Genomic DNA, 144,179 nt, shown 5'->3' with positions numbered 1-144,179 from the left:
GAGCTCCTTCTTCCCTCCCAAACCCTGTTCTCTCCCTGACTTTCCTGTCACTGTAGACGGAACTACCATCCTTCCCATCTCACAAGCCCGCAACCTTGGTGTCATCCTTGACTCTGCTCTCTCATTCACCCCTCACATCCAATCTGTCAACAAAACCTGCCAGTCTCACCTTCACAACATCACCAAGATCCACCCTTTCCTGTCCATCCAAACCACTACCTTGTTGGTATAATCCCTCATACTATCCCGACTGGATTACTGCATCAGCCTCCTTTCTGATCTCCCATCCTCCTGTCTCTCCCCGCTTCAGTCTATACTTCACTCTGCTGCCTGGATTATCTCTGTACAGAAACGCTCTGGGCATTTCACCCACCTCCTCAAAAATCTCCAGTGATTTCCTATCAACCTTCATATGAAGCAAAAACTCCTCACTACTGGTTTCAAAACTCTCTATCATCTTGCCCCATCTTACCTCACTTCCCATTTTTTCTCCTTCTACAGCCCAGCCTGCATACTCCACTCCTCTGCTGCTAACCTCCTCACTGTGCCTTGTTCTCACCTGCCCCACCGTTGACATCTTACCTCTGGCCTGGAAAGCCCTCCCTCCTCACATCCACCAAACTAGCTCTCTTGCCCCCTTCAAAGCCCTACTGAGAGCCCACCTCCTCCAAGAGGACTTCCCAGACTGAGCCCCCCTTTTCCTCTGCTCCTCCTCCCCTCCCTATTGTCCCTACTCCCTCCCTCTGCTCTACCTCCCTCCCTGCCAGCCACAGCACTTGTGCATATTTGTACATATTTATTATTCTATTATTTTATTAATGATTTGTATATATCTATAATTCTATGTATCTATTTTGATGCTATTGTTACCTGTCTACTTGCTTTGTTTTGTTGTCTGTCTCCCCCTTCTAGACTATGAGCCCATTGTTGGGTAGGGATTGTCTGTATCTGTTGCCAAATTGTACTTTCCAAGCTGTTAGTACAGTGCTCTGCACACAGTAAGTGCTCAATAAATATGATTGAATGAATAAATGAATGAATGAATACCCTTCTGCAACAATCCAGCCCACACACTTTGTTCCTCTACTGCTAAAGGTCATTGGTGACCTTTGAAAGGGCAGTTTCGGTGGAGTGCAGGGGACAGAAGCCAGATTGGAGGGGGTTTAGAGGAGAGTTGGAGTTGACGAATTCGAGGTAATGAGTGTAGATGACTCTTTTTAGGAGTTTGGAAAGGAAGGGTAGGAGGGAGAGAGGACGATAACTGGAAGGGGCGGTAGGGTCAAGAGAGGGTTTTTTTAGGATGGGGGAGATGTGGGCATGTTTGAAGGCAGAGGGGAAGAAACCAATGGAGAGTGAGTGGTTAAAGATGGAAGTTGAGGAGGGGAGGAGGGAAGGGGTGAGAGTTTTTATAAGATGGCCTGACTGCCTTGCCCTGATTTTCTTTTATTCCTCCCTCCACCCAGCCCTACAGCACTTATGTATGTGTCTGTAATTTATTTATTATATTTATGTTATTTTATTTATAGTTATATAAATACATATTAATAGAAATAAATTAGACAGTAAGCTCGTTGTGGGCAGGGAATTTGTTATATTGTTACATTGTACACTCCCAAGTGCTTAGTACAGTGCACTGCACAAAGTAAGCACTCAATAAATACGATTGACTTACTGATTAGATGCAGAGCACTGGAGAAAGCACTTGGGAGAGTATAATATAATAGAGTTGGTAGACACATTCCCTTGCCCACAGTGAACTTAGAGTTTAGAGGAAGCCAAATAATACGCATTAAGTAAAAACACCTGAGTTGGTTCTGAGAAATCAGAATCTGTCTTCCAGAGATGGGAAATGTTGCCTCTCTAAACCAGCCAGGCATCTCAATTAGGGCACAGGGGACCTCAGATTCACAACCGGCAGGAACTCTAGAGGTACAGTGATAATTATTATTTTTATTATGGTATTTGTTAAGTGCTTACTTTGTGCCAAGCACTGTTCTAAACACTGGAGTAGATACAGGCTAATCAGGTTGTCCCACATAGGATTCACAGTTTTAATATCCATTTTCCAGATAAGGTAACTGAGGCATGGAGAAGTTAAGTGGCTTGCCCAAGCTCACACAGCGGACAAGTGGCTGTGAGCCCATTGTTGGGTAGGGACCGTCTCTATATGTTGCCGACTTGTACTTCCCAAGCGCTTAGTACAGTGCTCTGCACACAGTAAGCACTCAATAAATACAATAGAATGAATGAATGGCTGAGCCAGGATTAGAACCCATGTCCCCTGAATCCCAAGCCCGAGCTCTTTTCACTAAGCCATGCTGTTTGGCATCATTGCACATAAGTCTAAGTTAAGCTAGACTAGATAGAATCAGTCAATCAATGGTATTTATTGAGGGCTTACTGTTTGCAGAGCACTGTATTGAGCCAGTGAGTTCCGATCAATTCCAATTTAATAGGTTAAGGAAGAGCAATAGAATCAGTCCCTCATCCTTTTCAACGATGATTTCCATCTTATACTTTAAGGAAAACTACACCCTTTAAATAAAATTTAAGGGATGCGTGAAATCATTCAATCTATCAATCGATCATATTTTTTGAGAACTTACTTTTTACAGAGCACCATGCTAAGTGCTTGGCAGAGTACAACATAACAGAGTCGGTAGACACGTTCTCTGTCCACAAGTTAAGTCTAGAGGACTGTGAAAAGTGCAAGTGACCAGCCAGTTTGGGAAGGTGGGGGCCCAAACTCCCCCAAAATGGGTGAACCTAATTGTCAAATCAAAGCCATTGCTCAGCTTAGCATGGGATGAGGGTAAATGAGATAGAATTTGAGCTCTTTGGAGAAAAGGTATTGTTCAGTGATTCATTCGTTCATTAATTAAATTGCATTTATTGAGTGCTTACTGTGCACAGAGCTCTGTACTACGTGCTTGGAAAGTACAATTCAGCAACAAATAGAGACAATCTGTACTCAACAATGGGTTCACAGTCTAGAAGGGGGGAGACACACATCAAAACAAGTAACAGGCATCAATAGCATCAATACAAATGAATTGAATTCTAGACATATGCACGTCATTAATGAAATAAATATAATAATAAATATGTACATATATACAAAAGTGCTGTGGGGTGGGGAGGGAGGTGGAGCAGATGGAGGGAGTTGGGGCGATGGGGAGGGGAGGAGGAGCTGAGGAAAAGAGGGGCTCAGTCTGGGAAGGCCTCCTGGAGGAGGTGAGCTCTCAGTAGGGCTTTGAAGGGAGGAAGAGAGCTAGCTTGGCGAATGTGTGGAGGGAGGGCATTCCAGGCCAGAGGTAGGATGTGGGCCAGGGATTGACGGTGGGACAGATGAGAATGAAGCCCAGCAAGGAGGTGAGCGGCAGAGGAGTGGAGTCTGCTGGCTGGGCTGGAGAAGGAGAGAAGCCAAGATCCGCCCTTTCCTCTCCATCCAAACCGCTACCCTGCTAATTCAAGCTCTCATCCTATCCCGTCTGGACTACTGCACTAGCCTTCTCTCTGATCTCCCATCCTCGTGTCTCTCTCCACTTCAATCCATACTTCATGCTGCTGCCCAGATTATCTTTGTCCAGAAACGCTCCGGGCATATTACTCCCCTTCTCAAAAACCTCCAATGGCTACCAATCAATCTGCGCATCAGGCAGAAACTCCTCACCCTGGGCTTCAAGGCTGTCCATCACCTCGCCCCCTCCTACCTCACCTCCCTTCTCTCCTTCTACTGCCCAGCCCGCACCCTCCGCTCCTCCACCACTAATCTCCTCACTGTACCTCGTTCTCGCCTGTCCCGCCATCGACCCCCGGCCCACGTCATCCCCCGGGCCTGGAATGCCCTCCCTCTGCCCATCCGCCAAGCTAGCTCTCTTCCTCCCTTCAAGGCCCTGCTGAGAGCTCACCTCCTCCAGGAGGCCTTCCCAGACTGAGCCCCTTCTTTCCTCTCCCCCCTCGTCCCCCTCTCCATCCCCCCGTCTTACCTCCTTCCCTTCCCCACAGCACCTGTATATATGCATATATGGTTGTACATATTTATTACTCTATTTATTTATTTATTTATTTATTTTACTTGTACATTTCTATCCTACTTATTTTATTTTGTTGGTATGTTTGGTTCTGTTCTCTGTCTCCCCCTTTTAGACTGTGAGCCCACTGTTGGGTAGGGACTGTCTCTATGTGATGCCAATTTGTACTTCCCAAGCGCTTAGTACAGTGCTCTGCACATAGTAAGCGCTCAATAAATATGATTGATTGATTGATTGATTGATTGATTGAGGTAGGAGGGGGTGAGGTGATGGAGAACTTCAAAGCCATTAGTGAGGGCAATGATGAACTAGCATGGCTTAGTGGAAAGGGCCCCATGTGGGACAGGGACTCTTCCTGACGTGATTAACTGGTATCTACCCCAGAGGCTAGTACACACTTAAGAAATACCATTATTATTATTATTATTATTTTATTATTATTAATAATAATAATAATAATAATAAGTCAAATTCCCTAGGGAGCACAATGGTGTAGATCAGATGACACATACTGGCCAAGTCTAACCTGCTCCAAGTGTGCAATGCCATCTGGCGTGAATGGACACTCACTCAGCAGAATATTCTACTCTGTTTCCCTTCTCACTCCTAATATTCAAATATAGGAGCAGTCGAAAGAGTCACTGTTAACCCTGGAGCAGAGGAAGGGAGGGAAGGCAAGGGAAGACATTGGCAAGGTCCTGGCTTGGATCCATGCTTACTCAATGTTTTTTCTGTTCACTCCATCAACACCGGACAGAATGGTCTCTCAGCTCTCACATCATGTATACCTAGACTGCACTGCCTAGGGTTCATTTATTCATTCAATCATATTTATTGAGCGCTTACTGTGTGCAGAGCACTGTTCTAAGCGCTTGGGGAGTACAAGTTGGCAACATATAGAGTCGGTTCCTACCCAACAACGGACTCACAGTCTAGAAGGGGGAGACAGACAATAAAACAAAACATGTGGACAGGTGTCGTCATCAGCATAAATAGAAATAGAAATAAATGGATGCGCATCATTAACAAAATAAATAGAATAGTAAATGTGTACAAGTAAAATAAAGTAATAAATCTGTACAAACATATATACAGGTGCTGTGGGGAGGGGAAGGAGGTGGGGCGGGGGTAGAGTTCCACCAATCTCCCCAGGGCAAACCAGGATCCTGTCAGCTCCCCATATCATCCTAGATGGACTTCACCCTCCCACAAGAAGACTTCATTCTCGAAGTCTTTCTTTCCAGAGATAGCAAGAGAGAGAGATGTGCCAGGGCCTGGCAGGGCCATCCCTCAGGAGAGAGGATGGCCCCGGGCTGAGGGTCCCCAAGACCACACCAGACTGGTATCCCGAGATCCCCGCATCCCACCATCAGCCCACTCCAGAGGTCTTATTGCAGGCTCTGCTCTGAGGAGCATCCAGGCAGCTGATGGTTCCACCTCCACTAATCCAAAGTAGATAAATTATTATAATATTCAATTCATATTCTTAGAATATTCAGTTATTACAATTGAACTTCCATCCCATGTCCGAATGGGCTCACAGTCTAAGGGGAAAGAGAGAACAGGCAGCAGCATGGCATAGTGGATAGGGCACGGGCCTGGGAATAAGAAGGTCATAGGTTCTAATTCTGTCTCTGCGACCTGTCTGCTGCGTGGCCTTGGGCAAGTCACTTCACTTCTCTGGGCCTCAGTTACCTCATCTGTAAAATGGGGATTGAGACTGTGAGCCCCACATGGGACAAGGTACTGTGTCCAACCTGATTTGCCGGAATCCGCTCCAGTGCTTAGTACGGTGCCTGGCATGTAATAAGTACTTAACAAATACCACAGTTATTATTTCCAGGCATTGGATCCCCATTTTTACCAATGAGGAAACTGAGGCACAGAGAAGTTAAATGACTTGCCCAATGTCACACAGCAGGCAAATAGCATAACATCCTCTTTTTTTCTTTTTAATGGCATCTGGGGTTTTTTTTTATTTGTTTGTTTTTTGTTTGGGGTTTGGGGTTTTTTTATATTTGTGAAGTACTTATTATGTGCCAGAAACTGTACTAAGCTCTAGGGGAGATGGTAGATAACCAGGTTGGACACAGGCCATGTCCTGCATGGGACACACAATATTGATACCCATTTTACAGATGAGGTAACTGAGGCACAAAAAGGTTAAGTGATTTGCCCAAGGTTACACAGGTTAAGTGCTTACTATATGCTAGGCACTATACTAAGCCCTGCATTACAATTAAGGTTGGAAATAGTACATGTCCCACATGGGGCTTAAAGTCTTAATTCCCATTTTACAGATAGGTACCTAAGCCATGGAGAAGTTACGTGACTTGCCGAAGGACACAGCAGACAAATGGCAGAGCCAGGATTAGAACCCAGGTTGTCTGATTCGTTGGCCTGTGTTCTTTCCATTAGGGCCTGGTGTTCCACTAGGGCATAAAATATCTGGTCTATTAACTAGGATTTATTGTTTTGTTTATAATAATAATAATAATATGGCATTTATTAAGTGCTTACTATGTGCAGAGCACTGTTCTAAGCGCTGGGGAGGTTACAAGGTGATAATAATAATAGTAATGGAATTTATTAAGCGCTTACTATGTGCAAAGCTCCGTTCTAAGCGCTGGAGAGGTTACAAGGTGATCAGGTTGTCCCACGGGGGGCTCACAGTCGTCATCCCCATTTTACAGATGAGGGAACTGAGGCCACAGAGAAGTTAAGTGACTTGCCCAAAGTCACACAGCTAATTGGCGGAGTCAGGATTTGAACCCATGACTTCTGACCACGGGCGGCTCACAATCTTAATTCCCATTTTACAGATGAGGGAACTGAGGCATAGAGAAGTTAAGTGACTTGCCCAAAGTCACACAGCTGCCAATTGGTAGAGCTTGGATTCAAACCCTCAAAATCCTCAAAAATCTCCAGTGGCTGCCAATCAATCTGCACATCAGGCAGAAACTCCTCACCCTGGGCTTCAAGGCTGTCCATCACCTCGCCCCCTCCTACCTCACCTCCCTTCTCTCCTTCTCCAGCCCAGCCCGCACCCTCCGCTCCTCCACCACTGATCTCCTCACTGTACCTCGCTCTCGCCTGTCCCGCCATCGACCCCCGGCCCATGTCATCCCCCGGGCCTGGAATGCCCTCCCTCTGCCCATCCGCCAAGCTAGCTCTCTTCCTCCCTTCAAGGCCCTGCTGAGAGCTCACCTCCTCCAGGAGGCCTTCCCAGACTGAGCCCCTTCCTTCCTCTCCCCCTCGTCCCCCTCTCCATCCCCCCATCTTACCTCCTTCCCTTCCCCACAGCACCTGTATATATGTATATATGTTTGTACATATTTTTTACTCTGTTTATTTATTTATTTTATTTGTACATATCTATTCTATTTTATTTTGTTAGTATGCTTGGTTTTGTTCTCTGTCTCCCCCTTTTAGACTGTGAGCCCACTGTCGGGTAGGGACTGTATCTATTTGTTACCAATTTGTACTTCCCAAGCGCTTAGTACAGTGCTCTGCACATAGTAAGTGCTCAATAAATACGATTGATGATGATGATGAACCCATGACTTCTGACTCCAAAGCCCGGGCTCTTTCCACTGAGCCACGCATATAATTCCAGGCTGAAAATCTTCTAGCAGCTGTTTCCCAGTACATTTCTGAGTTCATAGTTAGAATATGGTCTTAATCCATTCACTAATTCGTAATGGTAAAATAACAGTTGACTGAAAGCTCATCGTGGGCAGGGAATGTGTCTTCTAATTCCACTGTATTCCACAATTCAACCTTGATTGTACTGCAGGGCTTAGTATAGTGCCTAGCATATAGTAAGCACCTAACCTGTGTAACCTTGGGCAAATCACTTAACCTTTCTGTGCCTCAGTTACCTCATACACCCGAGATAGATGAGATCAAGTGCAGTGAGAAGGATAGCATTAGAGGAGCAAAGTATGTGGGTTGGATTGTAGAAAGACAGTAGTGAGGTCAGGTAGGAGTGGGCAAGGTGACTGAGTGCTTTAAAGCCAATGGCAAGGAGTTTCTGTTTGATGTGGAAGTGGATGGGCAAACACTGGAAATTCTTGAGGAGGAGTGGGGAAACATGGCTTGAACATTAAATGATCCGGGCAGCAGTGGTCTATTTCACAGTTCCACTAACCTTGTGAGTCGCCTAACTATGTTTCTCTTTTCAAGTGCATGTACATTTGGTGTGATTTTTAGTGCTAATCATTCTTCCTTGAATCCTCACAGTTAACCCTCCAGTCTGCCCTTCCTAGCACTGGGGAGTCCCTTGTGTTTGTTCCATCCTGCTCGTGGTCTGTGTAATTTGTCTAGGGGCCATAGAAAAGCAAAGGGCAAAAGCGAATCGAGGCCAGGAAACACCATTAATTCGTTCATTCAGTTCATTTAATCATATTTATTAAGCACTTACTGTGTGCAGAAGGCTGTACTAAAATACACCAGAATTCCAGGTGGACAGGAAGAGAATCCCAGAGCTCTTGAAGACAGGGGAGAAGGGAAATACTGGGGTCACATTGCTGCAGAAGGGGGATACTTGTCTGCTGTGTGACCTAGGCAAGTCACTTAACTTCTCTGGGCCTCTGTTCCCTTATCTGCAAATTGGGAATTAAGACTATGAGCCCTATGTGGGACAGGGACTGGATCCTGCCCGATTATCTTATATCTATCCCAGCGCTTAGTACAGTGCCTGGCACAAAGGAATCGAATTGCAAATACCATAATAAAAAATGACAAATGTGCAAATCCAATAAACTCTAAATTCCTACAGCATGCTAAGACTGTAGACTAGCATCCATGGGCTGCCTCTTGTATTACGTCTTCAATAATTTGGTCTTCATTTACAGGGAAGCAACGTGGCCTAGTGGACAGAGCACGGACCTCGGAGTCAGAAGGACGTGGGTTCTAACCCTGGTTCTGCACTTGTCTGCTGTGTGATCTTGGGCACGTCACTTAAATTCTCTGGGCCTCAGTTACCTCATCTGTAAAATGGGGATTAAGACTGTGAGCTCTGTGTGCTACGTGGACTGAGTCCAACCTGATTATCTTGTTACTATTCCAGGGTTTAGTACGGTGCATGGCACATAGGAAGCACTTAACAATTGCCAGAATAAAAAATGACAAGTGTGTGAATCCAATAAACTCTGAGTTGCTATGGCACGCTAAAACTGCAGGCTGCACGTTCGTCTCTTTCCTGCAAACTCATTGTGGGCAGGAACATGTATACTAAGTCTGTTATATTTAACTCTCCCAAGCGCTCAGTACAGTGGTCTGCACACAGGTGAGTGCTCAATGAATGTGATTGATGCTAAGCTTACGGGCAATTTTCCTTCTATCCCATCAGTTAAGAATGGAGGTCTGGCTGGCTGATTGACTAGCTAACGGGCTGGCTGGTTGCCCCACTGGTCTGCTGGCTGTCTGGTTGACTAGCTGGCTGGATATTTGGCTAGCTTGCTGACTGGTAGACTGGCTGGATGACTAGCTGTCTGATTGACCGACTGGCTATCTAGCTGGCTGTCTGGCTGTAGGAGAGGTAGCGGAATATCCCACCCTGCCCCTTTTCCCTGCCCCTCCCCATCTTTGCCAGCACTGTCAAATTCTAAGCTTAAAGGACTTGGAGAAGCATTGAGTCGACAAAGGTTCTGAGGCATCTCACCCGACTATCTTAGAGAAACTCTAGACTATCAGATCCTTGTGGGCAGGGAACATTTCCACCAGGGAAGTTGCACTGTAGTCTCCCAAGTGTTTAATCCAATCAATCAATCAATCAATCAATCGTATTTATTGAGCGCTTACTATGTGCAGAGCACTGTACTAAGCCCTTGGGAAGTACAAGTTGGCAACATATAGAGACAGTCCCTACCCAACAGTGGGCTCACAGTCTAGAAGGGGGAGACGGAGAACAAAACCAAACATATTAACAAAATAAAATAAATAGAATAGATATGTACAAGTAAAATAAATAAATAAATAGAGTAATAAATATGTACAAACATATATACATATATACAGGTGCTGTGGGGAAGGGAAGGAGGTAAGGCGGGAGGATGGAGAGGGGGGAGAGGGGGAGAGGAAGGAGGGAGCTCAGTCTGGGAAGGCCTCCTGGAGGAGGTGAGCTCTCAGTAGGGCCTTGAACATTGAATAAATACCACTGATGGGTTGATCGATTGATTGATTGAACTCACCAAATAGCAAGGTCGTGTTCATAAAGCCGAATTTCCTTCATGGACCTCAAGAATTGGTGAAAGCAGAAGGGCATCAGAAGGGGATGGAGAGAAGTAAGGTGAGATAGTAGGGTGGGGCGGGGGGTGGGAGGGGGAAAGGCAGTAGGAAGCAGGAAGTAGGAAGCACTAGGGGTTAGGGAGAGGCAGGAGGAGGCAGCCAGGGAGGGGAAGAGGTGGGGGCCTCAGGGACAGTGGGGACAGTGATGGAATATGCGGGGAATAGTAATAATAAATGTGATATTTGTTAAGCACTTACAATGTGTCAGGCACTGTACTAAGCGCTGGGGTGGTTACAAGCAAATTGGATTGGTCGCAGTCTCTGTCCCACATGGGGCTCACAGTCTTAATCCCCATTTTACACATGAGGTAACTGAGGCCCAGAGAAATGAAGTGACTTGCCCAAGACCACACAGCAGACAAGTAGGAGAGCCGGAATGAGAACCCATGACTATCTGACTCCCAGGACTGTGCTCCATTCAATCAATCAATCAATCAATCGATCAATCGTATTTATTGAGAGCTTACTGTGTGCAAAGCACTGTACGAAGCGCTTGGGAAGTACAAGTTGGCAACATATAGAGACAGTCCCTACCCAACAGTCTAGAAGGGGGAGACAGAGAACAAAACCAAACATATTAACAAAATAAAATAAATAGAATAGATATGTACAAGCAAAATAAATAAATAAATAAATCGAGTAATAAATATGTACAAACATATATACATATATACAGGTTTTGTGTATATATATATATATTCATTCATTCAATAGTATTTATTGAGCGCTTACTGTGTGAAGAGCACTGTACTAAGCTCCATCTACTATGCCATGCTGCAGGGGAGGAGGGAGAGACTGTTTCTCCTCAACCAATCCAAAATAACCAGCCATTCAGGAGATTCAACCAATGAATGGTTACAGTTTGTCATCTAGTTAAATTGTCAGGGGACCTGTTAAAAGTGGCCCACCAGATGCATTTATTGCCTTAGGCTTATCACCTGAAATTGGGTGAATATTTCCTATTTTCACCTTTTGTGAGCTGAACATCGGCTTTAAATGTGATGTAGTTCTGCTCAACTGCATGAATCCTCCATGAGCTGCCTCATGCATTTCTAGACCGTGAGCCTGTTGCTGGGTAGGGACCGTCTCTATATGTTGCCAACTTGTACTTCCCAAGTGCTTAGTACAGTGCTCTGCACACAGGAAGCGCTCAATAAATACGATTGAATGAATTACATATTTGATAATTTGGTGTTCACTTGCAGAGAAGCAGTGTGGCCTAGTGGATAAAGCACGGACCTGGGAGCTGGAAGGACCTGGGTTCTAATCCCAGCTCTGCCACTTGCCCGCTGTGTGACCTTGGGCAAATCACTTCACTTCTCAGTGAATCAGTTACCTCATTGTAAAATGAGGAGTAAGACTGTGAGCCCCATGTGTCCAACCTGATTAGCTTGTATTTACCTCAGCACTTAGTACAGTGCCCAACACATATTAAGAGCTTAACAAATACTGTTAAAAACATAGAACTGCCCCCACCAGTGTCTTCTGGCTGAACTGACTGGCATGTGCCCAGCTCAAACTCCATTAGGATGCCACTCTTGCTCTTTGCCAGTTCTAGTGGCTTGTGAATCTGGGTGCAAGACATCCTAGGCCACAGAATATGGGGCCAATGATTCAGTCTCAGATATTCTCTAAAAGTCATGACCCTAAAGAACCATAATAGATCAAGCAGGTCTCCTTGGAATACTTCCATTTTCATATTCATCCCTCAATCAATTAAAAAAAATCAGCCAGTAACATTTATTGAGTGTTACCATTGAAGAGTCAATCAATCAGTCAGTGGTATTGATTATGTGCTTACTGTGCACAGAGCACCATATTAAGTGCTGGGAAACAGTATATAAGTGGAAATTAGACATGGAACCTTAGGGAAAGGGAGTTACAAGCCAGAGGGAGGATGTGAGTGAGGGGTCAGTGGTGAGAAAGATGAGATCAAGGTACAGAGAGTTAGTTTGGTGTTAGAGGACCAAAGTGTGCAGGCTGGGTTGTAGTAAGAAATCAGAGTTCAGGTAGGTGGGGGAAAACTGATCAAGTGCTTTAAAGTTAATGGAAAGACATTTCTGTTTGAAGCAGAGATGGACTGGAAATCACCAGAGGTTTTTGGGGACAGAGGACACATGAGTGGGTTTTTTTTAGAAAAATGAAACATGCAGCAGAGTAGAATGTGGACTGGGGAGGGGAGAGACAGGAGGCAAGAATATCAGCAAGGAGGCTGATAGTAGTCAAGGAGGGATATGATGAGTGCTTGGTAGCAGTATGGATGGAGAGAAGGGGCAGATTCTAGAGATGTTGAGACAGTAGAACCCACTGTAGATGGAATATGCGGATCGAATGAGAAAGATGAGCCAGGATAATGCTAAGGTCATTGGCTCGTGAGACAAGGAGAACGTTATTTACTACTGCATGGAAAAGTCTTGGGGAAGAGAGGGTTTGGATGGGAAAAAAAGGAGTTCAGCTTTAGACATGTTAAATTTGAAGTGGCAGTGGGACCACCAAATAGAGGTGTACTGAAGGCAGGACAAAATATGAAACTGGAGATAAGTGAGAGGTCAGGGCTGGAGAGATAGATTGGGGAATCATCTGTGTCGAGATGACCGTTGAAGCCATAGGAGTGAATGAGTTCTCCAAAGGAGTGGGTGAAGATGGAGAAAAAAGAGGGCCCAGAACAAAGCTTTGAGGTACTTCCACTGCTAGAGGGTAAGTGGCAGAAGAGAAATTTACACTGTGAAATAGATTGAGAAAGCGTGGCCAGAGAGAAGAGAACCAGGAGAAGAGAGTGTCACTGAAGCCAAGGTTGGTAATGTTTCCAGGAAAAAGAAGTCGTTCGCAGTGTCAAAGGCAGCAAGCGGCCAAGGAGGATTAGGACAGAGTAGAGGCCATTGAATTTGAAAAAAAGAAGGACTGTATTAGAGTACTTGGGAGAGAAAAATAGATTTAGAAGACATGGTCCCTGTACTTAGGGAGCTTCCAGTCCAGCAGGGGAGACAGACACAAAATAATTTACAGAGAAAAAAAAGGGAAAAATTGACATGTAGTTAAGAAGTGATTACATAGTAAGGAATGTAAATCTATATGCCCAAAAGTGTTGTGGATGGGACAATTTGTCCATTAACTATCGTTTTTTTGGGGTTGGGGGGGGGCATTTTTTAAGCACTTACTATGTGTCAAGCACTGTTCTAAGCTCTGGGATATATACAAATCAATCAGGGTGGACAGAGTCACTGCCCCATATGGGGCTTGCAGGCTAAGTAGGAAGGAGAATAGGTTTTGAATCTTCATTTTACAGCAGAGGAAACTGTAAAAAAAGATTAAAATATTTAATGTTTCTTCTCTTGCCTGCTGCAGAAAAAAAAAAAAACAATTGAAGTTCCAGAATCTCTAATAGTGGTAACTGAGAGACTGAACTGTAGACATTTTTATTACAGAGTTTATGCTTAGATTTTTTAGTTTTTTAATTGATAGCCATAAATCAGTTTGAAGTGATTTCATTCCTGTAACTATTTAGCAGCATCCTTTCTATTCTACCATCATGGTTTTATTCTGTTCACAATGTGAGTAAATATTATTATTGTAAACATTCCTGCAGTGGAAACCTTGCTATTAGAAGGTTGGAAAGGGAGGACAACCTCCTTCAAAAGGATGGAAAAAAGTCACATTTTAATTGACTGTGTCAAAAATGAAGATCAAGGTAATCTAGCCCAAATAAGTGTATAATTAGAAATTTTCTGAGGTTGTTTATTTTTGGTCACCCTTCTTACCCCTCACCTTATTAGGGGAAACATGTCCCCAACCTTCCAGAAGTCTTGGGAGTTCAAGTAATGTCACGATCCATCTCCTGTTATAACTTTTAGAAGCAGCGTGGCCTAATGGAAAGAGCATGAGCTTGAGAGTCAGAGGATCTGGGTTCTAATCCCAGGACTGCAACACACTTGCTCTGGGACCTTGGACAAGTCACTTAACTTCTCTGTGACTCAGTTCCCTCATCTGCAAAATGGGGATTCAATACTTGTTCTCCCTCCCACTTAGATGGCGAGCCCCATGTGGGACCTTTTATCTACCTCACTGTTTTTTACAGATGAGGTAACTGAGGCCCAGAAGAAGTGTACTAAGCGCTTGAGAGAGAGCACAGTACAACGGAGTTGGTATTAAACATTCCCTGCCCTCGAGCAGCTTACAACCTAGAGGGGGAAACAGTCCTTAAAAAAATTTAATGGGAAGCAACGTGGTCTAGTGCAAATAATAATAATTGTGGTATTTGTTAAGCGCTTGTTATGTGCTTAGCACTGTACTAAGCACTGGGGTAGTTACAAGGTAATTGGGTTGTCCCACATGGGGCTCACAGTGCCTGGCATTCATTCATTCATTCATTCAATCGTATTTATTGAGCGCTTACTGTGTGCAGAGCACTGTACTAAGCACATAGGAAGTACAAGTTGGCAATCAATCAATCAATCAATCGTATTTATTGAGCGCTTACTATGTGCAGAGCACTGTACTAAGCGCTTGGGAAGTACAAATTGGCAACATATAGAGACGGTCCCTACCCAACAGTGGGCTCACAGTCTAGAAGGGGGAGACAGAGAACAAAACAAAACATATAACAAAATACAATAAATAGAATAAATATGTACAAATAAAATAAATAAATAATAAATAAATAGAGTAATAAATACGTACTATGGCACATAGTAAGCGCTTAACAAATACCATCATCATCATCATCATCATTATTATTATCATTAGTCCCCATTTTACAGATGAGGCAACTAAAGCACAAAGAACTTAAGTGACTTGCCCAAGGTCACACAGCAGACAAGTGGCTCAAGTCATTCAGTCAATCATATTTACTGAGCGCTTACTATGTGCAGAGCACTGTACTAAGCACTTGGGAAGTACAAGTCGGCAACATCTAGAGATGGTCCCTACCCAACAGTGGGCTCACAGTCTAGAAGGGAGAGACAGAGAACAAAACAAAACATATTAACAAAATAAAATAAATAGAATAAATATGTACAAATAAAATAAATAGAGTAATAAATACGTACTATGGCACATAGTTAAAATAAATAAATAATAAATAGAGTAATAAATATGTACTATGGCACATAGTAAGCACTTAACAAATACCATCATTATCATTATTATTATCACTAGTCCCCATTTTACAGATGAGGCAACTAAAGCACGAAGAAGTTAAGTGGCTTGCCCAAGATCACACAGCAGAGAAGTGGCTCAATTCATTCATTCAATCATATTTACTGAGCGATTACTACGTGCAGACCACTGTACTAAGCGCTTGGGAAGTACAAGTCGGCGACATTTAGAGATGGTCCCTACCCAACAATGGGCTCACAGTTCAGAGGGGGAGACAGACAACAAAACAAAACATAAACATGATCGAATGAATGATTGAATGCAGAGCACTGTACTGAGTGCTTAAGAGTGTACGATGTGATAGGGTTGGTAAACACGATCCCACAGGGAGCTCACAAAGGCCTTAAAGTGGCTCAGTGGAAAGAGCCCGGGCTTTGGAGTCAGAGGCCGTGGGTTCAAATCCCGGCTCTTCCACGTGTCAGCTGTGTGACTTTGGGCAACACTTCTAGACTGTGAGCCCACTGTTGGGTAGGGACCGTCTCTATATGTTGCCAACTTGTACTTCCCAAGCGCTTAGTACAGTGCTCTGCACACAGTAAGTGCTCAATAAATACGACATTGATTGACTGAATCTCTGGGCCTCAGTTCCCCCATCTGTAAAATGGTGATGAAGACTGTGAGCCCCTTGTGGGACAACCTGATTACCTTGTATCTACCCCGGCGCTTAGGACAGCGCTTTGCACATAGTAAGCGCTTAACAAATGCCAACATTATTATTATTATTATTAAAGAAGACGAAGCTTGCAAGCCAGGGAAGCAAACCCTTCTCTGCACACACACTGTCCGTTGGAAAAAGACCCGAACAAATAGTGTCACCTAGTGTTCAGATGGGCAGCTGCCTGTAGAGGAAGGTTGCCCATTCTGGAGGGAAGAGCTGAATTATTATTATTATTATAAATAATAATAATAATAATAATAATATTTGTTAAGCACTTACCATGTGCCCAGCACCATTCTAAGCACTGGGGGAGATACAAGGTAATCAGGTTGTTGTCCCACGTGAGGCTTACAGTCTTAACCCCCATTTTACAGATGAGGCCACTGAGGCACAGAGAAGTTTAGTGACTTGCCCAAGGTCACACAGCAGACAAGTGGCAGAGGTGGGATTCTGGAGACAAAGTGCTGGCCCAGCTGTGGCTTTGGAGTGGCCTGGCCTGCAGGATGCTAACCAAAGCAGCGTGGCTCAGTGGAAAGAGCCCGGGCTTTGGAGTCAGAGGGTGTGGGTTCAAATCCCAGCTCCGCCACTTGTCAGCTGTGTGACTTTGAGCAAGTCACTTCACTTCTCTGTGCCTCAGTTCCCTCATCTGTTAAATGGGGATTAAGACTGTGAGCCCCCCGTGGGACAACCTGATCATCTTGTAACCTCCCTAGTGCTTAGAACAGTGCTTTGCACATAGTAAGCGCTTAATAAATGCTGTCATTATTATAAAGCAGCCTGGAAGCGGACCCCATTTCTCTCCCTTTCAGCTTTTCTGTCCTTACCTTATAATAATGATGTTATTTGTTAAGCACTTACTATGTGCTAAGCTCCTTATGGCTCAATGGATAGCACACAGGCCTGGGAGTCAGAAGGACCTGGGTTCTAATCCCGCTCCACCACGTGTCTACTGTGTGTCCTTGGGAAAGTCACTTCACTTCTCTGAGCCTCAGTTACCTCATCTGTAAAATGGGGATTAAGAGTGTGAGCTCCATGTGGGACAGAGACCGCGTCCAACCTGATCACTTGTATCTATTCCAGCGCTTAGAACAGTGCTTGGCACATAGTAAGCACTTAACAAATACCGTAATTATAATTTTTTTTTATTATCAGATGGATTTTATTGCATCGCTTCTGAGCAATGATGCACTCCCCTCTTCCCCCATAAACGCGTTTTTCCCCAGGGTCTGGAATTACAGGGGAGGTGGGGAAGTGACATCGGAATCTAAATTTCTGACTCTGGGTTGTGATCCCAAATCCCCCATCCTCCCAAGATCCCCTTTCTTCCCTGGACCCCAAACCAGCCCGGTGGGAAGAAATGAGATCCCCGTGCCCATTCAATCCGCTCAAGAAACTCCATCTCTGAGCTAGACCGAACTGATTTTAAACATCCTTCCCTCCCTGATTTTAGGGCCACAGAGGAGGGGAGAAGTTTGGCCCCCCTGCACTAGAAAGCAGGACCCAGCCACCTTCAAACAGCGGGGCTCAGTGGGAAGAGCGTGGGCTTGGGAGTCAGAGGTCATGGGTTCTAATCCTGGCTCCTCCACTTAGCGGCTGTGTGACTTTGGACAAGTCACTTAACTTCTCTGTGCCTCAGTTACCTCATCTGTAAAATGGGGATTAAGATTGTGAGCCCCAAGCGGGACAGCCTGATCACCTCGTATCCCCCCAGTGCTTAGAACAGTGCTTTGCGCATAGTAAGCACTTAACAAATACCATCATCATCATCATTATTATTATTATCATACCCTTTCTCTGAAGTTCCAGAGCCTGGGCAGTGGCAGGCTAAAAACAGAAATGTAGCCATGAAGCACATAGGCAGCACATTGAAGCAGCGTGGCTCAGTGGAAAGAGCACGGGCTTTGGAGTCAGAGGCCATGGGTTCAAATCCCGGCTCTGCCAATTGTCAGCTGTATGACTTTGGGCAAGTCACTTAACTTCTCTGGGCCTCAGTGACCTCATCTGTAAAATGGGGATTAAGACTGCGAGCCCCCCGGGGGACAACCTGATCACATTGTAATCTCCCCAGTGCTTAGAACAGTGCTTTGCACATAGCAAGTGCTTAATAAATGCCATTACTATTATAGGCTCACTTGGAGCGAGATGCATATACATTTTTATTTATGATTCAGTTTGCACGTTTGACAGATGGTTCCCGTGTGGACAAGTATCTCTGAATTGGAACACTTATTTCTGTTTGCTCTGTAAACAATTCGGTAAGCACCCCCTACCCTCCACCCTCTCCCGTGGCTCTGTTCTCCTGGAGTTCAGTGGAGTACCGCCAAGAATCCCAAAGGCTTCATTTCAATATGGCTCTGCTTTTTCACGCCGCCAGCCAGGAATGTGACCCTCATGACGGCCTTAAAATGTCAGCAGATGCTGATGAGGCCGTCAGAACTGGACTGGTTTTGTGTGGGATGAGGTAGCTGGATTGATTAGGCAGTTCTGTTCTAAACTCAGGTTGATGACTGTGCCCTTAGAGGCACACACCCAAGAAGACATGCAAATCGTTGTAAATCGCTTTCGGCCAGGCACTGCAGGACGACGGTAAGTCTAAAGAAAACCGAGGGGATGTATCAACCTGTACCAGAGAAGAGCCGTACCTATACCAAAATTTAAGTCGGCAACGCAGAGCAAAACACTGCCTCAGAATGATGTTACTTAGAGGGGACACTGCACAATGGTAGACAAGAAAGTTGAGAAGGCCATCGAAGAGAAGGAGCGTGGCCTAGTGGTAAGAGCCCAGGCCTGGGACTCATCATCATCATCATCATCAATCGTATTTATTGAGCGCTTACTGTGTGCAGAGCACTGTACTAAGCGCTTGGGAAGTACAAGTTGGCAACATATATAGTCGCTACCCAATAGTGGGCTCACAGTCTAAAATGGGGAGACAACTCAGAGGACCTGGGTTCTAATCCCGGCTCTGCCAATTGCTCTGCCAAATGCCTGCTGTTTGATCTTCGGCAAGCCACTTCACTTGTCTGTGCCTCAGTTTCCTCAACTATAAAATGGTGATTAAATACCCCTTCTCCCTCCTATTTAGACTGTGAGCCCCATGTGGGACAGGAACTATGACCTAATTAACTTTTCCATACCCCAGGGCTTAGAACAGTGTTTGACACATAGTAAGCACTTAACAAATAGCATAAAAACAAAACAAAACGAAAAAACTATGTGGCAACAACATAGTATCAATTCAATCATACTTATTGAACACTTATTGCGTGCAGAGTACTGTACTAAGTGCTCGGAAGAGTACAATATAACAATCTGTTAGACACGCTTCCCATCAACAAAGCGTACCGAAATAAAGTTCTACGGAACTGTAGCACTGCAGGCAGTGCTGGCTTCCTCATTGGCTGTGAAATCTAGACTCCCCATTCATTAATTCATTCAATCGTATTTATTGAGCGCTTACTGTGTGCAGAGCACTGTACTAAGCGCTTGGGAAGTACAAGTCGGCAACATACAGAGACAGTCCCTACCCAACAACAGGCTCACAGTCTAGAAGGGGGAGACAGACAACAAAATAAAACTTGTAGACAGGTGTCAAAACCGTCACAGATGTCACATCTATCAGTCGATCAATGGGGCTAATTGAGAGCTTACTATGTGCAGAGTACTGTATTAAGCACTTAGGAAAGTATAATGAATCAGAGTTGATAGACAGGATCCCAGCCCACAAGGAGCTTACAGTCTAGAACAGTTTCTAACCTCCAGAGTAGTTTAGTAGTTTCATCATGTGACCGGTGGGATTTACTCAATATCAAACGGCAGGCCAAGATCAAAAACAACGTTCTGAAATGGTCAGTCCCCTGGCACTAGAGCAGTGCTCGCCTCAACACTTCCATGCTGGGTGGGATATGAGAGGAGAATGAATGAGAGCTAGATACCCAAATACCTGCTATACGGTGAGCTGAAATAGGCAAACCAAAAGCAAGAAGGTCAGAGGAGGTGATTTAAGAATCCGGAAAAGCCAAGGCTTAGGCACTGCTATGTGGCACACTGCAATCCAGAAAAGATGGACTCTGTTGAGACAAGAAGACGAAACCAAAACAGCAGCGGGAGCTACAAATCACAAACAAGAGAGCATTAAGGAGAAACCGCATGGTCTAAGTGGATAGAGCACAGGCCTGAGAGTCAGAAGGAACTGAGTTCCTTCTCTCTTCCTCCCTTCAAGGCCCTGCTGAGAGCTCACCTCCTCCAGGAGGCCTTCCCAGACTGAGCCCCTTCCTTCCTCACCCCTCGTCCCCCTCTCCATCCCCCCATCTTACCTCCTTCCCTTCCCCACAGCACCTGTATATATGTATATATATATATATATATGTATATATGTATATATGTTTGTACACATTTATTACTCTATTTATTTATTTATTTATTTTACTTGTACATAGCTATTCTATTTATTTTATTTTGTTAGTATGTTTGGTTTTGTTCTCTGTCTCCCCCTTTTAGACTGTGAGCCCACTGTTGGGTAGGGACTGTCTCTATATGTTGCCAATTTGTACTTCCCAAGCGCTTAGCACAGTGCTCTGCACATAGTAAGCGCTCAATAAATACGATTGATGATGATGATGATGATGAGTTCTAATCCTGGCTCTGTCACTTGTCTGCTGTGTGACCTTGGGCAAGTCACTACACTTTTCTGGGCCTCAGTTACCTCATCTGTAAATTGGGGATTAAGACTGTGAGTCCCAAGAGGGATGTGGACTATGACGGAGAAGCAGCGTGGCTCAGGGGAAATAGCATGGGCTGGGGAGCCAGAGGTCGTGGGTTCTAATTCCGGCTCTGCCACTTGTCAGCTGTGTGACCTTCGGCAAGTTACTTAACTTCTCTGGGCCTCAGTTCCCTCATCTGTAAAAATGGGGATGAAGACTGTGAGCCCCACATGGGTTAGCCTGATTACCTTGTATCTACCCCAGTGCTTAGAACAGTGCTTGGTACATAGTAAGCACTTAACAGATACCAACGTTATTATTATTATTATTATAATCCCGACTCTGCCACTTGTCAGCTGTGTGACTTTGGGCAAGTCACTTAACTTCTCTGTGCCTCAGTTCCCTCATCTGTAAAATGGAGATTAAGACTGTGAGCCCCATGTGGGACAACCTGATTACCTTGTATCCCCCCAGCACTTAGAACAGTGCTTTGCACATAGTAAGTGCATAACAAATGCCATTATTATTATTATTATGTCCAACCTGATTATCTTGAATCTACCCCAGCACAGTGCCTGGTGCATAGAAAGAGCTTAATAAATTCCATAAAAGCAAAGAAACATCTCCTTTTCCTGTCCTGGCCCAGGCTTGGGTAGCAGTCCCTTGACTCCCAAGTGATACAAGTGAGGGTGACTTCACAGGGAGATCAGAAAGCCTGGAGTGTCCTCACCACATTGGGCTTCCCAACAACCTCTGACCCCTTGGCCTCTGGTTTGCCCAAATCCTTCACTCCCCAGAGCCCCCTGACTCCCACAGGACCAGTCTGTGGTCTGCGCCCCGCAGCTCGCCCTCTGACTTGGCTCCACTCCATTGTCAAAGTGCCCCTTCTGCTTTCCCCACCCCACGCCGGTCCTCTGCAGCGTTCCAGCTGTGTGGGCATCCGGCGGTCACCCACCCTGCGACCCAGCTGGGCCCCGCGGTACAACAAGCCTCCCTTTGATGCTACCAGACTGGCGCTGCTTTTGGATCCCTGGTGCGTCCGCCACCACCGACGCTCTTTCCGAAAATCAAAACAGCACGCACCTGAACAAACAGATGTGCTAAACAGGGACCAGATCCGTGTTGCTGCTCCAACAGCTCCATCCGGATGCTCCGCTCGGTTTCCCCGCCAGCACCCTATCCCTTGGAGTTGTCCCCCGAGGCCTTCTTCTCCTCCACTCGGACCCGGGCGGGGGGTGGTTGTGTCTCTCCCCTATTCATCATTTTTATGGAGAACTTCTATTTTCCCCTTCAGCCAAAGTTCCCAAAGCCAATCAGTCTGTTTTGTTTGTGCCCAGAAAACGTTGCTGCCAATTGTCAATCTTCAGCCCTCCAAGAACCTCTCATTCATTCATTCGATCTAATTTATTAAGCGCTTACTGTGTGCAGAGCATTGTACTAAGAGCTTGAGAAAGTACAATTCTCTTGTACATCTTGTACTTCCCAAGCGCTTAGTACAGTGCTCTGCACACAGTAAACGCTCAATAAATACGATTGATTGATTGATTACAATTAAACAATAAACAGTGACAATCCCCGCCCGCAATGAACTCACAGTCAAGAGGAGAGGAGACAGACAGCTATACAAATAAATAAAATTATAGATATATACATAAGTGCTGTGAGCCTGGGCGTGGGGAGAGAAAAGGGAGCAAGTCAGGATGACACCGAAGGGAGTGGGAAATGAGGAAAAGTGGGGCTTAGTCTGGAAAGGCCTCTTGGAGGAGGTGTGCCTTCAATAAGGCTTTGAAGTGGGGGAGAGTAATTATCTGGCAGATTTGAGGAGGCAGGGCGTTCCAAACCAGAGGCAGGACGTAGGCTAGGAGTCGGCAACAAGACAGGTGAGATGGAGGCCCAGTGAGAAGGTTAGCACCAATCAATCAATCGTATTTATAGAGCACTTACTGTGTAGAGCACTGTACTAAGCACTTGGGAAGTACAAGTTGGCAACATGTAGAGACGGTCACTACCCAACAGTGAGCTGAAAGTCTAGGAGCAAAGTTGTGGGCTGGGTTATAGAAGGAGAGAAGCGACTTGAGTGAGTACTGGGACCTTGCGGGCTTTGCCGACACTGTCCCCCTTATTGCAACATCATTTTAAATAGATCACATCAGTCCACAGCAACCGCGTTCCAGGAATTGCTTTTTTTTTCTTTACAATTTAAAATAAATCACTTCGCCTGATAACAAATGATTTTTCAGCAATTGCTTTTCTTTTCTTCCGAACTCGATGAGCCAGTTTTTAGCTGGCTTTTCATGTCTAGCAGCAAGGCTCCCACAGCCCACAGACCAACCCAGCCCCATCAGTCCCAGCTCCACCCAGCCAGGGAGGGAAGGAGGGTGGGTAAGGCGAGGCAGAGCAGACTGGGAAGACGGGACCGAGCTGGAGGTAACCAGAGATAGCAGGAAGGAGACTGTGAGAGCACAAAGAGCGGGAGACCAAACTGAAACCAGAGGCCTGCCAAAGATGGGGCAGCAGTGGAATGCGGTCAATCCAAATATGTCTGTTTATGAAATATTGCTATTGATATATTGTACTCTCCCAAGTGCTTAGTACGGTGCTTTGCACACAGTAAGCGCTCAATATATACAATTGAATGAATAAATGAATCTGCACTGAGCATCCTCAGGGCAAGATGATGTACTCCGTTAGAATAGTGCTCAGCGCTTAGAACAGTGCTTTGCACATAGTAAGCGCTTAATAAATGCCATCATTATTACTCCATGCTACAGAACAGTTGTGTCCCTAGGGGGTCCCCAACCACAACTGGAGACGGGCGGTATTTAAGGTTTTCAGTCAATCAATTGCATTTATCAAGTGCTTTCTGCGTGCAGAGTACTATACTAAATGCTTGGGAGAGTACAGTACAAAAGAGTAGGTATACGTGATCCCTGCCCACAAGGAACTTATAGACTAGAGGGGAAGACAGACTTTAAAATAAATGAAAGTTAGGAGAAATGGCAAAGTATACTGATAAGAGCATAAATGCTGTAGGGCCGGGGTGGGGTGAATTATTGCTGAGTTAAAGGGGAACAGACCCAAGTGCATAGGTGATGTGGAAGAGAGGGCTTAGGTAGGTGAGGGCTTAGTTGGTGAAGGCCTCTTAGAGGAGATGGGATATTATTGGAGCTTTGAAGATGGGGAGAAAGGTGGTCTGTATAATAATAATTGTACTCGTTAAGCACTTACGTGCCAGGCACCCTACTATCCACTGGGGTGGATACAAGCACTAGAGCTTCAAGGCTGTCCAGCACCTCGCCCCGTCCTACCTCACCTCCCTTCTCTCCTTCTACAGCCCAGCCCGCACCCTCTACTCCTCGGCCGCTAACCTCCTCACCGTGCCTCGTTCTTGCCTGTCCCGCCGTCGACCCCCGGCCCACGTCCTCCCCCTGGCCTGGAATGCCCTCCCTCAGCCCATCCGTCAAGCTAGCTCTCTTACTCCCTTCAAAGCCCTGCTGAGAGCTCACCTCCTCCAGGAGGCCTTCCCAGACTGAGCCTCCTCCTTCCTCTCCCCCTCCTCATCCCCCCACCTTACCTCCTTCCCCTCCCCACAACACCTTCAAACAGCGGGGCTCAGTAGAAAGAGTGCAGGCCTGGGAGTCAGAGATCGTGAGTTCTAATCTCAGCTCCGCCACTTGCCAGCTGTGTGACTTTGAGCAAGTCACTTAACGTCTCTGGTCCTCAGTTACCTCATCTGTAAAATGGGGGTGAAGCCTGTGAGCCCTAAGTGGGACAACCTGATTACCTTGATTACCTGATTACCCCAGTGCTTAGAACAGTGCTTGGCACATAGTAAGCGCTTAACAAATACCATTATTATAGTGTTCTTTCTCCCATTCAGCCACAGGAACCTCATTCCTCTGAAGCCCTAGCCACTGGATCCTGAACCTTCAGGGTCTCCCAGCCCTCTCTTTGGTTTCAGAGGGTTAGAGTCAAAGCGTGTGATCTTTCTGGATCCTCTTATTCCAGGCACACAGCTCACTATCCTCTCTTCAAGATGGCCATGAGGCATGTTCTGCAACCACTGGCTCCTCCACTCCCAACACCCGGTGTTGGGTAGGGATTGTCTCTGTTGCTGAATTGTACTTTCCAAGCGCTTAGTATAGTGCTCTGCACACAGTAAGCGCTCAAGAAATACGATTGCTTCACCTACCTCAACGTGCAGCGCAGCGGGGACCCCAAAGCGCTGCTGGAGCTCGTGGAGGCCGCGGTGCACCGTGAGCAGCGACCCCCACCCTCCTGCAGGCCAGGGACACCCCTGTTCCAATGCTCTTGCTTCCTGCTCACCCGAGCGCTTAGCACAGTGCTCTGTTAAGTCCTTCAAAGCCCTACTGAGAGCTCACCTCCTCCAGGAGGCCTTCCCACACTGAGCCCCCTCCTTCCTCTCCCCCTCTCCCCCACTCCCCCACCTTACCTCCTTCCCCTCCCCACAGCATCTGTGTATATGCTTGTACGTATTTATTACTCTATTTTATTCGTACATATTTATTCTATTTATTTTATTTTGTTAATATGTTTTGTTTTGTTGTCTATCTCCCCCTTCTAGACTGTGAGCCCGCTGTTGGGTAGGGACCGTCTCTATGTGTTGTCAACTTGTACTTCCCAAGCGCTTAGTACAGTGCTCTGCACACAGTAAGCACTCAATAAATACGATTGAATGAATGAATGATTGAATGAATTTTAGCTGCATTTTATAGATGTGGAGACAGGCCCAGAGAGGTTAAGTGACTGGCCCAAAGTCACACAGCAGGTAAGTGTCCAGAGCAGGACAAAAACCTGGGTCTCCTCCCAGCCCTGTGCACTCTCCACCAGGCTGTGCTGCCTTTCATCAGAGTGGCCTGGGTCTTTCCAGAACAAACTTAATGTAAAGTGGAGAGGCTATCTAATAAGCTGGTGCTATTGAGAAGCAGCGTGGCTCAGTGGAAAGATCACGGGCTTGGGAGTCAGAGGTCATGGGTTCTCATCCCAGCTCTGCCACTTATCAGTTGTGTGACTTTGGGCAAGTCCCTTCACTTCTCAGTGCCTCAGTTACCTCACCTGTAAAATGGGGATTAAGACTGTGAGCCCCAGGTGGGACAACCTGATTACCTTGTACACCTCCAAGTGCTTAGAACAGTGCTTGGCACATAGTAAGCGCTCAACAAATGTGATCATTATTATTATCCCACCTTGGGTGGCTGTGGCAAGGGGAGTTTCTTTCTAGAACTTTTGCATTTCAGCATTACCAGCCTTCAAGACGTAGTGGCTACAGCACAGATCTGGGGGCCCGAAGGTCATGGGCTCTAATCCCAGCTCTGCCACTTGTCTGTGAGATTTTGGGCAAGTCACTTCACTTCTCTGGACCTCAGTTACCTAATCTGTACAATGGGGATCGAGACTGTGAGCCCCAGGTGAGACAGGGACTGTGTTCAACCTGATTTGCTTGTAATAATAAAAATAATAATAATGGCATTTATTAAGCGCTTACAATGCACAAAGCACTGTTCTAAGCACTGGGGAGGCTACAAGATTATCAGGTTGTCCCTCATGGGGCTCACAGTCTCAATCCCCATTTTACAGATGAGGTAACTGAGGCCCAGAGAAGTGAAGTGACTTACCCAAAGTCACACAGCTGACAATTGGCGGAGCCGGGATTTGAACCCATGACCTCTGACTCCAAACCCCGGGCTCTTTCCTACTGAGCCACGCTGCTTCTCTACCACCTCAGCGCTTAGTACGGTGCCTGGCACATGATAAGTGCTTAACAAATACCACAATTATTATTATTAAGACGTTAGGCTGAGAAATCAATCTGTCACTGGTATTGAGCACTTCTTGTGTGCAGAGCACTGTACTAATTGCTTGGGAAAGTACAATACAACGGTATAATGGATAGAGCATGGGAGTGGGAGTCAGAAGGTCATGGGTTCTAATCCCAGCTCTGCCACGTGTCTGCTGTGTGTCCTTGGGCAAGTCACTTCACTTCTCTGAACCTCAGTTACCCCATCAGTAAAATGGGGATTGAGATTGGAAGCCACACATGGGACAGGGACTGTGTCCAATCTGATTGGCTTGTATCCACCCCGGAGCTTAGTACGGTGCCTGGCACATAGCAAGTACTTAAATACCACAATTATTATTATTATTATTAATATTATTATTATTATTATTATTATTATTAAAGCCATTCTCTGGAGCTCACTGACGGGAGGGATTGTGTTTTTGAAGCCCAAGAGTCCATCTCAGGGCAGTTGGTATTTGATGATCCCAACAGCTTCTGTCCTGGTCCTTTGATCAGCTGGCTGCTGGCCAGGGTACACTCTGCGGGACGCAGTGGGGACTTGGGGTAGAGGTCATGGGTCAGAGGTCCCGAGACAGGGGGCTTGAAGATTGGGACCAGTAAGCGCTCAATAAATACGATTGATGATGATGATGATGTTATCTCGGTCCCGAGCAATCTTCAGGCACAATGGCTTGATGCTTAAAGTTTGAATAGTTCAGGTGCGGGTTAAAGGAATGTACCTGGCCCATATTATTATGCTTAACCACAGAAAGAGAGGAGAGGGGTGTGTGTGGGTGGGTATTTTGTGCCTAACCAGAGAAAGATAGGGTGTGTGTGTTTCATACATAGGTAAAGCTGCTTTCAGAGTTTAAAGCTGGAAGTGTTCCCGAAAAAGGCATCAACAAATTGTGCCGCACAAACTACAATTTAGCATACAAAGTACAAAACAATTTATTTCAGATTAGTGAAAAGAAAATGAATTCAGTAGAGACACACGCATATCAAGTATACTGTTTATGTTTTAAAAAGTTAGGTGGGATTTTAAACTATTTGAATACATTTTTTATTAAAAACTCAAATATTTCCATTCTTATCCAGGTGCAGCACTGGTAACTGGGTTTTCTTCACAAATGGACATCAGTTATCTGGAGTCTGTTGGGCTGCCAACAATAGCTTTTTCTGGATGCTTTTTCTAATTCAGGTCAGGATTTTTATAGGCCAGTTTAGTGCCTATTTCCCACTGCATGCGACTTCCCAATTGTCAGGGGAAGATTAATGGATTTGGTGAATCCCTGCAGAACACACGGAAGATTTTAACACCAAACTTGATTTGGGCCAGTGTGGTGGCAGGTCAAACCACTAGGGTAGGTCGAGGATGTTGTGAAACCTTAGAACTGTGCTTTGCGCATAGTAAGCACTTATGGCTCAGTGGAAAGAGCCCGGGCTTTGGAGGCAGAGGTCATGGGTTCAAATCCCGGCTCCGCCAATTGTCAGCTGTGTGACTTTGGGCAAGTCACTTAACTTCTCTGGGCCTCTGTGACCTCGTCTGTAAAATGGGGATTAGGACTGTGAGCCCCACGTGGGACAACCTGATCACCTTGCAACCTCCCCAGTGCTTAGAACAGTGCTTTGCACATAGTAAGTGCTTAATAAATGTCATCATTATTACCTTGTAACCTCCCCAGCGCTTAGAACAGTGCTTTGCACATAGCAAGTGTTTAATAAATGTCATTATTATTATTAATAATAAATGCCATCATTATTATTATTATTAAATATTGAGACCTTGACAGTGTGACCTTAGTGGATAAAGCAAGGGCCTGGGGGACAGAAGACCTGGGTTCTAATCCCAGCTCCACCCCTTGCGTATTGTGTGACGTCGGGCGAGTCCCTGAATTTGTCTGTGCCTCAGTTTCCTCACTGGCAAAATGGGGATTCAATACCTGTTCTCCCCCCTACTTGACTGAAAACCCCTTGTGGGGCAGAGACTATATCTCCGTTTTGTTTTGTTGTCTGTCTCCCCCTTCTAGACTGAGCTCATTGTTGGGTAGGGACCGTCTCTATATGTTGCCAACTTGTACTTCCCAAGCACTTAGTACAGTGCTCTGCACACAGTAAGCACTCAATAAATACGATTGAATGAATGAATATGTTGCCAAATTGTACTTCCCAAGCACTTAGTACAGTGCTCTGCACACAGTAAGCACTCAATACGATTGAATGAATGAATAATAATAATAATAATGGCATTTATTAAGCGCTATGTGCAAAGCATTGTTCTAAGCGCTGGGGGGGTTACAAGGTGATAGGTTGTCCCACAGGGGGCTCACAGTCTTAATCCCAATTTTACAGATGAGGTAGCTGAGGCACAGAGAAGTGAAGTGACTTGCCCAAAGTCATAAGCCTGACGATCGGCGGAGCCGGGATGAATGTGGGACATGGACTGTGTCCCACCTGATTAGCTTGTATCCACTCCAGGGCTTAATACAGCACCTGGTACATAGTGAGTGCTTAGTACAGTGCTCTGCACACAGTAAGCACTCAATAAATACGATTGAATGAATGAATAAATGCCTAACCAATACTATTACAAAAAAAGCCAGGTTCAATGTGTGTCCCATAGTTCTTTGAATTATTCGGTTGTATCTATTGAGAATTTACTGTGTGCAGAGCACTGTACAAAGCACTTACCTGCAGATCAGATACCTACTCTATATCCCCAATCTTTCCTATCAATCAATCAAAGGTATTTCATTCTAAGCACAGTTCTGAGCACTTGGAAAGTACAATTCAGCAACAAAGAGAGACAATCCCTGCCCACAATGGACTCACAGTCTAGAATCCCCCTTTAACAGATGAGGAAGCAGAGGCACAGAAATGTTAAGTGGCTTCGCCAGGGCCACACAGCAGGCAAATGGATTAAAAATAAATGTGGTATGTTAAGCGCTTACTATGTGCCAAGCACTGTACTAAGCGCTGGGATGGATACAAGTAAATTGGGGTGGACACAGTCCCTGTCACACATGAGGCTCACAGTCTCAATTCCCATTTTACAGATGAGGTACTTCTACTTAATAATAATGATAGCATTTATTAAGCACTTACTATGTGCAAAGCACTGTTCTAAGTGCTGGGAAGATTACAAAGTGATCAGGTTGTCCCATGGGGGGCTCACAGTCTTAATTCCCATTTTACAGATGAGGTAACTGAGGCCCAGAGAAGTGAAGTGACTTGCCCAAAGTCAAACAGCTGACACTCTTAAGTGCTCATTGTGTGGATGGTATTTTACGCACCTTAAGCACCACATACTCACTCCTCCCTCAGCCCCACAGCACTTACGTACATATCCGTAATTTATTTTAATGTCTGTGTGTCTTACTGGAAAAAACATGGGCTTGCGAGTCAGAGGTCATGGGTTCTAATCCCGCCTCCACCACTTGTCAGCTGTGTGACTTTGGGCAAGTCACTTAACTTCTCTGTGCCTTAGTTACCTCATCTGTAAAATGGGGATTTTAAAAAGTTAGGTGGGATTTTAAAATATTTTCATACATTTTTTATTACAGACTCGAATATTTCCATTCTTAACCCAGGTGCAGCACTGGTAATTGGGTTTTCTTCACAAACGGACATCAGTTATCTGTGAGCCCCATGAGGGACAACCCGAGAATCTTGTATCTACCCCAGCGCTTAGAACAGTGCTTGGCACATAGTAAGCGCTTAACAAATACCATCATTATTATTATAGTCAGGAAATGACTACTACTTGGTTGTATTGTACTTCCCAAGTGCTTAGTACAGTGCTCTGCACACAGTAGGCACTCAATATGACTGAATGTATGAATGAATTGTACTCTCCCAATCGCTCTGTACAGTACTCTACTACACACAAGAGGCACTCAGTAAATACCACTGATTGATTGATTGTGGAGCACTGTACCAATTGCTTGCGAGAGAATAATACTAATAATTATTATTGTGGTATTTGTTAAGTGCTTACTACGTGCCGAGCACTGTTCTAACTGCTGAGGTAGATACAAGGTAACCAGGTTGTCCCACGTGGGGCTCACAGTCTTAATCCCCATTTTACAAGTGAGGAAATTGAGGCACAGAGAGGTTAAGTGACTTGCCCAAGGTTACACAGCAGACAAGTGGCGGAGCCAGGATTAGAACCCACATCCTCCGACTCCCAAGCCAGTTCGCTTGCCACTAGGCAAACCATCATAGAGTAAGGAGACATAATAATAATAATAATGGTATTTAAGTGCTCACTATGTGCCAAACACTGTTCTAAGCGCCGGACATGACCCCGTCCTCCCTGCTTTCCCCCTCTAGCAGCCTAGCCTCCAGAGGAGATTCTGTAAGTTTCTCCTCACAACTCATAAAGTCATAGTTTCCAAACTCCTCCGGGATTGAGAACTCTGCCCATCTTTTCTCCCTTATTCCTTCATTTGTCACCTTACAGAACGAAAATGACATTATCCTGTGGTGCGGTTATTATTTATTACCTGTTCTGGGATCACATACCAAGTATCGCTGCTTCCTGAGGTTGTCCTAGTCTGTAAAAATGTACTGATTATGCGCACAAATGACAGAAAAATAATCACCAGGTGTTTATTTTCAGAAATATGATTCACCAACTTTGGTGCATTATATAAATCTGTTCACAGCTTATTTCATAACTGGCAGTTCTGAGAAAGAAAAGATTCCCACGTACAGTCAATTTTTTTTATATCTGAATTATTGCCAAGAATTCATTTGGAGTGAGTCTACACATTCCGAGTGGAGGCCGAATCTGCCCAGGCAAAGTGGAGGGTTGAGCAATTGTAGGCTAGTGGAATCAATTAATCAATCAATCAATTGCATTTATTGAGCGCTTACTGTGTGCAGAACACTGTACTGACAGTACAACAGAGTTGGTAGACACGTTCCCTGCCCACAGTGAGTTTACAATCTAGAGGCAGAGACAGACATTAATACAAATAAATAAATTAAATTACGGGTATGTACATAAGTGCTATGGGGCTGAGGTAGGGATGAATAACGGTTGCATATCCTAGTGCAAGGGTGATGCAGAAGGGAGTGAAAGAGGAAAATGAGGGAAAGTGCATGGGCTTGGGAATTGCGGTACCTGGGCTCTAAACCCAATTCCACCATTTGACTGTTGGGTGACTCATAAGCCACTTAACTTTGCCGTGCCTCAGTTTCATCATCTGTCAAATGGCGATCATATACCCATTTTCCCTCCGTATGGGACAGGGTCTGTGTCTCACCTATTATGAATCTATTTAGAGGTTTAATACGGTGCCTGGCACATAGTAAGCACTTCAATACCACTGTTATTAATAATAGATCATAGAGGCTGAGTTTTTTGGCCTCAATGGCAGGTTTTCTGCAGGGGGTTTGGTTTCATTACCTACTTTATTCTCCACTTGATTCTGCCTATGCAGATAAAACCCAAATGACTGATTAAAACACCACAGTTTGAAATCGGTGCATAGGTAGACAGAAAGCTGACCACTCCCTTTAAAAAATAAAGCTTTGCATTTAGTCATAAAAACTCATATAAAACATTTTAAAATCAGTATATCCAGCAATTAAATGCAAAAAGACATTTTCTGTTAAAAACGTGACCCATATTAAACCAGAGAATTACACATTAGCATAAACCTTCTAGTGACAAACATTTTGAAATCATGTTACAGTTGGAAAAACGTTCAAGCTCTGAATTACAAAAATCAATTTTTGCCATAGTAGTTTTAGCCTGCATCATATTTAGCAGGGCACTGGGAATATTATCATTCTTTTCAAACCGTTTTCTAATTAAAATACCACCCCCGCCACCCCATCAACGCAGAGCAAGATACAAGCAACAGGGAAGGACGGGAGGAGTAGGACGATTTAGTGAATAGAGCAGGGGCCTGGGAGAGAGAAGGGCCTGGGTTCTAATTCCTGTTCCATCACTTGCTGCTGTGTGTCCTTGGACAAACCACTAAACTTCTCTGTGCCTCAGAGAAGTGGGGACTAACTCTGTGAGCCCCGTGTGGGACATGGACCGAGTCCAACCTGATTAACTTCCATCTACCCCAGCGCTTAGAACAGTGTCTGGCATATCCAGCACTTAGTACAGTACCCCAGAGCTTAATATAGTGTCTGGTACATAGTAACCACTTAACAAATACCATTATTATTATTATTATTATTATTATTATTATTATTATTATAGTAAGTGCTTAACAAGTACCATTATTATTATTATAGTAAGTGCTTAACAAATACCATTATTATTATTATAGAAAGTGCTTAACAAATACCATTAAAAAAAGTCAGTGGTTGTGTGATGGCGAAGGGTAGAAATGGGCAAGATCATAATAATAATAATGATGGCATTTGTTAAGCACTATGTGCAAAGCACTGTTGTAAGCGTTGGGGGGGATACAAGATGATCAGGTTGTCCCAAGTGGGGCTCACAGTCTACATCCCCATTTTACAGATGAGGTAACTGAGGTTCTGAGAATAACAAAAATAATAATAATAATAATAATAATAATGGCATTTATTAAGCACTTACTATGTGCAAAGCACTGTTCTAAGCACTGGGGAAGTTACCAGGTGATCAGGTTGTCCCATGGGGGGCTCACAGTCTTCACCCTCATTTTATAGATGAGGTAACTGAGGCACAGAGAAGTGAAGTGACTTGCCCAAAGTCACACAGCTGACAGGTGGCGGAGCCGGGATTTGAACCCTTGACCTCTGACTCTAAAGCCCGGACTCTTTCTACTGAGCTACGCTGCTTCTCGCCCAAGGTCACATAGCAGACATGTGGCGGAGCCAGGATTCAAACCCATGACCTCTGACTCTAAAGCCCGGGCTCTTTCCACTGAGCCACGCTGATCATCATCATCATCATCAATCGTATCTATTGAGTGCTTACTATGTGCAGAGCACTGTACTAAGCGCTTGGGTAGTACAAATTGGCAACATAAAAGAAGATCATGAAAAGAAGACACTATGAAGAGGCAGAGACGGGGACGCAAGAGGAGGTTGTAGGTGACAAGGACGTAATGTGGAGAAAATGAGGTGAGGGGAAGGGGCTGGTGGTCAGGAAAGTCTACTCAATCGTGTTTATTGAGCACCTACTATACTAAGTGCTCGAGAGAGAACAGTACAAAATAAACAGTTATATTCCCTGCCCACAATGAGTTTACAGTCTAGTAGTAGGAGAGTTGGGTGGCAGGATGGTGTGATGAAGATGTCTGGCAGCGGGGGGGCTGGGCCTGTGCCCTTGGGGAAGCTGTGCAGATGCCTAGGGAAGGGGGTGAGAAGGGAATTGGGGGAGGGAGACTCCAAACCTGGAAAGGTGGAGCTTGGCCATTAGCCTTACTGTTCAAGTGACAGACTTCAAGCCTTCAGCCATCATTTTTTCAGCCAATCGTCATGGTGTTTAATTGACATCTATTTGGTATTCATCCAGTTTGAATGCTCTGTCCCTCTAGCAGACAACTCCCTGTCGACTGACCATCCAGCACTCTGCCCAGCCATCAAAGGTGTGTGGGAATCTTTACTGTCATCCAAGCATGAAAAGAGAGGTAATGCAAACAGAAAGCTGTAGCGCTTAGAGAAAATTTTAACTGACTTCAATTCCTCCCTGGAGCATCTACCTAGCACAAAGTTTTTATCCTAGGAAATCCAGTCAGTGATTGACTTCAGCCAAGGCAAAGATACCATTTTTTTTAAAAAAAAAAGCTATCCTCTGTTTGGCATCATTTTTCCAGGTCATCAGAAAGTTCATTCATTCAATCGTATTTACTGAGCACTTACTGTGTGCAGAGCACTGTACTAAGCACTTGGGAAGTACAAGTTGGCAACATATAGAGATGGTTCCTACCCAACAACGGGCTCATAGTCTAGAAGGGGGATATGTTAAAGTTAGTTTAGCAGGTATTTGGCCCAGGAATTAGCTTAACTGACAGCTGCTGCCTCAGCATGTAGATTGGGGGGTTGTCTGTGCTACTCCCCTCACTCTATTATACACTACTTCAGCATGGCTCAGTGGAAAGAGCACAGGCTTTGGAGTCAGAGGTCATGGGTTCAAATCCCAGCTCCATTTGTCAGCTGTGTGACTTTAGGCAAATCACTTTAACTTCTCTGTGCCTCAGTTACCTCATCTGTAAAAATGAGGATTAAGACTGTGAGCCCCCCATGGGACATCCTGATCACCTTGTAACCTTCCCAGCACTTAGAACAGTGCTTTGCACATAGTAAGCGCTTAATAAATGCCATCATTATTATTATTATTTCTCCACAAACCACTTCAAAGTTTGATGTCAGGAGGATGAGATACACTCCTCCGTGCTAAAGAAAGAAAGACTGTGTGCTGCAGTTATTCCTAGCACACAAAGGAAGCCGGCCCCATCAGGTGTCAGCAGGAGGGTCAGGATCTGGGAAGGAGTGATGATGATGATGGTGTTTGTGAAGCACTCATTATGCGCCAGACACTGTATTAAGCACTATGATGGATACAAGCTAATCAGGTTGGACATCATACCTGTCCCACATGGGGGCTCCTGGTCTTAATCCCCGTTTTACAGATGAAGTAACTGAGGCCGAGAGAAGTACAGTGACTAGCCCAAGATCATACATTTCACTCCTAAAGGTACCTCGATGGAGTATCCCATTTCGATCTTGTTAATAACTGGGGCTGTTCAGCCTAGGACAACTGGACAAATCAAGCTGCAACATGAATTTATTTGGACTGGTTACCGGGTGGAAGTGATCTGATGAAAGTTTTCAGGCAGAGAGGCACCTAGCCAGAAGGAAAGTCTGTGGATTTCCTGGGCCATCCAAGAACCCCGATACTGTCTGCCTGAAGTACAGATAGCGTTTTGGACTTTTCAAGCCCCTATCCCTGTTGACTATCCTATGTGCATAACCAGCTGCTTCAGAAAAATAATCAGCTGCCATCTACTTCACTGGGTTGAAGGTGAAGTGGCTTCCATTTGTGGTTGCATGACTGTTTTGGTTTTTTTTCCAGCTGAGTCACTGGCTTTACCCCAAGTCAGATCTGACTTTTGGGAAACTGAATTAATTCCGATTTTCCTTAAATGTTTATTAGGGTAGGGTTCATAAAGACCATGTACAAAAGGCATTTGCAACTGGAAATAAATTCTTACAGCCCGCAATAACACGGTCTTTCAATGAGAGCAGACACTTTGTGCCTACCGTATGGCAGATTTTCTGCAGCCCAGATGACATGGAATTTTTTTTAATGGTATTTGTTAAGCATTTACCATGTGCTAGTCACTATACTAAGCACTGGGGTAGATATAGCTAATCAGGTTGGACACAGTCCATGTCCCACGTGGGGCTCACAGTCTCAATCCCCATTTTACAGATGAGGCAACTGAGGTACAGAGAAGTTACGTGACTTGCCCAAGGTCATACAGCAGACAAGTGCCAGAACCAGGATTAGAACCCAGGTCCTTCTGATTCCTAGGCCTGTGCTCTATTATCTAGGCCAAGCTGCTTCAGGCATGAAGTACAATGTTTAGCACTCAGTAGGTGCTCAATAAAGACCACTACTTGACTGGATGACTTCACACTCCTTTTCAGTCAAATCCAAGGCTGCCTACGGTCAGTCATGATAATAAGTATGATAACTGTAGTATTTGTTCCGTGCTTACCTCATACCAAACACTGTACTAAGCACTGGGGTAGACACAAGATAAGCAGATCCCACATGCGACTCACAGTCTAAGTATTCATTACCCTAAAGGTTTGATTTTCCTAGTTTTCACAACAGAAGTTAAACATCTTCATTAAACATCCTCAAACATCTTCGTTAAAAACGTTCCATAAAAGTTTTGAAGCCAGTACCAGCATTATCTTAACTCTGCCTAGGCTAGGGAAAGAGGGGATGAAGCAACCCTGTTCCTGACTTTTTTTTTTATGGTATCTGTTAAGTGCTTGCTATGTGCCAGATACTGTTCTAAACGCTGGGGTAGATAAGAGCTAATCAGGTTGGACACATGCCACGTCCCACAAGGGGCTCACAGTCTTAATTCCCATTTTACAGATGAGGTAACTGAGGCCCAGAGAAGTCAAGTGACTTGCCCAAGATCACATAGCAGGTAAGTGGTGGAGCTAGGATTAGAACCAATGACCTTCTGATTCCCAGGCTGCTTTCAGTAGACTTGTTTTGGTGAACGCCCAGCCTGCTTTCAGAAGCCCCAAAATCTGCTTTAAAGCCTGAATTAATGCAGCTGGGCAGCTTCCACCTAAAACATCAACTTAATTTCTCTAGTCGGTCAATCATACTTATTGAGGGCTTACTGTATGCAGAGCACTGTACTTGGGAGAGTACAGTGCAACAATAAACGAACCCATTCCCTGCCCACAACCAGTTTACAGTCTAGAGGGACTGTAAACTCTGTAAGTTCTAGAGGATGGACTGTAAATTCCACCCTCCTCTTCCCTTGCTTTTCAGTCTCGCTGTTGATTCGAACTATAGCTGTAGGCTGCTTGCTGTTCAGGCTATGCCCTAGAGCTGGACTTTCTTCTACATGTGCCCAGAAAATTAGCCCCTCTGGGTGACATTTTAAGTCCAAATCTAGGCGATGACAAACTGAGAAACTTGCCTGATTATCAACATGGTCCATCCCCTGTGAAATGACTGAATTATTGCCACAGAATTATTCAAAGACGTTCTGGGGAGATCATTCGTTTCCACATTGCATCGAAAGGGTCTGATTTGGCTGCACACCCAGAAACAGCACACAAACATACATACAAACCCCATGTAGTATGTTTGGTTTTGTTCTCTGTCTCCCCCTTCTAGACTGTGAGCCCACTGTTGGGTAGGGACTGTCTCTATATGTTGCCAACTTGTACTTCCCAAGAGCTTAGTACAGTGCTCTGCACACAGTAAGTGCTCAATAAATACAATTGATTGATTGATTGATGTAGTATTCCAGTTTAAACACAGTACACAGCACATAGGCCATAAGCCAGAGATCAAGAGGAAAGGCTCAAATTAAAGTAATCCAAGGCGGGACAGGAAGAGCACAGGCACGCGCACACAAACACACACACACACACGCACACAGAGTCATTTTACATAGCAGAGGGCATTTGAAAGTTAGCAACACACTGAAAGTCCAAGACAAGGACATTAGGAAATGAAGGCTACAGATAGACCACAACATGACAACAGAAACGGGCTTTATTTCAACCAGACAAATCAACATTTCATCTACTATCAGTTTCTCCCCAAACCTGAAGGTACGAAAATGAATGATCTGTTCAGATGATAATAGGTAAAAACTCTTGAATAACAGTATAGCTTCTCCAAAATCCAAATACCTTTCCTTCTAAATGTTGCCCCTCTTTCCAGAATTTGGGCTCATGCTAGGGTTCATTTACAAGAATATACAAAATACTCATCACCCCTTAGCCAGATCAATTTAGCAAGAATTTGTTTCAAAGTTAGAAACTGGGACTTGAAGGAGTGTTTTTGTTTGATTTTTAATACAAAAACTTAAATAACCCTGACTGTTTTATTTGCAAGACACTTCACCACAGGCTCCCGGGTGCACACATCAAAAAGACACACAGCGTGCTAAGCGTTTCCCAGCACCCTAGTCCACAATCTTAATTTACTTATGCCTCAATAACAGTGACTCCCATTGGAATAGGTAGGACTGACAACTTTTGAGCCATGGCCTTGCCCTTCTCTCTGAAGGCCAGAGAGAATTAGCACTAAGGAACGCTTCATTTGAGTTCTGAACTCCCCACATTCAGTCCATCCAATATAATACTGCAAAAGGACGGAGATCTTCCTTATTCACACACTCAACAGTCTTCTCGGGGCAGATGCTTCTCCTAGGGTTGGGACTTTAGTAAACTGGGCATCGTCTGGGCTAACATGGACAACACTAACAGCCAAAGAAAGGGCATTTAGTTGGGGGTGGAGGAATCCCAGAATAAGTGGTGATGGGGTTGGCATTCCCTTTTAGTAGAGGTCATTTACTAACACAAAAACAAGACCAACACCACCCCACCCAAAAAAACCCACCCCAAAACAAACAAAACCCAAAGGCCAAAAATAACATTCACAGTCAACATGCCAGCTTTGCAGTTTCATTTGAAACCAAGAGCAAATCATGAAACGTCATGAAAAATATAAGTAAAGATAAAATCTCCTAGAGTAATTACTAAATGAAGTTTAAATTACCACACTGATCAGTAAACCCCAGAAGAAAACAGCTCTCACATTTCAGGTCCTTCTTCAAACATTATTCAGCTTCTTAAAATTAATGCAGAAAAATCAGTACATTTGGCCATGTTGCACTCTTTCTCTTTAAAAAATACAATATACAGAAAAAGGTCTCTTGTATTCCCCATATGAATTTTGAAGTTCAAGCTCAGATCCCATGAGTTTAAAGATCAACTAAAAGGATTTAAATTATTTACAAATCCAGCAGGTGCCACTGCCCAAATGGCTTTGTTTCCATTGGCAGTCTTGGGGATAGTCTGTTTCCAGCAGCAGAGCAGTAGCTTACACAGGGGGTTGTTTCCCGTTGTGGGCACCTTCACTTCTCGTCGTTCATTTTGAACAATTCCAGAAGGGCCCCCACAGCTCCAAAATAACCCTTTAAAACAAGAGCAAAAAGTCCCTATCAGAAACTCCTCAGAAGAATACTTATGGAATAAATATTACTCTATTATTTATTTATTTTATTTGTACATATTTATTCTATTTATTTTATTTTGTTAATATGGTTTGTTTTGTTGTCTGTCTCCCCCTTCTAGACTGTGAGCCCACTGTTGGGTAGGGACTGTCTCTATATGTTGCCAACTTGTACTTCCCAAGCACTTAGTACAGTGCTCTGCACACAGTAAGCGCTCAAAAAATACGATTGAAGAGTAATAAATTGCACAATGATCAAAGTACACTAGGGTTGGGCGCTTTGAGATTTTCCACTGAGCACTGTGTGTACGGCACTCTACTAAGCACTTGGGAGAGTACCGATAACAATATAAAAGACACATTCCCTGCCCACAACAAGCTGACAGTCTTCAATCACTGGCACTTATTGAGCATCTTACCAAGTGCTTCGGCACTGCCCTACGAGTTTTGACTTCTGGTCCATGCCCTCAAACAGGACGACCTTTCGGTATGATCTCTCAGATCTCTCTGTCTCCAGTCTCTCCCCTATACTTCGCTCTGCTGCCTGAATCATTCTTTTTCTAAGCCACCATTTAGAAGTTGCATGGCCTAGTGGCAAGAGGCCACGTCACTGCCATGCCACTCTGGCTTGGGAGTCGGAGGACATGGGTTCTGCTCCGCCACTTTGCTGTGTGATCTTGGGTAAGTCACTCCACTTCTCTGGGTTTCAGTTACGTCATCTGTAAAATGGGGATTAAGCCCTATGTGGGACAGGGACGGTGTCCAGCGTGATAACTTTGTATGTATCCCAATGCTTAAAACAGTGCTTGCCACAGAGTAAGCACTTAACAATTACCATTATTATTATTATTATTATTATGCACAAGACTGAGACATTTACAAAACAAATGCAAAGAATGGTATTCCATGGTCAGGTACTTGCAGGAGCTCAGTCACAGGGTGGCAACCTAGATCTGCCTGCAGCTCAGTCACTGGTGCCCAGAAAGCTCCTATGCCCTTCCAGGGTTTCTGCCACCACTCCTGCCATCCCCAGTAGCAGGTGGAAAAGCAGGCATGGGGGGGCAAATCCAAGAAGTGATTCCAGAGAAGAAAAGGAAACCTAACAACTGAACCTTCTGTGCTTGTGCAAAAGGGGGCAAGGGACCATAAGGACAGAACTACATTACCCACGAATCTCTGGGAAGCCTTTGTCCAGTCACACATTTTTTATAGTCACACACTTTCTCGTTTTGGAAAGACGCTATCCAACCTTGGCTTCAAAGATTCCGTCCTCTCCAGGTTCTCCTCTTATCTCACCAGCCTTTCACTCTTAGTCTCCTTTGCGGGCTCCTCCTCCCCCTCCCATTCCCTTACTGTAGGGGTTCCTCAAGGGTCAGTTCTTGGTCCCCTTCTGTTCTCTATCTATACTCACTCCCTTGGTGAACTCATTCGCTTCCACGGCTTCAACTATCATCTCTACGCTGATGACACCCAAATCTACATCTCAGCCCCTGTTCTCTCTCCCTCCCTTCAGGCTTGGGTCTCCTCCTGCCTTCAGGACATCTCCATCTGGATGTCTGCCCACCATCTAAAACTCAATATGTCCAAGACTGAACTCCTTATCTTCCCTCCCAAACCCTGCCCTCTCCTTGACTTTTCCGTCACTGTAGACAGCACTACCATCCTTCCCGTCCCACAAGCCCGCAACCTTGGTGTCATCCTCAACTCCGCTCTCTCGTTCAACCCCACATCCAATCTGTCACAAAAACCTGCCGGTCTCACCTCCGCAACATCGCCAAGATCCGCCCTTTCCTCTCCATCCAAACCGCTATCTTGGTGGTTCAATCTCTCATCCTATCCCGACTGGATTACTGCATCAGCCTCCTCTCTGATCTCCCATCCTCCTGTCTCTCCCTGCTTCAGTCCATACTTCATGCTGCTGCCCGGATCATCTTTGTGCAGAAACACTCTGGGCATGTTACTCCCCTCCTCAAAAATCTCCAGTGGCTACCAGGCAACCTACGCATCAAGCAAAAACACCTCACTCTCGGCTTCAAGGCTGTCCATCACCTCACCCCCTCCTACCTCACCTCCCTTCTTTCCTTCTGCAGCCCAGGCCACACCCTCCGCTCCTTGGCCGCTAACCTCCTCACTGTGCCTCGTTCTCACCCGTCCCGCCGTCGACCCCCAGCCCACGTCCTCCCCCTGGCCTGGAATGCCCTCCCTCCTCACATCCACCAAGCTAGCTCTCTTCCTCCCTTCAAAGCCCTACTGAGAGCTCACCTCCTCCAGGAGGCCTTTCCAGACTGAGCCCCCTTTTTCCTCTCCTCCTCCCCATCCCCCCAGCCCTACCTCCTTCCCCTCCCCACAGCACCTGTATATATGTTTGTACAGATTTATTACTCTATTTATTTTACTTGTACATATTTACTATTCTATTTATTTTGTTAATGATGTTCATCTAACTTTACTTCTATTTATTCTGAGACTTGACACGTGTCCACGTGTTTTGTTTTGTTGTCTGTCTCCCCCTTCTAGACTGTGAGGCCACTGTTGGGTAGGGACCGTCTCTACATGTTGCCAACTTGTACTTCCCAAGCACTTAGTACAGTGCTCTGCACAAAGTAAGCACTCAATAAATACGATTGAATGAATGAATGAATATCGCCAAGGCCACGGATTTACCCTCTAATCCTCCTCCAGACCTCTTTATCCTCGCTTCCTTCATAGATTCCCAGGCACTTTGGAGAAGAAAATAATCCATTGACTCCCAAATGCCCTGCTCTCCTCCTCCCTCACTCCTGGCAGCTGTGTGAATTTGGTGCAGAAGGAAGAGGACAAGTGACTCCAAATCTAGACATCAGGCCAACCTCGTCTATCCTTGTGTGCTTTAACTCTGCCCGGAAAAATTATTTCTCCATCCTAATTGACACCCTTGCCCACTGCCCTCATCAGTTGTTCCAGACGTTTAACTCCCTCCTCAAACACCCTCTCCTCCTGCCCCCACCTCGGTTACCTACTTGGAGAAAATTGAAACTATCCAGCATGATCTAAAATCTCCTCTCCTTCTCTCCAGTGCCTCCCTCTTCCTGCCCCTTCGTCAACTCTCCCACCTTTTTCATCCGTATATCAAGAGATCGCCTGCCTTCTCTCAAAATTCAGCCCCTCCACCTGCACATCTGACCCAATTCCTTTTGCACTTTATCAAAGCTCTTACCTCTCCCCTTTCTCCCTCACTTTCGCTCTCCAATGGCTCCTTCCCCACTGTTTTCAAACATACCCATGTCTCCCCTATCCTAAAAGAAACCTCCCTTGACCCCATGGCTCCCTCCATTTGTTTTCCCCATCTCCCTCCTACTATTCCTCCCCAAACTCCTTGAGTGAGGTGTCTACACCTGCTGTCTCAAGTCCGTCTCCTCCAATTCTCTCCTTGAACTCCTCCAATCTGGATTTCGTCCCCTTCACTCCACAGAAACCTACTCTCTCAAAGGTCAAAAATGATCTCCTTCTTGCCAAATCCAATGGCCTCTACTCCATCGTCACTCCACAGAAACCTACCCTCTCAAAGGTCAAACATGACCTCCTTCTTGCCAAATCCAATGGCCTCTACTCCATCGTAATCCTCCCGGACCTCTCATCTACCTTCCACACTGTCAACGACCCACTTCTGGAAACATTATCCAACATTATCACTGACACTGTCCTCTCCTGGTTCTCCTCATATCTTTGGCTGCTCATTCTCAGCCTCGTTCACGGATTCCTCCTCTGCCTCCCATCCTCTAACTGTGCAAGCGCTTAGTACAGTGCTCTGCACACAGTAAGTGCTCAATAAATATGACTGAATGAATAAGTCCCTTGAGGCTCAGTTCTGGGTCCCCTTGTATTCTCCATCCCTTGAAAACTCATTCACTCCCATGGCTTCGATTACCACCTCTATGCAGATGATTCTCAAATCACCATCTCCAGCCCTGATCTCTGCAGCGTGGCTCAGTGGAAAAAGCACGGGCTTTGGAGTCAGAGGTCATGGGTTCAAATCCTGGCTCCGCCAACTGTCAGCTGTGTGACTTTGGGCAAGTCACTTAACTTCTCCGGGCCTCAATTACCTCATCTGTAAAATGGGGATTAAGACCGTGAGCCCCCAGTGGGACAAACTGGTCACCTTATAACCTCCCCAGCACTTAGAACAGTGCTTTGCACATTGTAAGCGCTTAACAAATGCTATTATTATTATTATTATTTCCTCCTGCCTTCAAGACAGCTCTACTTGGATGTTCTGCCGACACCTCAAATTTAACATGTCCAGAACAGAACTCCTTATCTTCCCACCAGAAGCCTGTCCTCCCCCGATTTTCCCATTAGTGTAGACAGCACCACCATCCTTCCTGTCTCTCAAGCCTGTTTTCCTTGGAGTTTTCCTTGAGTCTTCTCTCATTCAACCCGCATATTCAGTCACTAAATCCTGTCACTTCAATCTTCATGTTGCTAAAATCTGCCCTTTCCTCTCCATCCAAACTGCTACAATGTTAATCCAAGCACTTTATCCCATCCCATCTTGATGGAATGCATCATCCCTTCCCTCGCTCACCTCTCTGCCTACTCTCTCTCCCCACTACAGTCCACATTTCGCTCTGCTGTCCAGATCATTTGTCCACAAAAATGGTCAGTTTATGTTTCCCCACTCCTCAAGAACCTCCGGTGGTTGCCCATCCACCTCCACATCAAACAGAAACACTTACCACCAACTTTAAAGCACTCAATCACCTTGCCCCCTCCTACTTTACATCTCACTGCTCTCCAACTACAACCCAGCCCTTGCACTTTATTCCTCTAATGCCAACCTACTCACTGTACCTCAGTCTCATCTATTCATTGATTCATTCAATCATATTTATTGAGCACTTACTGTGTGCAGAGCACTGTATTATCTCATCACCCACATCCTGCCTCTGGTTTGAAATGGCCTCCCTCTTCAAATACAACAATCACTTTCTCCACCCCCAAAGCCTTCTGAAGGCACATCTTCTCCAGGAGACCTTCCCTGACTAAACCCTCATTTCCTCTTCTCCCACCCCTTCTGTGTCACTCTGATTTGCTCATTTTATTCACCCGTCCCCCAGCCCCACAGCACTTACGTACATATCCGTTATATACTTATGTTTATATGTACATATTTACCATTCTATTTATTTTGTTAATGATGTGCATTTAGCTTTAATTCTATTTGTTCTGACGACTTGACACCTGTCCACGTTTTGTTTTGTTGTTTGTCTCCCCCTTCTAGACTGTGAGCCCGCTGCTGGGTAGGGACTGTCTCTATACGGGGTAGGGACCGTCTCTATACGTGGTAGGGACCATCTCTATACGTTGTCAACTTGTACTTCCTAAGCACTTAGTGCATTGCTCTGCACACAGTAAGCGCTCAATAAATATGACAATGAATGAATGAACAAATTCATTCATTCACTGTACAAAGCACTTAGTACAGTGCTCTGTACACAGTAAGCACTCAATAAATACGATTGAATGAATTAATGTATGTATGTATGTATGTAATTATTTATATTCATGTCTGCCTTCCACTCGACTGTGAGCTTGTTGTGGGCAGGGAATGTATCTACCAACTATGCTATATTGTACTCTCCCAAGCGCTTACTACAGTGCTCTGCACACTGCAAGCACTCCATAGACACAACTGATGGATGGATTGATCTGAGGGCCAAGGACGCGGTCTGAAGCAAAGGTGCCAGCAGGCAGCGTGGCCTTGAAAAGAGCATGAGCCTGGGAGTTAGGACTCAGGTTTGAGTTCCGGCTCCACTACGAGTTTACTGTGTTACTTTGGACAAGTAATTTAACTGCTCCATGCCTCAGTTTCCTTACCTGTACAATGGAAATAAGATACCCATTCTTCCTCCCACTTTGACTGTGAGCACCATGTGAGACAGGAACCATTTCTGACCTGATTAACTTATATCTATCCCAGTGCTTAACACAGTGTTTGATACACAATGAGCTCTTTACAGATAACATAATAATAATAACAATAATAATTTACTGGCTTACATTTTGAGTCTTTGTTTTTAAATGCTGAAATACTCCAGAAAGCACCTGGTTTGGGTTTCAGAACCAGCCGGATCTTCAATTTAAAGTTGTTTAAATTGTTTAATGGAAATGGGAAAGGAAGACTCCTCAACAGCCTCTTAGCCCCATACATAGCAGGACAGAGCCAAGTCTCCTGGCTTTGCTCCATCCTCCTGCTACTATGCTCAGCATTCCCATCCCTATCCCATCCCCATCCCCTCTGAGCAAAGTATTACAGGACCAAAGCTTTCCTCTTCAATCCCGGCTCCCAGCACCCCCCATTTACACTAGAATGTGGCTATTTGTCCATCTGTAGTTCAAACAGTTCAGTTTTTGGCTGGTCTATCCCCTTTCCGGGGCTGATGTGGCACCGGAAAACTTTATGTCCAGTATTTTTATTTTCAAAGCCCCAGCCTCCTTCCACCTCAGCTCCGCACACAGAACCCCAACTGCTCGGGAAGCCACCATGTTTCCGGGAGCCAGGAAGGGGAACGTGATGGCTCTGGAAAAACGGAGGGGGTCAGGGGTGAAATGAATGATGCTCTTGGCAATGACAGAGGATCTACAAACACCCGCAAAGAATCTGTGTGTCCTCACCACAACCTTACATTCCACAATTTACAAAATGGAACGCACGTCTGTGGCTTGCCCGGAGTGCTTAGTATGATGTTTAATACTCCTTTCTACCTCAAACACCCTCAATCTGCTCCACGGCTGCAGATGGAGGAGGGGTGCCCTTTAAGAGGACAAAAAAAGTTTCCGCTCACACCCCCCACTTACCTCATGCTCCAAGAATAGTGCCTTTAGTTGTCCTTTGGACCAGAAATCCATGGCATAAGCTAGCAGCTTCATGGAGACCATGTTGATTCGGAGAAAATTCCCCACAAACACCACCCTGTCAATGTTCTGCAAAAATGAGAGATAACTTTAGGGGCCTAGGGGAAGAACATTTCAGTGAAGCATTATGCCACCTGTTCAATTTTAAAAGTGACACTTTTTCAAAGCAGTTTGGATCAGAACCTGAACCTGAATGAAAACCAACAAATATTTAGTTGTTAAAAGAACATAAAGAGCAGAAGTTTATCTTTAGTTCTAAATGAGCAGAAACAGAACCCCAGATCGGTAGTATTCTTGGCACTCAGTCTAAGGGTTTAATATTACCTAACATACAAATAGTGTTCTCCAGACATTTTTCTCAGGTCCCATTTTTTTTCCCCATGATTTATAAAGCATAGGTCAGAATGTATGCCCCAAATGAGACAGGGAATGTATCAGATCAGATTATTTTGTATTTACTGTGGTACTAATCACACAGTAATTGCTGAAGATCATAATTATGCAGGACCAGGAAGGTGTCTGGTGAGTTTTTTCCCAGAAAATCGCACTTCAATTAAACAATGGTATGTATTGAGCAGCTATTGTGTGCAAAGCACTGTACTGAGCACTTGAGAGATTACAAGTTAGAAAACACAAATTAGAAAATTTCTGGCCTCAAGGAACTTAATTCTCCAAGAACAGAGGCCTTAGTGCTGGGCTAACTGCTGTGAACAAGGTTAGAGAAAACAGAAAATAGTGCTTTTACAAAAAACAAAACAATACAAAAAAAACCCACTGACTCCCAGAGTGAAAAAAAAGCTGAGCAAAAGTTCAGCTGAGAAAAAGACTTTTTTGAAATGGTATTTATTAAGCAATTATTATGTACCAGGCACTGTACTAAGCACTGGGGTAGATACAAGTTATTCACGTTGGACACAGCCCCCCGTCTCACATAGGGCTCACACTCTTAATCCTCATTTTCCAGATGAGGTAACTGAGGTCCAGAGAAGTTAAGTGACTAGCCCAAAGTCACCCAGCAGATAAGTGGCAGAGCTGGGATTAAAACCCAGGTCCTCTAACTCTCAGGCCCATGCTCTCTCCACCACGCCATGCCAATCTACCCACTCTTTTAACCAGGCCAATCTTTCTGTTGATTCTCAAAGTGATTTGCCCTGTGTTGTTACCTTTGCAAGTGTTTTTACTGCTTAATTGTTCTTGAAAATTGGATGCTTCATTTTGTTAGTTTTCACACTCTCCCTTTCCCCCTCCCACCTCCACGCCACCACCTAGGATCTCGAATTAAGTGACAGACTGGTGGCAAAGCTGAAGATGAACCACTCTCCTCCGTCCCGAAAAAAAACAACCAAGCTTTCAGTTCTAGTTCAGAGGACCAAGGCCCAGGCAGTGGACTAGGAGCCATTCAAATATTTACATTACAAATTTAGTGTGAAGGGTAGCCAGTGTGTGCGAAAGCAAGACTCATTCAGACTGTAGTGGCCTTTGAGTGGAGGGTCCATGGGCTGAAAAGCAGAAGGCCCATAAGTGATTTGGAAATTGAGACCATTGCTCTGGACTGGAGCCCACTGTTGGGTAGGGACTGTCTCTATATGTTGCCAACTTGTACTTCCCAAGCGCTTAGTACAGTGCTCTGCAAACAGTAAACACTCAATAAATACGATTGATTGACTGCTGGATGTGAAGCACAGTTCCACATTACAAGATGAACCTCATACGGTAAGGCCATTTTTCATAACCGCTGCAGTCAAAACCGAGGAGAGCAAGGATACACTTGGGGATTAAAAAAAAAAACACGTCCTTGTACATATTTCTTCTCAGTAGAAATGTTGCTGATGCATTTTCTATGCAAAGGAGGTTTTTTATTATATGAATCGGCTAAAATTCACTGAGGTTGATCTGGTCTCACAGCTTTTTTATGAGCTTAGGTCTGAGGTTCCGAGGGTTAGGAACTCACACCACCCCATGCACTTATGTGTGTATATATAACTAGATACTATATTACTTGTGTGTGTGTGTGTGTATATATATATATATAATATATTACGTATTATATAAGTAATAACACATGTATTTATATTATTTGTAATGTAATATGGTTATTACATTACAAATAATATAAATATAAATAATAATTATTATTGTAGTTTTCAAGTGCTTACTGTGTGTCAAGCACTAATATAATCCATATAAACAAATAAATGTATAAGAGAAGCAGTGTGGCTTAATGGAAAAAGCACGGGCTTTGGAGTCAGAAGTCATGGGTTCAAATCCCAGCTCCGCCAATTAGCTGGGTGACTTTGGGCAAGTCACTTAACTTCTCTGTGCCTCAGTTACCTCATCTGTAAAATGGGGATTAAGACTGTGAGCCCCCAGTAGGACAACCTGATCACTTTATAACCTCCCCAGCATTTAGAGCAGTGCTTTGCACACAGTAAGCGCTTAATAAATGCCATCATTATTATTATCATATACATATATACATAAGTAATATATTATTTATTATATAAGTAATAACACATGTATTTGTTATTTATAATGTAATAAGTTATAGTACAATATAAATACATATTATTACATGCATATATACATACATAATCAATATATTATTTATTATGTAATAACATCTGTAGTTATATTATTTATAATGTAATATAACTATTACATTATAAATAGTAGAAATAGAACTATAATATAAATAATTATTATTATAGTAGTTTTCAAGTGCTTACTGTGTCAAGCACTAATATAATATAAATATATAAACATAATTATAATATAAATAATAATCATTATTATGGTATTTTTCAAGTGCTTACTGTGTCAAGCACTGTTCTAAGCACTACGGTTGATACAGGTATATTAGGTTAGGCACAGTCCCTGCCCCTTATCAGGCTCAGGACTCTAAATCAGAAGGAGAGGAATTAAATCCCCATTTTACAGATGAGGTAACTGAGACCCAGAAAAATAAAGTGACTTGCCCAAAGTCATTCAATGGACAAATGGCAGACCCAGGTCCTCTGACTCCCAGGTTCAGCTGTTTCCCCTTTACATTCTACTTCTTCCTCCTACCTGCAGTTGCCTTTTTTAAGTGCTTTTTTTTAAGTGCCTTTCTCATTAGACTGTAAATTCCTTGAGGACAGAGATCATGTCTACTCATTCTAGTCCAGCGCTTAGTACAGTTTCTGGCTCATAGGAAACGCTTAATAAATAACATTAAAAAAACTGTATTGTACTCTCCAGAGTGTTTACTATTCTATTTATTTTATTTTGTTAATATGTTTTGTTTTGTTGTCTGTCTCCCCCTTCTAGACTGTGAGTCCGTTGTTGGGTGGGGACCGTCTCTATACGTTGCCAACTTGTACTTCCCAAGTGCTTAGTCCAGTGCTCTGCACACAGTAAGCGCTCAATAAATACGATCCAATGAATGAATGAATACTGCAGTAGTTAGCACAGAGTAAGCACTCAATAAACCCTACTGATTGAATGACTGACTCTGGATTCTGTCCAATTGTGAACAGTAGTCAGAGGTTCAAAGGGGGTCTGGATGAAGTCACGGATGAGCAGTCTAACGGGTTACTACAGGTTAGCGATGTAGAAGACAAGGCAATTTTAGAAGTTAAATCTTTCATTAATAGGATAGATGTTAAGAAGCAGCATGGTCTACTGGAAAGTGCATGGGCCTGGGCGCCAGGGGACCTGGGTTCCAATCCCAACTATGCCACTTGGGCAAGACTACCTTCTCTGTGCCTCGTTTCCCGTCTGCAAAATGGGGATTCAATACCTGTTTTCCCTCCTACTTAGAAAGCCCCATGTGGGACCTGATTATCTTGAATGCACTGCAGTGAGTAGCACAGTGCTTGGCACATAACAATAATAATATAATAATGATGGCATTTATTAAGCGCTTACTATGTACATAAGAAGTGCTTAACAAATACCACAATTATTACGAAGGCCAACCACCTCAGGGTTCCTACAAGCTTCCTACTGCCACTATAGAAGACAGAATACTGGCCTAGATGGACTAACAAGTCTATTGTACTCTCCCGAGCACATAATACAGTGCTCTGCACACAGTGAGTGCTCAATAAACACGACTGACTGATTGAGGGACCATTAGCTTGACTCAAAATGGACTCCCCTAATGCTCTGAAATCCAACGGGGCCTCCAATGAGGTGGGGGGAAAACACATCGTGGGCCAAACTACAAGGTGTCTTTGCGAACCCTTTCCTGTTGTAGAACAGTTCCTGTTTCATAAATCCTACCTGTGAAGAGGTGTTTTAAACATTTCAAACACAGTAACGAGGAACTACTATCTATACAATGCCTCCTGGTGTGGGCATTCTGGCCTCTGCTGCCGCTCTCTAGGCTTTGATAGCCCTGTACAATGCTGCTTGAACTCCATGCCACAAGGCAACACTGTAAAGAAGCTGAAAGCAAAGAGAAGAGAGGAATCTTCTAGCAGATTGGAGAACGGTTTCCTACAGAACTCAGGTGTCTGAAACTGGGTTAAGATGTGCAGTTTTCAGTCTACAGGCACATCTTGGCCCTCACATACACTGAGGCAAGAAATGTGGATAGACCCTCTTGGCCAATTGCACGACATATAGGTCAAAAACAATGGCAACAACAAATTTAGCATGGAGGTTTAGGACTAACCCATGCCTTCCCTTGGCATCACGCAACCGAATAGGCTCGATTTCCAGAAAGAATTTGGGAACCCCTACGTTGCAAATTACATCAAGATGCACAGAGGTTACCGAGAGGGAGCTAATCTCCGATTTTGAGCTTCAGAAAGGTATCACAAGGGTAGTCCCACCCACTGTCACCAACACAAGTACCATACTGTACTCTCCCAAGCGCTTACTACAGTGCTTTGCACACAATAAATGCTCAATAAATACGATTGAATGAATTTAAAAAAGTACCTCATTCAGTGCACACATGCGAGCAATGGAGCCAATGTTGTTCGTGATGGTGACGAGGGTGGCTCTGGCCAGGTCCTCCTTACTGATGGAATCTCTCTTTTCTTTACTCATCATATGGCCAAAGCTAAGTTGGGAATAGCAACAGAAGGATTTGAGTCAGCCTTTCGGAGGAGTCAGGTTTCAACTGAACGGTTGTTACCCAAGTTTCCCAGTGACCTCTGTTTTCACCAGAGGCCGCAGCCTGAGAGGACCGTCTGTGCTACAATGCTCCTATTCAAAAACCATTAAGAATCCAATGGAAAGGCTGTCAACCATTATTTTCTGCACCAATGAGATGGATTGGTTATCGGAAATGTCCATGAACGTCTCTGAATGTTGAATGCCCTTTCTTCCACTCCACCAAGGGGAGGGGGAGGCTAAGAAAATATTAGGGAGGAGAAGCTGGGGGGAGGTGAGGAAAGGGAGAGTGGCTATGGGGAACACAGAAGAGAGAGAGAGAGAAAGAGGGAGAGAGACAGAGTGCATAGAAACACTCCACAGACAGACCTTTCCTCATCTATCTCCCTTCCCAATTTCACCTACACTTCCCCTCTCTGTCAGCCTCTCCCTGAACTGCACTAACCACTGTTCTTGTCACAGTTGTGTCCCCCTCTTGCCTCAATTCCCCAGTCATTTTCTGGGCCCCTAATCCTAGTTTCCTCAAAACAAGACAAAAAGAAGCCCCGTTAGGTAAAGCCGGTCTCTTTGTAGATAACATAACCAGCTACTTTTAAAAAACATTCTTCAAAGTTGGTCAATTTTAAATACACACTTCAACAACACTACCATTTACGTGTCCTTTGTGAAATAAAGATCAAGGCATTACTTGCGTCTCTTTATCCTTAAATCTTTATTTTAAAGTTACGTATTGTAAATTATTTATTTATAATGGCTGTCTACCCCTCTCTCGTTATGGGCAGGGAATGTGTCTGTTTACTGTACTGTACTCTGCCCCAAGCGCGCGGTACGATGCTCTGCACAAAGTAAGTGCTCAACAAATACCTTTGTGAAATAAAAGTCAAGCTCTTGATCCTAAATGAGACAGTAAATCCAAAAAAACCTCTGGACTGAGCCTGCCACAGAGTTAATAGTACTGATCCTAGCTAAAAATGTCTCTACCTTGATGCTACGGCTGATCCTTGGAGGCCAAACCGCTCATAATCTCCTCCGTAGATGTCCTTCACCAGCTTGTCCACATTGGTGCTGTCTCCCTTAGCTGCCATTTCTAGCGCTTCTTCAAAAGTCTCGCAGCCTGTCAGCAAACAGCACAGCCCCAGGAATGTTCCACCTCCGAGACTGAAGGAACAACAGGAGTTCATGTTTAGTTATTGGAAAATCTTCCAGCCCAAGAAGATCCAGGATGCGCTATCAACAGGAACAGGAAATCCCCTCAGGACTGAGCACAGCATGGCCTAATGGAAAGAGCACGAGCCTGGGAATCAGAGAACCTGGGTTCTCTGTCACGTGCCTGCCGTGTGGCCGTGGGCACGTCACAACTTCTCTGTCCCTCAGTTTCTCATCTGTAAAATGGAGGCTCAAAACCCGATAAAATGATGATAACAGTAATAATATTTCTTAAGCATTTATTCAAGCACTGCACTCAGCACGGGGGTAGATTCAAGATAATCATGTCCCACATGGGGCTCGCTTTGCAGATGAGGGAACTGAGGCACAGAGAAGTCAAGTGACTTGCCCAAGGTCACAAGCAGACAAGAGGCAGATCAGGTCCTCTGGCTCCCAGGCTCATGCTCTCCCCACTAATAAACGCTGTTTCTCTCTCCTACTTAACTGTGAGCCTCATATGGGACAGGGACAGCACCCGGCCTAATTAACTTGTATCTACCACAGCACTTAGAATAGTGTTTGACTCATTGTAAAAGCTTAATACCATTAAAAAAAAGTACTTGAACATACTAACTGCTTAACAAATACCATTGAAAAAAAAAAACAGAGATCACAATTACCAAATGGGTCTTAAAAGGATGGACTGGAGAGAGGAAATGCCTTTTTCTCTACCACAGCCTTGAAGTTCTCTGGTTCCCAGGTGAGGAAGCAGCACAGCCATTATGTGCATATCTTTTAATTACATATAATGAATTATTTATTTACATTAATATCCATCTCCCCCACAATATTGTGAACTTGTTTTGGGCAGGGAACGTGTCTGCTAATTCTATTATACTGTTCTCTACCAAGTGTTTATTCATTCAATCGTATTTATTGAGCGCTTACTGTGTGCAGAGCACTGTAATAACCACTTGGGAAGTACAAGTTGGCAACATATAGAGAAGGTCCCTACCCAACAGTGGGCTCACAGTCTAGAAGAGTGGGCTCACAGTCCCTGGCTCTGCACTTTGCAATGGGGAGGCCTACGGGAAACTTTTCTCTCCGAGGGTCAGAGGAATCTACTAAAACCCAGGGTCCTACTAGGACCAAACATCCAAGACTGCACTTCTTCAGAAACCGTCACTATCTGGGGTGGTTGGAAGAAGTGAAAAGTGCATCGCAAAGTCCAGTGAGAACTGTAGCAAGGAGCTCTGCATGAGTTAGTCTTCCCTGCCAGGGCAAAACTTACACTCATTTGAAAAAAACCCTACAGAATCCAGCTGTATTTCAGTAGTCCTCATAAAGTGAGCTTCAATGGTTGGCTAAGAATTGGACTCGCAACTGAGATTTATTATTTCCAATTACGTCTAGACAGACAAAAACCTTTGAGATGAGGTCATTTTTTTCCAAAAGAATAAATTATGATAAGAATAGTAATAGTAACTGTTCAGTGTGTACTATGTGCCAAACACTGCATTAGATTGGAAATCCTCTTGAAGTTCCCATAAACCTCTACTAAAATCACATCAATCAATCAATCAATCGTATTTATTGAGCGCTTACTGTGTGCAGAGCACTATACTAAGCACTTGGGAAGTCCAAGTTGGCAACATATAGAGACGGTCCCTACCCAACAGTGGGCTCACAGTCTAAAAAACATCTAAAACACATCTCCTCCAAGAGGCCTTCCCCAACTAATCTCTCATTTTCCTACCCCCTCTTCCCTCTATGTCACCTATGCACTTGGATCTTGTACCCTTTGAGCACTTGATATTCATCCCAACCTCAACCCTACAGCACTGATGTCCATAACTCATTTCAATGTCTGTCTCCCCCTCTAGACTGTTACCTCCTTGTGGGCAGGGAAAATGTCTACCCACTCAGCCATACTGTACTCTCCCAGATGCTTAGTAGAGTGCTCCACACACAATAAACACTCTGTAAGCAATGTGGCTTAGGGGAAAGAGCACGGGCTTGGGAGTTGGAGGACATGGGTTCTAATCCTGCCTCCGCCACTTGTCTACTGTGTGACCTTGGGCAAGCCACTTAACTTCTCTGTGCCTCAGTTACCTCATCTGTAAAATGGGGATTAAGACTGTGGGCCCCACATGGGACAACCTGAATACCCTGCATGCCCCCAGTTCTTAGAACAGTGCTTGGCACATAGCAAGCATTTAACAAATACCATAATTATCATTATAGTGCTTTGCACATAGTAAGCGCTTAATACATGCCATCATTATTATTATTATATATTATTATTACATAACATTGATTTTTATGGCATTTGTTAAATGCTTACTATGTGCCAACCTCTGTACTAAGCACCAGGGTAGAGTGCTTAGGACAGAGCTCAGCACTTAGAACATTCATTCATTCAATCGTATTTATTGAGCGCTTACTGTATGCAAAACACTATACTAAGCACTTGGGAAGTACAAGTCGGCAAAGCATTTAACAAATACCATCATTATAATGTAAACTAATCTGGTCAGATACGATCCATGTCCCACATGGGGCTCAAGTCTTAATTCCCGTTTTACAGATGAAGGAACGGAGGTGCAGAGAAGGTCACATAGCAGACAAGTGGCGGAGCCGGGATTAGAACCCAAGTCCTTCTGATTCCTAGGCCCGTGCTCTATCCACTAGGCCACACTGCTTTGACTGATAGTTCTGACCGGCCCAGGAGTTGAGCAGATTGGCAGTTCCAGTCCGAGGTGGCTGGATGTTCTGGGGACTGGCTCCTTCTTTCCTCCAGAACCAAGCTGTTTGGCCTCTGGAGAGCAGAGGAGGCAAACGGAGCAAGGTATTCCACATCCTGGTTTCTCCGCAGACATCTCCATCCATCCATCCTATACAGCTCCGAAAGGATGGCAGCAGGGGACGGGCTGCGGGCTCCGAAAAAAGTCAGCTGTCAATAAAACCCGCTGACCACAGCGCTCTGGATTCTGAGGCTGGATTAGTGAGCCGGAGAAGAATTGGTCATTTCCCTTCTGCCTACTCTAAGAAATCTAAAGTGCCCTATGGGTGCCTGGCACTGGTGGCCGGTTTCTGCTAATCTCTTGGTGGAGTGAAGTCGGCGCAGCTTCTCACTCCCTTATACCACCTCACCTTCAAACCAAGATTTGGCTGCTGTTAATTTGGCGGCTGATGGCAGACTCTACACCATAAATTAGGCAGGTTTGCCTTAAAGTTGCTAGATCTGGGGCGGTCGAGAGGCCGTCCGTGTCATTTGCAAGCACTGTAGCTTAGCAGGAAGAGCACAAGCCAGGGAGTCTGTCTCCCCCTTCTAGACTGTGAGGCCGTTGTCGAGTAGGGACCGTCTCTATATGTTGCCAACCTGTACTTCCCAAGCGCTTAGTACAGTGCCCTGCACACAGTAAGTGCTCAATAAATACAACTGAATGAATGAATGAATCTGAGGACCTGAGTTCAAATCCCAGTTCTGCCACTTCTGTGCTATGTGACCTTGGACAGAAGCAGCGTGGCTCAGTGGGAAAGAGCACGGGCTTTGGAGTCAGAGGTCATGGGTTCAAATCCCAGCTCCGCCAATTAGCTGTGTGACTTTGGGCAAGTCACTTAACTTCTCTGGGCCTCAGTTACCTCATCTGTAAAATGGGGATGAAGACTGTGAGCCCCCCGTGGGACAACCTGATCATCTTGTAACCTCTCCAGCGTTTAGAACAGTGCTTTGCACATAGTAAGCGCTTAATAAATGCCATTAAATAAAAAAAAACTTCTCTGAGCCACAGTTCCCTCATCCGCAAAATGAAGATTCGATACCTTTCCTCCCTCTTACTTGTGGGCCCCATGTGGAACCTAGTATCTACCCCAGTGCTTGGCATGTAGTTTAGGGCTTAAAAAATACCACAGCTTATCTTGCAAACACCAAAAGCGAGTGATATTACCTAAGAAATCCTTCTCTTACAAAATAAAACTAAAATAAAATCCAAAATACACCCAAATGTATCTGAATTTAGAAATGAATAAACCCTGCTCATTTTTTCCTTGAATTATCTATTTCTAATGCATAACACCATGTATATGCCAGGGCTTTACAACCAACCAGTCAGTCAATCAGTGGTATTTCCTGAATGCTTGCTGTGTACAGAGCATTGTTCTAAGCACTTGGGAGAGTACCATGAGGTTGGCAGACATGATTCCTGCCCTCAAGGAGCTTACAATTTACAGGGGGAGGTAGACATTAAAATAAATTACAAACAGGGGAAATGGCAGAGTGTATAGGCTGTGCGTGGGGTGAATATCCAGTGTTTAGGGGTTAATGTAACCATCTTATATTGCTGGGTAGAGTTCCCAGGATACAAGTAGGGCTTGGCCTACATCCCTTTCACCTAAAAGTTACCTTAACTCAAGGGATGATGGGATAATCTGTTTACTTTAGATAACTCTTGGACTTAAAGTCATTTTTAAGTGCTCAGTATGTGCCAGGAACTGTATTAAGTGCTGGGATAGGTTCAAACTAATCAGGTTGGACACAGTTCCTGTCACACGTGAGGCTCACAGTGTTACCTCCACTTTAGAGATGAGGTAACTGAGGCACAGAGAAGTTAGGTGACTTGCCAAAGGTACCACAGTTAGCAAATAATAATAATTGTGGTATCTGTTAAAGTGCTTATTATGTGCGAGGCACTGTTCTAAGTGCTGGGGCAGATAGGAGCTAATTAGGTTGGACACAGTCCATGTCCCACACGGGGTTCACAGAAACAACATGGCTCAATGGAAAGAGCCCGGGCTTGGGAGTCAGAGGTCACGGGTTCTAATCCTGGCTGCGCCACTTGTCAGCTGTGTGACTTTCGGCAAGTCACTTAACTTCTCTGGGCCTCAGTTACCTCATCTGTAAAATGGGGATTAAGACTGTGAGTCCCATGTGGGACAACCTGATCACATTGTACACCCCCTCGCCACTGACGCTTAGAACAGTGCTTCGCACATAGTGAGCGCTTAACAAATGCCATCATTATTATTATTTATTTAATCCCCATTTTACAGAGGAGGTAACCAAAGCACAGAGAAGTTGTGACTTGTCCACGGTCACACAGCAGACAAATGACAGAACCTAGGACCTTCTGACTCTCTGGCCCGTGGTCTATTCACTGAGCCACACCGCTTCTCGAAGTGGCAGAGCTGGGATTAGAATCCAGCTTCTCTAGCTCCCAGGGCCACATTTTTTCCATGCCGTGTTTCCAACTTGAATCGGGCCCAAGGCTTCCACTCCGGTCTGCGTCCGCCTGCGGGGACGTGGCTGTCACGGGAGAGGTGTCCGGGGCGGGATCAGGCTGTGCTGATTGTCCAACAACACCTCTCTCTGCGGGGCGGAGCCCCGAAACAAGGATCTTCTAGCTGACCGGTCCAGGGCACATCCCTCCGCTCGCTTCCCCTTTGGGAGGCAGGTTCCCCATTTCCGACTCAATCAATCAATCGCATTTATTGAGCACTTACTGTGTGCAGAGCACTGTACTAAGCGCTTGGGAAGTACAAGTCGGCAACACATAGAGACAGTCCCTACCCAACAGTGGGCTCACAGTCTAGAAGGGGGAGACAGAGAACAAAACCAAACATACTAACAAAATAAAATAAATCGAATAGATATGTACATGTAAGATAAATAAATAAATAAATAAATAAATAAATAAATAAATAGAGTAATAAATATGTACAAACCCTAAAGTGGCTCCGGGCCTGAGGGAGTAGCCACGGGGGGGTCTGCTCCCAACAGGACAGAATCCCAACCCCCACTGTCATTTCCCTGAGCCAACAGGACCACGAAACCAGGCCCTGAGGTTGGGGACACGGTTTTGGAACTCCCCTCTAGACCCTAAGCTCCTTGTAGGTGGGGAATGTGTCTGTTTATTGTTATAGTGTACTCTCCCAAACACTTAGTACAGTAAGCACTCAACAAATACAACTGAATGAGTGAAAGAACATGTCCTTTGGCAATGCTGGGAGTTTACCTCATCTGTAAAATGGGGATTAAGACCGTGAGCCCCCATGGGACAATCTGATCACCTTGTAACCTCCCCAGCGCTTAGAACAGTGCTTTGCACATAGTAAGCGCTTAATAAATGCCATCATTATTATTATCACTATTATTTTAAAGGGAAATAATTTTCCTCTCCTTTTCCTCCAAATCGCCCTGCTTCGGCCCTCTTTTTCCCAGCTTCCTTTCCCTTCTGCCTCATCTATGCACTTTGATCTGTGAACTTTGGATATTTGATATTCACTCCATCCCCAACCCCACAGCACTTAGGCACATATCTTTAAATTATTATTATAAATGACTTATTTATTCATAGTAATGTCTCTCTCGCCCTCCAGACTGTAAGCTAGTTATGGGCAGGGAACGTGTCTTCTAATTCTGTTGCACTGTACTCTCCCAAGCCCTTAGTACAGTGCTCTGCACACAGTTAGCACTCAATAAATACAACTGAATGAATAGTAAGCGCTCAATAAATACCACTGATTGATTGATCTGTGCACTGGTCTCCTCCTCTGTAAAATGGAGTTTAAATACCTATTCTCCCACCCTCATAAACTGTGAACCCCATGTGGGACAAGGGTTGTGTCTGATCTGATTAATAATCATAATAATAATGGCATCTATTAAGCGCTTACTATGTGCAAAGCACTGTTCAAAGCGCTGGGGAGTTGCAAGGTGATCAGATTGTCCCACGGGGGGCTCACAGTCTTAATCCCCATTTTACAGATGAGGTAACCGAGGCACAGAGAAGTTGAGTGACTTGCCCAAAGTCACACAGCTGACAATTGGCGGAGACAGGATTTGAACCCGTGACCTCTAACTTCAAAGCCCAGGCTCTTTCAACTGAGCCACGCTGCTTCTCTAAGTGCTCAGTACAGTGTTCTGAACCCAGTAAGCGCTTAATAAATTCAACTGACGGACCGAGTGAATGACCCCAGGAGCTAGCACATTGCTTGGTACCTCGTAAGCACTTAAACCCCAAAATCGTTATCGATCTACGCAAGACCTAGTCCCTGGTGCAGGTACCCTGCACTCTGGGGATGCAGCATGGCTTAGTGGAAAGAGCACGGGCTTCGGAGTCAGAGGACATGGGTTCTAATTCTGGCTCTACCACTTGTCAGCTGCGTGACCTTGGCAAACCACATAACTTCTCTGGGCCTCAGTTACTTCATCTGTAAAATGGGGATTAAGACTGTGAGCCTCATGTGGGACAACCTGATTACCCCGTATCTGCCCCAGAGCTTAGAATAGTGTTTGGCACATAGTAAGCACTTAAATACCATAATTACTATTATTATTAGTACCCTGGAATTCAGGGATGGGGGGAGGGGACTGAGGGAGAGAACATCCTGTGGGCAGTGTTAGAGACACCCAGGGACTGCAGAATGGACCACCAGTCATGCCCCCTCCTTTACCACCTTCCTTTACCTTTTAGAAGAACTGCAAAAAGTAGCAGTAGTGGATTACGGGACAACTAGGAAAAATCTCCCAACTCTCATCCCTGCTCCTCTCACCAACCCATCCTCCGGAGCCCACTCACTGTCCTAGAAACTCATTCTAGACTGTGAGCCCACTGTTGGGTAGGGACTGTCTCTATATGTTGCCAGCTTGTACTTCCCAAGCGCTTAGTACAGTGTTCTGCACACAGTAAGCGCTCAATAAATACGATTGATTGATCGATTGATTTAACAAGGCTCTCTGCTCTTCCCAGGGAGGTAGTCAGGGTAGCCCTCTTCCTCAACCCAAGACCAAGGCAAGGACGAGCACGGAGGGACGGTTGCCGGGGACTCCGGATGTGACTCCCAGAACGATGAATGAACTACAGCACTGTCAAATAATTTAGATCACTTTTTATGTTATTTATTAAGCGCTTACTATGGGTCAGCATTGTTCTAAGTGCTGTGGTCAGAACAAGTTAATCAGGCCGAACACACTCCCTATCCCAAGCAAGGGTCACAGTCAAGTACGAAGGAGGAAGAGAAGCAGCGTGGCTCAGTGGAAAGAGCATGGGCTTTGGAGTCAGAGGTCATGGGTTCAAATCCCGGCTCCACCAACTGTCAGCTGTGTGACTTTGGGCAAGTCACTTATCTGTAAAATGGGATTAAAACTGTGAGCTCCCCATGGGACAACCTGATCACCTCATAACCTCCCCAGCACTTAGGACAGTGCTTTGCACACAGTAAGCGCTTAACAAATACCATTATTATTATTATTATTATTCTCTGGGCCTCAGTTACCTCAACTGTAAAATGGGGATTGAGACTGTGGGCCCCAAGTGGGGCAGGGACTGTATCCAACCCGATTCTCTTGTGTCCACCCCAGAGCTTAGTACAGTGCCCAGCACATAGTAAGTGCTTAACAAATACCACAATTATTACTGAATCCCCATTTTGCAGTTGAGGAAACTGAGACACGGACAAGTGACCTGCCCAGGGTCACACAGCAGGCAAATGGCGAAGCCAGGATTAGAACCCAGGTCCTCTGGCTCCCAGGCCCGTGCTCTAAACACAAGGCTTCCCATAATAATAATAATAATGATGGCATTTATTAAGCATTTACTATGTGCAAAGCACAGTTCTAAGCGTTGGGGAGTTACAAGGTGATCAGGTTGTGCCACGGGGGGTTTACAGTTTTAATCCCCATTTTACAGACGAGGTAACAGGCACAGAGAAGTTGAGTGACTTGCCCAAAGTCACACAGCTGACAATTGGCGGAGCCGGGATTTGAACCCCTGACCTCTGACTCCAAAGCCCGTGCTCTTTCCACTGAGCCACGCTGCTTTCCCCTCTTGTTTAGGGCTCGTTTTTTTAGCCGGGACGCATTAGCCATGAGAAGCAGCATGGCTCAGTGGAAAGAGCGCGGGCTTTGGAGTCAGAGGTCACGGGTTCAAATCCCGGCTCCGCCAGTTGTCAGCTGTGTGACTTTGGGCAAGTCACTTAACTTCTCTGTGCCTCAGTTACCTCATCTGTAAAATGGGGATGAAGACTGTGAGCCCCACGTGGGACAATCTGATCACCTTGTATCCTCCCCAGCGCTTAGAACAGCGCTTTGCACATAGAAAGCGCTTAATAAATGCCATTATAATCATTATTACTGAAGCACTTGCACCGCGTATGCAGGCTGAATGTGACGAAGAGCCACCTTCTTCTGACCGGACTTTCCGGCGAGGGACATCCCTCTCCGGGGAGGCAAGAGGGGGGTTGGGCCGGGGAAGATGTCGTTACCTGGTCCCTGTCACTCTTTTGTAGTTGTCCTTGGAATAGACCGCTAGGATGCTCACTCCCGAGCCCATGTTGACCAGTAACATAGGGTACGGGTTATCAAGGCAGTACGGCTTTTTCAGACACAGGTTGGGGTCCGTGGGTTTTTCGAAGTAGTAACACTCGGGTTTGCCATTGAAGCCTACAGAGTCCACATAGAGCAGGCCTTGGATGAGGCAGTCTAGTTCATCCAGTTTATGGAGCTGCAGGTCAGCGATCTGGAACAGAACGAGACTTTCATGAGTGTCCATCCCTCGCCTAAATAAGCACAACAGTGGTATTTGTTAAGGGCTTATCACGTTCCAGGCACTGCACTAAACGCTGAGGTGTAGACACAATCAAATCAGGTTGGACACGGTTCCTGTCCCACATGGGGCTCCCAGGCTTCATCCCCATTTTACAGATGAGGATACTGAGGCATGGAGAAGTGAAGTGACTTGCCCCAAGGATGACACAGCAGTCAAGTGGTGGAGCCAGGAGTAGAGCCCAGATCCTTCTGACTTCATCCACTAGTCCAGGCTCCTTCGCCAGAGCCCCAAACAATGGTCAAGCACTGCATTTCCTACTTCGGCATTCTCCTCCAAGAAGCCTTCCCTAACTAAGCCCCCCTTTCTTCTCCCACTCCCTTTTGCGCCGCTTGCTGGCTCCTTCATTCATCTTCTCTCCACCCCCACAGCACATATGTATATATCTGTATATATTCGTTCATTAATTCAGTCGTGTTTATTGAGTGCTTACTGTGTGCAGAGCACTGTACTAAGCGCATGGGAAGTACAAGTCGGCAACATATAGAGACGGTCCCTACCCAACAACAGGCTCGCAGTCTAGAAGGGGGAGACAGACAACAAAACAAAACATGTAGACAGGTGTCAAAATCGTCAGAACAAATAGAATTAAAGCTATATGCACATCATTAACAAATTAAATAGAATAGTAAATATGTACAAGTAAAATAGAGTAATAAATATGTACAAATATATACAAGTGCTGTGGGGAGGGGAAGGAGGTGGGGTGGGGGGGATGGGGAGGAGGAGAGGAAAAAGGGGGCTCAGTCTGGGAAGGCTTCCTGAAGGAAGCCTCAAAAATCCTCAAAAATCTCCAGAGGCTACGAATCAACCTACGCATCAGGCAGAAACTCTTCACCCTCGGCTTCAAGGCTGTCCATCCCCTCACCCCCTCCTACCTCACCTCCCTTCTCTCCTTCTACAGCCCAGCCCGCACCCTCCGCTCCTCTGCCGCTAATCTCCTCACTGTGCCTCGTTCTCACCTGTCCCACCTTCGACCCCCGGCCCACGTCATCCCCCTGGCCTGAAATGCCCTCCCTCCGCACATCCGCCAAGCTAGCTCTCTTCCTCCCTTCAAGGCCCTACTGAAAGCTCACCTCCTCCAGGAAGCCTTCCCAAACTGAGCCCTCTCCTTCCTCTCTCCCTCCTTCCCCTTTACATCCCCCCCGCCTTACCTCCTTCCCCTCCCCACAGCACCTGTATATATGTATATATGTTTGCATGCATTTATTACTCTATTTATTTATTTTATTTGTACATATTTATTCTATTTATTTTATTTTGTTAATACATTTTGTTTTGTTCTCTGTCTCCCCCTTCTAGACTGTGAGCCCACTGCTGGGTAGGGACCATCTCTATATGTTGCCAACTTGTACTTCCCAAGCGCTTAGTACAGTGCTCTGCACACAGTAAGTGCTCAATAAATACGATTGAATGAATGAATGAATGAATGAATGAATGAATGAATAAGGAGGTGAGTTCTCAGTAGGGCTTTGAAGGAAGGAAGAGAGCTAGCTTGGCGAATGTGTAGAGGGAGGGCATTCCAGGCCAGGGGGTGGACGTGGGCTGGGGTTCGACAGCAGGACAGGAGAGAATGAGGCACAGTGAGGAGGTTAGCAGCAGAGGAGCGGAGGGTGCAGGCTGGGCTGTAGAAGGAGAGAAGGGAGGTGAGGTAGGAGGGGGCGAGGTGATAGAGAGCCTTGAAGCCAAGAGTGAGGAGTTTTTGCTTGAAGCATAGGTTGACAGGCAGCCACTAGAGATTTTTGAGGAGGGGAGTAACATGCCCAGAGCGTTTCTGTACAAAGATAATCCAGGCCACAGAATGAAGTATGGACTGAAGTGGGGAGAGACAGGAGGATGGGAGATCAGAGAGAAGGCTGATGCAGTAATCCAGTCAAGATAATATAATAATAATGATAGCATTTATTAAGCGCTTACTATGTGCAAAGCACTGTTCTAAGCGCTGGGGAGGTTACAAGGTGATCAGGTTGTCCCACGGGGGGCTCACAGTCTTAATCCCCATTTTACAGATGAGGTACCCAAGGTAGGATGAGAAATTGAACCAGCAAGGTAGCGGTTTGGATGGAGAGGAAAAGCCGGATCTTAATAATAACGATGGCATTTGTTAAGTGCTTCCTATGTGCAATGCATTGTTCTAAGCGCTGCAGGGATACAAGGTGATCAGGTTGCCCTATGTGGGGCTCACAGTCTTAATCCCCATTTTACAGATGAGGTAACTGAGGCTCAGAGAAGTTAAGTGACTTGCCCAAGGTCACACAGCAGACATGTGGCAGAGCCAGGATTAGAACCCATGACCTCTGACTCCCAAGCCCAGGCTCTTTCCACTGAGCCACGCTGCTTCCCATGGCAATGCTTTGGAGGTGAGACCGGCAGGTTTTCGTGATGGATTGGATGTGTCGGGTGAACAAGAGAGTGGAGTCGAGGATGACACCAAGGTGGCGGGCTTGTGAGACGGGAACGATGGTAGTGTCGTCTACAGTGACGGGAAAGTCAGGGAGAGGGCAGGGCTTGGGAGGGAAGATAAGGAGCTCAGTCTTGGACATATTGAGTTTTAGATGGCGAGCAGACATCCAGATGGAGATGACCTGAAGGCTGGAGGAGATACGAGCCTGGAGGGAGGGGGAGAGAGCAGGGGCAGAGATGTAGAGTTGGGTGTCATCGGCATAGAGATGACAGTTGAAGCTGTGGGAGCAAATGAGTTCACCGAGGGAGTGAGTGTAGATAGAGAACAGAAGGGGACCAAGAACTGACCCTTGAGGAACCCCTACAGTAAGCAGATGGGAGGGGAAGGAACAGCCCACAAAGGAGACTGAGAATGAATGGCTAGAGAGATAAGAGGAGAACCAGAAAAGGGTGGAGTCTGTGAAGCCAAGGTTGGATAGCATGTTGAGGAGAAGGGGGAGGTCCACAGTGTCAGCTGAGAGGTCGAGGAGGATTAGGATGGAGTAGGAGCCATTGGAGTAGGAGTAGGAGCCATTGGATTTGGCAAGAAGGAGGTCATTGGTGATCTTTGAGAGGGCAGTTTCGGTGGAGTGGAGGGGACGGAAGCCATATTGAAGGGGGTCAAGGAGAGAGTTGGCGTTGAAGAATTCAAGGCAACGAGTGTAGACTCATTCTAGGAGTTTGGAAAGGAAGGGTAGGAGGGAAATAGGGCGATAACTAGAAGGGGAGGTGGGGTCAAGAGAGGGGGTTTTTAGGATGGGGGAGACATGGGCATGTTTGAAGGCAGAGAGGAAGGAACCAGTGGAGAGTGAGTGGCTGAAGATGGAAGTTAATGAGGGGAGGAGGGAAGGGGAGAGAGATGAAATGAGAGGGAATGGGGTCTGTAATTTATGTATCTATTTATATTAAAATCTGTCTCCCCTTCTAGACTGTGAACTTGTCAGGAATGTGCCTGTTCTTATATTATATGCTCCCAAGCACTTAGTACAGTGCTTTGTACACAGTAAGTGCTCAATAAATACAACAATGAATGAATGAATAGGAGTGATGTGGTTCCCTCTACTCCTCTGGGCAAGCTTGCCTAGGGCTGAGGCCTGGGGGCAGGCTTCAATGGGAGGCGATAGTCTTCTCTCCACTCCCTAACCCCACCCTTTCCTTTCTTAGCCCTGTCAATCCCTGGCTTCACCAGCCTACGGCTTCTGGGTGGAAACGAGCTGTCTACACACGCTGCCTCGAATTCCTCAACAACAACCCCCTCCAGTCTGGCTTCTGTTCCCTACATTCCATGGAAACTGCCCTCTCAAAGGTCACCAATGACCTCCTGCTTGCAAAATCCAATGGCTCATACTATATACTAATCCTCTGCGACCTCTCAGCTGCCTTCGACACTGTGGACCACTCCCTTCTCCTCAACACACTATCTGACCTTGGCTTCACAGACTCCGTCCTCTCCTGGTTCTCCTCTTATCTCTCCGGTCGTTCATTCTCAGTCTCTTTTGCAGGCTCCTCCTCCCCCTCCAATCCTCTTACTGTGGGGGTTCCCCAAGGTTCAGTGCTTGGTCCCCTTCTGTTCTCAATATACACCCACTCCCTTGGTGACCTCATTCGCTCCCACGGCTTCAACTATCATCTCTACGCTGATGACACCCAGATCTCCATCTCTGCCCCTGCTCTCTCCCCCTCTCTCCAGGCTCGCATCTCCTCCTGCCTTCAGGACATCTCCATCTGGATGTCTGCCCGCCACCTAAAACTCAACATGTCCAAGACTGAACTCCTTGTCTTCCCTCCCAAACCCTGCCCTCTCCCTGACTTTCCCATCTCTGTTGACGGCACTACCATCCTTCTTGTCTCACAAGCCCGCAACCTTGGTGTCATCCTCGACTCCACTCTCTCGTTCACCCCTCACATCCAAGCCGTCACCAAAACCTGCCAGTCTCAGCTCCGCAACATTGCCAAGATCCGCCCTTTCCTCTCCATCCACACCGCTACCCTGCTCGTTCAAGCTCTCATCCTATACCGTCTGGACTACTGCATCAGCCTTCTCTCTGATCTCCCATCCTCGTGTCTCTCCCCACTTCAATCCATACTTCATGCTGCTGCCCAGATTGTCTTTGTCCAGAAACGCTCTGGGCATGTTACTCCCCTCCTCAAAAATCTCCAATGGCTACCAATCAATCTGCCTCACCCTGGGCTTCAAGGCTCTCCATCACCTCGCCCCCTCCTACCTCACCTCCCTTCTCTCCTTCTCCAGCCCAGCCCGCACCCTCCGCCCCTCCGCCGCTAATCTCCTCACCGTACCTCATTCTCGCCTGTCCCGCCATCGGCCCCCGGCCCACGTCATCCCCCGGGCCTGGAATGCCCTCCCTCTGCCCATCTGCCAAGGTAGCTCTCTTCCTCCCTTCAAGGCCCTGCTGAGAGCTCACCTCCTCCAGGAGGCCTTCCCAGACTGAGCCCCTTCCTTCCTCTCCCCCTCGTACCCTTCTCCATTCCCCCCATCTTGCCTCCTTCCCTTCCCCACTGCACCTGTATATATATATATATGTTTGTACATATTTGTTACTCTATTTATTTATTTTACTTGTACATATCTATTCTATTTATTTTATTTTGTTAGTATGTTTGGTTTTGTTCTCTGTCTCCCCCTTTTAGACTGTGAGCCCACTGTTGGGTAGGGACTGTCTCTATATGTTGCCAACTTGTACTTCCCAAGCGCTTAGTACAGTGCTCTGCACACAGTAAGCGCTCAATAAATACGATTGATGATGATGATGATGGAAATGGAGAGGAGACAGAAACAGGAAGGGAGGGTAAGGCTGGGGTTGGCCGGCGGGAGAGTCCAGGGAAGCAGCACTGGGTCTGGGATTCTGGACCATTTCCCAAGTTCAGAACCAGAACTGGAACTCAGAGCAGCAGAATTCCAGCCTGCATACCAAACTCCTCTTCCTCCACACAGGACAAAACACTAAGTCCCTTAAAAACAGCCTCTGAGCCTCGAGTCGAGCAAACTCACCAATCTGTGTCTACCATTTCTCCTCCAGACCGTGCCCTCGGTTGCCAATCAATTAACCGCCAGTATTTATTGAGCCTCTTCCATGAATCGACACCCTATTGCAGCTGATGAAGCCTAGAGCTATGCCACATGGGCTACCCAAAATGGAAGGCTCTAAGCCGGAGCAACAGACAAAGTCGATTCACCGGTGCTGGGCAACAGCAGCATGGGAAAGAGTCAAAGGCGGATGATCAAGTGATCAAAATGCTGATCAAAAGCAACGGCAGAGACTCAGGTTTTTACTGTGCGGAAGGTAATGGTAAACCACTTCTGTATCTTTACCAAGAAAACACCACGGATACACATACCAGAATGCCTTTATGACAGAAGATGGGACATTCTGAAGAGGCTATGTCCACGGAGTTGCTACGACTCGACGGATTTGAAAAGATTTATTGAGCACTTACTATGTGCAGGGCACTGTACAAAGTGCTTGAGAGACTACAGTACAATAGAGTGGGTAGACATGATCCCTGCCTTCAAGGAGCTTTCAATCTAGTGGGGGAAGACAGGTGTTAAAACAAATTACAGAGAGGGGAAGGGGCAAAGAATAGGAATATGTACATTAGTGCTGTGGGACTGGGGATGGGATGAATATCGAACAGGCAGAAGCATCAAGAACTTACACTGGCCCTCAAGCTATGGTATTGACGGACAGGACTAAGCAATTCATTGCTCTCTTCCTCCCTTCAAAGCCCTACTGAGAGCTCACCTCCTCCAGGAGGCCTTCCAAGACTGAGCCCCCTTTTTCCTCTCCTCCTCCCCATCCCCCCACCCTACCTCCTTCCCCTCCCCACGGCACTTGTATATATTTGTACAGATTTATTACTCTATTTTGCTTGTACGTATTTACTATTCTATTTATTTTGTTAATGATGTGCATATAGCTTTAATTCTATCTGCTCTGACGATTTTGACACCTGTTTACATGTTTTGTTTTGTTGTCTGTCTCTCCCTTCTAGACTGTGAGCCTGCTGTTGGGTAGGGACCGTCTCTACATGTTGCCGACTTGTACTTCCCAAGTGCTTAGTACAGTGCTCTGCACACAGTAAGTGCTCAATAAATACGACTGAATGAATGAATGAAAGAATCAAGCATACACACTGAGCACCCACTCCTCTCCTTATGAGCAGGGATCATGTCTATTGACTTTGTTGTGTTGTGCCTCCTCAAATGCTTAGTAGAGTGCTCTGCACACAGTAAGCACTCAATAAATATGATTGACTGGCTTTGAAACGCCAGATCACTGCTCATCACCAAACTCTTCCCTCATTTCACAAGCCCTTCCCACTATACCTCATGACTGTATTTATATTCCACCTGCACACTGTCAAATAGACTATTCTGTTGCCTAATGTCACACACCAGGCAAGTAGTGGAGCCAGGATTAGAACCCAGGTTCTGTGATTCTCAAGCCTGTGCTCTCTCCACTGGACCACACTGCCTCTCTTCCCTTGGACAGGTAGGTGGGCTCTGAAAGTGGAGACTCCACCTGTTGGTTTCCTTTCAGAGTCCCCCACACTCCAAGACGCTTATGGCATCTTATAATAATAATAATGGTATTTGTTTAGCGCTTACTATGTGCCAAGCACTGTTCTAAGCTCTGGTCCCGCACTGCCATTCTGGTCTGGACCCTGCAGACAACTCATTAGGCTTTTGTTGTAAAAATAATTTGGCAACAGGATTGGAAACCTATTTAATATGTTCATGATGGAAAAAGAGGGAGAGCTGAATTAACTACCTGTCCTGGATGATTTATCTGCCTAGAGGCAAGGGGCTGGACAAGATGACCTCTTAGGTAGCTGCCGATTCATTTCAAGAAGGGAGAGTCAATCAAGTCTTCCTGTCCGTATAGCATTTTAAATTATAACATCATTTGGGTGTGTGGCATTTGAAACCTATCTGTTTACTGTAACGGAAGTTTCTGAATGGAAACCCGGATCCTGTTCTAGTTGGAGAAGGTAACTCCAGGTCAGGAGTTCGGGTGCCTGCTCCTAACTCTTCCACCCCCACCTCATGTGGCACCACAGGTTAGTTAACATTCATTTATTCAATCATAGTTATTGAGCGCTTACTGTGTGCAGAGCACTGTACTAAGCGCTTGGAAAAGACTATTCAGCAGAGACAATCCCTACCCAACAACCGGCTCAGAGTCTAGAAGAGGGGAGCCAGACAACAAAACCAAACAAACAGGCATCAATAGCATCAATATAAAGAAATAGAATTATAGATATATACACATCATTTAAAAAATTAATAGAATAATAAATATGTACATGTATACACAAGTACTGTGGGGCAGGGACCGGGGTAGAGCAGAGGCAGGGAGTCAGGGCGATGGGGAGGGGAGGAGGAGCAGAGGAAAAGGGGGGCTCAGGCAGGGAAGACCTCCCGGAGGAGGTGAGATTTGCAGCGTGCCCTAGTGGAAACGGCATGGAATTGGAAGTCAGAGGCCATGGGTTCAAATTCCACCTCTGCCGCTTGTCTACTGTGTGACCTGGGGCAAGTCACTTCACTTCTCCGTGCCTCAGCTACCTCATCTGTAAAATGGGGATTAAGACTGGGAGCCCCATGAGGGACTGTGTCCCCTCTATTATCTTGTATCTACCCCAGTGTTTAGTACAGTACCTGGCACATAGTAAGCGCTTAAATGCTATTTAACAAAAAACAAAAAAAGCACATGCCGTGGGCTTCAAATTCTTTGCTTTTAAGCGGGGAACGACGGCTACTGCCTTCATCACACCACACAGCAAGACTTGGTTTGTTGAGACGTACGGGACAGGGAGTGTGTCTTACCTGATTATCTTGGTTCTTCCCAAGCTCTTAGCACAGTGTCTGGCACACAGAAAAGTGCTTAACAGCATTATTATTATTATTATTATTATTACTATCCAACAGATGCTCACTCTTCCCACTTTGAAAGCCTTATTAAAACCACATCTCCTCCAAGAGGCCTTCCCCAACCAAGCCCCCATTTCCTCTTTCCCCATTCCCCTCTACATTGCCCATGCACTTGGATTTGCATTCTTTATTCACCTGTCCCTCAGCCCCACAACACTTACATGCAAAACCGTAATTTATTTATCTTAATGTCCGTCTCCCCCTCTAGACTGTAACCTCATTGTACGCCGGGAACATGTCTACCGACTCTGTTGGTAAATCCGTTTAAGAATGTGAGCCCAATATGGGACATGGACTGTGTCCAACCTGATTAGCTTGTAACTACCCCGGCACTTACAACAGTGCCTGGCACATACTTAGAACTTTACAAATACCACACTGGAAAAAAAGCCCGTCTGTTATTCTGTACCCTCACAAGCGCTTAGACAGTGCTCCTTATACAGAAAACACTCAATAAATGATGGCTCAATTGTCTACCCCTCTAAATTTTAAGCTCGTTAAGGGCAGGGAACACATCTGCTAATTCTGTTGTACTATCCCAAGTGCTTAGGATAGTGCTGTGCACATAGTAAGTGCTCAATAAATACCACTGACTGATTATCTTTAAGCAGAAGGTGCTAGGTAAGCTCAAAGAGTTGGGGCTAGCAGCTTGTCCAGCTTCATTTGTTCTGTGCACACAGTAAGTGCTCAATAAATACCACTGATTGATTATCTTTAAGCAGAAGGTGCTAGGTAATAATAATAATAATGGCATTTATTAAGCGCTTACTATGTGCAAAGCACTGCTCTAAGCGCTGGAGGGGTTACAAGGTGAACGGGTTGTCCTGCGGGGGCTCACAGTCTTAATCCCCATTTTACAGATGAGGTCAGCTCAAAGAGTTGGGGCTAGCAGCTTGTCCAGCTTCATTTATTCTGTGCACACAGTAAGTGCTCAATAAATACCACTGATTGATTATCTTTAAGCAGAAGGTGCTAGGTAAACTCAAAAGAGTTGGGGCTAGCAGCTTGTCCAGCTTCATTTGTTCTGTCACACAGGACTGCCGCGCCGGCCCTCCTTTCCCACGTACCATGCGAAAGTCTTCTTCGAACTTGAACGCCCCACCTCCCGTGGCACACAGCGTCGTGTGCAAGCTGGAGAAATTCTTCTCACTCCCCATCTGGATAAATCTGTGCATGGCACAGCTGGGAAAGCGGATGAAGTGGAGACTCCCCTTCCGGCCACACATGGTCAGGTTCTTCAACTCCAGGTGGACGTCTCGGATCCCGGTTTTCCCATAGGCCGTGTTGGAGGTTAAGTACTTCCTGATGCTCTTCAGGTTCTCCACTTCTTCCTGTTCCTCCTCAGCCGTAATGTCCCGTGGCTCGAAGTAGACCAATTTAACCAGCGTTCCGCCAATGTCCATACCAAACCACGGGAACGCTAAGGGTGACAGAGAAGAGAGTGAATGCTGCTGAATTCCACCCGCAGCGATAGGGGATCACGGCTGCGTATAATTGAAGCAAAACTCAAATAGGGTGTCACTGCTTTAACCCCCACTTCCAAAGGTACAGAAGAAACCCCGTTTCTTCAGCGTGGCTCAGTGGAAAGAGCACGGGCTTTGGAGTCGGGGGTCATGGGTTCAAATCCCGGCTCTGCCAATTGTCAGCTGTGTGACTTTGGGCAAGTCACTTCAATTCTCTGTGCCTCAGTTACCTCATCTGTAAAATGGGGATTAAGACTGTGAGCCCCCTGTGGGACAACCTGATCACCCTGTAACCTCCCCGGTGCTTAGAACGGTGCTTTGCACATAGTAAGCGCTTAATAAGTGCCATCATTACTATTATTATTATTTCCTAGAGCAAAAGGAATAGAAACACAAAGGTCTTTTTACGGAGGGGTGGGATTGCAATTAGCACAAGAGCCAAAACATGATCAAACGATCATTCAATCATATTTACTGAGCATTTACTATGTGCAGAGCACTGTACAAGCCCCTTGGGAGTGAACAATATATCAAAATTTACGGACACATGTTGCCTACCCATAAGTGAATACTGAACTCTTCAGTTTAACGATACACAGGGTATCACTACGGAAACCAAATGCAGGCCAACCTTCACCTCAATTTTCTTTTTAACAGCATTTGTTAAGCGCTTACTCTGTGCCAGGCACAGTCTTTGTCCCCATTTTACAGATGAGGCAACTGAGGCACAGAGAAGTGAAGTGACTTGCCCAGGGCTACACAGCAGACAAGTGGCAGATCAGGATTAGAACCCAGGTCCTTCTGACTCACAGGCCCATGTCCTTTCCATTGGGTCATGCTGCTTCCCTTGGAATGGAATCCATTTTTTAGATAATTAACGATGCCAAAGAGACTTGGAGACAACTCCCATTGGTTTGGCACTGGAGCACCAGTTCTGCTTTCCTTTGATTAATAATCATGGTATTTACTCAGCACTTGCTATAATAATAATAATTACGGTACTTGTTAAGCGCTTATTAAAGGCCAAGCACTGTTCTAAGCACTGGGGTAGATTCAAGTTAGTCAGGTCGGCCATAGTCCCTGTCCCACACAGAGCTCCCACTCTCAATCCCCATTTTACAGAGGAAGTAAGTGAGGCCCAGAGAAGTGAAGTGACTTCCCCAAGGTCACACAGCAGACATAATAATAATAATAATAATGATGGCGTATGTTAAGCGCTTACTATGTGCAAAGCACTGTTCTAAGTGCTGGGGGGGATACAAGGTGATCAGGTTGTCCCACGTGGGGCTCACAGTCTTCATCCCCATTTTACAGATAAGGTAACTGAGGCTCCGAGAAGTTAAGTGACTTGCCCCTGGTCACACAGCAGACAGGTGGCGGAGCGGGGATTCAAACCCATGACCTGTGACTCCAAAGCCCGGGCTCTTTCCACTGAGCCACGCTGCTTCTCTGCGGCGGAGTCGGAATTAGAACCCATGACCTTCTGATTCCCGGCTCTATCCACTAAGCCACGCCTTAAGACTTGGGGCAGATACAAGATCATCAGCTCAGACCCAGACCCCATCCTATGTGGGGCTCACAGTCTAATCAAACAAGCCATGGTACTTATCGAGCACTTACTGTGGGCAGAGGACTGAACTAAGCACTGGGGACGGAACAATACAACCGAGTTGGTAGACATGCTCCCTGTCTACAAGGAGCATAAAGTCTAATTTGACAGATTTTCCCCATTTTACAGATGAGGAAATTAGCCTGGAGAGGCTCTGTCGCTTGCTTAAAGTCATTCAGAGTACCAGTGACAGAACTGGAGTAAGCGCTTAATAAGTGCCATGATTATTATTATTATTATTACTATTATTATTATTATTATTATTACGGCCAACCCCCCCCCCCCCCCACTCCTTGTCCACAGGGACCCTTCTGGACATATGTATATCTATATATATATATATATATATGGACCCTTCTCTTCCTCCCTTCAAGGCCTTACTGAGAGCTCACCTCCTCCAGGAGGCCTTCCTAGACTGAGCCCCTTCCTTCCTCTTCCCCTCGTCCCCCTCTCCATCCCCCTCTTCTTACCTCCTTCCCTTCCCCACAGCACCTGTATATATGTATATATGTTTGTACATATTTATTACTCTATTTATTTATTTTACTTGTACGTATCTATTCTATTTATTTTATTTTGTTAGCATGCTTGGTTTTGTTCTCTGTCTCCCCCTTTTAGACTGTGAGCCCACTGTTGGGTAGGGACTGTCTCTATATGTTGCCAACTTGTACTTCCCAAGCGCTTAGTACAGTGCTCTGCACACAGTAAGCGCTCAATAAATACGATTGATGATGATGATGTTGGATAGGGACTGTCTCTATATGTTGCCAACTTGTACTTCCCAAGCGCTTAGTACAGTGCTCTGCACACAGTAAGCGCTCAATAAATACAAATGATTGATTGATTGATTGGAGTTAGAACCCAGGTTCCCTGTCTCCCAGTCCCATGCTCTTTTCGGGAGCCACCTGCCTAGGATTGGAGCTGTTAGCTTTATGGCAGAATAATAATGATGGTACGTGTTAAGTGCTTACTATGTGCTAAGCATTGTTCTGAGCGCTGGAATAATAATAATGGTATATAATAATGATGGTATTACTGTGTCCAACCCTGGTTCTCAGGCTATAAACCCACCAAAACACTCCCTGACCTCTGCCCTCTGACACCAGAGAAAGCCACTGTCATGAAATGCCTCTCCTAAACAGCACACTCTCATCACCAGTACTTTCATCCATTCATTCAATCGTATTTATTGAGCGCTTACTGTGTGCAGAGCACTCTACTAAGCGCTTGGGAAGTACAAGTCGGCAACATATAGAGACGGTCCCTACCCAACAGTGGGCTCACAGTCTAAAAGGGGGAGAACACAGGCTCCCCTCTGCACCGTCAAGGGCTCAGTGGAAAGAACCAGGGCTTTGGTCATGGGTTCAAATCCCAGCTCCGCCAATTGTCAGCTGTGTGACTTTGGGCAAGTTACTTAACTTCTCTGTGCCTCGGTTACCTCATCTGTAAAACTGGGATTAAGACTGTGAGCCCCCTGTGGGACAACCTGATCACCTTGTAACCTCCCCAGTGCTTAGAACAGTGCTTTGCACATAGTAAGCGCTTAATAAATGCCATCATTATTATTATTATTATCCTGCTCTTCACCACCTTGGTGTGCATGAGAACACCACCTGCAGCATGAGACTTCAAGAGAACTTCAGGAAAGCTAGTGGCTGCTTAGCCATTACTGTTGACTCTCAATCATGTGGAGAAATCCTGCTCCTCAAACCAACAGCTCCCTACTGACTTCTGATTTTATTGTGTACTGCATATTTGTCCTTGTCCTTCTTGCCATTTTAATGTTTTAGTGCTTTGTTACTCTGGAGGTAAGATTTAAGCTCATTGTGGGCAGGGAACATGTCTGTTATTGTTATACTGCACTCTCCCCACCGCTTAATACAGCACTTTGCACACAGTAAGCGCTCAACAAATACAATCGAATGAATGAATGTATCTGACTCCAATCCTCCCCAAACTTCTATAACAATATTGGTATTTGTTAAGCACTTACTGTGTGCCAAGCACTGTCCTAAGAACTGGGGTAGATTCAAGATAATCAGACGGTCCCACGTGGGGCTCACAGTCTTCATCCCCATTTTACAGATGAGGTAACTGAGGCACAGAGAAGTTACATGCCTTGCCCAAGGTCACACAGCTGATAAGTGGCAGAGGCAGGATTAGAACCCACAACCTCTGACTCCCAAGCTGGGCTCTTTCCACTAAGCCACGCTGCTTCTCATATTCACAGATTCCCTGGAAGGGACAGGACAGAATCCAGGCCTAATTTCCACCTGTATACTCTCTTCCAGTGCTTTCAACAGTGCTCCTTTTAGACTGTGAGCCCACTGTTGGGTAGGGACTGTCTCTATATGTTGCCAACTTGTACTTCCCAAGCGCTTAGTACAGTGCTCTGCACACAGTAAGCGCTCAATAAATACGATTGATGATGATGCTCTGCACAAAGTAAGTTCACAATCACTACTACTACTGCTGCTTTTAGGGGAAAAAGGCCAAAGACAGATGAGCCTTGGTCCGGTCACAAAATTTCAGGACTGAAAACCTGCACAGAGGAATCAACTGTCGTGGACGATGCGGTGGGATGAGTACCCTCTCTCATCCCTGCCAGTCCTGTTCCCGTGGGAATGATGGATGCAATGGTGGAGTAGGTGGGCAAGGGTGTGGCAAGAATTTGCAGCTGCCCCAGCAACTGCGGCCTAACGCTGATGGGGTGCCAGAGCACCGCAGGACACCAGCGGGGTAATCGCTGCAGTCTTCCCCATCCTCATTACATTTTCAGGGTTCCTGCTATGTCCAACCAGCACACGAAACACAGAAAATTTCACCACCTACAACACAACCCAATAGCCCACCTATCCTCCCTCCCTCTCTGACCAGACTTTCAGAGGGAGTGAGAAACATAGGCCACGAAAAAGATGGAGTGAACAAAAATTTTCCTAGTATGTCCTCGCAAACGAAGCGACAAAATTCATCACAACCATCCCAGACTGTTCATTTCTATGAACTGAAAAACTGAGGAGTGGTGTGAGCGTGCGCTCACACTCGCTGCCTTATAGGACAGGGGAGTTGGAGGGTTCAGAGGCCTTCTATGACACACTATGTTTCCAAACTAAAGGGAACCTGGGTTTGTGTCACCCCCTCCTCGTCAGCATCCACACCCAACAATTCTGGTAGGCCACAGGCTGTCCACTGCATCTTTCCAAATCAGCTAGCCCAGTAACGTAGAATCAATCAATCAATCGTATTTATTGAGTGCTTACTGTGTGCAGAGCACTGTACTAAGCGCTTGGGAAGTACAAGTTGGCAACATATAGAGACAGTCCCTACCCAACAGTGGGCTCACAGTCTAAAAGGGGGAGACAGAGAACAAAACCAAACATACTAACAAGATAAAATAGAATAGATATGTACAAGTAAAATAAATAGAGTAATAAATATGTACAAACATATATACATATATACAGGTGCTGTGGGGAAGGGAAGGAGGTAAGATGGGGGAGATGGAGAGGGGGACGAGGGGGAGAGGAAGGAAGGGGCTCAGACTGGGAAGGCCTCCTGAAGGAGGTGAGCTCTCAGTAGGGCCTTGAAGGGAGGAAGAAGGAAACAATAAACCACAGAGAGGGGACAACTCAGTGCTTGCTCCTGACTTCAGGCCCAGGAAAGATTACTCACTTCCTCGCCTTAGTGCCCAAGGGGCAGGGGACAGCAGGTCCAACCAGAGCTAGCTTCCTCGCTTGAACGGGGCTGGAGAGGGAAGGGCAGTGGAGGCGAGGATAAAGCGTTTAAGGGACTCCTACCTTGTGCAACTACAATCAATTAGGAGAGGACTGGTTATCCATGCTCCTTTCTCCTTCTGCCATTTTTCGGCCTATTTCCCAACTTGGGAGCAACTTAACATGAAGGTGAAACCCAGTCTCTGTTCCACGGGGTTATTTTCTGCAGATTTCGTAAGGAGAGAAGAGGATGGATGACTTAACTGTTAGCCAAGATGAGAGAGGTTGTGTGTTTCTAGACTGCAAGCTCATTATGGGCAGGGAAACTGACTGCTAATTCTGTCATACTATACTTTCCCAAGGGCTTAGGACAGGGCTCTGCACATAATAAGCGCTCAAATACCACTGATTGTCTGGAGATTTTCTTCATTTGTGCTAGTTTTCCTCATTAGTTCCACTTCACTAAGTGCCAGGGTCGATACAAGCAGTAGGGCACAGTGGATAGAGCTCGGCCTGGGAGTCAGATGGTCATGGGTTCAAATCACGGCTCCATCACTTGTCTGCCATGTGACCTTGAATAAGTCACTTCACTTCTCTCGGCCTCAGTTTCCTCATCTGTAAAATGGGGATTGAGACTGGGAGCCCCATGTGAGACAGGGCCTGTGACCAACCTGATTAACTTGTATCTCCCCCAGCGCTTAGTACAGTGCCTGGCACACAGTAGGTGCTTAACAAATACCAGAATTCTTATTTATTATTATTATTATGACAAGACTAATAAGATCAGACACAGTCTTAGATTGTGAGTCCCCATGAGGGATCGGGTCCATGTCTAATTCTTTTTTTTTCTTTTTTTTATGACATTTGCTAAGCGCTTACTCGTTAAGTGATTCTCTACCTGTAATCTTTAATTCCTACCTGTGTACTCTTTCCCAGCGTTTAGTACAGCAAACACTTCATACTATTACTACTACAGTCCCTGTCCCACGTGGGGCTCACAGTCCGTTGCTTATGTTTGCAGCTATAATAATAATAATGGCACTTATTAAGCGCTTACTATGTGTAAAGCATTGTTCTAAGCACTGGAAAAGTTACAGGGTGTTCAGGTTGTCCCACGTGGGGCTCACAGTCTCAATCCCCATTTTACAGATGAGGTAACTGAGGCACAGAGAAGTTAAGCGACTTGCCCAAAGTCACACAGCTGACAAGTGGAGGAGCTGGGATTTGAACCCATGACCTCTGACTTCAAAGCCCGGGCTCTTTCCACTAAGCCACGCTGCTTCTCTAACATCAATGACCTTCCAATTCAGGATTCTATCAACTGTCTACCAACTCTGTTGTAGTGTAGTCTCCCAAGCACTTAGTACAGTGCTCTGCACACAATAAGTGCTCAGTAAATACCACTGATTGTTTAGATTTGCACTTTCTTAATAATCTGGTACCACAATAGATGTGAAGTGGGTTATAAAGGAGGGGCAATGTCCATCCCTCACTCGAAGAAAAATATACTATCTGATCAGAGTCACTCTACAATGATGATGAGAGTAATAATGATAATAAAAATAATACTGTTAGTATAGGACTGTTAGGCTCAATAATAATAACTGGCACTTGTTATGTGGTTGCTATGAGCCAAGCACTGTTCTAAGCACTGGGGAAGATACGAGATCATCAGGTCAGATACAGTCCCTGGAATTCAATCCCAATAGTAGTCCAAAGGGCTCAAAATCCAAGTAGGAGAGAGAATGGGAATTGAATCCTCATTTTACAGACGTAACAGGCACGGAGAAGCAGCGTGGCTCAGTGGAAAGAGCCCAGGCTTGGGAGCCAGAGGTCATGGGTTCTAATCCTGGCTCGGCCACTTGTCAGCTGTGTGACTTTGGGCAAGTCACTTAACTTCTCTGGGCCTCAGTTCCTTCATCTGTAAAATGGGGATTAAGACTGTGAGCCCCACGAGGGACAACCTGATCACCTTATATCCCCCCCAGCGCTTAGAACAGTGCTTTGCACATAGTAAGCGCTTAACAAATGCCATCATCATCATCATCACAGACAAGTTAAGTGACTTGTCCAAGGCCACACAGTAGGCATGTAGCAGAGCCAAGATCAGAACCTAGGTCCTCTAGCTCCCAGGCCCATGTGCTTTCTCCTAGGCCAAGCTGCTCCCCTCTGTTGGCTTTTACTAACATTTCAACATCAGAAACCCTAGGCACCCCAAAGGAGGAGGATGAGATCAGGTTTTTCACATTACGAAGGGCTGGTCAGCTCAACTCAGCAGTCCTGCAGGATGCTAAAGTATTTTTGCCACCTCCACGCTACCATTTCTGCTCTACTGACATAGAGCTTATTTTCTGCACTTTTACTGTACTCTCCTAAGGGCTTACTACAGTGCTGTGCACAGAGTAAGAACTCAATAAATACCAATGATTGAACTGATTCAGAATTAAAGAATTCAAGAGAATTCAAGAACATGTCTACCAACCACCACCATATGGTATTTGTTAAGCGCTTATTATGTGCCAGGCACTATTTTAAGCACTGGGGTAGATACAAGGTAAGCAGATTGGACACAGTCCCCGTTGCACAACAGGCTCACAGTCTTAATCCACACTGCACTCATCCAAGTGCTTAGTACAGTGCTCTGTAAGCAGCATGGCTCAGTGGAAAGAGCCCGGGCTTTGGAGTCAGAGGTCATGGGTTCAAATCCCGGCTCCACCACTTGGCAGCTGTGTGACTTTGGGCAAGTCACTTAACTTCTCTGGGCCTCAGTTACCTCATCTGTAAAATGGGGATGAAGACTGTGAGCCCCCCTGGGACAACCTGATTACATTGTAACCTCCCTAGTGCTTAGAACAGTGCTTTGCACATAGTAAGCGCTTAATAAATGCTATCATTATTACTATTATTAACACTCAATAAATACCATTGATGATGACTGACTCATTGATTCAAATCCTGTTTTGTTTCTATTCTTCCTAGTGTGAAGCTGGGGGCTTGGAGAGATGCTCTAATTCCTTTCGGCCATTTGGGAGGCTTTTGCTCATTACCTACACAGTGGGCGCGTTTGCCCATCAATGCCAAGGAAACCAATCAGGATCTGTCTGCTTCACGGTGTCAAAAGTTCAAAGGGTGCTTCGAAAGAAGAGTCCGCCTGGATCCTAACTATATTCAAAACTCCAGCATCTAGGCTTCGCTTTTCCAAAGATTTCAACCATTAAGGTTTTCTAGAATATTCGGTCTTGTCTGGAGGGCTCTGGAACACAGTAAGCGCTCAATAAATACCACTGATTGATTGATTGGCTCCAGAGGCTTCCACACCACGGTTCCTCAAAAAGGGAAACGCTTCATAAAACAGTCTGGGACCCTGGACACTGGCAGTGAATGATGGATGACCCCGCAGCAGAAGGGAAGACCACACAGACCACGGGGATGACTCAAAATGGACAGGAGAAGGCACAAAAAGCCCTGGTTCTCTGGACCCAAGGAATAAACCAGGAGCTAAGTCAGTGTGAAGTCCATCCCTAGCTTTCCTTTGGTAAGTCATCCTCCCTTCCTGAAGGGACATCAACCCCAATGATATTTATTGAGTGCTTGCCACGTGCTGAACACCACTTAAGCGCTTGGGGGAATACAACAGAGTTTGTAGACACGTTCCCTGCCCTCAGTGAATTTACAGTCTAGACTCATAGCTAGCTGGGTTTTGACAAGAAAGATCCCCCCCATCTTACCTCCTTCCCTTCCCCACAGAACCTGTATATATGTATATATGTTTGTACATATGTATTACTCTATTTATTTATTTATTTTACTTGTACATATCTATTCTATTTATTTTATTTTGTTAGTATGCTTGGTTTTGTTCTCTGTCTCCCCCTTTTAGACTGTGAGCCCACTGTTGGGTAGGGACTGTCTCTATATGTTGCCAATTTGTACTTCCCAAGCGCTTAGTACAGTGCTCTGCACACAGTAAGCGCTCAATAAATACGATTGATGATGATGATGATGATGATGATTTATTTTATTTTGTTAGTATGTTTGGTTTCGTTCTCTGTCTCCCCCTTCTAGACTGTGAGCCCACTATTGGGTAGGGACTGACTCTATATGTTGCCAACTTGTACTTCCCAAGCGCTTAGTACAGTGCTCTGCACACAGTAAGCGCTCAATAAATACGATTGATTGATTGATTGATTGATTGGAAAGCGCAAATATCCAGAATGTCTCTAGATCCAGACCAGCCTGGATCTCAAACAGTCTGGATAACCCTCGTCCCCCTCTCCATCCCCACCATCTTACCTCCTTCCCTTCCCCACAGCACCTGTATATATGTATATATGTTTGTACATATTTATTACTCTATTTATTTATTTATTTTATTTGTACATATCTATTCTATTTATTTTATTTTGTTAGTATGTTTGGTTTTGTTCTCTGTCTCCCCCTTTTAGACTGTGAGCCCACTGTTGGGTAGGGACTGTCTCTATATGTTGCCAATTTGTACTTCCCAAGTGCTTAGTACAGTGCTCTGCACACAGTAAGCACTCAATAAATACGATTGATGATGATGATGATTTATTTTATTTTGTTAATATGTTTGGTTTTGTTCTCTGTCTCCCCCTTCTAGACTGTGAGCCCACTGTTGGGTAGGGACTGTCTCTATATGTTGCCAACTTGTACTTCCCAAGCGCTTAGTACAGTGCTCTGCACACAGTAAGCGCTCAATAAATACGATTGATTGATTGGAAAGCGCAAATATCCAGAATGTCTCTAGATCCAGACCGGCCTGGATCTCAAACAGTCTGGATAACCCTCGTCCCCTTCTCCATCCCCCCCATCTTACCTCCTTCCCTTCCACACAGCACCTGTATATATGTATATATGTTTGTACATATTTATTACTCTATTTATTTATTTATTTTACTTGTACATATCTATTCTATTTATTTTATTTTGTTAGTATGTTTGGTTTTGTTCTCTGTCTCCCCCTTTTAGACTGTGAGCCCACTGTTGGGTAGGGACTGTCTCTATATGTTGCCAACTTGTACTTCCCAAGCGCTTAGTACAGTGCTCTGCACATAGTAAGCGCTCAATAAATACGATTGATGATGATGAGAACCATGTTTTTGGTTTTTTTTTTCCTGACCCAAAGTGCCTCAGGCAGAGGAGGGACTCCAGCTTATCCTTCCTTCTTCTAGATAGTCAGCAGAGGTTTCCTGCAAGAAACCAGGTGCAATTACACAAGAGAACTTATGGTTCCAAGTAGAGGAGTGGAGGTAGTGGGAGTATATATCCTGTTGACAGACTGGAATGGGAAGAGGGAGATGGGGTGATACCTAGAAAGTGCAGTAGGGCTCAGAGGAGGGATTTTTAAAGAGAGGGAAGATGTGGTCATATTTCAACTGTGAAAAAATTAAACATCCAGCTCCAGGGATAAACTAAACAGTGCCCAGGAAGCTGAAAGTTCCAACTTATCAAATGGAAGAGAAACTTAAAATCTAACAATAATAATAATGTCATTTATTAAGTGCTTAACTATGTGCAAAGCACTGTTCTAAGCACTGGGGAGGTTACAAGGTGATCAGTTTGTCTCACAGTCTTAATCCCCATTTTCCAGATGAGGGAACTGAGGTCCAGAGAAGTTAAGTGACTTGCCCAAAGTCACACAGCTGACAACTGGCGGAGCTGGGATTTGAACCCATGACCTCTGACTCCAAAGCCCGTGCTCTTTCCACTGACTCATGCTGAATCATATTAGGTATTTGTTACATGCTCACTATTTGCCAAGCACAGTACTAAGCACTGGGATAGATGTGATGCAAACAGATCAGACACGGTCTCTTCCCCTATGGGGCTCACAGTCTAAGGGGAAGGGAAATCAGGTACTGAATCCCCATTTTACAGATGAGGAAACTGAGACACAGAGAAGTTACGTGACTTGCCCAAGGTCACACAGTTGGCCAGATACACAGCCAACAGGACAGTAGGGCAAGTGCTCTGGTTTCGATTCCTGCCTGTGGCACAGGCAGGGGGATGACTAGTCAAAGCAGCGTGTCTCCTTTAGCACACGGTGTGTTCTTCAAAAAGCCAAAGCCAATTCATGAGGATACTTCTGCATTAAACAATCCCCCTCTCCTCCCCCCGCACCCCTGCCACCAGTATTTTTCCCTCCTGAATTTCACATTTTTTCCCGGAAAAACACCTCCCCAGTTAAGGCTGAGGTGTGCAATGTGATCTGCTTTCTGCTTGAACCGAGAGCTTAGCTGGCTTCATTTCTGCCCACACCAAGCCTGGGCTTCTGTCACCGGGAGACCTTGAGAGGACACAGTTTCCAAGATAAGAGGTCTCTGGGTTCTGCTCCGGCTATAAAGGCTGCCCAACTGCTTTTAAACTTTGTCTGCAGAGACATCAATGAACTGACTAGATGTGTTCCTAAGTATAGAACCATGAGGGTGTTTGCTGGCTGTAATAGCCCAACTAATTATAAAATGTTGCCAAATTGTACTTTCCAAGCACTTAGTACACCGCTCTGCAAACGGTAATTGTTCAATAAATACGACTGAATGAATAAAACATTGGCTTGTTTCTCAAACACCTCTCCAAACCTGTAGACTGTCCCAGTAGGATGATGGCACTTTGATTTATATCAAATATCCAAAAAACCTCCTAGAAGTATCAATGTTTGGAGGCAATTAAGAAATCCCAGGATTTTATTAAGGAACATGTCTATCAACTCTGTTATAGTGTACTCTCCCAAGCATTTAGTACAGCATTCGGCATTCAGTAAGCACTTAATACATACTGCTGATTGACTGCTAACACCTGGAGGAGACAGTATTTCTGCTGGAATGGAAACAGCCTTCCAGAAAGAAGTGCCTGATTCTAGGCAGGTGAAGCATCCATTTCGGATAGTTTGAGAACGGGAACTAAATCAATTGTGCTTACTGGGTGCAGAACACTGTTTTAAGCACTTGGGAGAGTACAGTAGAATGAACAGACATGATCCCTGGCCTAAAGGAGCTTACAATCCAGTCCGATAAATTAGAGCCAAGAAGCAACAGACCATTTATCATAAGTGCTACAGGTCTAGCTATTGTACTTTCCCAAGCGCTTAGTAAACTGCTCTGCACACAGTAAGCTTTCAAAAAATAGAAATGAATGAACGAATGAATGTGGAGAAGGTGCTTTCCCGAGTAAATATTACAGGAGATTCTCCAAGAGGACCTCACAGTACAGTGAGAGTCAGATTCTCCCAATGTCCAAGCTCCTCCCAGGTTTAAATTAAGCATTTGGGGAATTCACAGTAGCTCTTCCAGGCCACTTAAGTACCAGAGAATTCCAGAAACCAAGGCCAAGTGGGACAAAGGAACATTCTGGATAACGGAGATATCCTATCTCTGCTAAAGCACAATACGTGGCTTGCGTTAACGAAGGATAAGACGAGGCACCAAAGGGAAAGACTTGGGAACTGGCTAGCTCCCAGTTAACTCCGTGGTACAGAGGGACACTGGGCGTCCCATTGTGTCTTTTATGTAACACCTCTGAATTCAGGGAAAAGCCTTATACCCCAATAGCCTATTGTTCTCGCTGCATGCTCAATGACTTCTCACTGCAGGCTTTGCCAAATTGGCTGCTGAATGACCTTGGGAAAGTCACTTGGGTTCCCTGTGCCTCAGTTTCCTCACCTGTAAATTGGGGATAAAACACCCGTTCTTCTCCCCCATTAGACAGGGACTGTGTCAGATCTGCTTATATTGTATACACTTTGGTGCTTAGTACAGTGCTCAGCACATATGAGAAGCATACGTGCCTAGAAGCACTTTGAGAAGCAGCGTGGCTTAGTGGAAAGAACATGGGTTTGGGAGTCAGAGGTCGTGGGTTCAATCCCAGCTCTGCCACTTGTCAGCTGTGTGACTTTGGGCAAGTCACGTCACTTCCCTGTGCCTCAGTTACCTCATCTGGAAAATGGGGATTAAGACTGGGAGCCCCACGTGGGACAACCTGATTATCTTGTACCTATGCCAGTGCTTAGAACAGTGCTTGGCACATAGTAAGAGCTTAACAAATACCATCATCCTTATTATATCAAGTGCTTTACAGCACAAGTTTTATTATTATTATTATTATTATTTTTATTCCAGGCTGTTGCCAAAAACACATCCTGACCAGGTAAAGCACATGAAAGAATGGCAAGAGACTACCAAAGCAACTTCACTACTGCAAGCTAAAACGGAGGGCAGGAATGCAAGGGCCAAAGAAACATGGCCTAGTGGACAGAGGACAGGCCAGAGAGTCAGAAGGACCTGGGTTCTAGTTCCGGCTCCGCCACTTATCCGCTGTGTGACCTGGGGCAAATCGCTTAACTTCTCTGTGCCTCAGTTACCTCCTCTGTAAAATGGGGATGACGGCTGTGAGCCCCACGTGGGACATGGTCTGTGTCCAACCTGATTATCTTGTATCTCCCCCTGCGCTTAAAACAGTGCCTGGCACAAAGTAAGTGCTTAACAAATACCATAAAAAAAGAAGCTGTGAAGAGATTATGAAAGCACTAAGGGTCTGAGACATCTGAATGGGAAGGAAGACACGACCTCTACCACAACAAAAAGGAATAGGGTGACCTCATATGATCTCCACCCTCAAGTCCAGGCTGGGCTGGACACTTGGACATTCCGGCTAATCCCCTTCCCGCCCACCTGCTGGGACCAGCGTCTATCCAATTAGAAACTGGCTACGATATGCCCAAGGGAGAAATTGCAAAGCAGGTTGGGTATCACTGATACTATCTACAAGGAAAATGGAGACTATTTTTATTCCTTAGGGTTTTTTTGGTGAGGGTGAAGCAAATTTAATAAAGTAAACATTCAATGCAGTCATCAGGGGTATTCCCAGGACATGATAATGACGATAATAGTAATAATAATAATAATCATGGTATTTGTTAAACACTTACTATATGCCAGGCACTGTACTAAGTGCTAGGGTGGATATAAGTTAATCAGGTTGGACAGAGTCCCTTGTATCACAGAGGGCTCAGTCAACTCCCATTTTAACAGATGAGGTAACTGAGGCCCAGAGAAGTTAAGTGACTTGCCTAAGGTTACACAGTAGACAAGTGGCGAAGCCGGGTTTAGAACCCAGGTCCCTCTGAGTACCAGCCCCATGCTCAAGCCACTAGGTCATGCTGCTTCTCAATAGTAAGCGCTTAACAAATAGAATTAACAGCTAGAATGGAGCAACAGGATGTTTGATGAAAACCATTCATTCAATCGTATTTATTGAGCGCTTACTGTGTGCACAGCACTGTACTAAGCGCTTGGGAAGTACAAGTTGGCAACAGATAAGAGACAGTCCCTACCTAACAAGGGGCTCACAGTCTAGAAGGGGGAGACAGGCAATCTCTGACCTGGCTATACTAATCCTGGGAATATTCCATGATAAACCGACACCTCTAGCTTTTCCCTCGAAATCTCCAATTTTCCCTCTAGCAACCCATTATATACTTCATTGACGAATTTATCTGAACCTCTCTGGAACCTACTAATATTTTCTACCTCACAAGTTACTGTGATTGTAAATTCTATATGCCTACCATCGCATAAAGAAAGGCTTCCTTTTGTTTCAATCAATTGTATTGATTGAAAACCTATATATAATATACCAGAGTTGGTAGACATTTCTCCTGCCCACAAAGATCTTACAGTCTAGAGGGGGAGCCAGACATTAAAAAAAAAAAAAAATTACAGATCTATACTTAATACCTGCGGGCCTCGGGTGGGGTGAATAAAGGCTACTAATCCAAAAGCAAGGGAGATGCAGAAGGGAGAGGGAGTAGGGAAAATGAGGGCTTAATTGAGGAAGGCCTCTTGGAGGAGGTGTGATTTTAATAAGGCTTTGAAGGTGGGGAGAGCAGTGGTGTGCAGGATAGGAACGTGGAGGGAGACATGGGCGAGGGGTCAGAGGCAAGATAGATAAAAGAAAGGTACATGCCCTCAAGCTTTAACTGGTGTTTCCTCTCCCTGTTGTTGTGTGATTCAGTGAACTCCAATTCCAGGTTGGCCTGGCCACCCTCTTCATGATTCTGGAGCCTTCAATCACATCCCTTCTCAGCCTGCATTTTCCTGCTCGAGGAGCCCTCATCCATCCTCATCAAGAAGCTTCACTATTCCCCTAGTCATCCCAGCTGTCCTTCCCTCAACTTCTCCAGCTCTTATTATGTCCTTCCGGAGACACAGCAGTCTGAAATGCACTCGGTATTCCAGAAGGTAGGAGACTACTTGCAGATAGCAAGCTTACTCCTCCTTTGGTAGCTCCCAGTGGCTCCTTGCACACTTTTTCTGGTATTCGTTAAGTGCTTACCACATGCCAGGCACTGTAATAAGAGCTGGGGGAAGCAAATCGGGTTGGACGTAGTCCCTGTCCCAAATGGGGCTCACAGTCTCCATCCCCATTTTACAGATAAGGTAACAGGCACACAGAAGTGAAATGATTTGCCCAAGATCACACAGCAGACAAGCTGGGATTAGAATCCAGGTCATTCTGACTCCAAGGCGCTGTGCCCTACCCACTAGCCCACACTGCTTCACACTGTTCCATGCTAACACCTCCTCCTTCATGGCCCCCAAATGGCAGGAAAATGGCAGGAAAGAAAACAATTTTTCAGGCGCTCCATGCCGCTGTGGGCAGGGACTGTGTCTGCCTGTTGTTATACTGTACTCTCCCAGGTGCTTAGTACAGTGCTTTCCACACAGAACCGCTCAATTCATTTATTCAATCGTATTTAATGAGCGCTTACTGTGTGCAGAGCAGTGTACTAAGCACTTAGTAAATACTGAATGAATGAACAGATGAGTGAATGGTTAGCTGGCCAGCTGCAGCTGGAGAACCACTGAGATCCTGCTTGGAGGCACAATTCCCTGCCAAGAGGGCCAGCTTCCTGCTGTCCAAAAATATTTGTGGAAGAAGAGTTCCACGTAAGGGTGAGAAGGCCAGTAAAGTTCCCTGGAGAACACCAAGAAATGTGCACACTGGCCCCAACTCCACAGAGCAATGGGGCCATGCTCCAGATGGTGATCGGCAATGCCGCACAGCAATTAATAATAATAATAATAATAATAATGATGACATTTGTTAAGTGCTTACTATGTGCAATGCACTGTTCTAAGCGCTGGGGGGGATACAGTGTGATCAAATTGTCCCATGTGGGGCTCACAGTCTTAATCCCCATTTTTGCAGATGAGGTAACTGAGGCTCAGAGAAGTTAAGTGACTTGCCCAAGGTCACACAGCAGACTTGTGGTGGAGCCGGGATTCGAACCCAGGACCTCTGACTCCAAAGCCCAGGCTCTTTCCACTGAGCCACGCTGCTTCTCCGTGCAATTCTACACAGGAGCAGAGGCGATCTTTTCTACACTTCCTAACCCACTAACAGGCAGGATGGGTTCCATGGGCATCTCTGTGGTTTGACTATTGTAAGCTCCTTTGAGGGCAGGGATCGTGTCCACCAACCATATTGTGTGGTACTCTACCAAGCACTTAGTTCAGTGCCCCGCATATGATAAGCGCTCAAAAAAATACCCCTGATTGATTGATAGCTAAATCCTAGCCGCCCCACTCATCAGCATGCTTAACCACACAGTACCTTGCATGCAGCAGGCACTCAGCAAATACACTCGCTACTCCTTACTTATACCCTTGAGAGGAGAAAATTGAATTCAAAGCTAGATGGTTCTGGGCGGACCACCCGCAGTTAAAAATTAAGAGACGCAATGATGGATCAAAAGTCCATCCAACTGTGTGGGTCAGATGAGTAAGTGCAATAGTTCTGACCTGACCCTGGGAACTTAACAGCAACTGGGCAAGGAGGCCCCCAGCAACTCTCTTGGACTGGCTTGGGCCTGGAGATCAACTGACCACCCCCTCACAGGCCATCTGGTATCCCAGCTCCAGCCCAGAAAGGCTGAGAAGCCACAGCCATAGTGGCCTAGTGGGTAGAGCAAGGGCTTGAGAGTCAGAAGGACCTGGGTTCTAATCCTAGCTCTGCCACTTGTCTGCCCTGTGCCCCCGGGGCAAATCACTTCTCTGGGCTTCAGCTATCTCATCTGTAAAATAAGGGTTAAGACTGTGAGCTCCTTGTGGGACAGGGACTACGTCCAATCTGGGTAACTTGTATCTACCCTGACTAACAAACACCATTTAAAAAAACCAAAAATTTGTGAACGTTGTGAAGGCCATGGCTCCTGCCGCTGTGAGTGTCGAGACTTGTTGGACTCTGAGTTGCGAAGAGCCTGAAACTCTGCACCTCTGGCCATAATACCCTGTTGCCTCTATTGTATTTATCATTGCCCTGGCCAAATACGTTGTGTTGCATTTTCACTGTTTCATCATTCTGCAGGTGTCTGTCGCCATCCCCCTCTTGTTTTATTCTTTGATTGGGAGCCCCTTGGGGCCAAGGCCCAGTGTCTAATTCTCACCCGTATATTTTTTCTCAGCACGTAGCACAGTGCTTTGCACACAGCAAGTGTTTCATAATACTATGAAATACTCTGACTCCCAAGCCTGTGTTCTTTCCACTAAGCCATGCTGCTTCTCTTTATTCTGCACACAGTAAGCGCTCAATAAATACGATTGATTGGTTGATTGATTTATTCATCCCCCTTCCCATCCCCACAGCACTTATGTGTTGTTATGTATAAATCTGTCATTTATTTATTTATATTAATGTCTGTCTCCCCTTCTAGACTGTAAGCTTGTTGTGGGAAAAGAAATCTGTCTGTTCTCATATTGAACACGCCCAAGCACTTAGTATAGCGCTCTGCACACAGTAGGTGCTCAATAAATACAATTGACTGACTCAGAAGAAGACTGACAACCTTAATTCCTCCTCTGCAACTACACTCCCACTGTGCTCCTGGCTGCCAGGCTTAGTTTCATGCAAAAGAAAGCATTTTCAGCAAGGTACGGCAAGAATTTGTGTAGCCTCCTCTCCCTTCTATGCACTTGCATCCATACCCTTTGGGCATTTGGAATTCACCCCACCCTCAGCCCCACAGCACTCAGTTACACATCCATAAATTATTTCTTTATATTGTTGTTGGTCTCCCCTCCTTAGACTGTAAACTCCTTGTGGCAGGGACTGTGTCTACCGACTCTGTTGTATTGTACTCTTCCAAGTGCTTAGAACAGCGCTCTGCACACGGTAAGTACTCAGTAAATACCACTGACTGAGGCTGGAAAAGCATGTTCAGTTGATGCCCAGGTAGGCTTGCTCCATAACCACTTAGCAGGTGAGGAAACCAAGCTCCAAAGAAAACAGGCTTAGTTGGAATCCTGTGTGTCATCAGGATTAGAAACGAGCTACACAGACAGTCCATTTATACCTAACAACTTGTACTTCCCAAGCGCTTAGTACAGAGCTCTGCACACAGTAAGCGCTCAATAAATACGATTGAATGAATGAATGAACTCCCATGACACCGGGAGCGTGTCTGCAAATTCTGTTATACTGCACTCTCCCAAGCACTTAGTGCAGTGCTCTGCAGAGTAAGCGCTTAATAAATATGACTGATTGGTAGACTGAATGATTAATAATGATGGCATTTGTTAAGCGCTTACTATGTGCAAAGCACTGTTCTAAGGGCTGGGGAGGACTACCTTGTATCCTTGTATTACCTTGGGAGGATACGAGATAATCAGGTTGTCCCACGTGGGGCTCACAGTCTTAATCCCCATTTTCCAGATGAGGTAACTGAAGCCCAGAGAAGTTAAGTGACTTGCTCAAAGTCACACAGCTGGCAAGTGGCGGAGCCGGGATTGGAACCCATGACCTCTGACTCCCAAGCCCGGGCTCTTTCCACTGAGCCACGCTGTACTGAGAAGCTGCATGGCCTTGTGGATAGAACATGAGTCTGCTGTGTGACCTTAGCCAAGTCATTTAACTTCTCTGGGCCTCAGTTACCTCATCTCTAAAATGGGGATTATGACTGTTAGCCTTGTATGGGACAGGGACTGTGTCCAACCTGATTAGCTTGAATCTACCCCAGCACTTAGTACAGTGCCGGGCACATAGCGCTTAACACGTACCACAGTTATCACTATTATAATTATTTACTGAGTGCTTACTGTGTGCAGAGCACTATACTAAGCGCTTGGGAGAGTACATTATAACAGAGTTGGTAAACATGTTCCCTGTCCAGAATAAGCTTATGATCCAGAGGGAGTTTACACTCTAGGGGATATTTTGATGTTTAAGAATTTGGGGGTATTTTTTAATTGAAGTTACTCATTCAATAGTATTTATTGAGTGCTTACTGTGTGCACAGCACTGTACTAAGCACTTGGGAAAGCACAATCACTGAAGTATCTCTCCAATGACGCAGAGCCTTCAAAATCAAGACCTGTGCGGCACTGGCATTTAGAAAAACTCCTCAGAAGGAGGAGGGCTAGACTGTAAGATCCTTGAGCTTAGAACAGTGGTTTGCACATAGTAGGCGCTTAACAAATGCCATCATTATTATTATTATTATTGAGAGTCAGAATTGTGTCTATTTTACTGGACTTTCCCAAAACTTACTATAGTATTCTGCATAGAATAAGCACTAAATAAGTACCATTGATTGATATATAGCCACCTAAACAAGCAGGATGCAACCAAAGGTAACTTTTTTTAAACAAAACTATCTCTGTCGGATGCTCCCAATTCTGCTAGCCTGGTGGATACTTTTTCCTCAATTATACTCTATTAATACTGATGATAATAATAATAATAATAGCATTTGTCACTTACATGTTCCAAGCACTGTATTCGATACTGGGGTAAATAAAAGATAATCAGGTCATGCACAGTCCCTGTTCTACATGGGGCTCACAGTCTAAAAGGGAGGAAAAGCAGGTAATTTAACAGGTAATTTAATCCCCATTTTACAGAAGAGGAAACTGAGGTACAGAGGTTAAGCGACTTGCCCAAGTTTGCCCACATCATCATCATCAATCGTATTTATTGAGTGCTTACTGTGTGCAGAGCACTGTACTAAGCACTTGGGAAGTACAAGTTGGCAACATATAGAGACAGTCCCTACCCAATAGTGGGCTCACAGTCTAAAAGATCTGCCTCTTAACTCTGTCAATTACAAATAGGAGCTTGTTAACAATGACTTTTCAAGGGACACTGAAGAGTAGAGCAGTATATTGCTCAGCCTTATTCAAGGCCTGGTGATTTTCTTTTTTTTTACTGCAACATCAGAACCATTTTGGTGTTCTGGGAAATGTAATCATCTGGTCCAGCAGGAGAAGCAGTGTGGGCTACTGGAAAGAGCACGGGCCTCGGAGTCAGAAAGACCTGGGTTCCACTTCGCTTCTCTGTGCCTCAGTTGCTTCATCTGTAAAATGGGGGTTAAGACTGTGAGCTTCATGTGAGACATGAACTGCGTCCAACCTGATTAGCTTGTGTCGACTCCAGAGCTTAGTACAGTGCCTGGCACATAGTAACCACTTATCAAACACCATAAAAAGCCATATTCTCCACAATTTTTGCTAATGATATGGGTCATTTTATGAGTACGAGGAGAACACAGTGTGTTGGTTTTCATTCTGGGCCTCCGCCTAGTAACACAGTTTATAGTTTTGCAATGTACTTGGAGTTATTCCTCTCTCATTAGGAGTACAATACTTGGATCCTATTGATTTTTTTTAATGGTATTTGTTAAGTACTTACTATGTGCCGGTCACTGTACTAAGCGCTGAGGTACATACAAGGTAATCAGGTTGGACGCAGTCCATGCCCCACATGACACTCACAGTCCTAATCCCCAATATACTGTTGAGGTAACTGAGGCACAGAGAAGTTAAGTGACTTGCCCAAGGTCACACAGCAGACAAGTGGCAGATCAGGATTAGAACCCAGGTCCGATAACTCCCAGGCCCACAGTCTTTCCACTAGACCACACTAATTCCCTAATCAATCAATCAATGGTATTTACTGAGCACTTTCCACGTGCAGAACATTGTACTAAGTGCTTGGGAAAGTACAACAGAATTAGCAGACATGTTCCCCGTCCATAATAATAATAATAATAATGGCATTTGTTAAGAGCTTACTAGGTGTGAAGCACTGTTCTAAGCACTGGGGTGGATACAAGGTGATCAGTTTGTCCCACATGGGGCTCACAGTCTTAATCCCCATTTTCCAGATGAGGGAACTGAGGCCCAGAGAAGTGAAGTGACTTGCCCAAAGTCACACAGCTGACAAGCGGCAGAGCTGGGATTAGAACCCATGACCTCTGACTCCCAAGCCCGGGCTCTTTCCACTGAGCCACGCTGCTTCGATAATGAGTTTACAGTCTAGAGAGAGAGACAGACATTAATATGAACCAACGAGTAATTTATAATGTATAATTTAAAGATAGGTACATATGAACACTAACAGCTCAAATCCTGTATCAAGTCACTGTTTAGATCAAATTACTAATACTTCATAAAATCAATGGTATTTCATTCAATCGTATTTATTGAGCGCTTACTGTGTGCAGTGCACTGCACTAAGTGCTTGGGAAGTACAAGTTGGCAACATATAGAGACGGTCCCTACCCAACATTCATTCATCCATTCAATCGTATTTACTGAGCGCTTACTGTGTGCAGAGCACTGTAATAAGCACTTAGGAGAGTAAAATATGACAGAGTTGGTAGATTATATTCCCTACCTACAAGGCGCTTACAGTCTAGCGGGGGAAACTAACATTAAAAAACAAATTACAGATATGTACATAAATGCTGTGGGGCGACTATCCAGTACTGAAAGGCTACAGATCTAAGTGCCATGGTGATGCAGAAAGGAGAGGGAACAGGGGAAAAGAGGCTTAATCAGAGAACACCTCTTGGAGGAGGCGTGATTTTAATAAAGCTTTGAAGGTGGGAAGAGTGTCGGTCTATCATATATGAAGGGGAAGGGAGTTTCAGGTCAGAGGGAGGCATGGTATCAGCAGCAAGATAGAAGAGATCAAGGAACAGTAAGCAAGTTGGCTATAGAGAAGCCAAGTGTGGAGGCTGGGCCAGCGGCAAATCAGAGAAGTAAGGTAAGAAGGGGTGAGATGATTACTTTAAAGCCAATGATAAGGAGTTTCCTTCACTCATTCAATCGTATTTATTGAGTGCTTACTGTGGAGGAGAGTTTCTGTTTGATATGGAAATGGATGGGCAACCACTGGAGTTTCTTGAAGTGTAGGAAGACGTGGGATGAACATTTTTCTAGAAAAATGATCCAAGAAGCAGAGCAAAGTAAGGATTTGGGTAGGTAAAGGCAGGGAGGTCAGCAAGGAGGCTGATGCAGTAGTCAAGATGGGATATGCTAAGTGCTTGGATCTGGACAGTAGTAGTTTGGATAGAGAGGAAAGGTTGGATTTTAACGACCTCGCGAAGGCAAGACCAACAAAATCTGGTGAGAGATTTAATACGTGGGTTGAACGAGAGAGATGAAACCACCTGGTACAAAAAAAAAGTCAGGATGATTAAGGAGCCACAATCACCTAGAAGATGGTATATAGCAAGTAATCTGAAGCTTATGACAGCTGTGTTATTTGGAGTTAAGGTTCACTTTCAACTACAGTTTGCCTAAGGTATACTGAACACCGTCTCAACCTGTGATTTAGGATGGCAGGTCAAAGTGAAACACTGGCACACGTAATGAAGCCATCCCATACAAAACTGAATTCCAGAAGCAACTAGTTGAGTAGGAGAAGCAGACTGGCTTAGTGGAAAGACCACAGGCTTGGGAGTCAGAGGTTGTGGGGTCTAATCCTGACTCCACCACTTGTTGGCTCTGTGACCTGTGCCTCAGTTACCTCATCTGTAAAACGGGGAATTAAGACTGTGAGCCCCCACATGGGATAACCTGATAACCTTGCATCTCCCCCTGTGAGAAGAAGAGTGCTTGGCACATAGTAAGTACTTAACAAATATCATTATTATTATTAAAAATTTTAGACTGTGAGCCCACTGTTGGGTAGGGACCGTCTCTATATTTTGTCAACTTGTACTTCCCAAGCGCTTAGTACAGTGCTCTGCACACAGTAAGCGCTCAATAAATACGATTGATTGATTGATTAAAAATGGGAATGTGACAGCTTTTTGACTAGTCCCACACACACACTCAGAGAGGGAAGAAGCCAAGAGAATCATTATATGACGCTCCTTGGGGAGGAAAGTGAAAACACTTAGCACAGCCAATCAGAGAGAAGGATTGTGGAGGAAGTGTTCATTCAATCGTATTTATTGAGCGCTTACTGTGTGCAGAGCACTGTACTAAGTACTTGGAAAGTACAATTCAGCGACGAATAGAGGCAATCCCTATGTAACACCAGGTGTTGGGGGTAGAGGAGCTGGTGGTTGCAGAAGATGCCCCTTGGCCATCTTGAAGAGAGGATGGTGAGCTGTGTCCCAGAATAAGGGGATCCAGAAAGATCACATGCTTTGACCCTAACCCTCTGAAACCAAAGAGAGGGTTGGGAGACCCTAAAGGCTCAGGATCCAGCGGCTAGGGCTTTGGAGGAATGAGGCTCCTGCTGCTGAAGGGGAGAAAGAACACTTTAATAATAATAATAATAATAATAATAACAATGATGGTATTTGTTAAGCGCTTACTACGTGACAAGCACTGTTCTAAGCATTGGGGTAGATACAAGGTAATCAGGTTGTCCCAGTGGAGCTCACAGTCTTCATCCCCATTTTACAGATGAGGTAACTGAGGCTCAGAGAAGTTAAGTGACTTGCCCAAAGTCACACAGCTAAGTGGCAGAGCGGGATTAGAACCCATGACCTCTGACTCCCAAGCCTGGGCTCTTTCCACTAAGCCACGCTGCTTCTCAGAGCAGCTTCTTAGGAGACCCCGACGTCTGAAGGATGTGGAGAGGGTCGGACTGAAACCCGGGATGCCCCAAGAAGAGAGGGGGGAAAGGCCACTGGAAAGTGAACGATGGGGAGACTACAGAGAAATACAGGGGGTCCTGGTGGGAGGAGAAGGGGGATTATTAGATCTAGGGAAAGACAGAAGACCGTGAGCTCACTGTGGGCTGGGAATGTCACTGCTTATCACTGCATTGCACGTTCCCAAGCACTTAGTACAGTGCTCTACACACAGTAAGTGCTCAATAAGTACATCTGAAGTAGTCCGGGGTGGGGTTGGGGGTAAGGAGCCTACCCCATGGGGGTCCCGGGGGCAGCGAAGGGGGACTGCAAAGGCCCCCCCAGGTTCCTGGCCCCTCAGATCCTCTCCCCTTAAACCCAGCTCCCGCCCCCTGGCTCTTTTCTGCCCCCTCTTCCGGGACCAGGGCTTGGGGTGGGACTCTCCTCTTCATGGCTCAGTGGAAAGAGCCCGGGCTTTGGAGTCAGAGATCATGGGTTCAAATCCCGGCTCCGCCAATTGTCAGCCGTGTGACTTTGGGCAAGTCACTTCACTTCGTGTCTCAGTTCCCTCATCTGTAAAATGGGGATTAAGACTGTGAGCCCCCCATGGGACGACCTCATCACCTTTGTAACCTCCCCAGTGCTTAGAACAGTGCTCCGCACATAATAATCGCTTAACAAATGCCATCATTATTATTATTATCTGAATGAACGAATTGTTACCAAATTAAGAAAGCACTGTACAATGTTGAGATGTCAGATCCTGGTGACTGCCTGCAGTTGGGCTGGAGGTGAAGCTTTGGGTGGCAGGGCACCGTGGGGAGCTGCTGGAGCCGAAGGAGTGCTAGCCTCCAGCGTGGGAGGCTAGTCACCGATGACCCCTTCAACTTTGAGGAGATGCCCGGGCTTCAATCAAAGGGTGGTGGGATTTTGGGTGCAGACTGCAAGCTGGTTGTGAGCGAGGAATGTGTCTATTCTATTGTACTCTCCCAAGTGCTTAGTACAGTGCCCTGCACACAGTAAGTGCTCAAAAAATACAACTGACTGACTGAAAAAGTCCCCAAACTCTGCATTAGAAGAACGGAAGAAGTGGAAGGCTTTAGGGCCCAGAAGAGGTTGGCCGGGGGGCTGCTAAGGTGTCTCCAGGAGCTCTTCTGGCAGAGATTTAGGTCTGAAAGTCCGGAATTAAGGTCACAACCTATTCTTTCAACCTTTGTAAATAGCTCAAACACTACCAATTTAGAAGTAAAAAAATAAATGGTGTTTTGCTGGTGCCCCACATGTATCGTATCGCACACACTCCCTCTAAATTTTAGGACCACTGTGAATTAACAGGCCTAAACCACACATTTTATATTAACTTCTGAATTCACGGGTACTGATTTTATTCTGGATTTGTTTTTTTGTTTTGTTTTTTGAGGCAGTAAAGGCAGGATACGGTATCCTCTGAACTCCGAAGACATAATTAACCACTTAACCCTACTACAACCCAGCCTCTTCTCTTCTCCAACACCAACCTTACTGTACTTCAAGTTCAACTAATTCACCACCCGTTCCTTGTCCACATCCTCCCTTTAGCCTGGCGCTCCCTTCCCCTTTATATATGACAGACCACAACTTTCCCCACCTTCAAACGCCTACTTAAATCACATAATAATAATTGTGGTATTTGTTAAGCGCTATGTGCCAGGCACTGTACAAAGCGCTGGGGTGGATAAAAGCAAATCGGGTTGGAGACAGTCCCTGTCCCACATCGGGCTCAGTCTCAATCCTCACTTTACAGATGAGGTAACTGAGGCACAGAGAAGTGAAGTGACTTGCCCAAGGTCACACAGCAGCCAAGGGGCAGAGCCGGGATTAGAACTCCTGGCCATCTGAGTCCCAGGTCCCTGCATGTTCTAGCCACTGCGCCTCTCCTCACCTCCAAGAGGACTTCCCTGTCTAATCCCTCATTCCCTAATCCCTTTTGCATTGACTACTAAATTGGAACGGTACTACTTGGTATTTACCCCACCCTAAGCCCCTCAGCTTTTATGTACATATCCGTAATTTACTTTAATGTCTGTCCCCATCTCTAGACTGTAAGCTCCTTGGTGGGCTGCTAAGGAATCTACCAACTCTGTTGAATTGTATGCTCGGAAGCACTCAGTTCACTGCTTTGCACAGTAAGCACTTAAAAAATACCCCTGATTGATTGATTAAAAATTAGTGGAATCTGGAATCTTTTTAAATTGGTGTCTGCCCATTTCAGGGGAATGAGCCAAAAAAAGAGGGCAGCCAACTAAAATGACTGCATGCACTGGGTAAATCATGCTCTGTAAAGTGCCTCGTAAACCTGGCTCCGCCACTTGTCTGCTGTGTAACCTTGGGCAAGTCACTCCACTTCTCTGGGCCTCAGTTCCCTCATCTATAAAATGGGGACTGAGACTGTGAGCCCCACATGGGACAGGGATTGTGTCCAACCTAATTTGCTTATATACACCCCAGCGCTTAGTACAGTGCCTGGCACAGAATAAGTGCTTAAAACACCACAATTATTATTATTATTAGTTATCCAAAAATCTCAAAGCATTCAATCATGTTTTTGAAAGTATTTGTTAAGTGCTTACTATGTGCCAAGCACCATATTATGTGCTGGGTGGATCACGCTAATCAGGTTGGACACATTCTACGTCCCACCTGGGGCTCACAAACTTAATGCCCATTTTTACAAATAAGGTAACAGACACAGGGAAGTGAAGGGTTTTTTTTTTTGTTTCTGTTTTTAAGGTATTTAAGTGCTTACGATGTGCCAGGCACTGTAGTAAGCGGTGGGGTGGATACAGGTTGGGCACAGTCCTTATCTCACATAGAGCTCACAGTTTAATCCCCCTTTTACTGATGAGGTAACAGATACAGAGAAGTTAAATGACTTGCCCAAGGCCACACAGCAGGAAAGTGGCAGAGCCGGGATTAGAATTTAGGTCCTTGCGACTGCCAGGGCCGTGCTCTACCCATTAGGCCATGATGCTTCAATGGACTCGCTGATTCTGGTTTTACCCCATTTTACAGATTGGCTTTGAAGCGCTCTACCAATTTTCTCAATCAAACTTGTAGACTATATCAGATACTTCCCAGCGCACTCTTCTTTCCTCCCAAACCCACATTGCAAGTGTACCCTCGTGGCTATCCAATCACTGTCCCCTTATTGGGACCGTCTCTATATGTTGCCACTTCCCAAGCGCTTAGTACAGTGCTAAGTAAGCACTCAATAAATACGATTGATTGATCATTGGCACAATTCTCCTGCCCGACAACTTCTTTCCTCCCCAAATGTGCCCGATCAGAACTCTCCCCTCTTCAAAGCCCATCTAAAATCCCGCCTTCTAACAAGCTTCTCTCACTGAACTTCCACCCCATCCTCTCAACCCAAAAGCCACGATTTGCACATACTCATTTATTTATATCCTTCCCTCAGCAGTTGGGTATATCCAATGGTACACATAATTATTTATTCTGATTCCACGGTTTATAAATATTTATAGGTCTTTCTCTCCTTGTGGGCATGAATAATAATAATAATGGCATTTGTTAAGCACTTACTATGTGCAAAGCACTGTTCTAAGCGCTGGGGAGGTTACAAGGTGATCGGTTGTCCCACGGGGGGGGGGGGGGGGGGGCTCACAGTCTTCATCCCCATTTTACAGATAAGGCAGCTGAGGCCCAGAGAAGTTAAGTGACTTGCCCAGAGTCACACAGCTGACAAATGGTGGGGCGGGATTTGAACCCATGACCTCCGACTCCAAAGTCCATGCTCTTTTCCACTGAGCCACGAACAGGATTTGTACATCTTTTGTGCTTTCACAAGCCTTCAGTAAAGTGCATTGTTCCAGCGAGCTATTACCAAGGTCCCGAAGGTTACCGCTCTTACTGCAATTCACCCAGAGACCAAGCTCAATCAATGGTATTTACTGAGCGCTTATTACGGGTAGAGCACTGTACTAAGCGCTTGGGAGAGTACATTACAAAAGAGTTAGCAGTCACGGGTTCCCTGCCCACAAGCCTCTGGTTCTTCCTAAAGGCATGTGGAACAGTTCAAAGTATTATATCCAAGGAACAATCAGTCCTTCAGTCCTTTCAAGCAATCTAAATCAGTATCAGGGCCTGGGGCAAAGTCAGCCCGATTATCCAATGCCCAGAGAGGTCCTCCCTCTGGCTCTCTGCATGGACCCTTTCACTTCTCAGATAGGTCCCTGATCAAAATGGGCTTCAGATTTGAGTTTCATCAATGACTAGATGCACAGTAATGGGCATTAACTAGGTCTCTTTTCCCTGACTGATTCAGAGGAAGAATCTATGCAGTCTGGGAAGTAGCCAGTAGAGTTGTGTTTTTCTCCTGCATTATTTCATTCATTCATTCATTCAATCGTATTTATTGAGCATTTACTGTGTGCAGAGCACTGTACTAAGCGCTTGGGAAGTACAAGTTGGTAACATACAGAGATGGTCCCTACTCAATAGCAGGCTCACAGTCTAGAAGGGGGAGACAGACAACAAAACAACACATATTAACAAAATAAATAGAATAGTAAATATGTACAAGTAAAATACAGGAATAAATCTGTACAAACATATATACAGGTGCTGTGGGGAGGAGAAGGAGGTAAGGTGGGGGGATGGGGAGGGGGATGAGGGGGAGAGGAAGGAGAGGGCTCAGTCTGGGAAGGCCTCCTGGAGGAGGTGAGCTCTCAGTAGGGCTTTGAAGGGAGGAAGACAGCTAGCTTGGCAGACGTGCGGAGGGACGGCATTCCAGGCCAGGGGAAGGACGTGGGCCGGGGGGTCGACGGTGGGACAGGCGAGAACAAGGCACAGTGAGGAGGTTAGCGGCAGAGGAGCGGAGGGTGCAGGCTGGGCTGGAGAAGGAAAAAAGGGAGGTGAGGTAGGAGGAGGCGAGGTGGCAGAGAGCCTTGAAGCCGAGAGTGAGGAGTGTTTGCCTGTTGCGTAGGTTGACTGGTAGCCACTGGAGATTTTTGAGGAGGGGATTAACATGCCCAGAGTGTTTCTGCACAAAGATGATCCGGGCAGCAGCATGAAGTACAGATTGAAGTGGGGAGAGACAGGAGGATGGGAGATCAGAGAGGAGGCTGATTCTTCTGTGGGTTGGTGACAGAGCAGCATAAAACTCTGAACCTCATCCATATCCGTGGCTCATCTTCCTGCGGAAAGCCCAGGATCTCACCTGTCTCGCCGCCAACCCCTAGCCGACATTCTGTCTCTGGCCTGGAACGCCCTCCCTCCTCAAATCCGACAATTACTCTCCCCCCACCCCGCTTCAAAGCCTTATTGAAGGCACACCTCCAAGAGGCCTTCCCAAACTAAGCCCCAATTTTCTTCATCTCCCACTCCCTTCTGCGTCGCCCTGACTTGCCCCCTTTTCTCTTCTCCCCTCCCAGCCCCACAGCACTTATGTCCATATCTGTAGTTTCAAGCGCTTAGTACAGTGCTCTGCACACAGTAAGCGCTCAATAAATACAATTGATTGATTGATATATCTGCATTGATGTCCATCTCCCCACTTCTAGACTGTAAGCTCATTGCGCGCAGGGAATGTGACTGCTTATTGTTGTACTATGCTCTCCCAAGCACTTAGTAAGTGCTCTGCACACAGTAAGCACTCAATAAATTCGAATGAATGAACAAATTTTAGGAAAATACCCTTTTGGCCACATTGCTAGACTGCAGAGGAAGGAGGCCTCTCCCTTCAGACTACTTCAGGATTAAATCACTCATCTGTTAACAGAAATCACACGTCCCACTACACAGTCCCAGGTCAACAGTTCTTCATTGAAGGGACTGGAGATAGAATTGATTTTTAGAGGCTTCAATCGTATTTATCGAGTGCCTATTCATTCATTCAATCGTATTTATTGAGCACTTACTGTGTGCAGAGCACTGTACTAAGTGCTTGGGAGAGTACAACACAACAATACACAGTCATGTTCCCTGCCCACAAAGAGTTTACAGCCTGGTGGGGGGGATGGGGACACAGACATTAATATAAATTACAGAGCACTGAACTAAGCACTTCAACATCACTATAACAGACATTCCCTGCCCACAACGAGCTTACAGCCTAGAGGAGACAATCCCTGGCCTGATGCCAGTTCTTTTAGAACAGCTGGGCCCTGATGTTTAAACCTCACCTCTCCATCCTTACGAATGGACACCGAGCCTTCAGAAGCACGACTCCGGAGAGAAGATGCAATGAGAAGTAAGGCAGCCATGCAAGAAGGGATACCCGCCCACACTCCCAAGGCAGGTTCCAACAGGTAGGCCACAGCAGCATTCCTGATTGGGCCCATCTTGCCTCCACATCTTCTTCTGCTAGTCAGGCAGGTGAGGACGCGCGCATTCACTTGGTTGCAAATCCAACCCCCTGCTCACACCATTACCTTCTTAGAATTGTGCACAATCGGAGCCATATATTTATTAGGAACTGCCCGGTTAAAAACCTCTCATGCAAGAAAACAGTGTTTGCAAGAGAACCACCATTCCAGTGTCAAAATGTCCATTAAGAGTTTGTTTCCCTTCTTGCCAAGCCACAGAGTCAGGGCTTGGTAGAGTTCTCTGCACAGAATGGGCGATCGATAACATTGATTGATACAGAAAGGTACACTGCTTGGCAAAGTAAACAATGTTTTGATTTCTGCCTTTATCCTGGCCTTATCGCTCTTCCAGAAGCCTGCCTGAGCGATTAGATGCATGGAATTAGATTTTATATGGTGCTCTGTCTGTGGAATTCTGTGAAGACTCAAAAACCTTACCTATATATAGGTCTGTCCCTTGACTATTTTCCCGGCCTCCTGAATCATGCTGTGGTTTCTTTAGGTACTGACAAAATGTGTACATGGCATTAAATTACTTCTTTTACAGCTCCTTTTAATGCAAACAGAATTCACCTGCTCAAGATCTTTTTCTTCTCAGGTGTCAACTGGCCCACTCTAAAATCCAGTTTAAAGTGGGCCTTTCCAAACCGCACACGCCCTAAACTTTCTTAAATACAAATGGGTTACTGCATTACTATGCTGGTCAGGGTGTAATTGACAAAAGAAAGTAACACAATGCACACACAGGACAATGAGCAAAGTTTAGGACTAAGTAGGGGGAAAAGATATTTTTGCTTTAGGTAAACTGAGTGAGAAGGCAACAGGTAATGATGTGATTGTTTTCCACCAGAGCTTTACTTGGAAAAACAAAGCCCAAATTAAATTCAGTTAGAATTCTTAAAAGAAGTTAGTGCAATATTTTCATGTACATTTTTGTTTGTTTGCAGGGCACATTTTCTAATACTAAATAATGATTTCAACAGGTAATGTTCATCTGATTAATACTTGATGAAATGGTGAAGAAACAATTGCAAAGGTTGACAGACTTGTGGGCAGGGAATATGTCTATCAATTCTGTTATATCATGTTCTCACAAGCACTTTGTACAGTGCTCTGCACCCAGTAAGCGCTCCACAAGTATAACTGATTGACACTTCACTGGACTTTTGCTCTGAGTGTTCAGGCGCCAACTTCCTACCAAAGCGGAGCTCTGTCTGTTTGAAAGAGCCCAAACCCAGCAAGAAATAATAATAATAATAATGTTGGTATTTGTTATGCGCTTACTATGTGCCAAGCACCGTTCTAAGCACTGGGGGATACAAGGGAATCAAGGTTGTCCCACGTGAGGCTCAGTGTCCATTTTACAGATGAGGGAACTGAGGCCCAGAGAAGTGAAGTGAGCTCAAAGTCACACAGCTGACAAGTGGCGGAGCCAGGATTAGAACCCATGACCTCTGACACCCAAGCCCGGGCTCTTTCCACTGAGCCACGCTGCTTCTCAATCATCACAAGGACTAAGTTAAGGGTGGAGAAGCAGCATGGGCTAGTGGGCCTGCGACTCAGAAGACCTGGGTTCTAATCCCAGCTGCACTATTTGCTTGCTGTGTGACCTTGGGCCAGTCAGTTTGCTTCTCTGCGCCTCAGTTAACTCATCTGTAAAATGGGAATTAAGTCTGTGAGCCCCATTTGGGACATGGACAGTGTCCAAACTGATCATCCAGTATCTCCCCCAGTGCTTAATACAGGGTCTGGCACATAGTAAGGACTTAAATAGCATTAAAAAGAAAAGATGATTAACCTTGCCTTTCTTCCCATGATTGTAATCTCCTTAAGAGGGTGCTGATCCAGTCAAACAATCAATCAATGGTACCTACTGAATGCTTACTTTGTCCGGGTCACTGTACTAGGTGCTCAGGAGAGTACGCTACAATGGATCGCTGCCCTCGAGGAGCTTACGGTTTTAGCGGCTTCACCAATATAGTCTCAAGCACTTCGAACTGGAGGCGTGGAAGGCCCTTCCCTCTTCATACTCAACAGAGGATCATTCTCTCCCCCTTCAAACACTTACTGAAGGCACATCTCCTCCAAGAGGCCTTCCCCAACTAAATCCTCATTTCCTTTTCTCCCCCTCCCTTCTGCGTTGCCCTTGAACTTGGATTTGCCTCCTTTATTCTTCACCTCTCCCTGCTCCCCATAGCACTTATAGCAGCGTGGCACAGTGGAAAGAGCACGGGCTTGGGAGTCAGAGGTCATGAATTCTAATCCCAGTTCCGCCACTTGTCAGCTGTGAGACTTTGGACAAGTCACCTCACTTCTCTGGGCCTCAGTTCCCTCATCTGTAAAATGGGGGTGAAGACTGTCGGCCCCACGTGGGACAACCTGATTACCTTGTATCTCCCCCAGTGCTTAGAATAGTGCTTGACACATAGTAAGCACTCAACAAATACCATCATTACTATTATTATAGGACATATTTGTAATGTACTTATATTAATGGCTGCCTCCCCCTCTGAACTGTAAATTCCTTGAGGACAGGATACATATCCACCAACCCTGTTGTACTCTCTCAAGGGCTTATTACAGTGTTCTGCACAAAGTGCTCAATAAATACCGCTGATTGACTGTGGGCAAGGAATGTTGTCTCCCAACTGTTATATTGTACTCTCCCAAACCTTAGTACAGTGCTCTGCACACCGTAAGTGCTCATTCATTCATTCATTTATTCAACTGAATTTATTAGGTGTATGTGTAGAGCACTATGTGTACAGCACTGTACTAATCAATCAATCGTATTTATTGAGCGCTTACTGTGTGCAGAGCACTGTACTAAGCGCTTGGGAAGTACAAGCTGGCAACATATAGAGACGGTCCCTACCCAACAGTGGGCTCACAATCTAGAAGGGGGAGACAGAGAACAAAACAAAACATATTAACAAAATAAAATAGAGTAGATATGTACAAGTAAAATAAATAAATAGAGTAATAAATACATACAAACATATATACATATATACAGATGCTGTGGGGAAGGGAAGGAGGTAAGGCGGGAGAGAATGGAGAGGGGAAGGAGGGGGAGAGGAAGGAGGGGGCTCAGTCTGAGAAGGCCTCCTGGAGGAGGTGAGCTCTCAGTAGGGCCTTGAAGGGAGGAAGAGAGCTAGCTTGGCGGCTGTGGGGAGGAAAAAAAAACCCAAGCAACCGCCCGAACAGGGACTTGAACCCTGGACCCTCAGATTAAAAGTCTGATGCTCTACCGACTGAGCTACCCGGGCTTTTAGAGTTTGGGAGACTAAGCATTTGGGACTGAGCTACCCAGGCTCTAAGCGTTTGGGAGATTGCAATTTGACAACAAACAATGACATTCCCTGCCCACAATGAGCTCACAGTTTTGGGGGTGGGGTGCGGGGTGGGGGACAGACAACACAAATAAATACAATTACGGATATATACATAATTGCTTTGGGGCTGGGGGCGGGGTCAAGAGCAAGTCAAGGTGACACAGAAGGGAGTGGGGGATGAGGAAAAGTGGGTCTTAGTCTGGGAAGGCCTCTTGGAGGAGATGGGCCTTCAGTAAGGCTTTGAAGTGGGGAAGAGTAATTGTCTGTCTGGCTTTGAGGAGGGAGGGGCTCCAGAGACAGGACACCTGGCAGGGGTTGGGGGGGAAAGACAGGCGAGATCCGAGGCACAGTGAGAAGGTTAATACTTGAGGATCCAAGTACGCGGGTTGCTCTCAATAACATACGATTGATTGATTGATTGATGGCTGCCCTGCACAGAGCCACCCTCCAGCACTACTACTGATCCTCAAGGTTCGGTTCTTGGTCCCCTTCTGTAATCGATCTACACTCACTCCCTTGGTGACCTCATTCGCTCCCACGGCTTCAACTATCATCTCTACGCTGATGACACCCAGATCTACATCTCTGCCCCTGCTCTCTCCCCCTCCCTCCAGGCTCGCATCTCCTCCTGCCTTCAGGACATTTCCATCTGGATGTCTGCCCACCACCTAAAACTCAACATGTCCAAGACTGAACTCCTTCTCTTCCCTCCCAAACCGTGCCCTCTCCCTGACTTTCCCATCTCTGTCGACGGCACTACCATCCTTCCCGTCTCACAAGCCCGCAACCTTGGTGTCATCCTCGATTCCGCTCTCTCGTTCACCCCTCACATCCAAGCCGTCACCAAAACCTGCCGGTCTCAGCTCTGCAACATTGCCAAGATCCGCCCTTTCCTCTCCATCCAAACCGCTACCCTGCTCGTTCAAGCTCTCATCCTATCCCGTCTGGACTACTGTATCAGCCTCCTCTCCGATCTCCCATCCTCTTGTCTCTCCCCACTCCAATCCATACTTCACGCCACTGCCCGGATTGTCTTTGTCCAGAAACACTCTGGACATGTTACTCCCCTCCTCAAAAATCTCCAGTGGCTACCAATCAACCTACGCATCAGGCAGAAACTCCTCACCCTCGGCTTCCAGGCTGTCCATCCCCTCGCCCCCTCCTACCTCCCCTCCCTTCTCTCCTTCTCCAGCCCAGCCCGCACCCTCCGCTCCTCTGCCGCTAACCTCCTCACCGTGCCTCGTTCTCGCCTGTCCCGCCATCAACCCCCAGCCCACGTCCTTCCCCTGGCCTGGAATGCCCTCCCTCTGCCCATCTGCCGAGCTAGCTCTCTTCCTCCCTTCAAGGCCCTACTGAGAGTTCACCTCCTCCAGGAGGCCTTCCCAGACTGAGCCCCCTCCTTCCTCTCCCCCTCGCCCCCCTCTCCATCCCCCCGTCTTACCTCCTTCCCTTCCCCACAGCACCTGTATATATGTATATATGTTTGTAGGTATTTATTACTCTATTTATTTATCTTGTACATATCTATTCTATTTATTTTATTTTGTTAATATGTTTTGTTTCATTCTCTGTCTCCCCCTTCTAGACTGTGAGCCCACTGTTGGGTAGGGACGATCTCTATGTGTTGCCAACTTGTGCTTCCCAAGTGCTTAGTACAGTGCTCTGCACACAGTAAGCGCTCAATAAATACGATTGAATGAATGAATGATTGAATATATATCCCCCCCAGCGCTTAGAACAGTGCTTTGCACATAGTAAGCGCTTAACAAATGCCATCATCACTGTTCTAGGTGCTGCGGTAGATACAAGGTCATCAGGTTGTGTCCCACATGAGGCTGTCTTCATCCCCGTTTTCCCAGTGAGGTCACTGGGGCCCAGAGAAGTGAAGTGATTTGCCCAAAGTCACACAGCGGGTAAGGGGCGGAACTGGAACCCACGACCTCTGACTCCCAAGCCTGGGCTCTTGCTTCGCTTCGGATCTAGGGGTGTCGGGGGCAAGGAGTCTTCAGATGAAGCAGCGTGGCTCAGTGGAAAGAGCCCAGGCTTGGGAGTCGGAGGTCGTGGGTTCTAATCCCGGCTCCGCCACTTGTCAGCTGTGTGACTTTTGGCAGGACACTTAACTTCTCTGGGCCTCAGTTACCTCATCTGTAAAATGGGGATTAAGACTGTGAGCCCCACGTGGGACAACCTGATGACCTTGTATCTACCCCAGTGCTTAGAACAGTGCTTGGCACATAGTAAGCACTTAACAAATACCGACATTATTAACATTATTATCCCTGTTTTCCCAGTGAGGTCACCTGAGGCCCAGAGAAGTGACTTGCCCAAAGTCACCCAGCTAATATGGGGCAGAATTAGAACCCACGACCCGACTCCCAAGCTCTTGCTTCCCTTCGGATCTGCGTGGCTCAGTAGGAAAGCAGCGTGGCTCAGTGGAAAGAGCCTGGGCTTAGGAGTCAGAGGTACTGAGTTCTAATCCCGACTCCGCCACGTATCGGCTGTGTGACCTTGGGCAAGTCATTTCACTTCTCTGGGCCTCAGTGACCTCCTCCGTAAAGTGGGGATGAAGACTGTGAGCCCCATAGGGGACAACCTGATTACCCTGTATCTATCCCAGTGCTTAGAACAGTGCTTGGCACATAATAAGCACTTAACCAATACCATCATCTTTATTATCATTATTATCATCTAGGGAGGGTGGGGGGCAAGGATGGGGCACGGGGGCAGGCAGTGCCCTGTGAGCCCACTGTTGGGTAGGGACTGTCTCTATATGTTGCCAACTTGTACTTCCCAAACGCTTAGTACAGTGCTCTGCACACAGTAAGCGCTCAATAAATACGATTGATTGATTGATTGTACTTCCCAAGCGCTTAGTAGAGTGCTCCGCACACAGTAAGTGCTCAATAATTACAATTGAATGAATGAATGAATGAATGAGCTGCCCCCCAGCTGGGACCTTCATGCCCGTGCCGATGTAGGGACCGTCTCAATCTGTTGCCGACTTGTCCTTCCCAGGCGCTTAGTCCAGTGCTCTCACACTGTAAGCGCTCAATAAATACGACTGAATGAATTAATTAATGAATTGATGACCTCCCCTTCAGTTTTGTTTTGTTGTCTGTCTCCCCCTTCTAGACTGTGAGCCCGCTGTTGGGTAGGGATTGATTCTCTCTCTGTTGCTGACTTGTACTTCCCAATCACTCAGTACAGTGCTCTGCACACAGTAATTGCTCATAAAATATGGATGGATGGATGGATGGATGGATGGATGGGTGAATGAATGAATGAATGAATGAATGAATGAATGAATAGCGATGCCAGGGCGCCGGGCAGCCCCTCGCCAAGGTCACGGAGAATGCCCCCCCACCTGACCCCGGCCCCCTCTGTCCTATGCCCGGGCAGAAGCGGCCATTCCCCTGGGCCTCTGCCCAAAGGGCCGGGCTGCAAGCAGCGTGGCTCAGTGGAGAAGCCCGGGCTTCAGAGTCAGAGGTTGTGGGTTCAAATCCCGGCTCCGCCAGCTGTCAGCTGTGTGACTTTGGGCAAGTCACTTCACTTCTCTGGGCCTCAGTTATCTCATCTGTAAAATGGGGATTAAGACTGTGAGCCCCCCGTGGGGCAACCTGATCACCTTGTAACCTCCCCAGCGCTTAGAACAGTGCTTTGCACATAGTAAGTGCTTAATAAATGCCATTATTATTATTATTATTATTCTATGGAGACCTAGGTGCAAACGGACAGACATGGCTCCCAAAACAGAGAAGCAGCGTGGCTCAGTGGAAAGAGCCCGGGCTTTGGAGTCAGAGGCTATGGGTTCTAATCCTGGCTCCGCCAATTGTCCGCTGGGTTACTTTGGGCAAGTCACGTCACTTCTCTGGGCCTCAGTTACCTCATCTGTAAAATAGGGATGAAGACTGGGAGCCCCCTGGGGGATAACCTGATCACCTTGTATCCTTCCCAGCGCTTAGAACAGTGCTCTGCACATAGTAAGCGCTTAATAAATGCCATTATTATTATTATCCTCTGGGCCTCAGTTCCCTCATCTGTAAAATGGGGATGAAGACTGGGAGCCCCCCGTGGGACAACCTGCTCACCTTGTAATCTCCACGGCACTTAGAACAGTACTTGGCACAGAGTGAGCGCTTAATAAATGCCATCATTATTATTATTATTCTTACTCTCTGGGCCTCAGTTCCCTCATCTGTAAAATGGGGATGAAGACTGGGAGGCCCCCGGGGGACAACCTGATCACCTTGTAACCCCTACAGCGCTTAGAACAGTGTTTGGCACATAGTAAGTGCTTAATGAATGCCATCATTATTACTATTATTCTTACTCTCTGGGCCTCAGTTCCCTCCTCTGTAAAATGGGAATGAAGACTGGGAGCCCCCCGGGGGACAACCTGATCACTTTGTAACCTCTGCAGCGCTTAGAACAGTGTTTGGCACATAGTAAGTGCTTAATGAATGCCATCATTATTACTATTATTCTTACTCTCTGGGCCTCAGTTCCCTCCTCTGTAAAATGGGGATGAAGACTGGGAGCCCCCCCGGGGGACAACCTGATCACTTTGTAACCTCTGCAGCGCTTAGAACAGTGTTTGGCACACAGTAAGTGCTTAATGAATGCCATCATTATTACTACTATTCTTACTCTCTGGGCCTCAGTTCCCTCCTCTGTAAAATGGGAATGAAGACTGGGAGCCCCCCGGGGGACAACCTGATCACCTTGTAACCTCTACAGCGCTTAGAACAGTGTTTGGCACATAGTAAGTGCTTAATGAATGCCATCATTATTACTACTATTCTTACTCTCTGGGCCTCAGTTCCCTCCTCTGTAAAATGGGAATGAAGACTGGGAGCCCCCCGGGGGACAACCTGATCACTTTGTAACCTCTGCAGCGCTTAGAACAGTGTTTGGCACACAGTAAGTGATCAATGAATGCCATCATTATTACTATTATTCTTACTCTCTGGGCCTCAGTTCCCTCCTCTGTAAAATGGGGATGAAGACTGGGAGCCCCCCGGGGGACAACCTGATCACTTTGTAATCTCTGCAGCGCTTAGACCAGTGTTTGGCACATAGTAAGTGCTTAATGAATGCCATCATTATTACTATTATTCTTACTCTCTGGGCCTCAGTTCCCTCCTCTGTAAAATGGGGATGAAGACTGGGAGCCCCCCGGGGTACAACCTGATCACTTTGTAATCTCTGCAGCGCTTAGAACAGTGTTTGGCACATAGTAAGTGCTTAATGAATGCCATTATTATTACTATTATTCTTACTCTCTGGGCCTCAGTTCCCTCCTCTGTAAAATGGGGATGAAGACTGGGAGCCCCCCGGGGGGCAACCTGATCACTTTGTAACCTCCCCAGAACAGTGATTTGCAGAGAGTAAACGCGTAATAAATGCCATCATTATCATTATTATTCTCTGGGCCTCAGTGACCTCCCCTGTAAAATGGAGATGAAGACTGGGAGCCCCCCTGGGGACAAGGTGATCACCTTGTAACCTCCGCAGCGCTTAATCAGTGCTTGGCACAGAGTAAGCGCTTAATTAATACCATCATTATTATTATCATTCTCTGCTCCTCAGTTCCCTCCTCTGTACAATGGGGATGAAGACTGGGAGCACCCCGGGGGACAAGGTGATCACCTTGTAACCTCCGCAGCGCTTAGAGCAGTTCTTGGCACAGAGTAAGCGCTTAACAAATACCATCATTATTCTTATTGTTCTCTGCGCCTCAGTGACCTCCTCTGTAAAATGGGGATGAAGACTGTGAGCCCCCCCAGGGGATAAGGTGATCACCTTGTAACCTCCACAGCGCTTAGAACAGTACTTGGCACAGAGTAAGCGCTTAATAAATACCATCATTATTATTATTGTTCTCTGCGCCTCAGTTCCCTCCTCTGTACAATGGGGATGAAGACTGGGAGCCCCCCGGGGGACAAGGTGATCACCTTGTAACCTCCGCAGCGCTTAGAGCAGTTCTTGGCACAGAGTAAGCGCTTAACAAATACCATCATTATTCTTATTGTTCTCTGCGCCTCAGTGACCTCCTCTGTAAAATGGGGATGAAGACTGTGAGCCCCCCCAGGGGATAAGGTGATCACCTTGTAACCTCCACAGCGCTTAGAACAGTACTTGGCACAGAGTAAGCGCTTAATAAATACCATCATTATTATTATCGTTCTCTGCGCCTCAGTTCCCTCCTCTGTACAATGGGGATGAAGACTGGGAGCCCCCCGGGGGACAAGGTGATCACCTTGTAACCTCCGCAGCGCTTAGAGCAGTTCTTGGCACAGAGTAAGCGCTTAACAAATACCATCATTATTCTTATTGTTCTCTGCGCCTCAGTGACCTCCTCTGTAAAATGGGGATGAAGACTGTGAGCCCCCCCAGGGGATAAGGTGATCACCTTGTAACCTCCACAGCGCTTAGAACAGTACTTGGCACAGAGTAAGCGCTTAATAAATACCATCATTATTATTATCGTTCTCTGCGCCTCAGTTCCCTCCTCTGTACAATGGGGATGAAGACTGGGAGCCCCCCGGGGGACAAGGTGATCACCTTGTAACCTCCGCAGCGCTTAAACAGTGCTTGGCACAGAGTAAGCGCTTAATAAATACCATCATTATTATTATCATTCTCTGCGCCTCAGTTCCCTCCTCTGTACAATGGGGATGAAGACTGGGAGCCCCCCGGGGGACAAGGTGATCACCTTGTAACCTCCGCAGCGCTTAGAACAGTACTTGGCACAGAGTAAGCGCTTAATAAATACCATCATTATTATTATTGTTCTCTGCGCCTCAGTGACCTCCTCTGTAAAATGGGGATGAAGACTGTGAGCCCCCCCGGGGGATAAGGTGATCACCTTGTAACCTCCGCAGCGCTCAGAACAGTTCTTGGCACAGAGTAGGCGCTTAATAAATACCATCATTATTATTAGTATTCTCTGCCCCTCAGTGACCTCCCCTGTACAATGGGGATGAAGGCTGGGAGCCCCCCGGGGGACAAGGTGATCACCTTGTAACCTCCGCAGCGCTTGGCACAGTTCTCGGCCCAGAGTAGGCGCTTAATGAATACCCTCTTTATCATTATGATGATTAATAAACGTTTCCTAGATGTGATTACGGTGCGGCTTCTTAAGGGTCCGGCCCCCGCTGGACTCACGTGGGCGTGTGCGCGGGCCCGAGTCGGCCCTCCGCCGCAGCCGGCTCCTCTTGGCCGGGGCCTCCGGGGGCCGCTCCTCCTCCTCCTCCTCCTCCTCCTCCTCCTCCTCCTCCTCCCGCTCCTCCTCCTCGTCCTCCTCCTCCTCCTCCTCCTCCTCCGGGGGCTCGGGGGTCCGCGTCGGGTCCGGGCCGAAGCCGTTGAGGAGGAGGAGGCCGCGGGCGGCGGGGCTGTGCCGAGCCCGGTCCCCCGGCTCCCCCATAGCCCGGGCGGGCGGGCGGGCGGACAGAGGGACGGCCGGGCTGGCGGGCGGACGGACGGACGGACGGACGGTGTGGGTGTGGGTGTGGGTGTGGGTGTGGGTGTGGGTGTCGGTGTGGTCCCGCCGCCGGGGGTCACATCCTCGGCCGCCTGAGGCCCCGGCCCCTCCCGGGCGGCCGACCCGACCCGACCCGGCCCGCCCCCGGATCCCCCGGCCCCGACACCGCCCACGCCACGCCCGCCTGCCTCCTCCTCTCCTCCTCCCGCTCCCGCTCCTCCTCCTCTTTCTCCCGCCTCTCCTGGCCCTCCTCCTGCTTCTCTCCTTCTCGCCCTCCTCCACCTCCTACTTCTTCTCCTCCTCCTCCTGCTTCTCTCCTTCTCCCCCTCCTCCTCCTACTTCTTCTTCTCCTCCTGATCCCCCTTCTCCCCTTTCTCCTCCTGCTTTTCTCCTTCCCCTCCTTCTCCTACTTCTTCTCCTCCTTCCCCCCTTCCTCCTGCTCCTCCTCCTCCTACTACTACTACTACTTTTCCCCTCCCTCTTCTCCCCCTGCTCCTCCTCCTCCTCCTGCTACTTCTCCTCCTGCTACTTCTTCTCTTCCCGCTTCCCCTCCTTCTCCCCTTCCTCCTGCTCCTCCTCCTCCTGCTTCTCCCCTCCTTCTTCTCCCCCTGCTCCTCCTGCTTCTCCTCCCCCTCCTGCTCCTAGTCCTGTTACTTCTCCTCCTCCTGCTACTTCTCCTCCCCCTCCTGCTGCTCCTGCTCCTCCTGCTGCTCCTTCTCCCCTTCCTCCTGCTCCTGCCTCTCCCCCTCCTCCTTCTCTTTCTGCTTCTCCTCCTCCTCCTGCTACTTCTCCTCCTACTTCTCCTTCTCCTCCTGGTCCTTCTCCCCTTCCTCCTGCTTCTCCCCCTCCCCCTTCTCTTTCTGCTTCTCCTCCTGCTGCTCCTTCTCCTCCTGGTCCTTCTCCCCTTCCTCCTGCTTCTCCCCCTCCTCCTTCTGCTCCTCCTCCTGCTGCTGCTTCTCCTTCTCCTCCTGGTCCTTCTCCTCTTCTTCCTGCTCCTACTTCTCCTCCTGCTACTTCTCCTCCTGCTGCTCCTTCTCCTCCTGGTCCTTCTCCACCTTCTCCTTCTTCTCTTTCTGCTTCTTCTCCTCCTCCTGCTGCTCCTTCTCCTGGTCCTTCTCCCCTTCCTCCTGTTCCTCCCCCTCCTCCTTCTTCTTTTTCTGCTTCTTCTCCTCCTCCTGCTGCTCTTCCTCCTGCTCCTCCTGCTTCTCCCCCTCCTCCTCCTTCTCCTCCTGCTCCTCCTGCTTTTCCTGCACCTCGTGCTCCTCCTGCTCCTTCTCCTCCTCCTGCTCCTCCTGCTTTTCCTGTTTCTCCTGCTCCTTCTACTCCTCCTGCTGCTCCTCCTTCTCCTCCTCTTCCTGCTCCTACTGCTCCTGCTCCTCTTCTCACCTCCTTGAGTCTCTGGAGCCTCCGACTCTGCCCTCCCCTTTGGGCCTGCTGGTTTCGGTGGAAGCACAGCTGGCCACCCCCGCTTGGAGTCAAGACTGAAAGCTGCTCCTTTTGTACAGGGAACCTAACAACTCTGTTATGCTGTACTCTCCCAAGTGCTCAGCTCACAGTAAGAGCTCAAAAAATATCATTGATTGATTGTCTGGAGTCACGACCCCGGCCGGGGTCACCCAACTGCAGCCCCGAGGTTGTCCAGGGCTGCCCACGAAGGGGGGAGCCGGGCGCTCCTGAGTCTGGACCTGTTGGGCCCGGGAGCTCCTGATGGGAGCTGGGACAGAGAGCGAGGACACGATTTCCAGGGGCAACCAGGCGTGCCGGGGTGGGAGGTTTCAGCCCCTGCGGGCACTCTGGACAACCTGGAAAGCAGGTTTTCTTGGCAGAGGTGAAACGTGTGGATCCAAAAGGTCAAAATTAGACCTTCCCTTCCCCCTACGTCCCCAAAAGATAACCTGAGGTAACAGGCCCCCTCCCGGTCATCTTGCAATCTCTATCTCATCTATCTTGCCTTTCCCATGATTTACTTCAGGAACTCAAGCGCTTAGTACGGTGCTTTGCACAAAGTAAGCACTCAGTGAATACGGCTGAATGAACTCCCTTCCCAACCATATGCACCAGACCACCACACTCTCCAACTTCAAGTCCTTAGTAAGGTCACATCTCCTCCAAGAGGCCTTCCTTGATTAAGCCCTCTTTCTCCGACTGCATCTCCCTTCTACACCGTCTAGGAACTTGGTGTTCATACACACATGCTCCCCAACCCACAGCCCTTATGTACATATCTGTAATTTATATTAATATCTGTCTCCCCCTCTACACTGTAAGTTCACTGTGGGCAGGGAATTTGTCTACCAATTCTGTTATTTTATATTCTCTCCCAAGAGCTTAGTACAGTGCTCTCTGTGCACAGTGAAGACTCAGTGAATACCATTGATAGTAATAATAATGATGGCATTTGTTAAGTGCTTACTATGTGCAAAGCACTGTTCTAAGCGCTGGATAAATGACCTGTCTTTTCTAGGGTATTCCCGTGACTTCCATCAGTCAATTAATAGCATTTATGGAGGTGATTGTACTATCAATCAGTCAGTAGTATTTATGGAGCACTTACCCTGGGCAGAGCAATTAATAGCATTTATGGAGCACTTACTCTGTGAAGATGATTGTACTATCAATCAATCAGTGGTATTTATGGAGCACTTACCCTGGGCAGAGCACTATACTAAACACCCGGGAAAGTGCAATACAACAGAGTTGGTTGATAGATACATTCCCTGCCCACAAGGAGCTTACTGTGTTTAGGGTGTACTTATCATAATTAATCAAAGGTATCAAACACTTTCAGGGTGTGGAGAATTCTATTAAATGCTTAGGATCAGTCAGTCAGTGGAATTTATTGAGCCTTTACGGATGCAGGGTACTTCATTAAGTCCTTGGGTGAGTACAATACTATAGAGTCGGTAGACAAGATTCAATCATTAATCCTATTTATTGAGCACCTACTGTGTGTAGAGCACTGTACTAAGCGCTTAGGAGAGTACAATAAAACAGAGGTGGTACAAGTTCCCTGCCCACAGTGAGCTTAAAGTCTAGAGGATTCCTGCCCTTAATGACTTTACGATTTAGCAGCACAGACAGACATCGAAATAAATTACCGGTAAGGGAAGCGACATAGAATAAGGGATACGTACCTAAGTGCTGGGTTCGGGAAGGGAATACTTAAATGCTTTGGGGGTACGGGCTCAATTGCATACTTGACCCAGAGGCAAGGGAAAATGGAGAAGGAAGAGGAGAGGTTAGTCAGGTAGGGCTTCCTGGAGGCCATGCTATTTTAATAGGGTTTCAGATGTACTAGTGTTCAGAGCATGGGTTAGTTTGCTACCCAAAGCTGAGCACTAAAGGTGCAGACCGTGGGGTGACCTACTTACCCTGAGGTTTACCTTGAGGTTCCTCTGTGCCCTGTTGTCTGAATTCTGTATGAATAACTCCAGCAATGATCTGCCCTTTGTGGGCCATGGACAGACACCTGGTCGACCCTGGCCAAACTCAATTAAACCGACTTTTCAAAGCTACCAGTTGCCCTTCCCTGCCACCGAAATCAATCAGTTATCTTTACTGAGCACTTACTGTCTGCAGAGCATTGGGCTAGGCTCTTGGGAAGCGTAACCGAGGGTGGAAATCTCTAGTACAATCTATCCTTTTCAGCTTCTCTACTTTTCAAATGCTCTCTACGTGGAAGCACGTGGGCCTGGGTGAGGTCTGTGGGCAGGCGTATCTGGGATGCAAAGAGGAGACTTTGGGGGATAGCACTATCATTGTACGCAAGTGGGGAGTGGTACTGACCCTGGATGGATAGAAACACGCTGGGCTTTTGCTGGGACAGAATGTCCCCTCCCTACTTTCAGTCTCGTGCTTGGTAACCTCCCAGTGACCTGGAGTCCCATTACATCCTGGATGGAGAGGAGAGAGGAGAGGAGGGTGGTGCTTGGGAATGGGCAGGAACTGTGCTTCCCTCACAAAAGGACTTACTACAGTGCCTGGCGCATAGTAAGCGCTTAACAAATATTCGTTCATTCATTCAATCGTATTTATTGAGCGCTTACTGGGTGCAGAGCACTGTACTAAGCGCTTGGGAAGTACAAGTCGGCAAATACCACCATTATTAAAAGGAAGGACCAAGAGGTGGCCTAAGTTTTTGGCCAGAGGCCCTTTACTCTTAACCCTTCCCTATTCAGTCTGATTGGAAAGCTCTGTATAAACTAGCATTTTCATAAGAAAGAATCTGAACGAATTTTAAGTGTGGATTCAGTTGCATTTCATGTGAGTCTGAAAACCTGATTAGCCCAACACTTTCCTTTGATTTTAAAGGAAATAAAAAAGTTTATATTGAAATAAAAAAAAAACCTGTTCTAGCCATTTTTTAATCATTCTTTTTGGTGAGACACAAGAGTTTTAAAAGATTTGGAGATGTCCCTTAGACACCTCTCTCTCTCTCTCCCTCTCTCTCTCTCTCTCTCTCTCTCTCTAACAGGAATTGTAGCCACTGAGTCACTGCATCAGTTTTAAGGAACAAAAAGACACGTAACTCTCTGAATCCCCATTAGATCTTAAGTAGAAAGGTTCTTTGTGAATTCTGAACAAAAGAGCATGGGATTGGAATTCAGGAGACCTGAGTTCTAGTACCGGTTCTTCAACTTGCCTCCTGTGAGACTTTGGGCAAATCACTTAACCTGATAATAGTTACTATTATCATCATTAGCTAAGAGCTTGTTATGTGCTAAGCACTGCACAAAGTGCTAGGGTAGATGCAAGATAATCAAGTTGCACACAGTTGCTTTCCCCCTAAGGAGCTCCCAGACTAAGTGGGAAGGAGAACAGGTATTTAACTCCCATTTTATAGATGAGGAAAGAGAGGCACAGAGAAGTGAAGTAATTTGCTCAAGTTCATACAGCAGGCAGGTGGTTCTCAGGCCCAGGCTCATTCCACAAGGCCATGCTGCTTGACTCGGTGCCTCAGGTTCCTCACCTGTAAAATGGGGATAAAATTCCTGCTGTTCTGATTTCAGTCATGAATCCTGTGTGGGACAGAAGCTGTGTGGGATCTGATTGTCTTCTATCTACCCCGGCGCTTAACACACACACAGAGAAAATGCGGAAAAAGCTCCACAATTACTAAATAATTAAAGGTGGGTGTCAGGATGCTGGGACCAGAACGTTGTGAATTAGTCAAGGAAATCTTCCCGGAGAAAATGGGATATTAGCAGGGCTTTGAAGACGGAGAAAGGTGTGGTCTGGTGGATTTGTGGACAGGGAAGAAGCTCCAGGCTGGAAGGAACAGGATGAGCATGTGGGAGAGTTGAAAGTGAGGGACAGCTCAAAGGTGAACTTGAGAGGAGTGGAGAATGTAGGCTGGGGAAAAGGAGTAGTAGCATTTATGGAGAGCCCAGTTGTGGTGTAATCTACTAGGTGTTTGGGAAGTACCAAATGACCAGGTGACATTTCCCTACCCCCTAGGAGCTTACACGCCAATAGGAGGGACAGACTTAGAAACATTTACAACTTGAGAGGTCAAAAATAAATACATAGAGCAGGAATATATACATGAGCGGTAAGGAGGGTGTAATAAGCTCATAAGAGAGTGAGTAGAAGTTGAAGAGAGTCAATAGATAAGATGGAAAAAGTTAGTGGACAGCCTTTAAGCCAGCGTTAAGGAATTTCTGCTTGATGTGGAAGGAGAGGGAAAGTCAATGGAAGTTTTTGAGGAGAAGAGAGATGCTTGCTGCGATGATTTTGGAGTATAGACTGGAGTATGGAGTATGAACTGAAGGGGAGAGAGACTGGAGGCAGGGAGACTAGTGATGAGAGAGACTAACACAGTAATCTAACTGTGATACGATGAAGATCTTGGACCATACGTGGTATCTGTTTTGAGAGAGAGGAAGTGGGTGGATCTGTAAAATGTTCATTCATTCATTCAATCATATTTATTGAGTGCTTACTGTGTGCAGAGCACTGTACTAAGCCCTTGGGAAGTACAAGTTGGCAACACATAGAAACGGTCCCTACCCAACAGTGGGCTCACAGTCTAGAAGGGGGAGACAGACAACAAAACAAAACATATTAATAAAATAAAATAAATAGAATAGTAAATATGTACAAGTAAAATAGAGTAATAAATATGTACAAACATATGTACAGGTGCTGTGGGGAGGGGAAGGAGGTAGGGCAGGGGGGATGTTGGAAGAAGACTCAATCAATGGCATTTAATGAGCACTCATGTGCAGAGCATTCTACTAAGCATTTGGGAGAGTACAATATAAAAAGGAAGTTATAGAGAATACCTGCCACAAAGAGTTTACAGACTACAGCGGGAGACAGACAAAATATATCACAGATGGTTATCAATCAATCAGCGATCAATGGCATTTATTGAGTGCTCGCTATGTGCAGAGCATTGTATTAAGACCTTGGGAGAGTACCAAATAACAGAATTGGCAGACACATTCTCTGCCCACAACAGATATATACAGAATTACTGTAACTCTAGGGGTGGGGTGAGTAACTAAATGTTTAAGGGAAACAGATAATAATAATGGTGGTATTTGTTAAGCACTTACTATGTGCCAGGCACTCTCCTAAGTGCTGGGGTAGATGCAAGATAATTGGGTTGTACACAGTCCAGGGACTGTCCCACATGGGGTTCACAGTCTTAATTCCTATTTTACAGATGAGGGAACTGAGGCACAGAGAAGTAAAGTGACTTGCCCAAGGTCACACAGCAGACAAGTGGCGGAGCTGGGCTTAGAACCCATGACCTTATGATTCCCAGGCCCGTGCTGTATCCACTAGACCATGCTGCTTCAGAGAAGGGAAGGCTTAGTCAGGGAAATTAGGGTCAAACTGGGTAAGGCCTCTTGGAGGAGATGTGATTTAGTGGCAAAATTTAGCAGTGGAATGAATGTGCAAGTTGAAGGACAATCAGACATTTAAGGTGACAGCAAGGCGGCTGGGTTCTAATACTAATACTAATAATGATGGCATTTATTAAGTGCTTACTATGTGCAAAGCACTGTTCTAAGTGCTGGAGGAGCAGGAAAGATGGTGATGTTACCAAGAAAATGGGAAAGCTCCTTGTGGGTGGAGAAAGTGACTTCCAACTTGCTTATATTGTACTTTCCCAAGAGTTGAGTACAGTACTCTGCACACAGTAAATGTAATTGATTGAGGAATGGATTTAAGATGGAAGATGCAAAGATTTAATGTTAGACATATTGAATTTGAGGTGTCAGCAGGATTGGAATGGTCCATTAGGAGAGAGGTTAGAGTTGGAGAGATAGAGTTGAGTGTCAATCTCGAAGAACTAGTAGTAGCTAAAGACGTGAAAGTGGATGAGTTGGCTGACGGAGTGTATCTAGAGGAACAGGGCACTGAGAACAGGCTGACAACACTGCCACAGTGAGGGAGGTGGAAGAGGACTCAGCAAAAGAAACCGAGAGGAATAATCAGTGAAGTAGGAGGAGAAACAATTGAGTGTCAGATTGGCAAGACCAGGCCTGAAATTGTTTGAAGCAGGAGGGAAAGGTCAAAGCTGACGAACGTCAAAGGTGATAGCGAAGTGAAAGAAAGAGGGTTAGGATGGAGCAGAGTTCATTGAAAGATGGCTGTGAAGGAAACAGTGGAGACTTTTAGGAGTTCTGCCTCAGAAAAATGAAAGGGAATAAAAGCCTGCTGGAGGGAGTCAAGGAGATAGTCGAGGGAAAGGAAGGAAAAGCAATGTTGTTCAAGTTCAGACAGGACTAGGAGCAGGGAAATGGAACAATAGCCAAGGGAGTTGTGAGATGCAGAGAAGTCCTTTATAGGGGTGACTTGAGCAGGTGTGAAGGGAGAGGGAAAGGAGCCATTTGAGAGTGGGAGACATTTGAGAGTGCCACCTTCAACGGTGGCAGTGTGGGGAGGGAGGAGAGTGGGAGGTTGAAGATGGTGATGTGGATGGGGAGGAGACTTGGAGAAAATATTTTTAAGAGGTGAGATGGGAAGAAGTCGGTGACCCTGGCAGAGGGGGTAGATTGAGAGAACAGTTGTGACATCTCTTCTTAAGGGACAGAATTAATGGAAGAGGAAGAGGGAGGGGTAGTAGAGTGGTGAGGAATCATTTGGGAGACTTTGGGAAGTTCATCATCCGTTGGGGTCTTACCCCATGTCTTTTTTTTTTCTTTTTCTGTGACCGCTAGGGTCATGTCCCATGGCTTGAAAAACATTAACCAAAGGTCTTACAGGTATGAACAACCCCCACAGCTTATGTGCCAGGGCATTATTCCTGCTAGAACAGCCTCTCAGTAAACATGTCACTAGCCAATCACCACCTCATCTGAAATGGCCAGGCTCTCACCTTGCCTTTTGATAGGTCTTGTGATTGGTGTACAGACCCAGGGTCTAATTGAGTAGCAGTAACCAGAGACTGTGACTCAATCTCCCAGACCCCAGAGACCAACGCTCTCAAAGATCATTCAATCAATTGTATTTATTGAGCGCTTGCTGTGTGCAGAGCACTGTACTGTGCAGTGAAGAAGAAGTAAGGGCAGAGGAGGAGGAGAAGGGGCAGAGGAGGAGAAGAGGGGACAGAAGAGGAGGAGAAGAAGGGGCAGAAGAGGAGGAGAAAAAGAACAGTAGAGAAGCAGCGTGGCTCAGTGGAAAGAGCATGGGCTTTGGAGTCCGAGGTCATGGGTTCAAATCCTGGCTCCACCGCTTGTCAGCTGTGTGACTTTGGGCAAGTCACTTCACTTCTCTGGGCCTCAGTTCCCTCATCTGGAAAATGGGGATTAAGACTGTGAGCCCCCCTGTGGGACAACCTGATCACCTTGTAACCTCCCCAGCACTTTGAACAGTGCTTGGCACATAGTAAGCGCTTAGCAAATACCAACATTATTATTATTATTATTATTACTGAGCACTTGGGAGAGTACAGTATAACAATATAACTGAGTTGCTAAACACATCCCCTGCCCACAGTGAGTTTACAGTCTAGGCGGGGAAACGGACGTTAATATAAACAAGTAAATTGAGGATAGGTGTAGAAGTGCTGTGGGGATGGAAGAGGAGAGGGGGTGAATTCCGGCTCTGCCACGTGTCTTCTGCATGACATTGGACAAGTCACTTCACTTCCCTGGGCCTCAGTTACCTCATCTGTAAAATAGGGATTGAGCCCCATATGGGACAGGGACTGTGTCCAACCCGATTTGCTTGTATCCACCCCAGCGCTTAATACAATGCCTGGTACATAGTAAGCTCTTAAACAAGATCATCAATATTATTAATAAAGGCAACACATCAGGGCAACGCAGAAACTCTTGGCCTATTTCTGAGAGGAGCCAGGTGTCACAAATCTTCTTCCCAAATGCCTGGCTTGAAAACTATATTCCCTGAAATCCTCTCCCTGAAAGTGCCGTTTCCTCCAACTCTCCAGCGAGACACATAGATGTGCAGATCCTTGGGTGGGAGTGGAGCCAGGGCCATTGGGAGTGGCTCAGGGAATTATTTGACTGATGACACTGTCTCATCCTCATGAATCCGTCAGAGCTCACGGCATCTGAGGCACAGACACAAGTTAAGGAACTTGTCAGGAATCATGTGTCAAAGTTTGGTTCCACTGCAACTTTGCCAAATGACCCGGACACTAATTATACTAATTATTTAAATTCATCAGCCAATTTCCCAAATTGGATGGTGTTCATCATTTCATTAAATGCCTTTTTTTCCACTTAATTCCCAGACAGATGCAACATTTCCCTTTCCCCAAGGACTGAAACCAAATTATCCCACTCATTGAGCAATCATGAAGTCTATTCCTCTGCTACGCAAGACGACATGTCATTGCACCTTCTCATATTGCCACACACACACGCGACGGGATGGAGAGAACATGACATGAGCCTTCTCTCTGGTTGCCAGCAAATGCCTTTTCCAGGGATACTTGGATTATTTCCATTTCTGGGCATCTTTCCATTCAAACGTGTCCTATTTTTATCCTGTTTTCAACTTACTAAGAACTCCATCTCCTTCTTATGTCATTTGCTTTTTTCTACAATGCTTGGTTAAGGGAATTAAGTATAGGTTTCTTTCCACCTCTCTGGTCTCATATGACTTAGTCAAACTAATTCTCGGAAATTAAATCTCTCTGCGTTAAAGGGTAAAGAGAGTGAGCATTGCCTATCTTTTGTTTGTGTTGATAATTTGCCTTCAGATAGTGTTGGCTTTTTGTCATTTTTTATGTTTATCTGGAATCTTCCTGGAATATTTTGGGGCTCTCTACTGTCACCACAAAAACACAAGCCCAGAAGTCACTCTAGCAGGGGGAATGGAAACAGAAGAACTGTTGAGAGGGTGAGGAGAGGAGGAAGGAATGAAGGAATGGAGAGGACAGGGTAGAAAGAGATAGGGGCAGGAAAAAGGGGAGACTAAATTCAGGCCTTCTTTCCACAGCCTAGACTATGGACTGTCAAGGCTGTATGATGTAATTAGTGAGGGTTGGAGTATGGTTGATCAATGACAACTACCCGTGTGAGAATCTCTAGACAGTAAGCTCCCTGTAAGTAGGGAACATGTTTAGCTCTGTTATAGTGTACTCACCCAAGTGCTTAGTACAGTGCTCTGTACAGAGCAAGTGCTCAGTAAATACCATTGAATCCATAAACGTCCTACTCAGACTGTGAACCCCATGTGGAACAGGGACTGTGTCTGACCTGATTATCTTATATCAAATAATGATAATTAATCGTAGTACTTGTTAAGTGCTTATTATGTGTCAAGCACTGTTCTAAGTGCTGGGGCAGATATATGATAATCAGGTAGGACATGGGGCTCACAGCCTAAGAAGGAGGGAGAACAGGTATTCAATCCCTGTTTTAAGATGAAGAACCTGAGGCACAAAAAGATAAGTGACTTTCCATCCAAGATTAGAACTCACGTCCTCTAAATCAATCAATCAATCAATCAATAGTATTTATTGAGCACTTACTGTGTGCAGAACACTGTACTAAGCGCTTGGGAAGTACAAGTTGGCAACATATAGAGACAGTCCCTACCCAACAGTGGGCTCACAGTCTAGAAGGGGTAGACAGAGAACAAAACCAAACATATTAACAAAATAAAATAAATAGAATAGATATGTACAAGTAAAATAAATAAATAGAGTAATAAATATGTACAAACATATATACATATCATCATCATCATCATCATCATCAATTGTATTTATTGAGCGCTTCTATGTGCAGAGCACTGTACTAAGCGCTTGGGAAGTACAAATTGGCAACATATAGAGACAGTCCCTACCCAACAGTGGGCTTACAGTCTAAAAGGGGGAGACAGAGAACAAAACCAAACATACTAACAAAATAAAATAAATAGAATAGATATGTACAAGTAAAATAAATAAATAAATAGAGTAATAAATATGTACAAACATATGTACATATATACAGGTGCTGTGGGGAAGGGAAGGAGGTAAGATGGGGGGATGGAGAGGGGGACGAGGGGGAGAGGAAGGAGGGGGCTCAGTCTGGGAAATCCCAAGCCTGTGCCCTCTCTGTTAGGCCATGATGCTTCTCAGTGCTTAGTACAGTGTTTCACATAGAGTAAGCGATTAACAAGCACCACAATTATTATTGCTATTATTATTATCTGCCTAGACCGATAGTGGGCAGATTCCATTGTTCTGGCCTTCTGGGATTAAACCTCATTCGTTTATTCAATCAATTGTATCTATTGAGTGCTTCCCATGTGCAGAGCACTGTACTAAGTGCTTAGGAGAGTGCAATACAACGATAAACAGACACATTCCCTGCCCACAGCAAACTTCCCTCCTCCCCACCTTCTTCAGTACTGTTGACAATTGTGGAATGGAAACTCCGACGACCAGAGGAGAGGGGAGCAAGTAAAGAAGTACAGCTGACAATCCCAGGCTTTCAGGTCAGGACGTTTGCCCTCCTTTGCTTAAGACTGTAACCTTCTACAGAGCCCAGGGTTAATGTATGCTTAATCTGCTTTGAGAATTGCTTAGTGCAATGCTTGTGGGGATCAGGGACTGTTTTAAATTTATCCTCCATGATACTGGTGGTGTTGAGTGCTTTTGCAAGATGTAAAAATGCCATAGTGAGACCTTTCTGTTGTTTCTTGCATTTCTCCAGAATATGGAGTGCTACAGGGATCACATAATAATGATGGAATTTATTAAGCACTTACTACATGCAAAGAAGTGTTCTAAGCGCTGTGGGTATTACAAGGTGATCAGGTTGTCCCTCGGGGGGCTCACAGTCTTAATCCCCATTTTACAGATGAGGTAACTGAGGCCCTGAGAGGTGAAGTGACTTGCCCAAAGTCACACAGCTGACAATTGGCAGAGCCGGGATTTGAACCCACGACCTCTGACTCCAAAGCCCATGCTCTTTCCACTGAGCCATGCTGCTTCCCTGTGACATCCACAGTCACAGGTACCAGCTTTTCATTCTGTGTCTGAGAGTGGGCTGGGGAAGGGTTATGGAAAACAGGATTTAAAGAAGATGAGAGAAGCAGCGTAGCTTAGTGGAAAGAGCCCAGGCTTGAGAGTCAGAGGTCATGGGTTCTAATCCTAGCTCCGCTACTTGTCAGCTGTGTGACATTGGGCAAGTCACTTCACTTCTCTGTGCCTCAGTGACCTCATCTGTAAAATGGGGCTGAAGACTGTGAGCCCCATATGGAATCAATCAATCAATCAATCAATCGTATTTATTGAGCGCTTACTATGTGCAGAGCACTGTACTAAGCGCTTGGGAAGTACAAATTGGCATCACATAGAGACAGTCCCTACCCGATAGTGGGCTCACAGTCTAAAAGGGGGAGACAGAGAACAGAACCAAACATACCAACAAAATAAAATAAGTAGGATAGAAATGTACAAGTAAAATAAATAAATAAATAAACAGAGTAATAAATATGTACAACCATATATACATATATACAGGTGCTGTGGGGAAGGGAAGGAGGTAAGACGGGGATGGAGAGGGGGACGAGGGGGAGAGGAAAGAAGGGGCTCAGTCTGGGAAGGCCTCCTGGAGGAGGTGAGCTCTCAGCAGGGCCTTGAAGGGAGGAAGAGAGCTAGCTTGGCGGAGGGGCAGAGGGAGGGCATTCCAGGCCCCGGGGGATGACGTGGGCCGGGGGTCGATGGCGGGACAGGCGAGAGCGAGGTACAGTGAGGAGATTAGTGGTGGAGGAGCGGAGGGTGCGGGCTGGGCAGTAGAAGGAGAGAAGGGAGGTGAGGTAGGAGGGGGCGAGGTGATGGACAGCCTTGAAGCCCAGGGTGAGGAGTTTCTGCCTGATGCGCAGATTGATCGGTAGCCATTGGAGGTTTTTGAGGAGGGGAGTGATATGTCCAGAGCGTTTCTGGACAAAGATAATCCGGGCAGCAGCATGAAGTATGGATTGAAGTGGAGAGAGACACGAGGATGGGAGATCAGAGAGAAGGCTAGTGCAGTAGTCCAGACGGGATAGGATGAGAGCTTGAATTAGCAGGGTAGCGGTTTGGATGGAGAGGAAAGGGCGGATCTTGGCAATGTTGCGGAGCTGAGACCGGCAGGTTTTGGTGACGGCTTGGATGTGAGGGGTGAATGAGAGAGCGGAGTCGAGGATGACACCAAGGTTGCGGGCTTGTGAGACGGGAAGGATGGTAGTGCCGTCAACAGAGATGGGAAAGTCAGGGAGAGGACAAGGTTTGGGAGGGAAGACAAGGAGCTCAGTCTTCGACATGTTGAGCTTTAGGTGGCGGGCGGACATCCAGATGGAGATGTCCTGAAGGCAGGAGGAGATGCGAGCCTGGAGGGAGGGGGAGAGAACAGGGACAGAGATGTAGATCTGGGTGCCATCAGCGTAGAGGTGATAGTTGAAGCCGTGGGAGCGAATGAGGTCACCAAGGGAGTGAGTGTAGATTGAGAACAGAAGGGGACCAAACACTGAACCTTGGGGAACTCCCACAGTAAGAGGATGGGAGGGGGAGGAGGAGCCTGCAAAAGAGACTGAGAAAGAACGACTGGAGAGATAAGAGGAGAACCAGGAGAGGACGGAGTCTGTGAAGCCAAGGTCAGATAACGTGTTGAGGAGAAGGGGGTGGTCCACAGTGTCAAAGGCAGCTGAGAGGTCGAGGAGGATTAGGACAGAGTATGAGCCGTTGGATTTGGCAAGCAGGAGGTCATTGGTGACCTTTGAGAGGGCAGTTTCCGTGGAATGAAGGGGACGGAAGCCAGACTGGAGGGGGTCGAGGAGAGAGTTGTTGTTGAGGAATTCTAGGCAGCGCGTGTAGACAACTCGTTCACAACCTGTTTACCTTGTATCTACCCCAGCGCTGAGAACAGTGCTTGGCACATATCAATCAATCAATCAATCATTCGTATTTATTGAGCGCTTACTATGTGCAGAACACTGTACTAAGCGCTTGGGAAGTACAAATTGGCAACATATAGAGACAGTCCCTACCCAACAGTGGGCTCACAGTCTAGAAGGGGGAGACAGAGAACAAAACCAAACATATTAACAAAATAAAATAAATAGAATAGATATGTACAAGTAAAATAAATAAATAAATAGAGTAATAAATATGTACAAACATATATACATATATACAGGTGCTGTGGGGAAGGGAAGGAGGTAAGATGACGGGGATGGAGAGGGGGACGAGGGGGAGAGGAAGGAGGGTTATTATTATTATTATTATTATGCACTGAAGTTCTAGGGTCACTGTTGATCACAAGCTGTTCGAGGGTGAGGTTCTTTGACTTAGTCATTGACTTCTTTTGTGTTTTCCCCAAGCACCTGTGCTCTTCATACTGCAGGCACTCAATTAATACTCATTCATGCATTCAGTCAGTCATATTTATTGAGTGCTGTGTGTAGAGCACTGTATTACGCACTTGGAAAGTACAGTTCGGCAACAGATAGAGACAATCCCTACCGAACAATGGGCTCACAGTCTAGAAGCGGGGAGACAAACAATAGAACAAAACAAAACAAGATGACAAGCATCAATAGCAGCAATATAAATAGAATTATAGATATATACATATAATTAATAAAATAAATAGAATGATAAATGTGTCCATATATACACAAGTGCTACGGGGTGGGGAGCAGGGTAGAGCAGAGGGAGGGAGTCAGGGCGATGGGAAGGGGAGGAGGAGCAGAGGAAAAGGAGGGCTCAGTCTGGGAAGGTCTCCTGGAGGAGGTGAGCTTTCAGTAGTAATACTGTTGATGCTCTGCTTCGACCCCTGGCCCAAGTCCTACTTCTGACCTGGAACGCCCTCCGTCCTCAAATCCACCAAATAATCACCCTTCCACCCTTCAAAGCCCTACTGAAGGCTCACCTCCTGCAAAAGGCCTTCCCAGACAAGGCCCCGCTTTTCCTCAGCTCCCCCTCCCTTCCGCGTCACCTCATCTTGCTCCCTTTGCTCTTCCCCACCCCCTCCCCACCCAACAGCGCTTAGGTTTATATGTCTATATCTATAATTCTATTCATATTGGCGCCTAATTACTTGTTTTGATGTGTATATACCTATAATTCTAGTTATTTATATTGACACCTGTTTTGATGTCCGTTTCCCCCGTTCTAGACTTTAAACCCAGTATGGGCAGGGATTGTCTCTCTTTATTCCTGGATTGTACTTTCCAAGTGCTTAGTACAGTGCTCTGCACACAGTAAGTGCTCAATAAATATGATTGAATGAATGAATTTCTATTGCTACAGACATCAAACATGGCAAGAAAAGTAAATAAACTAAAATAAATAATAAAGTAAAAGTAAATAATAATGATGGTATTTGTTAATTTGTTAAGCACTTACTTGGTGCCAAGCACTATACTACGTGCTGGGGAAGATATAAGTTGATCAGATTGGGCCCAATCCCTGTCCCTCATGAGGCTCACGGTCAAAGCAGCATAGCCTAGTAGATAAACCTGGTCCTGGGAGCCAGAGGACTTGCCTGCTGTGGTGACTCGCTTGGCGAGTCACTTAACTTATCTGTGCCTCGGTTTCTTCATCTGCAAAATGGGGATTCAATACCTGTTCTCCCACCTACTTAGACAGTGAGCTCTATGTGGGAAAAGGACTGTGTCCGGCCTGATTTACTTGTATCTACCCCGGGTCTCAGACACATAAGAAGCACTTCACCATCAAAGAGTAAAGCAGAAGCAGCCTCATAAGTGCTCTGCACACGGTAAGAGCTCAATAAATACGACTGAATGAATAAGTGATCAGATGCGTGGCTTAGTGAAAAGAACCAGGGCTTGGGAGTCAGAGGTCATGGGTTCCAATCCTGGCTCTGCCACTTGTCAGCTTTGTGATTTTGGGCAAGTCACTTTACTTCACTGTGCCTCAGCTACCTCATTTGGAAAATGGAGATTAAGACTGTGAGCTCCACGTGGGACAACCTGATAACCTTGTATCTATCCCCGCAGTTAGAACAGTGCTCAGCACATAGTAAGCACTTAATAAATACCATTATTATTATTAATATCTATATGTGAGATGGACCATTGGAAGGTGAAAAACAGCTAGCAAATTGTCAATTCTTCCGAACGTACACTTGGTGTTGACCTTGTCCCCACAGGAGGAATTAAAGTGATCTTGATCCTTGGCACTCATCATTTTTGGTTGGAACAGTGGCCAACCTCATTGTTGAGGATAGTCATGAGATTAGATTGCATCTCATGACGTGATTGGATTAAAGAAGCAGCATGGCATAGTGGATAGAGCACGGGCCTGGGTGTCAGTTATCTGCTGTGTGACCTTGGGCAAGTCACTTCACTTCTCGGTGCATCATTTACCTCATCTGTAAAATGGGGATCAAGACTGTGAGCCCCACATGGGACAGGGACCGTGTCCAACCTGATTTTCTTGTATCCACCCCAGCACTTAGTACAGTGCCTGGCACATAATGAGCATTAACAAATACCATTATTATCTATTTAACTCTGGCCTTAGAGTTAGAGTCCTCCTTTGGTTTGCACAGGCATATTCTGTGACTTTCAGTGTTTGGGAGAGTCAACACACCAGACAGTCTCCCTCCCCTCTTACCTTCCACCTAGCTGGGTCGGGGGGAACTTTCCTGGCTAGGCTACAGGGTGTTCAGAAGCAGTGTTGCCTAGTAGATAGAGCATCGAAACTGGGAGTCAAAAGGACCTGAGTTCTAGTACCAGCTCTACCACATGTCTGCTGTGTAACCTAGGGCAAGTCACTTAACTTCTCTGGACCTGTTACCTCATCTGTAAAATGGGAATTAAGGGAGTGAGCCCCATGCAGGACAGGGACTGTGTCCAATTTGATTAACTTCTATCTACCCCAGTGCTTAGAAAGTGCTTGACACAAAATAAGTACTTAGCAAGTGCCATCATTATTATTATTATTATTATGCAGGAAATTAGGGAAAGGCAAGAGTTTGTCCATCAGGATATATTCATTCATTCATTCAATCATATTTATTGAGCACTTACTATGTGCAGAACACTGTACTAAGCACTTGGAAAATACAATTCAGCAACAAATAGAGACAATCCCTGCCCACAAGGGGCTCACAGTCTAGAAAGGGGGAGACAGACATCAAAACAAGTAAACAGCATCAGTCGCATCAATATAAATAAATAGAATTATAGATATATACACATCATTAATAAAGTAAGTAGAATTATAAATATGTACATATATACACACAAGCGGTGTGGAGTGCAGAAGGGGTAGAGCAGAGGGAGCAAGTGAGTGGTGATGGGGAGTGAGCAAAAACTCCTCACTCTCAGCTTCAAGGCTGTCCATCACCTCGCCCCCTCCTACCTCCCTTCTCTCCTACAGCCCAGCCCGCACCCTCCGCTCCTCCTTAATGTACCTCGTTCTCGCCTGTCCCACCATCGACCCCCGGCCCACGTCCTCCCCCTGGCCTGGAATGCCCTCCCTCCCAACATCCGCCAAGCTAGCTCTCTTCCTCCCTTCAAAGCCCTATTGAGAGCTCACCTCCTCCAGGAGACCTTCCCACACTGAGCCCCCTTTTTCCTCTCCTCCTCCCCATCCCCCCCGCCCTACCTCCTTCCCCTCCCCACAGCACCTGTATATATGTTTGTACAGATTTATTACTCTATTTATTTTACTTGTACATATTTACTATTCTATTTATTTTGTTAATGGTGTGCATCTAGCTTTATTTCTATTCATTCTGATGACTTGACACCTGTCCACATGTTTTGTTTTGTTCTCTGTCTCCCTCTTCTAGACTGTGAGCCCAATGTTGGATAGGGACCATCTCTATATGTTGCCAACTTGTACTTCCCAAGCACTTAGTACAATACTCTGCACACAGTAAGCGCTCAGTAAATACAATTGAATGAATGAATGAATGAATGAGTGGTGGGGGAGCTGAGGAAAAGGGGGGCTTAGTCCAAGGAATAGCCCAGCCTGAACACTTTGCTCCTCCATTACCACTGTACTCACTGAATCCTAGTCTCATCAATCTCACCACCTACCCGTTGCCCACATCCTCCCACTCACCTGGAACTCTCTCCCCCTCCATGTATGCCAGAACAGCACTCTCTCTACCTTGAAAGCCTCATTAAAATCACATCTCCTCCAAGAGGTCTTCCCCATCAAACCTCTTTTCCCCTATCCCCTCTCCCTTCTGCATTGCCAATGCACCTAATAGTCACCTCACCCTCAGCCCCGCAGAACGTATCCATAATTTATTTTAATGCCTGTCTCCTCCACTACATTGTAAGCTTGGTTTTTTTTTTTTTGATGGCATTTATTTAGTGCTTACTATGTGCAAGGCACTGTTCTAAGCACTGGGTCAGGACCTGTGGACTTCTAAGCGTTGTGGACAGGAAACACGTCAACCAACTCTGTTGTGTTGTACTCTCCCAAGCACTTAGTACAATGCTCTACACACAGTAGGACTTGAATAAATACCACGGTTTGACTGATCGATCTTCACGCCCCCTCCAGTCAAATGTCCTTTAACTGGACATTTGCAAAGCAAAGAACAGTGCTTTGCACATAGTAAGCGCTTAATAAATGCTATTATTATTATTATTATTATTATTATTATTATTATTTCCCCATAGCAACGAGCTGGATCATTGCAAGAGAAACTAAGCATCTGAATGTAGATCATATAGTCTACAATCTTAGCGCCGCTTAGAGCAGCAGCGTGGCTCAGTGGAAAGAGCCCGGGCTTTGGAGTCAGAGGTCCACTGAATAAATGCCACTATTATTATTAGGTCATGGGTTCAAATCCAGGCTCTGCCAACTGTCAGCTGTGTGACCTCGGGCAAGTCACTTAACTTCTCTGGGCCTGTTACCTCATCTGTAAAATGAGGATCAAGACTGTGAGCCCCTGTGGGACAACCTGATCACCTTGTAACCTCCCCAGCACTTAGAACAGTACTTTGCACATAGTAAGCGCTTAACAAATGCCATCCCCATCATTATTATTATTATTGCCCATAAATTCTTTGTGGACAAGGACCTCGGTCTACCGATTCTGTCATACTGTACTTTCCCAAGCGCTTAGTATGGTGCTCTGCGCACAGTAAGTGCTCAGTAAATGCCACTGATTGATTGATTGTTGGAGCTGGGCTTGTAACTCAGTTCAGTGCCCAGGAGGTGACTTTTTTAAAAGGGGAATTTGGAGGGTACAGCTGGCTGATTCAGGGAACTCTCCAGGTTGCAGGGTTCAAAATGGTCTGGAGTCTTGGCAGGGAAGGAGCATTCATTCATTCGTTCATTCAATTGTATTTATTGAGCGCTTACTATGTACAGAGAGTCCACAATTTTGCTGGGGGGACAATGAAGAGAGGCACAGGGGAGAAGAGATTTCAGGGTGGAGCATTCAGGGATAGAATATGGGCTTGGGAGTCAAGAGGAATTTGGCTTCTAATTCTGGCTCTGCCACGTAATTATAACAATAATTGTACTTGTTTAGCACGTACTATGTGCCAAGAACTGCTCGAAGCGCTGGGGTAGGGGCAAGTCAATCAGGTTGGACACAGGCCCTGTCCCACATGGGGCTTACACTCTTCACCCCCATTTTACAGTTGAGGGAACTGAGAGAGGTGAAGCGAGTTGCCCAAGGTCACATAACAGACAAGTGGCAGAGCTGGAATTAGAACCCAGGTCCTTCTGCCCCCCAAGCCCGTGCTGTACCCACCAAGCCATGTCTGTTGTGTCACCTTGGGCAAGTCACCTAACTTTTCCGTGCTTCTGTTACCTCATCTTTAAAATGGGATTAAGACTGTGATCCCCATGTTGGACAAGTACTGTGTCCAACCTGATCAGCTAGTATCTACCTCAGTTCTTAGTACAGTGCCTGGCACATAGCAAGCGTTTAACAAGTACCATAAAAAAACCCCCAAAACTAACCCTTTTACCATCTCTCCAAGTTTCTGCTTAATTGGGCCGAGTTATGTACCCCCACCTAGGATCAACTTTGTTTCCAAATAACATCTTCAGCAAAGCTAACATCCCTTTGACCCATTTATTTACTTATTACCAGACCGCAAGCAGAAATGGGGACTATTTGTTTTTTTAAAAAATTAACTTTTCTTCCTACCAAGCCTTTGTTTCTGGGTCAGTGCTATTACCCCCTCATACCATCCCTCCCCACCTTGTTCCCAAGGTATCTTGCAGTGACCAGAATCACTGAGTTCTGGAATCTTAAAATCCTACTGCTAGAAAGGCCTCAGTTTGGATCTGACTTTCTGGCCTTCCCTTTCTGAAGAGAAGATGTGCTTGTTGAGGGCTTAATATGTGCCAGACACCATATTAAGTGCTGAAATAGATAGAAGATCATCAGGTTGGGGACAGTACTTGTCCCATATGGGGCTCACAGTCTGAGGAAGGAGGATTTAATCCCTGTTTTACAGATGAGGTAACTGAGGCACAGAGAAGTGAAATGACTTACCCAAGATCACCCAGCAGACAAGTGGCAGAGTCAGGATTAGAACCAAGGTGCTCTGACTCCAAAGCTTGTGGTCCTTCCACTAGCACCTTGTTTGGAGTAAATATCCCTTACCACCTCAGCCAGACATAGGGTCCGCCTCTGTCTCAGTTGAGTTGACGACCTTGTACTTGAGTCCAACAGGTACGATGTTCTCTGTTATGTGTAGCAGGTTTTTTTTCTAATTTTTTAAATGATTTTTTAATGATATTTATCATTTTTTAATGATATTTATAAATTGCTTGCTATGTGCCAGGCACTGTACTAAGCGCTGGGGTAGATACAAGCTAATCAGGTTGGACACAGTGCATGTCCCACTTGGGGCTCACAGTGTTAACAATAATAATAATAGGTAGACAGTGTATCTACTAATTCTGTTGTATTGTCCTCTCCCAAGCACTTAGTACAGTGCTCTGCACATAATAATAATAATAATAATAATAATAATAATAATAATAATGGTATTTAAGAGCTTACTATGTGCCAGGCACTATTCTAAACACTGGGGTAGATACAAGGTAAGCGCGTTGTCCCACGTGGGGCTCACAGTCTTAATCTTCATTTTACAGATGAGGTAACTGAGGCACAGAGAAGCTAAGTGACTTGCCCAAAGTCACATAGCTGACAAGTGGTGGAGCCGGGATTAGAATCCGTGACCTCTGACTCCCAAGCCTGCACTCTTTCCACTAAGTCATGGTGCTTCCCATAATAAGTGCACATAGTAAGTGCTCAATAAATTCCTTTGATTGATTGATTGATTGATTGATGAGGTAACTGAGGCACAGAGAAGTGAAATGACTTGTCCAAGATCATACAGCAGATAAGTGGCAGAGCTGGGATTCAAACCTAGGTCCTTCTAAGTCCCAGGCCCATTCTCTATTCACTAGGACACACTGCTTCTCAACAGGCTGGGTCAACAAACTAGCTCTCTTTTTCCATGCCCCCTCTGATCCTCGGAGACTTCAACATCCACATGAATGTTTACGGTGACTCCTCTGCCACCTGCCTTCTATGACTCCTTGACTCCACCAACCTCCTGCTCCACCCCACCTTGCCCACTCACCAACTTGGTCACACCCTCGATCTCATTATCTCTTACCGCTGCATTATCTCCACCCTCACAGACTCTGAAATCCCTCTCTCTGACCATAACCTTCTCACCTGCCTCCTCTCTCACACTCCTCCTCCCTGTAAATCTGTATTACTCCTCCATAGAGACCTCCTCTCTCTCAACCCCATCCATCTCTCTCTCAGCATCACACCTCACCTCACCTCCCTAACTTCTCTACCCACTCTTGATGACCAAATTGATGCTCTCAACTCCACCCTCTTTACTCAACTCACTCGCTCCCTTCTCCCTTTGTCACTCTCGCACCACTAACCCACAGCCCTCCTTCACTCTTATGAACGCTGCTGGCAGAAGGGTAAACACCAGGCCAACCTTGTTCACTTTAAATTTATCCTTTCTTGCCTTAACTCTGCCCTCTCCTCTGCCAGGCAAAACTATTTTTCTTTCCTTATTGACACCCATGCCCATCCCCCCTGCCAGCTATTCTGGACATTTAACTCCCTTGTCAGGCCCCCTGTTCCTCCCCCTCCTCCATCCCTCACCCCACACAATCTGACCACCTACTTCATTAGGAAAACTAACACCATCAACTCTGAGCTCCCCAAAGTCATCCTTCCCCCTTCTCCCCCCCCCCTGCTCTCGACCCCCTCCTCTAGTTTCCCATCCTTCCCAGCAGTATCTTCAGAGGAGATCTTCCTCCTCTCAGGTGCCATCCTCTCCACCTGTGCTTTGGACCCCATTCCCTCTCCCCTTATAAAAACTTTCACCCCTTCCCTCCTCCCCTCCTTAATTTCCATCTTCAACCGCTTATTCTCCAACGGCTTCTTCATCACTGCCCTCAAACATGCCCACGTCTCCCCCATCCTAAAGAAACCCTCTCTTGACCCCACTGCCTCCTCCAGCTATCGCCCCATTGCCCTCCTACTCTTCCTTTCCAAACTCCTAGAGCAAGTCGTCTACAATTGCTGACTCGGATTACTCAACTCCAACTCTCTCGGAACCCCTCCAATCTGGCTTCTGTCCCCTCCATTCCACTGAAACTGCTCTCTCAAAGGTCATCAATGACCTCCTTCTTGCCAAATCCAATGGCTCCAACTCTATCCTAATCCTCCTCAACCTCTCAGCTGCCTTTGACACTGTTGACCATCTCCTTCTCCTCAACACGTTATCCAACCTTGGTTTCACAGACTCCATCCTCTCCTGGTTCTCCTCCTTTCTCTCTGGCCATTCATTCTCAGTTCTTTTGCAGGCTCCTCCTCCCCCTCCCATCCCCTTACTGTAGGGGTTCCTCAAGGGTCAGTTCTTGGTCCCCTTCTGTTCTCCATCTATACTCACTCCCTTGGTGAGCTCATTCGCTCCCACGGCTTCAACTATCATCTTTACGCAGAAGACACCCAAATCTACATCTCCTCCCCTGTTCTCTCTCCCTCCTTCCAGGCTCGTATCTCCTCCTGCCTTCAGGACATCTCCACCTGGATGTCCGCCCGCCACCTAAAACTCAACATGTCTAAGACTGAGCTCCTTATCTTCCCTCCCAAACCCCATCCTCTCCCTGACTTTCCCATCACTGTGAATGGCACTACTATCCTTCCCATCTCACGAGCCCGCAACCTTGGTGTCATCCTTGACTCCGCTCTCTCATTCACCCTACAATCCAATCCCGTCATCAAAACCTGCTGGTCTCAACTTCACAACATTGCCAAGAACCGCCCTTTCCTCTCCATCCAAACCACTACCTTGTTGGTACAATCTCTCATCCTATCCCAACTGGATTACTGCATCAGCCTCCTTTCTGATCTCCCATCATCCTGTCTCTCCCTGCTTCGGTCTATACTTTACTCTGCTGCCCGGATCATCTTTGTACAGAAATGCTCTGGGCATATCACCCCCCTCCTGAAAAATCTCCTGTGGTTGCCTATCAACCTTCACATGAAGCAAAAACTCCTCACTATTGGCTTCAAAGCTCTCTATCACCTTGCCCCCTCCTACCTCACCTCCCTTCTCTCCTTCTCCAGCCCAGCCAGCACTCTCCACTCCTTTGCCGCTAACCTCCTCACTGTGCCTCGTTCTCACCTGTCCCACTGTCAACCCCTGGCCCACATCTTACCTCTGGCCTGGAATGCCCTCCCTCCTCACATCTGCCAAACTAGCTCTCTTCCCCCCTTCAAAGCCCTACTGAGAGCTCACTTCCTCCAGGAGGCCTTTCCAGACTGAGCCCCCCTTTTCCTCTGCTCCTCCTCCCCTCCCCATCGCCCCCACTCCCTCCTTCTGCTCTACCCCTTTCCCCTCCCCGCAGCACTTGTCTGCACTTATACAGTATGCACTTGGACATATTTATGATTCTATTTATTTTATTAATGATGTGTATCTATAATTCTATTTATCTATTTTGATTTTATTGATGCCTGTCTACTTGTTTTGTTTTGTTATCTGTCTCCCCCTTCTAGACTATGAGCCCATTGTTGGGTAGGGATTTTCTCTATCTGTTGCCAAATTGCACTTTCCAAGTGCTTAGTACAGTGCTCTGCACACAGTAAGTGCACAAGAAATATGATTGAATGAGTGAATGAATAGCACTGAACTGTAGTCCTGGAGCCTCATCACTTGGGAAGTCAGAAAATCTACCCTTGCTGCTACTTCACCAGCCCTGGATTGGTTCTAAAATCATTCCTGGTAATTCCTGGTATGAACCCTTCAGTATGAGGGGTTTGGGGAGGGAGGGAGGGAAACCGGAGGAGAAGGAGGGAGTAGAGGAGCAGGAGTGAAGGGAAGGAATGGAGGAGAAGTTCCTTTGCTTTTTCCCAGGGCTTCATCCACTGGGCCCCGACTCACCAGCCCCACATATCACCACTACTCAGAGAGGGTGGAGCCTGGAGCCTGATTGCTTCTTTAGCATCAAAAAGAATCTGTAAAGAAAGCCAAAAACAACTGAAAGAACTGTCAATGTGAGGGTAGGATGGAATGAGGGTAGGATGGGCTCTGCCACTTGTCTACTGTGTGAACTCAAGCAAGTCACTTCACTTCTCTGGACCTCAAATTTCCTCATCTGTAAAATAATAATAATAATAATGGCATTTACTAAGCACTTACTATGTGCCAAGCACTGTTCTAAGCGCTGGGGAGGTTACAAGGTGATCAGGTTGTCCCCCGGGGGGCTCACAGTCTTAATCCCCATTTTACAGATGAGGTTACTGAGGCACAGAGAAGTTAAGTGACTTGCCCAAAGTCACACAGCTGACAATTGGTGGTGCCGGGATTTGAACCCCTGACCTCTGACTCCAAAGCCCGGGCTCTTTCCACTGAGCCACGCTGCTTCCCCAGCAGACCTAAGACCATCTTGTTCCTGCCTCTGAAGAAACTGGAGAAGGCTGGAGAGTGAGGAAGGAGACAGAAATGAGGAAGGGAGGATGTGTGGAGGGAGAAAAAGAGAGAAGGAGGAGAGAAGCAGCATGGCCCTGTGGTTAGGGCAAGAGTCAGAAGTCAGAAGATCCTGGGTTCTAGTCCCTGCTCTGCCACATGTCTTCACTTCTCTGGGCCTCAGTTACCTCATCTGTAAAATGAGGATTAAGACTATGAGCCTCATAGGGGACAGGGATTGTGCCCGACCTGATTAGCTTGTATCTCCCCCAGCGCTTAGAACAGTGCCTAGCGCATAGGTTAGTACAGTGCTCTGCCCACAGTAAGCACTCAATAAATACGACTGAATGAATGAAAAATGCGTAAGGAATACCACAATTATTATTATAGCAGTGGAGTGCATGAGGGAGTTATTCAATCACTTTTATTGAGCGCTTATGGACTTCAAAGCACTGTACTAAGCATTTGGGAGAGCAACATGGCTCAGTGGAAAGAGCATGGGCTTTGGAGTCAGAGGTCATAGGTTCAAATCCCGGCTCTGCCAATTGTCAGCTGTGTGACTTTGGGCAAGTCACTTCACTTCTCTGGGCCTCAGTTACCTCATCTGTAAAATGGGGATCAATCAATCAATCAATCGTATTTATTGAGCGCTTACTATGTGCAGAGCACTGTACTAAGCGCTTGGGAAGTACAAATTGGCATCACATAGAGACAGTCCCTACCCAACAGTGGGCTCACAGTCTAAAAGGGGGAGACAGAGAACAGAACCAAACATACCAACAAAATAAAATAAGTAGGATAGAAATGTACAAGTAAAATAAATAAATAAATAGATAAATAGAGTAATAACTATGTACAACCATATATACATATATACAGGTGCTGTGGGGAAGGGAAGGAGGTAAGACGGGAGGATGGAGAGGGGGACGAGGGGGAGAGGAAAGAAGGGGCTCAGTCTGGGAAGGCCTCCTGGAGGAGGTGAGCTCTCAGCAGGGCCTTGAAGGGAGGAAGAGAGCTAGCTTGGCGGATGGGCAGAGGGAGGGCATTCCAGGCCCGGGGGATGACATGGGCCGGGGGTCGATGGCGGGACAGGCGAGAGCGAGGTACAGTGAGGAGATTAGTGGTGGAGGAGCGGAGGGTGCGGGCTGGGCAGTAGAAGGAGAGAAGGGAGGTAAGGTAGGAGGGGACGAGGTGATGGACAGCCTTGAAGCCCAGGGTGAGGAGTTTCTGCCTGATGCGCAGATTGATCGGTAGCCATTGGAGGTTTTTGAGGAGGGGAGTAATATGTCCAGAGCGTTTCTGGACAAAGATAATCCGGGCAGCAGCATGAAGTATGGATTGAAGTGGAGAGAGACACGAGGATGGGAGATCAGAGAGAAGGCTAGTGCAGTAGTCCAGACAGGATAGGATGAGAGCTTGAATTAGCAGGGTAGCGGTTTGGATGGAGAGGAAAGGGCGGATCTTGGCAATGTTGCGGAGCTGAGACCGGCAGGTTTTGGTGACGGCTTGGATGTGAGGGGTGAATGAGAGAGCGGAGTCGAGGATGACACCAAGGTTGCGGGCTTGTGAGACGGGAAGGATGGTAGTGCCGTCGACAGAGATGGGAAAGTCAGGGAGAGGACAAGGTTTGGGAGGGAAGACAAGGAGCTCAGTCTTCGACATGGTGAGCTTTAGGTGGCGGGCGGACATCCAGATGGAGATGTCCTGAAGGCAGGAGGAGATGCGAGCCTGGAGGGAGGGGGAGAGAGCAGGATGAAGACTGTGAGCCCCCCGTGGGACATCCTGATCACCTTGTAACCTCCCCAGCGCTTAGAACAGTGCTTTGCACATAGTAAGTGCTTAATAAATGCCATTATTATTATTATGAGATTTCCATAAAGCCCCGGAAGATTGGTGGCTAAAGGAGTGCCCTGAAATTATATGAGAAGCAGCATAGTTTAGTGGAAAGAGCACAGGTCTCAGAGTCAGAGGACCTGGGTTCTAATCATGGTTGTGACCTTGGACAAGTCACTTAACTTCTCTGGGCCTCAGTTACCTCTTCTGTAAAATGGGGATTAAGACTGTGAGCTCCATGTGGAAAGGGGCTGTATCCAACCTGACTAACTGAGTATCTACCCCAGCACTTAGTATAGTGCTGTTTAGTGCTGTATAGTATGGGAAGCAGTGTGGCTCAGTGGAAAGAGCATGGGCTTGGGAGTCAGAGGTCATGGGTTCTAATCCCGACTCCCCCACGTGTCTGCTGTGTGACCTTGGTCAAGTCACTTAACTTCTCTGTGCCTCAATTACCTCATCTGTAAAATGGGGATTAAGACTGTGAACCCCACATGGGACAATGTGATCACTTTGTATCCCCCTAGTTCTGAGAACAGTGCTTTGCACATAGTAAGTGCTTAACAAATGCCATCATTATTATTATTATTACCCCAGCACTTAGAACAGTGCTGGGCATATTATTATTACCCCAGCACTTAGAACAGTGCTGGGCACATAGTAAGTGTTTAACAAATACCATCATCATTATTATTATAGTGCCTGGCACCCATTTAGCCCCTAAATACCATTAAAAAACAAAACAAAAAAATCTCTGAACTCCAAGGAGCCTCAAATTCTGTTCCTCTAGCCATCTAATGTTACATTTTCTAGTAGGAAGACTAGTTCATTTTAAAAATATAAATAGTCCCCATTTCATTCATTCATTCAATCATATTTATTGAGCACTTACTGTATGTAGAACATTGTACCAAGTGCTGGAGCACTGTACTAAGCACTAGAATAATAATGGTATTTGTTAAGCATTGGGGTAGATAACAAGGTAATCAGGTTGTCCCTCGTGGGGCTCACAATTTTAATTCCCCTTTTACAGATGAGGTAACTGAGGCACACAGAAGTGAAGTGACTTGCCCAAAGTTACACAGCTGATAAGTGGCAGAGCTGGGATTAGAGCCACGACCTCTGACTCCCAAACCCGTGTTCCTTCCACTGAGCCATGGCAATAGCTAAATATATGGGTCAAAGGGCCCGTTTGCTTTGCTGGAGGTGTAATTTGGAAAGAAGGTTAACCCCAGGTGGGGGTGTGGAGCTCAGAGCAATTAACTGGAAGCTCGGTGGGATGATGGAGTTTTACAGAGGGGAGTTCCACCCTGAAATGTCTCCCTCACACTCCCTGCCTCTCCGCAACACCGCTGATCCTGTTCCCTGAGGGACAGGGACTGTGACTAATTTCTGTCTGTGTATTCATTCATTCATTCAATCGTATTTATTGAGCACTTACTGTGTGCAGAGCACTGTAGTAAGCGCTTGGGAAGTACAAGTATTCTCCCTCAGCCTTTAGTACGGTGCTCTGCACACAGTAAACACTTCATGAATACTAGTAGCACTGCATGAAATACTGGAAGGAAGTACACAGGTAGGAACTAGTCCGGTAAACTGACGTTCAAGAAGCTCCCAATCTGATCTCCTGCTATAACCCAAAACTTTCCCTTCGTTCCCTAACACCAAGCTACTCACTCTACCTCCATCTCATCTCTCTGTCGCTGATTCCTCACCCATGACCTGGCTCTGGCATGGAACTCCCTTCCCTTTCATATTCGATGGACCATCACTCTCCCCACTTTGAAAGACATATTAGAACGTCTCCTCCAATAGGTCTTCCCCGACTAAGCCTTCATTTCCCCTACTCCCTCTACTTTCTTCGTTGTCCTTGCACTTGAATTTATGTCTTTTATTCATTCATTCAATCGTATTTATTGAGTGCTTACTGTGTGCAGAGCATGGTACTAAGTGCTTGGGAAGTACAAGTTGGCAACATATAGAGACAGTCCCTACCCAACAGTGGGCTCACAGTCTAGAAGGGGGAGACAGAGAACAAAACAAAACATATTAACAAAATAAAATAAATAGAATAAATGTGTACAAATAAAATAGAGTAGTAAATACATACAAACATACATACATACATACAGGTGCTGTGGGGAGGGGAAGGAGGTAAGGATAGAGACGGGGAGGAGAGGGAGAGGAAGGAGGGGACTCAGTCTGGGAAGGCCTTCTGGAGGAGGTGAGCTCTCAGTAGGGCCTTGAAGGGAGGAAGAGAGCTAACTTGGCGGATGTGCGGAGGGAGGGCATTCCTGGCCAGGAGGATGACGTGGGCTGGGGGTCGACAGCGGGACAGGCAAGAAGGAGGCACAGTGAGGAGATTAGCAGCAGAGGAGCAGAGGGTGTGGGCTGGGCTGGAGAAGGAGAGAAGGGAGGTGAGGTAGGAGGGGGCGAGGTGATGGAGAACCTTGAAGCCGAGGGTGAGGAGTTTCTGCCTGATGCATAGGTTGATTGGTAGCCACTGGAGATTTTTGGGGAGGGGAGTAACATGTCCAGAGCGTTTCTGGACAAAGACAATCCGGGCAGCGGCGTGAAGTATGGATTGAAGAGAGGAGAGACAGGAGGATGGGAGATCGGAGAGGAGGCTGATACAGTAATCCAGACGGGATAGGATGAGAGCTTGTACGAGCAGGGTAGTGGTTTGGATGGAGAGGAAAGGGCGGATCTTGGCAATGTTGCGGAGCTGAGACCGGCAGGTTTTGGTGACGGCTTGGATGTGAGGGGTGAACAAGAGAGCAAAGTCGAGGATGACACCAAGGTTGCGGGCTTGTGAGATGGGAAGGATGGTAGTGGCGTCAACAGTGATGGGAAAGTCAGGGAGAGGGCAGGGTTTGGGAGGGAAGACAAGGAGTTCAGTCTTGGACATGTTGAGTTTTAGGTGGCAGGCAGGCATCCAGATGGAGATGTTCTGAAGGCAGGAGGAGATGCGAGCCTGGAGGGAGGGGTTGAGATCAGGGGCAGAGATGTAGATTTGGATGTCATCAGCGTACAGATGATAGTTGAAGCCGTGGGAACGAATGAGGTCACCAAGGGAATGAGTGTAGATCGAGAACAGAAGGGGACCAAGAACTGACCCTTGAGGAACCCCTACAGTAAGGGGATGGGATGGGGAGGAGAGCCTGCAAAAGAGACTGAGAATGAACGACCTCAGCCCCACAGCCCTTATGTATACATATGTATATATATGTATATACGTGTATATTCAAAGTCCTTCTGAAAGGCCACTTTTGTCAATATGCCATATCTGATTAATTCCCAGAATCCCAAATCATATAAATTTAATTAGCCAAATCCAGCACTTATAGTGCTTATTCGTAGTTATCTACACACACACACACACACACACACACATGGCTTTCCAACTTACATTCGATTATTTATTTTGATTACTCCAGTTTGTAAATACTCTCATGTCTTCCTTTGTTGGAGTGTAAGCTCCTTGTGGACAGGAAATGAGTCGCTTGCTTGTTTGAAATTTGCCAAGCCCAGTGCAATGCACCCAATGATTGCTCAATGATTGTTAGTATGACTACTAGGTGTCTCTCTCTGTGGCCATGTTTAACAACATCTGTATCTTTGTCTCCTATTTTTTTCTCTTTGTGTGCCTGTGTATCTGTCTGTCT

At 46.0% G+C, this 144,179-nt stretch overlaps 1 protein-coding gene and 1 non-coding gene across 2 annotated transcripts; both read right to left on the bottom strand.

The window, feature by feature from the left end:
* Positions 1-37,840: 37,840 nt before the first annotated feature.
* PANK1 (pantothenate kinase 1) lies at positions 37,841-113,271 on the bottom strand. The gene is made up of 8 exons (XM_038743955.1): positions 113,168-113,271; positions 113,004-113,071; positions 71,533-71,885; positions 61,733-61,986; positions 52,304-52,480; positions 51,146-51,269; positions 46,163-46,288; positions 37,841-39,287 (listed from the first exon to the last, which is right to left on the bottom strand). The coding sequence occupies exons 1-8, from the start codon at positions 113,260-113,262 to the stop codon at positions 39,228-39,230; spliced, it is 1,257 nt and encodes a 418-aa protein (XP_038599883.1). The 5' UTR covers positions 113,263-113,271; the 3' UTR covers positions 37,841-39,227.
* Positions 105,698-105,770, bottom strand: TRNAK-UUU. Its single transcript has one exon. It is a non-coding gene; the product is annotated as a tRNA-Lys (tRNA).
* Positions 113,272-144,179: the final 30,908 nt, after the last annotated feature.

Source organism: Tachyglossus aculeatus, chromosome 3 (assembly GCF_015852505.1).
Source record: "Tachyglossus aculeatus isolate mTacAcu1 chromosome 3, mTacAcu1.pri, whole genome shotgun sequence".
Taxonomy (NCBI): Eukaryota; Metazoa; Chordata; class Mammalia; order Monotremata; family Tachyglossidae; genus Tachyglossus; species Tachyglossus aculeatus.
This window is presented reverse-complemented; position numbering and strand designations above follow the sequence as displayed.

What these genes read in the sequence shown, in the direction of transcription:
- PANK1 (XM_038743955.1), bottom strand. Translation starts at nt 113,262, where the DNA reads ATGGGGGAGCCGGGGGACCGGGCTCGGCACAGCCCCGCCGCCCGCGGC. An exon ending in GACCCGACGCGGACCCCCGA is followed by an intron (nt 113,072 to 113,167) that starts GCCCCCGGAGGA and finishes GGAGGAGCGGCC; the next exon opens with CCCGGAGGCCCCGGCCAAGA. An exon ending in TCGAAGAAGACTTTCGCATG is followed by an intron (nt 61,987 to 71,532) that starts GTACGTGGGAAA and finishes GTTCTGTTCCAG; the next exon opens with ATCGCTGACCTGCAGCTCCA.